This window comes from Aulonocara sp. 'chitande type north' Nkhata Bay, linkage group LG5 (assembly GCF_057382095.1).
Source record: "Aulonocara sp. 'chitande type north' Nkhata Bay isolate Kocher_YH1m ecotype deep benthic linkage group LG5, A_spYH_male_GT1.1, whole genome shotgun sequence".
In the NCBI taxonomy this organism is placed as follows: Eukaryota; Metazoa; Chordata; class Actinopteri; order Cichliformes; family Cichlidae; genus Aulonocara; species Aulonocara sp. 'chitande type north' Nkhata Bay.
In genome coordinates, this window is record NC_141348.1 from 10,802,562 (window position 1) to 10,946,740 (window position 144,179).

General features: G+C 41.3%; 4 protein-coding genes across 11 annotated transcripts in view; 2 read left to right on the forward strand and 2 right to left on the reverse strand.

The window, feature by feature from the left end:
* Positions 1-17,059: 17,059 nt before the first annotated feature.
* slc41a1 (solute carrier family 41 member 1) lies at positions 17,060-46,921 on the forward strand. 3 transcript variants are annotated; one of them, XM_086291265.1, is made up of 11 exons: positions 17,060-17,297; positions 18,755-19,885; positions 26,195-26,302; positions 32,681-32,752; positions 36,044-36,188; positions 38,066-38,212; positions 39,142-39,289; positions 39,828-39,907; positions 40,239-40,373; positions 41,916-42,064; positions 42,209-46,921. In XM_086291265.1, the coding sequence occupies exons 2-11, from the start codon at positions 19,400-19,402 to the stop codon at positions 42,392-42,394; spliced, it is 1,656 nt and encodes a 551-aa protein (XP_086147391.1). In that variant the 5' UTR covers positions 17,060-17,297; positions 18,755-19,399; the 3' UTR covers positions 42,395-46,921. The 3 variants fall into 3 exon arrangements, with proteins under 3 accessions (XP_086147391.1, XP_086147392.1, XP_086147393.1); XM_086291266.1 differs by lacking the exon at positions 17,060-17,297 and adding an exon at positions 17,477-17,769; XM_086291267.1 differs by lacking the exon at positions 17,060-17,297 and adding an exon at positions 18,161-18,597.
* A 1,118-nt stretch (positions 46,922-48,039) lies between these two features.
* LOC147329875 (EF-hand and coiled-coil domain-containing protein 1) lies at positions 48,040-54,697 on the reverse strand. Of its 3 annotated transcripts, XM_086291270.1 has the most exons (9): positions 53,923-54,697; positions 51,979-52,420; positions 51,741-51,875; positions 51,293-51,363; positions 50,854-50,995; positions 49,912-49,999; positions 49,373-49,486; positions 48,857-48,926; positions 48,040-48,752 (listed from the first exon to the last, which is right to left on the reverse strand). In XM_086291270.1, the coding sequence occupies exons 1-9, from the start codon at positions 54,527-54,529 to the stop codon at positions 48,736-48,738; spliced, it is 1,686 nt and encodes a 561-aa protein (XP_086147396.1). In that variant the 5' UTR covers positions 54,530-54,697; the 3' UTR covers positions 48,040-48,735. The 3 variants fall into 3 exon arrangements, with proteins under 3 accessions (XP_086147396.1, XP_086147395.1, XP_086147394.1); XM_086291269.1 differs by lacking the exon at positions 48,857-48,926 and having other exon boundaries at positions 48,040-48,784; XM_086291268.1 differs by having other exon boundaries at positions 48,040-48,926.
* A 20,404-nt stretch (positions 54,698-75,101) lies between these two features.
* On the forward strand, positions 75,102-94,012 carry etnk2 (ethanolamine kinase 2). The gene is made up of 9 exons (XM_086291271.1): positions 75,102-75,535; positions 80,370-80,507; positions 80,596-80,717; positions 81,184-81,324; positions 84,780-84,922; positions 89,230-89,313; positions 89,406-89,566; positions 89,664-89,737; positions 90,030-94,012. The coding sequence occupies exons 1-9, from the start codon at positions 75,389-75,391 to the stop codon at positions 90,100-90,102; spliced, it is 1,083 nt and encodes a 360-aa protein (XP_086147397.1). The 5' UTR covers positions 75,102-75,388; the 3' UTR covers positions 90,103-94,012.
* Positions 94,013-101,335: 7,323 nt separating this feature from the next.
* Positions 101,336-144,179, reverse strand: part of sox13 (SRY-box transcription factor 13) — a 51,988-nt gene continuing 9,144 nt past the window's right edge. For 2 of the 4 annotated variants that reach the window (XM_086291273.1, XM_086291274.1), the window contains exons 2-14: positions 123,624-123,840; positions 123,386-123,488; positions 121,600-121,686; positions 119,230-119,402; positions 118,765-118,833; positions 118,520-118,634; positions 116,064-116,140; positions 115,329-115,494; positions 114,706-114,824; positions 112,073-112,178; positions 110,284-110,454; positions 107,945-108,161; positions 101,336-105,667 (exon numbers count right to left, since the gene is read on the reverse strand). In XM_086291273.1, the coding sequence (XP_086147399.1) occupies positions 105,382-105,667; positions 107,945-108,161; positions 110,284-110,454; positions 112,073-112,178; positions 114,706-114,824; positions 115,329-115,494; positions 116,064-116,140; positions 118,520-118,634; positions 118,765-118,833; positions 119,230-119,402; positions 121,600-121,686; positions 123,386-123,488; positions 123,624-123,839 (1,905 nt within the window). In that variant the 5' untranslated portion in view covers position 123,840 and the 3' untranslated portion in view covers positions 101,336-105,381. Of the gene's footprint in view, positions 105,668-107,944; positions 108,162-110,283; positions 110,455-112,072; positions 112,179-114,705; positions 114,825-115,328; positions 115,495-116,063; positions 116,141-118,519; positions 118,635-118,764; positions 118,834-119,229; positions 119,403-121,599; positions 121,687-123,385; positions 123,489-123,623; positions 123,841-132,638; positions 132,722-144,179 lie in introns of those variants that run through there. The other 2 variants (XM_086291272.1, XM_086291276.1) reach the window with 2 other exon arrangements.

Genomic DNA, 144,179 nt, shown 5'->3' on the forward strand with positions numbered 1-144,179 from the left:
TAAACATGTTGTAGACAGCTCTTTAACAAATGATATATTGCTTATAGTTTAGCTATGCAGTATAAAGACACACTGTTTAGCCACACTATTAAAGCACACCCTTGCTTTATATACATGTCAGCAGCTCAGACCCATAGGGGCATGGAAAAAGATTTGATAGGTATCCGGTGTTTTTCGACACCATGACTTTGTGGAACCTTTTGTTTGTTTAGGTTTGGGGCCGGGCCTCTGTGAATCAGACATGTTCCTATTCATCCAGCAGATGCAAAGTCACAGCAGAATATTACAATTCTGAATGTCAGCATAGTGCCTTAGCTTCTTTGTTGTGCGTCCAAGATGTTCTTGAGCAGTTGCCTTCGTACACTGTCGAGCAGTATTGTCCTGCTTGGGGAGACCACTCCTGCTGGGGGTGTCCTTACCATGTTTTTGTTCTGTAACATATGATTTGGAGGGGCAGCACGGTGGCACGGTGGTTAGCACTGTTGCTGCACAGCAAGAAGGTCCTGAGTTCAATTCCACCATCAGGCCGGGGTCTTTCTGTGTGGAGTTTGCATGTTCTCCCCGTGTTTGCGTGGGTTCTCTCTGGGTACTCCGGCTTCCTCCCACCGTCCAAAGACATGCAGTTTGTGGGGATAGGTTAATTGGATAATCCAAATTGCCACTAGGTGTGAATGTGAGTGTGAATGGTTGTCTGTCCTTGTGTGTTAGCCCTGCGACAGACTGGCGACCTGTCCAGGGTGTACCCCGCCTCTCGCCCTATGACAGCTAGGATTGGCTCCAGCACCCCCCGCGACCCTGAAAAGGATAAGCGGTAGCGAATGGATGGATGGATGGAACATATGATTTGGGTATTACATGTGGTTTTCCAATAGAATATCATAAAATAACAGTAAATAGGACTTTTATATTCTATTTGAGAACTCAAAGGATATTCTTTCTATACTTTTTGTACATGAGTATTTTTTATGTAACATTCACATTGCAACAGATGCATCTGAGACCAATATGGGGTTAGTATCTTGAATGGAGATGGGAGCACCCAGGAATTGGATCACCAACCTTCCAATCAGTAGATGACTTGCTCCACCTCCTAAGCTACAGCTACTCAGCAGTTTACACCATGAAGCCTAAGCTACTTCCTACTATCGGTTCACCTGGTCTCCTTGGGATTTACTGGAACTATGTCATGAATTTAATAGTCAGACAACAACAGCGCTCTATACAATAATCTGTATCTGATTCTGGCCACTACGTTATTTATAGTGAAAACAATACAAATCACCAGATTTACCATTTCAAGACTGGACACACGCACACACACGCACACACGTTCTCTCTGTCAAGCGAAGTTTTTGCTGAGCATCTATCTATTCATTGATCAAACAGGATGTTGTGGTGGCAGGCTACCAATGAAAAGTGTTGTTTTACAAAAAAGTGATTTAAAGTTAAACTACATTTTTGTGTGAATGGGTGGATGATTGTGTATCCAATTGTTAAGTGATGACGTGACGAATCCTACTTCCGGGTCTAAAGTAGTCTGCGTTTAATATGGCTTTTGTGTTGTTAACATGTTTAATGTTTTGTATTTTCTTCTATTTAATCTCAAAAAGCTCCTAAAACAGTCAGTGATCACTGTTGACCTCCCTCAGCTTTTATTACCGCTAACCATTTATTTAAGCTCAGTTTTTAAAACCTTAGGATGTAACTACAGCCCAGCCCATGCAGCAGTATATGAATGACTAACCTCGTATTGTGGATGGATTATCTCAGTTGCTCTCCTGGCTGAAGTTTGGTCCTTTTACAGCATCCTGCCATGCGATTACATTTGTTCCTGACCACCGAGAACACTCACGTTAACTTTTATCGAGTGGAAAAAAAGTTAGCTTGTTTATATTATGCTAACATAGCTGTGTCGCTAGCGGTCACGTAGCACATCATTATATACCAGCTAACCAAACTTCAGTAACCCTACAAACATCACTGCTGTTTAGTTTTCTGTCTTCATTTATGCTGGAAGTGATAACAGTACATTTGAATTTGTTTCCAAAACCCCGCAGTCAGGACATGCTATATTGTATTTAGATAGAAGCTAGCGAGCTAACTTCCTGCTAACTTCTAACTCCGTTAAATGTCATAAATTCCGTTTTCATGGATGCCTGGATGTTAAACTCAATTGTTACACCTGGTAGAGGAGAACGCTGATCATTTTATTAAAGATGAAAGACTTTAGACAGTTTTTCAACTCTCAGTAATGCCATAGTGATCGTTTGATATATGGACCTGCAGCGGAGTTTAGGCCCAGACACGGCTAGTGACGTCAGACTGAACAACCGGATAGTGTATAGCGCTTCCGTTTTCTTTAACACACTGTTAAATTAATATAACACTAAAACAGACAGGCTGTGTCTAACTACTGTCTGACACATTTCTTGCATAATTTATTTTAAATTTAACAATAATCAGACCTCACAGAATGATCACTCAGCACTGCAGTTGCACTTAGAGGTTAATAAAGTCAGTCAGCTTTTTGCACTCACGAGTATTGCATTTTAAAAAGTGGCACATTAGAGTCATTAAAAAATGTATCAGGCCGCTGCTTAATATAAGGTTTAGTGCAGAGCATTGATAAGTACTAAAATAGTTTGCTATGTTTCTGTAATGGCTAATCCACCAATAAGCACAAGCTTCCTTACACAAGGAAACAAAATTATATTTTTAATGGTAAAATTTAATTATTGTTGTTAACCAAGAATCTTACAATTACAGTTATTTTATTTCAAATTACAGAAATTTTACCTTTAGTGGTTCAATGTCACGCTTCATTGCTGTGTTTTAAATTCTATCACTTCATCAGTCAGGGTCACAGGCTGACTGATGGAGCCCATCAGGCTGATGGAGCCCATCGGTTTTTACATTTTGAAATTCTACTGATGCAGCAAAGGAAAGTGACACTTTTTTTTATTTTAGAGAGGCGTATTAAAATATTCCAGTTCGTGATTAAAGAAAGTGATATTTTTTCTTTTCTGACACAATTAGTTGTTGAACGAATGTGTCTCATTGAAGTGACACTAGTGAAATACATGTAACCTTTGTGTTTGGTGCCCAACAAAAAGTAGAAAATCAGCTATTTTCTATTAGAATTCAGTTTTGATTCAGCATGTGAGAGTTGAAAATCAGAGCTTAGGCTTCGTTTGTTTCCTTTTACAAAATGCTCTGATGACTTATAGACATTTCTTCCTGTTTAAATCCCTTCACTTCACCAAGAGCTTGCTCACAGGGCATCATTTGAATGTTAAGGTTTTCTCTGTATTATTACCTTACAATGTAAAACAGCTTGAGGCAACTGTTCTTGTGATTTGGCACTATATAAATAAAACAGAATTGAACTATAGGAGACTTCAGAAGGCATTATCACAGGCATTTTAACACAGCAACTATCTGAAAAATAATTTCATACTAGAAACAAACCAATTCAAGTTGGATCCATACAGAAGGCAGTTATTCTTGTAGGACTGACAGTTCAGACTGTGGTACTGGGAAATGTTTCTTAATTGTAAATTTGGTTTTCTGTTAAATTGATTCCTTAATTCCTTTCCTATTAACCTCCTGAAGGTTCCTGAAATTGATACTGAACTCTTATCGCTTATAGTGGAGTTGACACTGCAATGGTCTGGTGCTGCTCAGGCAGGCAGAGAGAATGGAAACTTCTTAAGAGGATTCTGGAGCTAAGAGGATTCATTCTTAGATTTAGTTCACATGATGCAGAACATTGAGTTAATATAGTGAATCTAAAGATGTTTTCTAAAGAATGGCAGACTGTATATTTATGTGATTACAGTGAAGATGTGTAGGCCAACACATTGAGTCATGTTCGGTGACTCTGCCTTGGTATTTGAAGAGAAACTGACAAAGAATCATGTGACAACAGTTATTCAACACCTGAAATTGCTCAGACAGAGATTTGTCAGAACAAATGTCTACAAATCTGAAAAACAAAAACAAACATAAATATATCCTAATAGAACGTGCTATGCAGCCTATTATCTGTTAAACTGTAGTAACTGTGTACTTTATATTGTCAGTATTGCCATAGTGCAGTCTAAGAACAAAATGATGAAAGGCATTAAAGTTCATTTGTGTTGGTGCAGCAGCTTCAGATGCTTCTGTGAGGGAAAAGCAGATTTCAGAAACTTGTGTTGACCGTCACTGATTATCTCCACCTAAAATATGCATAGATTTACACAGAGCAACTGTCATGGTCCCTGAGTCTGGGGCCCTTGGTTTTCTGGTTTTCTCTTAGCTCATCAATTCTTTTTAGGTTTTGAGAAGTGATTAAAATTCATGTTCTGTATTATTTTATAGTTTTCTTTGGGGTGTTATTTTGTACCTTTGTGCTTGTGCGTTTTGTTATTTTCTGATGCGTGTTACTGCCTCCTTTTCATTTTTCCTGTAGTTCTTAGTTTAGCTGTAGATGACTTTATTCATCTATCTCTCAGTCAATCAAAGACACGTACTGAGATATGGTTAATGTGGTAGAATGGAGGATAAACTTTTCTTAAACCATACCCTGTAGTTTTGGTACCAAACCTTACTACACTGTGACGGGAACCTGAAGACCCAAAGGCACCTCTGCCTAAGCCCCAATACAGGAAACCACAGCACGTGTTTAGATGTGCTATATCCATGTTCACAGGAAAGCAACTGAAACTGTAAGGCAGTCCTACACATTATCTGGCAAGTGTTTAAATGCTGTGTAAGAACCGTGTAAATATATAACTTAGAGCTATACTATGAATAAGATGGTCAAAGGAGCTTGCAAAGAACTGAAGAAGCTTCTCGGATGAGAGGTGAAACGTCTTCAAGTAACTTAAAGAAGTCCAGACGCTTTGCAAGCTCCTTTGACTACGATGACCTGGATAACTGAGAACCTTCACAGACATATGAATAAGATGCCTTTGTGTAATGTGTAAGTGTAAAATGAATGGTGCATGGTTGTCAACTGTGAAAACTTTGTATAAATGAATAAGATTTAGGCTCACATTTTAAACAGCCACGCAGACACTATCTTTATAATCTCAGTATCAGACTCAATTAGCAACACATTTGAGCTAATCGTCTTTGACAAACTGATCCCAGTGGTATGTTAGACAGTTGGCTGTGATAGTGTCTGATTCTTTTCTTCCAGCTCTGTTGATCCTTCATACCCTGTACTCTAAAAAGTTTCAGATATCAGTATAATTAAATAATTCATTCTGCAAATGCCTACTCATGGTATAGACAGGCACGATAACTAAAAAAGTCAAAAAGTCTTAAAAGGTGTTAGTTTACTTGATCTTGGAAGCATGATGCAGAGATAGGCCGAGGATTACGGTAAAACTTTGATTCTACGGTAATAAATGTTTTGATTTTTACACAGGTCTCCCAATAACTGTTTATAAAATCTGATGGGTGACACCTTTTGCACTTTGCACCTTTCATACATAAAAACACACCACTGATTCAGTGACTAGTTAGAATGTAACAATTTTAATCGCAAAAGTATTCTGTAAACTGTAGCGATGGAGCGCACACATGGAACAGTGGGACCCTGTTTATTAACTGACGGGTGTGTGTAACTACGTCAGCTATGAACATTCTTTGCTTCAGGTTACAACCTGAGAACAAACCTGAATAGATTTTGTCTCTAGTGAAATAAGAAAAGCCACACCGCTGTTTGCCAGTGAAGAATAAAGAGCTAACAGAATGAAGTTGTGTTGGTCTGGACATACAGTATAGTATGTGGTGCCTCTGGCGGTTAATGATCCTCCAGCCTACTTCCAAACCAGGAAGTGAGGTGAGAAGGGAAGACAAAACATCACTGGGCCCCAGCAACGTCTCGGCAAAGTGGCTGCCCTTGGCAACACCAAGGCGGTCTGTGCCAGTTTTAGCCCACTTCTGTCCCTGGGCTTCTTTGAGCCCAGAAGAATGTCAGGGGGGAGATTTGGAAAGCTTCCCTCAGTTCAGGATGAATGGCTGTCCCCCGCACTCTCTCCCATCCCCTTCAACCTTCCTCCTCTACTCTGAGGGGAGAAGCAGAAAACTGTGGCAGGCTTCAGTTGGAGTGCTGCCTTCTTCTCCTCACTACATCCAATGGTGAGGGCTCTATCACTACCATCATCCAATCATTTCATTCCATCAAAGTATTTCTCCTGAAGGACACAGTCACTACTTGTGACTCATTTTTAGGTTTTCATCATTATCCCTCTTTGTAATCGTAACACTGCACTCAGAAAGTTCATTTCTGGCATCTGGAGTAAAACTAGATGCCCTAAAAGATGACAGAACGTGTGAGAAATGCACATATTTAGGTTATCATCACACAAATCTGGATTAGTCATAAAACAGATCTCTTATATTTGTAAAATAAATATTGCCAATATATTTTGCCCAAGGAATCTTGGTACGCAGACCGGAACAACCAGGAATTTAAACACCAACCTTCCACCTAATAGATGAGCTATGCTACCTCCTGAGTTACAGCCAACCCAAGTAAGACCCATCCTTCCATTGATTTTCTTTTGCTTATCTGGGTCTAGGTCTCAGTGGCAGCAGCCTAAGAACAGACTCCCAGACGTCCTATAGTCGCTTAGTTATTCTGTCCCTTTTTGGTCACTACCCGAGTCTATGACCATAGGTGAGGGTAGGGACGTAGATCGACCAGAAAATCGAGAGCTTCGCTTTTGTGATCAGCTCTCTTTTCACCATGGCAGACCAATATAGTCCCCGAATCACTGCAGATGCCACCCCAAACTGTCTGTCAATCTTCCCACCCTTCTCCCCTTACTCATGGACAAGAACCTGAGATGTTTAAACTCCTCCTGTAGGGGCAGCAGATTTTGAGGTGCTAATTCTCATTCCCACAGCTTCACAGTCAGCTGCAAACCTCTCCAGTGCGTGTTGGAAGCCACCACCTGATGAAACGAACAAAATCAAATCATCTGCAAAAGGAGATGTGATTCTGAAGCCATCTGTCCTTATAACATCTGGTTTTTCCCATAAAATATTCCAGTTATCTGTCAAGCCCATTATTGGACACTCGGAAAGACAGCAGTTTAAGGAGAACATGTAGCTAAGTGTGTCACTATTGGTCCAGCTGGGGAGGAGACCAGCTTTAAGTCTATAAAGTCACAACTCTTAGACACAATTCTCACTTTGGATATAAACAGAAGGATGGAGAGTGTGCTGAGCAGTAAAATAAATATATGATTTTTTTTTTTTTTTACTGCTCTGTGTGCTTGTGGTGATGAAGTTACCAAATTAGCGATCATTTGGAGAAATATTGACTTATATTTGCAGCAAGAGTTTTGCAATTTATGGTTATATTTTTTATATTCTTTATGGATCTCTGTCACCTGTTCTACTAATAAAGTCTCTGACAGGCAGTACTCAGTTAATCCATTTTGTGTAGAAGAAGAGTCAAAAAGCATGTCAAATAACCCCTTTCATGCATATGCACACAGAGCCTGGAGCAGAAATAATGAGTTAGGAAAGTCTATAACGACTGTTATAATAAGTAATAAATCAGTAATAAATCAGTGTCTCCAACTGGGGTTTTAGGGTTTGTCAGGGAAATTAATGCAAAGAAAGCCTGGCTATGCTGAACTGGCTTCATGGTATATCGTACCAGGTTCATCTTTGAACCTTCCTCTGGATAAGGACTGATGTTTAGCTATGTGATCCTGTTCATCACATGAGAGAAAACTTATCAACACAATGATAAAACTGAAAAAGGTATGGCCCACTGAAACATCACACACACATTTAATGGGATCAACAAAGCTGTTGTCATTCAGCTGAATGTAAAGGCTTGATTTGACTTTTCTTGGATTAATTTGGGATCAAAGTGTAAAGGGAAAGCGTGTGTCTTGATGTATGATCACCAACTCTAGTAAATGAGTTCCGAACATTCAAATGATTGATCCAGCAGAGAAGTGCAGGATGAAACCAGTGTTAAAAGAAGCAGTGCAATGATTAAAAAGTAAAAAGTAAAGAGTAACCTCCTGCAGTCAGCACTTGGTTCACTCATTAAAGAAAACAGAAATCACATCATGGAGAGACAGAAAACTGGAAATCGCTGACAAAAATAGTTCATGTCAGGTCAGAAGATCTGTGGAACCTTTCTCTTCTTAAGCGACCATGCCAGTTTTTTCATCGCATTGCAGAGAGACTGATTTGTTTGGCAGTTTTTATGTTTAGCATTTATTAATTCAACAAAATGACATAACAGCAGTTGATGAAAGGCTGGAGGACAGCATTAGTCATTGTCATGTTTGTACCTGCTCCGGATGATTATTCCTGTTTTAAAATTTTGTTTTGAGGGGGATTTTTACATTCCTAATAACATTACACTGACTGACACATGCGCTTGCTAACCAAGAAGCTTGCTAACCTAGCTAACTATCACTTGCTAGCTGATAAGGTGATGTATGGTTTGCAGGACCAGAATACCAAATGGCAAACTAAGCTCCCGCTGAAGTCCCAAAAGCGACAGCACTGGAAATGACACAGTGGAAATTAATAAAGATTTCACTGCTGATAAAAGACAGGATGTAGCGTTATACCGGATGGCAAATGCATCTGTTTGGTTTTTTGTACAGTGTGTTGTAAGAGGGTTACAGCTTCCATGTTCGTTCTCTTTACACTGTTGGAAATTAAAGCTCAGTTTTCACACTTAATGTGTGTCATAGTTAAAGTGCCAAAGTACAAAACATGTGTAGCTAAGGTCTGTATTCTAATAGCAGTAGATGTATAAAGTTATGCGAGGGTAATGACAATTAACATAACCTAATTCAGCTTTGACTTCACTGCTCTCATGCCCACTACCATCTTCTGAGAAACACACACACACACCTATACACACACACACACACACATACCCACAACAGGGACTTTTCTGTACTGCGCAAATAAAGTTGTTTCCATAAATTATGCAACAGGTCTGGAAATCTTGTGCTCACATCAAATATGAGCCACAGACTAGAGGGTCACCCCACAGAGCTGCTGCAATTTATTGCTGCAGTATAGAAATGTTTACATGGTCGTGGTGACTGAAGAGGATCTGCAGAAACAGAAAATGCAAAAAATAGACACAAAGCCATCAACTGGTGGCCAGACTTGTACAAACATAACAAGCAATAACACTTACCAGCTAAAGATGGTGGTTTTTATTAAATAGCATGAAATGTTTTCATTCAGCTCAAATAACAGTGCTAATGACAGAAACTGACTGTAAGCACAGATTTATTAAAATAGTCTATGTTCACCTTTCTCTGCTGCCACTGCTTCAAATTGGAGTGATTCTTCTTTTAATCTATGTCGTGGATGTCGTGTACTGTTATTCCTCTCTGTACCTGAGGCACTATTTCAGCCTAATAACTACCAATCGATGTGTCTCTGCTGCTTTGCCAGAGCAGTCACTTTGACTGAGCTAATGCTGAAAAAGCACAGAGAGGAATGACTGTTCCAAACAAGCAGCAAGTCTCATTTTAGTAAAATGTGCCAATTTTAGACTGGATCATGTCTAAATTGTGTGTATCTATGTTTGTGTTTGAGCAGAATTTGATCTTCGAAATCTAATCACGATGCGTGTGTGTGCATGTGGAGTAAGCAGTGAATAAGCATTTTCTGCAGAGCCATCCTTAGCATCTCTGTATCATTATGGGTGCAGCTGTTTCTGCTGTATCCCATTAACTGTGTATGAATCACTACTGATGGTCAAGGACTCTTTAGTACCTATTATCATTCAGCTTTTAAGCAGGGACAGATACATTTCAGTGCAACAAAGATGGTGATGATACAGCAGTATGAAGACATGGACTTATCTTAACTTCAATAATTACTTCCTCCAAACCATCAACGTGTCTTTTAGACCCCATTCCTACAAAACTGCTCAAAGAAGTCCTGCCATTAATTAATTCTTCGATCTTAAATATGATCAACCTGTCTCTAATAATCAGCTATGTACCACAGGCCTTCAAGCTGGCTGTAGTTAAACCTTTACTCAAAAAGCCTCTCTAGACCCAGCAGTCTTAGCTAATTATAGGCCAATCTCCAACCTTCCTTTCATATCAAAAATCCTTGAAAGAGTAGTTGTCAAACAGCTAACAGATCATCTGCAGAGGAATGGTTTATTTGAAGAGTTTCAGTCAGGTTTCAGAGCTCAGCACAGCACAGAAACAGCTTTAGTGAAGGTTACAAATGATCTTCTTATGGCCTCTGACAGTGGACTCATCTCTGTGCTTGTCCTGCTAGACCTTAGTGCAGCATTCGATATTGTCGACCATAATATTCAATTAGAGTGGTTAGAACATGCTGTAGGTATAACAGGTACTGCGCTGCTGTGGTTTGTATCATATCTATCTAATAGACTCCAATTTGTTCATGTAAATGTTGAGTCCTCTTCACACACTGAGGTTAATTATGGAGTTCCACAGGGTTCAGTGCTAGGACCAATTCTGTTTACATTATACATGCTTCCTTTAGACAGTATCACTAGAAGACATAGCATACATTTACACTGCTATGCAGATGACACCCAGCTCTATCTGTCCATGAAGCCAGATAACACACACCAATTAGTTAAACTGCAGGAATGTCTTAAAGACATAAAGACCTGGATGGCCGCTAACTTTCTGCTTCTTAATTCAGATCAAACTGAGGTTATTGTACTCGGCCCTGAAAAGCTTAGAAATATGGTATCTAACCAGATTCTTACTCTGGATGGCATTACCTTGGCCTCCAGTAATGCTGTGAGGAACCTTGGAGTCATTTTTGACAAGGACATGTCCTTCAACGCACATATTAAACAAATATGTAAGACTGCTTTCTTCCATTTGCGCAACATCTCTAAAATTAGAAATATCCTGTCTCAGAGTGACGCTGAAAAACTAGTTCATGCATTTATTACTTCCAGGCTGGACTACTGTAATTCATTATTATCAGGATGTCCAAAAAACTCGCTGAAAAGCCTTCAGCTAATCCAAAATGCTGCAGCAAGAGTCCTGACAGGGACTAGAAAGAGAGAGCATATTTCTCCTGTTTTGGCTTCCCTTCATTGGCTTCCTGTTAAATCCAGAATTGAATTCAAAATCCTGCTCCTCACATACAAGGTCTTAAATAATCAGGCCCCATCTTGTCTTAATGACCTTGTAGTACCATATCACCCTATTAGAGCACTTCGCTCTCGCTCTGCAGGCCTACTTGTTGTTCCTAGAGTATTTAAAAGTAGAATGGGAGGCAGAGCCTTCAGTTTTCAGGCCCCTCTTCTGTGGAACCAGCTTCCAGTTTGGATTCAGGAGACAGACACTATCTCTACTTTTAAGATTAGGCTTAAAACTTTCCTTTTTGGTAAAGTATATAGTTAGGGCTGGACCAGGTGACCCTGAATCCTCCCTTAGTTATGCTGCAATAGACGTAGGCTGCCGGGGGATTCCCACACAGCAAATCCAGCATGTCCAAATTAACACTGTCGGATTTGATTTCAACACTATTAAAGAGAGTGTTAATTTAACTCTTTTTGGAGAGTTGGTACGTTAACTCTGATTTAGTGTTAAACACCAAATCTGTCTGGAGTTGATAATTTAACACTTGGTGTTAAGAGTTTATATATTAACTCTCAAAGAGTATTTTAGTTTAACTACGTAAGAGTTATCTTCTAATTCATTCTAAAAAGTGGGAATTTTACTGTTCTGAACTTCTAGAAATTTCTTTTGGAAATAAACATTTACTAAAAAGATGCAATGGTTTTTGAAAAACATTTATTCTGAACTGTGCACCACAATTTCAAAACATTTTCTGAAAGATGTAACAGTATACATGTTCTCACTTTCATTAGAATTTTGTTTATCAAAAGGTCTGACATGGTAAATGCAAATAACAGCGTTCTCATCACTTATTTCTTCAATACAATATGCATGTCCTTCATTCATCCCTTTGTGGAACTTCAACGCACTTCTGCTCTCCCCCATATTCCATCTTCACAAGCATATCCTGTGCGGAGATTGAATAAAAATTAGTTGACACTAATTAATGGCACAAATAATCCAGTAAACAATTGCAGCACAGTAAAAAAAAAAAAGAATCCTCTTTGAGCCATTACTTGTGTAAAGTATTTTCCCAAAAGACAAAGACACAGGCAACAGGTAATACTGAACTAAATGTAAAACCTCAACCTTTTTAATTTTTACCTAAACCGTGTGCACAAAACTCTGGAGGGATCTATGCTAATGTAGAACCCAGTCAGGACGTCTGCTACTGCTGTTTGCTCGGTTTTTTTTTACTTTTTTTATGGGCGCTCATTTTCAGGCTTCAAGTAGCACCATTATACCAACATTTCACATTCTAGACATTGTTTTAGGTGTATTTGACCAAAAATGTGACTGAAAATTCACATGCAAGCTTTTTTTCAAGGCTGTGGTATTTGCCTGCAAACAATACCTTTCAGCTAGCTAAAACAGAATATTATGCTATCACCGAGCAACATGGCTAATGCCTTTCACACAGCTTTGTCTCAACTCCAAAGAGCCACAGAAGTAAAAGCTCATAATAACAATTGAAACAATCTTTGAAAAAATGACTTACCAAGCATGGCAAACAACTCAAATATGTAGAGCAAAATGTTCTGAAACGGCTTCACTTCAGCTTCGATTGGAGCCGTGCTGGGGGCGGAGTCTGTGAATTTACTCTGTTGGTGTCATAGCCCCTCTAGGAGTTCAGAGTTAAGAGGTCAAGAGTTAATGTTTCCATTGTAACACCTCCAGATTTGACAGAGAAACACTCATTTTTAACACTCGATTTTAACTACTATCATTTTACACCTCAGAGTTACATTAAAAGAATGTGACTCTGCTTAGAGTAAAATTAACTCTACTTTTGCAAGAAGACTATTAACACCAAAACATTTAACACTTTTGAATTTGCTGTGCATGATGCATTGAGTTTTTCCTTTCCAGTCTCCTTTCTCACTCACTATGTGTTAATAGACCTCTCTGCATTGAATCATATTATTAACCTCTGTCTCTCTTCCACAGCATGTCTTTTATCCTGTCTTCCTTCTCTCACCCCAACCAATCACAGCAGATGGCCCCGCCCCTCCCTCAGCCTGGTTCTGCCTGAGGTTTCTTCCTGTTAAAAGGGAGTTTTTCCTTCCCACTGTCGCCAAAGTGCTTGCTCATAGGGGGTCATATGATTGTTGGGGTTTTCTCTGTATCTATGAAGCGCCTTGAGGCAACTTTTGTTGTGATTTGGCGCTATATAAATAAAACTGAACTGAATTGAATTATCTATCTATCTATCTATCTATCTATCTATCTATCTATCTATCTGTGTGTGTGTATATATATATATATATATATATATATATATATATATATATATATATATATATATATATATATATGCTAGCAGGCAAGGCATACATGGAACGCCATAACCAAGTGGCCGGCATAGTGTACAGGAACATCTGTGCCGAGTATAACCTGGAAGTCCCGAGGTCAAAATGGGAGATGCCCCCAAGGGTGGTGAAGAATGACCGAGCTAAGATCCTGTGGGACTTCCAGATACAGACGGACAAAATGGTGGTGGCTAACCAACCGGACATAGTGGTGGTAGACAAACAGAAGAAGACGGCCGTAGTGATCGATGTAGCGGTTCCGAATGACAGCAATATCAGGAAGAAGGAACACGAGAAGCTGGAGAAATACCAAGGGCTCAGAGAAGAGCTCGAGAGGATGTGGAGGGTGAAGGTAATGGTGGTCCCCGTGGTAATCGGAGCACTAGGTGCGGTGACTCCCAAGCTAGGCGAGTGGCTCCAGCAGATCCCGGGAACAACATCGGAGATCTCTGTCCAGAAGAGCGCAGTCCTGGGAACAGCTAAGATACTGCGCAGGACCCTCAAGCTCCCAGGCCTCTGGTAGAGGACCCGAGCTTGAAGGATAAACCGCCCGCAGGGGCGTGCTGGGTGTTAAAAAAAAAAAAAAAAAAATATATATATATATATATATATATATATATATATATATATATATATATATACACACAGTAAAACTGCGCTAGGTTAATATAACAGAAACAAGAACTGGGACATTTGTTGTCTTATCTGTTTTCTGATGATTCTGAGGAGAAAAAAATGAGCATTTTTGTGAAACCGTGACCAGAAACATACAAAATGTCCTGTATTTCAAAAGAGTTCTTTGACATTTTAATTTTCCTGTTTTCATCACCAGATTGTGGACAATGGCAATGGTGTATAATATTGGTAATCAAGGGAAATGATCGTGAAGGACCTTCCAGTTTTATGAAATCTACTGAGTAACTGCAATATTTTCATGGACTGGCCTTCCCTTAAAAAAAACCCAACCTCCTCAGGATGGCAGTGAACATCGCTCCGAAACCAGTCAGCATTAATGGTGCCTACACAGAAGTGCAGGTTACTCGTGGAATCTGCATTAATGTGCTTCTCTAAAATAAACTGTATTCTCCATGGAATTCATGTAAACTGAAACTAATGCCTTTAAGTTTAAGTTAATTTCAGATAAAAACATAAATGCTGGAAAAACTCAGTGACAGCAACAGAGGAGTGGGTCCACCTACAACGCAGATTGCAACACGCGCACCAGTCATAGCAGAGACATCAAAAAATGTCAGTGTGTATGTTGCATGTACACATTAAAGCACTAGCAATGAATAGATGAAAAATGCAGAAAATAGTAATGTGAATTGTGCTTAAATGCAATTTCTGCAGCTGCCTTATTTACACTGGCACAATATTGTGGTGCAAACTGTAAAAAGTGATCTGTTCCAGGAAGCCGCTCTGCCAAGTTATCTGAAAACCCCTCATATCTAGATCACAGAGCTGCTCCTAGTTGCACTGATTTGCTTCCTGGAAACCCCCACCCCGCCTTTAGACATCTTAAGATAATGCTCTGTAATTTCAGTCAGTTTTTTATCTTTCATATCCAGAACAAAAGCAAATAGTCATTCATGTAAACAAGGTTAAATTCAGCTTTGAGCCATGAAAGGTGACAACATCTGGCCTTTTACAGACAAAAGTAAAACAAAGCAACAACAAATGACTTAATAAAATCTTAATAACATCTTTAAGTTTAAGAAAGAATTCCTGCAAGAGCTGTAAGACTAATGTCGCTCATGTATTTGTGCACTAAGTCCAAAACTAATCACACATCCTGACGCTCATGGAAAACAATATGCAATCAGTATGCATGAATGAATAAAATTGTAATTGCCAAATTGCTACAGCATGAGTAATCTGACCGCAGAGTGAAAGTGCAGCTTCCTGTTCACCTGCAAACCTGCGTAAGTACACATCCACTGGATGTTTCTGCTGTGTGCAAACAGGCTCAGCTCAGAGGGGCAGGGTGTGGATGAATTGCAGCTTTTGCCTGCTGGGTGATCCTGGTGCTGCTGAGCTGAACTCCTGCTGTAAAGCAACAGGCAAACAGCACAACAAAGCTGCTGCTTCTCCGGGGACATTATTAGAGATGTTGTTCTACAGGAACATCAGGAAGAGGCAGATAACATAAACACACATCCACACATACTGTACAAGCACTTGTTTTGTTTTTTGTTTTTTTCTTAAAGTGTATTGGTATTTCTGTAGTACATAGCATTTCAAAAACTAACAAAAACTAATAACAGTAGCAAAACAGTGCAATTAATCCTTATAAGTAGAAAAAATGCCTCCAAAGTGAGTGTAGTTTAAACGGGCAAACTAGTGTAATCCTGTTAGTACAATAGCAGCTTTCAGTTTATTGTTTTGGTGTTGAGGAGCTACAGCTTTATGTTTCCTTTCTGTGTTGCAACACTTATAAACAGCAGCTGCTGCCTTCAACAACAAGCCTGCTGTACACTACCTTCTGAATGACAGGAGGAAAGCAGAACCATTAAACATTATTTCTTAACATTTTAACTTTGTTGAACTGGCAGGTCTGTGTACTGACAAGAGACCAAAAAGGTTATCTGATATAAATTTACATTTCAGGTCACAAACCTATTAGAGCAGTTTGGCTTCTTCTAATGGGGATTAGTGTTACATAAAAGAGGCCCAAAGATGGAGCCTTGCGGAACTCCACAGGTGAGCTTAGAAACTTTGTTCAACACATCTCTGTTTCAGGGCTGTGGACCAAAGGCACAAATCTTGAAAGGACACTTGTTTTTCTTGAGACCTAAGATCTTTTTTTCCTTTTTATTAGGCTATCAGTCATGTGTGTAGATAGTTCATTACATGTGAATCTTTTCAGAATGTACATTCGTCCTCCCCACCATCACCAAGTGCTTGCTGATAACAGTGAAATTGTTGGGGTTCTCTCTCTAATGTTACACTGTTGTTGTGAAGTGATACATTAATATAACTGAACCGAAGCCCACTTGAAATGAAATTGGCCCACAAATAAAATGAGTTGTCTACCTTTTTTTTGTTTTGTTTTACTCATTACAGGTTTTAAAATAAATATTGTAGTAGTATCATAATAATGATGCAGTACTCTGTCTATTTTTAAATAATGTGGGGTTTTGTGTCACCTTTACACATTTTACAGCCATATCAGTTCTAACCGTTCCTGCTTTAGGTCACATTGGTGACATTTCAAAACTTTCACTTATGCAAGCTGTCCTTTCCATGGTGGTGGATCAGTGACTAAATTTGCCCCAGATTGGTCAGACTCATACAGACCGTACTCATACCCCTGCCAGCCCATTCATTGAGAAATCAAGCTCTACTGTTAAACTAAAACTGCAGTAGTAAATTAGTGGCTTGTGGAAGAGACTGGCACGGCATGGGCACACACTGGGTAGAGGTTGTGGGGGGCTTGTGCGCAATGGAAACCAGAGGGGTGGAAGGTCGGTAATGGAGGGGAGGGAGGTAAAGGTGGGGCGGGGGTCTATATCGACTATCCAGATTGTGGAGGGAGGGCCCGCCTAGTGGCTTCCTGGCCCCCTGCACCGTGCGGGTGTATTATAGATGCGCATCCAGGCAGCCGGGCGGCACTGCATGTTTACAATGTAACAGGCAGACTGGAGCCGCACAGAGGGCAGGGCTTAACCATTAACTAACATTAACCATTAAATCAGCTGTGCAGAGCCGGTACCGCACATAAGGCGTGCGTACCGGCTTCCACGCCTCACAAGCCTGAGCGCCTTAACAAGAGGTGGAGGATAAATTCAGCCGGGCACACGGAGTCCCTGTACTCATACAGATCATCACTCCGGTCTGTCCTCACACCGAGGACCACTGGCACTCAGAGGTAAGCACCCGTGAGCTTTTTTATGTATGTATTTATTTTTACATTACTTATTTTAATGTGCACATTTCTACCGGGATGTGTCATTCGAGACTCAAACTGCAAAGCCGCAACTTGTACCTGTGATGGTGAAGAATGATTACTTTTTTTCTCTTTTTTAGGGGGGTGGGGGGGGACACAATTTTTCACGAGTTTAACACTCGTGGTTACAGTGGCAGTGACATGGGCTCCAGCCCGGCGATGGAACAGAGAGCCCTCTGCCCTCGTTTAAATGAGAAGCAGAACAGAATAGCAGGGCTCGTCTATTCAGCCCTGACCAGGGGAGCACTAATTTACGCCTTTGCCATGTTGGGTTCGGGTGGTGTTGGTCCTGACTACTAAGCAGAGGATTGTTTGAGCCGGGAAAGTCCGTGCGGATGTCGCAACTTGCAGTCAGAGGAAAGCTGCTTCAAGTCAGCAGCAGCAACACTGGAAGGTAAAAGAAAGGCCTTCAGAGTAAAAGCTGCTTTATTATGTGAAGTAAAAACGGGTGGACCGTGACCTGATCTCACCAAGGATCGCGTCATAGATTGGTGATGGTATTTTTTCAACAGGCTTCATCACCACACTGAGTTGAATAATACAGCAGTTTATGTCAGTAGCTGACATTACTGTTTTAATTAAAGCAGCACTGAATGCTTTGCTTTACCTGCTGCTTACTTCTGTTGATACAAGTAGTTCATGTCGGTGTGAATGACTAACCATGTGTGTCCACGCTCGGTACTTGACTGCAGTGAGGTTGTTTCTGATGTGTGAAGGGGACCTCTGTTGTGTTACTGTTTGCTACACTCCTGTCTGCTGCAGTGAGTTTAAGAGTTGGGGGGTTTAAGCTGACGGCACTCTGGGCTCACGGGTAAAGTGAGGGGTGTTTTTTACTTTGAAAATTGTGACAGTGGTCGTTGTTGCGCTGCTGTGGTTGGAAGCTGTGCTTGCAGAGGATGTGCGCAGCGCCTCTGTTAATGGTGGAATATTTTTAGCCACCGGGAGGAAATTTGGCGCTGGATGAAACTGTTTTTAAACTCACTGTTGGGATCTGCTCAGCACTGCTGTAATGGAGGGGAGAGCAAACAATTGTCTGGGGCTATACTAATCTATTAGTAGGGCTGACGGGGCATTTGTGGTACCCACGGTGAAGTTAGTGCCTAACAGTGATTTTCTGTCCTCTTTATTTATTTTAACATCTGAATATGACGAGCTGCAGCATCCAAGCCTAAACACCACCGCACAGTGTCTCTGTCCTCTCACCAGTTAGATCTGAATGTTGGTTTGTAACTTTTTGGAATTTTTGATTTATGAATATTTTGATCAGGGCAGTAAAAGCTGCCCTGCTACTTAGAGATTTTTGGAAATAGATGTGGGGTACTGCTGGAAAATGATTTTATTTAAGACTGAATAATTAATGATATTCATTCTTTCCCCAGGTGACGGTCCACTCTGGTTGGAGAGATACTTTTCCACTGTTGGTAATTCAATCCTCATACTGAGACCTTTAAATATCACATTTGAAAACTGTCCAGTGGCCACGTGGTGTAAAGTGAGACGTTTGGAGCCCTGTGCAGCGACCAGTCTCACATGGACAGCAGACTGACAGCATGACCGGTGCCACTGCAGGTCTCTGATTTACATATTTTTCCAGCTTGTACTGAACTGCAAAGGACTGTTTGCAGCTGACTGCAGGGGATTTCTGTGGTGAGTCCCCTCCCTGTTGTTTTCTATCCTTTTCTATGTTGAACCAGTATGTCTTCTGTTTTTTGCCGGCCTAACCTGAGCACCTTGCAGTGAATGGAGAACATACTGGTTCTGCTCCCGAAGCACCGACAGGAACACAGGCTTTGCAGACGCACGGCTGCATGTGCCTCGCTGCAGGTTTTTTCTGGCAGAGTGTTTTTCTCCCAGTCTTTATGACCGACCTCCACACCTTGTCGGCCTCTTTAATGGGATAAATCAGTTGGACTGATCAGGTTCAAAACCAGATCCGGTGGTCAGTTCTGACTTTCCCATAAAACCGTTAGGCTGAGGCACGCTGACCTTTTCTTATCAAGCCCACTGTCTTCAAAGGCTTCCGCATGGTACTTTGGTCGAAAGAACAAGAAAAGCTCCCCGACATCGACATGTCTTCTGGGGCCATTGAGATGAAGAAGGAGGGAGGCCCCCTCACTTCGGCCTTCCTCAACTCCAACTGCACCGTCCACCCGGTGATCCTGACAAAGGGCCCCGAAGAAGTGAGCCCGGTGACCGGGGATGAGTTTGAGCTCACCGAGGTCACATCTTTCCCCGAGCGAGTGAATGAGACTGGGGAGAACGACGAGAGGTCGGAGATTGTGGTGGCCATGGACTGTCGGGCCAATGCCAAAGGTCAGCGAGAGGAGGATGCGCTCCTGGAGAATGCAAGCCAGAGCAACGAGAGTGATGACACCAGCACCGATCAGAGCCCCGAACCAACAGCACCCCTCAAGGAGACCTCCTTTTCCATCGGACTGCAGGTGGTCTTCCCCTTCTTGCTGGCCGGGTTCGGGACGGTGGCAGCAGGGATGGTGCTAGACATCGTCCAGGTGAGTGAGATTTCTTACACAATGTAATTGGCAACTCAGAATAAAGAACTCAGGCTGGTTAATCCTGTGTTGTCTACTCTTTAAAAAGTTTTTGTTTTGTTTTTTGCATTGACAGGGGTTCGGCTGTTGGAACTTGCAAAAAGTCTGGTGTCAATGCACAACCCCAACTTTTCCTCGCAGGCATTTACATTTCATTTCACAGCTGTTTTTCTAAGCAGATCCACTGCACCAAGCAGGCCATGTGTAGTCACACTTACGGGATAGGCTCGTGAAACATTTGAATGATCTAGTGCACCGAGGCCGGTTTGCCTTGGCGTGTGTCAGTCATCGTGCTGGTGGCCTATCTGGTTGCCTGTCTTTGGGGATGTGTGTATGGGGCAGTTATCAGACACCATGGGGGTATTTACATAACATTTTCTCCTCAGCGGCTGGGCTGACTGTCCCTGTGGCTGGCGCATACTGGTACACACTGGTGTGTCTTCTAACGAGTCATCACACACACACACACCTCTTTTCAAAATCTCACATAAAGTACAAGAAACAATAGACGGTATTTGCATAGCAGTGCATAGCCAGGGAGCTATATGATCCACTTGGCCTTTAAAGGAGAATAGGACTTGATTTCCTGATGAGTCACTGCCTTTGCTCTGAGAGGATCCAAGTGTGCTCTGTAGAAATGTTATATATTTATTTGAAGTCCGCTTGGAATGCAGATAAAGCCGGCCATGTCAGTCCGCCAGGTCTGGGCAAACTGTGTGCACATACGCTGATGCCAACATGGTGGACCCCAGAAACTCAGAACAGACAGGAGGGGGGAGGCGGGGGAATAAGTTTACTTTCTTTGAGCACCTGAAATGGCAGCGTACTACAGCTGAGCTAGAGTCGGAGTAAAAACAAAATACAATTCAGCGCCAAGGCCTCTATTGCCATGTGGTTAGGTATCCTCGCTAAACCAGGAATGCAGAGGTTTGAGGTCAAAAAAGTTTTCATGCTGCCTCAACTTAGGCACCATGCTGCTGCGTTCTCTTTAATTTCCAAAACACTCAGTGCACCATTCTTTCAGAGGTGTGACTGGAAACAAGCTCACACAGAAGGTAGAGGGCCGTATCCCTCCCTGCTGGTCTAGCACTCTTGTACCTGAGAGTAAATAGCTGAAAGAAATGGCTGCAGTAAGATGCGAGGCTTCTTACTGCAGTTCCATTGAGGTCGGCTGAGCATCCAGCAGGTCGTCTGGCTGCCTAATTCCCCCCGTGACACCATGAAACGCTAACTCAGCTAATCCCCCCTGTCCTTGCAGGAAGGTAGTTGTCTAACTCGATCTTACTCTCTCTCTCTCTCCCGTTGGGACTGCAGTTGATCCTCGGCTATAAGTGAGCATAACTTTCTGAGGTCACGTGCTTAGGGTTAGGTCGAGCCCCAATACCTAATGTATATGAAGCTGATGAAAAGGTAGATGTAGTTTCTCGTGTTGGAAAACTCTATTTTTTTTTTTTTTGTCTCCTGATTGCCAAAACGTGAATAGAACAAGTTTTAACTTGATGCTAAAACACGAGGCAGGTCTGTTTCCTTGCTGCACTGATCTTTATTTGTCTCGCTAAATAAGGAGCTAATTTATGCAGACAAGTAAAGCACAGATCTTTATTTGATTATCAGATGAGATAAAGTGATCCAGGAGAACTTAACTAGCTCTCCTGAGTTCAGAAGTTTCTCTCTATGGATAAAATTCAAAGTCATTTGGGTCTTGCTGTTCTTGTGTTTCTTGGATTGTTCTCAAATTAGACAGAATTATTTGTTTGTTCTTTTGGTTCATTTGTTTACCCCTTATTTCTCCTGGAGGTTAGAATAAAAAGGTCAGGACTCAGTAATCTCCAGTTCCAAAGATTATATGTTGGTTATGAGACAAAGAAAGCACTATAGCCAGTAGCAAGCTTTTCTTCTGGGATGCCTGAACCTTTAGTTAATGTGTCTGCCTGGCCTGAGTTTAAAAGCTGTGGTTTGGACACTTGTGTACTCGACTTTCTGTGTCACTTTCTATATTGGCTCTTTGACCTCTTAAATCCTGGTCACTTTGACCATCTACCACACACGCACAGAGTTTTCTGGCCTTTTTCCCTCACAAGGTTGGCCCAGAAAGGATTGTCCAACTGGTATAGAGGAGTGAGACGTCTGCATAGTTGTGCTTAGTGACTTGGCAGGCAAATGACCTAAAACTGTCAGTCTCTCATTGGCAGGGCCGGGAACCCAGGACTGACCTGCTCAGTTGGACTGAAGGTTACGTGTGGTTTGGAAAGGTCACGCAGTGCTAGTTTTCTTGGGGATGTCGGAGTCCAAGGCCAAATGGGTGATTTTTGTTATTTTGAAACACACGCACACTTACTCACAGTCACATAAGATTTCATCATTTGTGCAATCAATCTACAAACAAAAAGCTGAAAAAAGACAAAAGCAAATATGCGTGTCCAGTGTTGTATGTTATGATAATCATCCGCGTGTGTTTGTCTGCCTCAGAGTTAGCCGTCTGGCCTGGTGTGCGGTGTCTGTAGACTGAAACACCAAAAAAGAGGAAAAAGAATAGAACACAGCTTCAGCCTCAAAGACACACGGTCTAAAAATACAGCAACCGGTAAACAGGAAATCATAGTCCACACAAAGGTTTAACTGTGGCCAAGCCTTCACTACCCACCAGATACCATTTTGGTCCAACCACATCCACGTGCTTGGTTTTCACTCAGGAGTCACTTTCAAACCAGAACGTGGGCTTAATTCCCTCAAACTGCATTGTCTCTTCAGCTTCTAGCTTCATACCCAGACTTTGGTTTCCATAGCTTGGTTTCCACTTAAATTCACACCACAGTATGCTATTTTTCCATGTTTTCCAGAATTTGTCTGAACAAAATCACCAAAATCTTAAAAATCACAATTTAATAACCCCATGTAAGGATAAGTTTCTAAACTTCTGCCCTCCCTATTGCAGTGACTGACTGCTTGTTATGAGTAGTTGTTTTATTTTGGTGACTTCTGCTTGTAACGTTGATGACGTGACGGTCATTAACAATGTTATCACCTCGCAGCTCTTAAAACGTGACCATATCTCAGATAGCTGCTTGGTTAGGATGTGAGTGATAGGGATGGACAGGATTAGTGGGTTAGAGTGCCTTTGTGTTGCCCCATGCTCTGATTAATCTTTCACAGTGTGAAAGATCCTGAGGAACCTTTGATCCTAGGCTGCCCCCTCATCACAGAGTTCAGGCTTTCCACCCCAGCCCTTCTTATCTGGTCCCAAACAATTCAGTTCAGTTCAGTTTTATTGATATGGCACCATATCCCAACATTACCAGCCTCAAGTCACTTTGTATCATAAGGCAAAGCCTCCACAATAGTAGATAGAAAACCCCAGCAATCATACAAGCCTGTATGAGCAGCAAACTCCCTTCATAACAGGAAGAAACCTCCAGCAGAACCAGGCTCAGGCCTGCGAACGCATTATCTAGGTTGCCGACTTGAACTGTGGGGACAGTGTTTGATTTTCCTTATAAATTCATAGAAATCTAAAAAGAGGTAAATTACCATGTGATGATAGCTGATGGTTTTGAGATGGAGTTTTGACTTTCTTTAGCTCCCCACTTGGACTCTTTCCATTCATGCAGCCAAAACCTGCTCGGTAAAACTACATATAGACTACAGATTCCTCTGGTAGCTTGCCCTACATATTCTTCTTATCTAAATGCAGATATTAGTTTATACAGATAAACTAGACCCTGACTGTACCATCCATGCTGCAGCAACAGAAAAATGAAACAGACACCACCTGCTGTAGTGTCTGTGACGCTGCTGGAGTTGCGTTGACATTGCATGCCATCGGGGTTCGGCGTCCCGCTCAACACAGCAAGTGCAATTATCACAAATAAAATAAAAGGTCACGTTTCTCAACTGGGCATCCTGACCCTTGCGGGGCTTGCATACCAGAGCTCCTATAGGTCTGTACACAGAGGTACTGCAGTTCTCCAGTCGAGTTCTTAGAAGCGAGGAGGGAGAGTTTGTTTGGCTCCGAGCCAGCGTTCCATGGAGACAACAACATATATCACCACAGGGGAGGCAAAGAGGAAGATAGGCCAGTGAGACAGAAGGAAAGCTTGAAAACATACAGCTATGAAAGAAGAGAGAAGTGCTCACAAGGCTGTCGGGTTGGCAGAGGGCAGTGAGCCAAGCTGAGAGGCTGGTTGTTGGAAACGAGCTCTGCTTGGCTTAACGACAGCTAAAGGGATAGGCAGAAAGAGTTCAACCACCACCTCTAAAGACAACACGAGTGTAGCCGACACTCCTTATCAGTGCTGTACATCTGGTGGGAGCAACCTAGCAAGCACACACATTAGACCTCTGTGTGAGAAATGCAGGCCAGCAGTGTTGTCTTGTAGCTTCAGCATCTGTTTTCCCCTCTTTCTTTTCTGCTCGGTGCCAGCCTCAGTGAATATTGATTCCGCTCGGGTTAGACTGGACTGTAAGTGCTGGGGGCCAGTGGGACCGGCACCTATGATAAGCACTTTGACTGGAGATAAATCGATGGCCTTAGCTTCAGCAATAGCTTTGTTTCTGGCCACAGTAGACCGCAAATCTGCTATCGCTGCATGAAGTCTAATGGAGGGAGAAGTTCACAGAGGGAGTTACAGGGAACCCACCTCTCGAGGACTGGCCAGCAGCCAGGGACCAGGTTATCGAAGGTCAGGCCTAATAATACTAGCTGTAAATGTAATTTCAGACCATCTACTGGATACACAGCTGAGCAGTCTTGTTCCCTTACTTGTTCCCTTATTTGTGGCTCTGTCCAGCTAGGCCACTACCTTCAAAGCTGATTTAGATAGATGAGCTGCTGGCTGACTTTCTCGGAGTAGTGTGTACAGCAAAATGTAGCTTTTTTTTATGCTGCGGTAAGAGCTGAGCAAGCAAGCGCACCCCTGGCAATGAATGATCAGATGCTGAAGCACTAAAGTAGGCAAGAGTAATATCAAACTATTTTTTCTATGGTACATGATGCATTGGGCTTTGGCTTTACTCTATTAATTCAGTCGGATGTTTTGTACACTCATGCTGTGTTATGTGTCACAGAGGGTCCCCATGAGGAGGGCAGAGCACTGAGAAATATTTTGCTTTTCCTTATTTTCTATCGTATGCATACTATATAATAGATTACAGTGGTGGATGCTCATATTAAACATGGGCAAAGTTTCAGATAATCAGAGTACCATATGTACAAGTAATCCTATAAGCCATAACAGTGTTCAGGTTTAGCATTTGCTTGATGATATCAATGAGATTGGGTATCTTTAACCAATGAGAAGAGAGTTGGCTTAGGTGTGAGGGAGCTAAAACGACTTGTTTCAGACATTGAACTGGAAATTAACATAATGCTTTGTCTTTAAGAGTTGCTAATCATCTAGTTCACTTGGCTTCTAAATATTCAGTCCCATCTATCTTACTGATGCTGTTTAGCTGTGCCGTGTTTCCATTTGTGTGGCACTGGATGGGGAAACGGCCGTGTGGAGAACAAGATCTGGTTCCGCCCATCAAAAACTATTCAGTTCAATTCGGTTTTATTTATATAGCGCCAAATCACAACAACAGTCGCCTCAAGGTGCTTTATATTGCACAGTAGATCGTACAATAATAGATGCAGAGAAAAACCCAACAATTATATGACCCCCTATGAGTAAGCACTTTGGTGACAGTGGGAAGGAAAAACTCCCTTTTAACAGGAAGAAACCTCCGGCAGAACCAGGCTGAGGGAGGGGCGGGGCCATCTGCTGCAACCGGTTGGGGTGAAAGAATACCGAGATTGCAGTCTGCTTTTATTCTGGAATATCTTGTACAGTACAGATTTCGATATAAATATAAATGTGTATAGTATTATGATTACACAGAGACATGAGACAGTCCCTGTGTTTACACTACAGGAGATGGTGGGTAAAGGTGATAGAGAAGGAAAACAGAATGCAAGCTAAAGTAGGAGAGTGATCAATCATTTCAGCTTTAGGTTTTACTGCCCTTGTTCTTGTTAAGAGGGAGCTGGCATGATACATAGTGTGAAAGGTCTATAGAGGCAGATTTTCTGCTCTTTAATGCAGGAGTGGTTTCACCTCTAAATCAATATTAAAGGTTGCACAGACCCAGAGACAGTCTGCTCTGAACTGCAGCTAACCTCTATCTATGCGGGTGACAGCATTCTGTGTGGCTGTGAACCAGTTTCAGTATGGCAGAGTGTGCGCTCTGTTAATGTTGTGGTGCTGATAATAATGTTTTGCTATGTCATTGCAGCACTGGACGGTGTTCACCGATGTGTCTGAGGTGTTCATCCTAGTTCCTGCACTGCTGGGGCTTAAAGGCAACTTGGAGATGACGCTGGCCTCCAGACTTTCTACAGCGGTAAGAAACTTGTCAGACTACTAGCCTGTTACAGGTTACACGTCTTCCATGACCTTTTATCTTATATTGAAAGGCTGTCCTAGCAGTGATGAGTAACTGAGGTATAAATTTTGGATTTGTTTACTTTAAGTTGCATTGAATTTTCTTTAATAGTTTTTCAATCTATTGCCAGACCTATGGTCACTGCCAGACCCCTCAAAGCTGATTGTGCGTAGGTTCAGAGGTTATATTGCCTATGTGACATAGGTTTCAGACAAACTGATTCCTCACATTCCTCACTAAATATTTCCACTGACCCCATCTAGCTTGTTCACCTGGGTTAGCAGGTTGTTTAAAGGTGAATGGAAGTTTTTATTTACCTCTGCCTGAAGACGTGAACTCCAAATATCAAGTAATTTGAACTAAAAGTGTTTTCCTTTGATCTAGTAGCTAAAATTGATTGAATTCTCAGAATATGCTGGTATAGCTCAACCCAGTGTCACTTCACTGTTGGAGCTGGGAGATAATTTAAGAGCTTTCTTGCATAATGCGACATGAACTTTCTGTCATATTGGACTTCATAAAACCACCAGTTGTGAGGGAAAAATGAGTATTTCCAATTGTCTGAGGAGTTATTGCTGGAGGTTGCTGCCTTTCGCTAGGTGAAATTAAGCTGAAGGCAAATGGTCTTCATTTCCTGTTTGTGTCGCAATTTTCACAGAGTCAGTACTAGAGATGGCACGATACCACTTTTTTATGACCGATACCGATATCATAAATTTGGATATCTGCCGATACCGATATGAATCCGATATAGTGTTTTTTTTTTAAATCAATAAAACAGTTTTTTTTAATATCTTGCTGCTTTTTGTATAAGTTCATACTCAAGTTAAAAAAAACAAAACACTAAAGCCATTCTGTTATACCTGTATGTAAAAAATACACTGCACCCAAAATATTTCATAGTTCAGCAATACTGATCAATCTAATAAACTTAAACCTACACCATCCTCCCTATTCTGGTATTTTAAAGAGTACTTAGCAGAAATATTAAGCAACCTAACTAATAGGGTTCTAAAACTCCCAGCAAAACAATAAATAAATAAAACAAAATAGGGAACCACCCACCCTCCACCTCATGATGCTTAATTGACATAATCAACTATAATTTGATGCAGTGTGGAAAACAAATACACAGAAATCAGTTATTTTTCAAGAATAATTAAATAGATTCAACATCTTTCTTCAACAGAATTGCAGACTGCACAGATCGTATCTTCCCAAAGGAAAAAGTACTATAGCTTACTAGGGTATATTGGACTTAATAGTTACTATATAGTTACTATATAGGGCAGCACGGTGGTTAGCACTGTTGCCTCACAGCAAGAAGGTCCTGAGTTCAATTCCACCATCAGGCCGGGGTCTTTCTGTGTGGAGTTTGCATGTTCTCCCCGTGTTTGCGTGGGTTCTCTCCGGGCCCTATCGGCCCCCCTGGCTAAACTTGCTTGATCCGCCCCTGCACAGTTACCAGCCGTCAGCTACGTAGAAAAGGATCCTGGTGTAGAATGTAAATAAATTCTAACAACAGCTTATCAAGCTTAAACGTGCTGCTGTTGTTCAGCCGCTGGTTTCCTCTTTCTGGCGCGAAGTGAGCGATAAACAAACAAGAGAGACGGACTCGCGACAGAAAAGCCGATCAGCTGATCATTGATCAGTTTCGATTGAAGTAGCAGCAGGAGAGGGAGGGAGAGAGAAGAGGCAGTTGCTCCATATATCGGTTGTTAAGCTTAACGCTGGAATGCTTTACAAACATTCAGAGATGAATTTACACACTTGCTTTACTTCTCTCTGGGATAACTTCCTCGGAGATGAAATGCCGGATTGCTAGCGAGGCTACAAATACACACAGCCGCTCTATCACGTGACCCGTACTGCTGGATGTGCTACGGTTATGAGCCGAGTTACGCCATGTCGCAAGTTTTGTGAGGTGCTTTTTTGATATTTAATGGATCGGATTACATTTTTTTAATTTTTCTCCGATATCCGATCCAGTAATTTACGTCAGTATCGGACCGATACCGATACGTAATATCGGATCGGTCCATCTCTAGTCAGTACCACGGAAATCGATAGCAACTGTAAGAAGTTTTCACCAACCGGTCAGGAATACACACTGATTGTTCTGCAACCACTTTCCAACTGGTTGCAGAACACTTATTTGCTCCTTGTAACCAGCAGTTGCTGGAGGGTGATGGGCTGCTCTCTAGGCCTGTGTGACTGCTACTTTATTTGCTCGACAGTTAACGTCACATTGTTAGGAGTCACATAACATGAAACCTTAATAACATATTATCATATAACATTTGGTTAACTATTAGCTGCTTATAGTGTTTCACAGATACCAAAGTTCTTAGTAGCTCTAATTTCAGCTAGTTACCCATCTAGCCATTCATAGCCAAATGTATACAGTCACATGCTTTTGTTTGTGAAGGTGCAGTGATTCTATGACTGCAGTTTGATACTAGAGGCAATTCTTACGGCTTTGCTATCTGTGAGCTAACAATACCATTTCACATTGTACATAGCTAGCAGGGTCGATGACCTGACAGCACAGGTAACCAGGGGTTAGCAACAAAACTTACATTTTTTTAATTAGTCCAGTAGTGCTCTTAATTGCACCAATCCTCACATTCTTTCCACTAGCCTGTGTGAAACCAGTGACTCCTCATCCGTGCTGCAAAAAAAAGTCATATGTTTGCAAATTTGTTCTGGAAAATTGCTCCAGTGTACCAACTCATTCTGCTCCAAGCTAAAGGTAAATCTTTAAATCTTGTTTATGTCATCACCTCCTAAATACACCAGTTGGTTTAACCTGTGAATTGGTGGCTACAGCAAAGGTTTCAGATGCAGAATTGAATGTTGAATATGATTTTCAGGTGCACTACTTAAAACTGGACTTTGCAGAGGTTTTATATATTTATAATTTCCATATTTTCTCAGTAAGAGCCCAACGATAGAGGAAAACAAACGGGAAAAGTTGAATATTTGAGGAAACACCGTTGATGCTGATTTAAGGTTCAAACTTCAACAGATTTTTGTAATGATTTGCTTTACTTTCTATTTTATTTCTGTTTTAATTCAGAGCCCAGTGTATAATGGTTAATAACTGTCAGATTGGGAAGTGGAAGTAGTAATGATTTGTCAGAGCTTCAGCACTGATTGAACCAACGTTGTGTAGTTCGATTGGCTGTATTCAAAGGAATGAAAACACAAAATGCATTAGTCATAATAACGTTACATGCATCTACGTGGAAATATGGAAATAAATAAAACAGACTTTTGCATCAATTCTTTCTTTAGTCTGCAAAGTTTTCACTTTTCTCACAACCATCTTCACAAAGTAGGCCCGACCCTGGTGCTTGTCCTGAGACATTACTGTTAGCTCTCTGCTGGCTGGCCTCAGCAGGACCACGTTTCTTTCCACGCCGCCGCTAATTATGAGCAGATTAAGACCACTGTAAGTTTCCTAATGCGCTTATAACTGAAAAAAATCATGTAATCCCCAGTACTGGCTGGCTGTCGAAGTTTTCAGTTCACATGACTGTGGTTCCTTTTTGATTTTTTTCCCCTTGGACTTTTTTAACCTATTTACTGAGGCGTTTAAGGAATGAGGAAATAAGCAGCTGTTTTCTCAGTTCTGTTGAATATAATTGGGCCTAATTGATTATGTATGATTGTTGATGGATTGCCAGCACCACCTGCATTGCAAAGAAAGTTGGGAAAAATAGCAAAGTGTTATCAGAGATTACAATGGCAACAACAGTCGCTGTTTCCCTGTATACTCAACTCATGTATGTTCAGGATTCAGAGCTGGAAACTGCAGACTTGCTCTGTATTTATTCAAAAAGAGTGAATGCCAGCAGCTGAAAAACATGGTGCTGCTTTTGAATTTTAGGATATCCATGTTATGTCATCTATGAATCACTTTAACAACATCTCTCTGATGATCCCAACGCCATTAATCCAGCCTCCTACACACACACACACACACACACACACACACACACACACACACACACACACACAGACACACAGAGCTAAGGATTTGGCATCATTATCACACATCATCACATAACGCCAGGCTATGTTTCTGAGAATTTCTGTGTGTCGTCTGTGTACTCAGTTTACATGTTGTTCTAAAGGGAAATGTGGTTAGGAAATTCAAAAGCCTTTTTATTGCATCAAGATATATTCTTTGAAACTGAGGCTCTTATATTACGCTCCAAGGTTTTAAAGAAAGTCATATGTGGAGTTGCACAGCTGTTTGGCTCAGTATTATCCGTTTCCCTTAAACCTTCTTATCAGCATTCGTGGCAATCTTCCCACTCTGAGTGACAGCACGGCTGTCGTAGCAGCAGGCGTGCACGCACATACTTACTGATGGGCGTGGCGTGACTCTAATGCTTTGTATCTGGCAGATGCACGAGTTATATTGAATATAACTATATATCATGTAAGACTAGTTGTTTTAGTGCCAGATTAACTGGATGCTGCTAGACTACGTGAAATGTAAGAGGATGAGTAATGCTTCACACGTACGCACTGAGGCATAGAGACCATCCTGCTGTTTCTCAATGCTGTTTTGTTTTGTTTTTTCATTTAAATACTTTGGTATGTGGGTTTGCCTTTGATAGGCAGAGCGGGTGAATTCCAGTCTGTGTTTTGTTAGGTCAAATAATCTAGCAGCCACAAACACGAGAGTTGTTCCGGTGTTTGGAACTTTTAGTTGCCTGATCTCAACCAAAAGTTGTGAGGTGTTTTGTGGATCATTAGCCAAAGACAGACACCAATCGCGCAAATGCTTTTGATAAAACAGTGCTTAGTTGTCTGCAACACCAGAATAACACCACCAGCCACTGGACAATGCTATTTTCTGTTAAAAAACATTTTGAGTAGCTCTTCGAAAATGTTCTTTTTTTTAGATTTATTACAGCTAGCGTCTATTTAAATCTCCGAGCTCTGATTTGTTCTCACAAGTTCGCACTCGGGACACAAAGAAAGTAGAACAGATTGCACTTATAAAGGAAATACCTGACAACTCTAACAACTAGAGGTGGGAATCACCATACATCCCACGATACGATATTATTGCAATTTTTTAAAATATTTTGCTATATTCAAATTCTGTACATAAAGGTAAACTTTATCAATATTCATTTTATCTAATATCAAAGTCTCACACTCAGTCTTTCTCTCATTTCAGTTTTATTGTTGACAAACTGAACGGTTTGTATTACAGTCTAGTCCAACTTAACTGAATGCAACCATCTGGTACAATTATAGTTATTCTGAACTATGCAATTTATGAAAACTATGCAGTTTGGACAGTGAAGGAATGTCAGGATTCTTGCTCAGAAAAAGGATCAACATGCTCTGAAGTCAGAGTTCCAGTCCACAAAAACTTTTGTAACAAAATATCGATTTCTGCTGTCCCTGTATCGATACATTATTAGCAAACAAAATATCACGATACTACACAGTATCGATTTTTTTCCCCCACCCCTACTAACAACCCTAAAAGTTAATCAGTCAGTTAGAAGAGCATACACAGGCGCTTTGTGAAGCTATGTTGTCTGAATCAAACCACCACAATACCAACCACACACACGCCTACTGGTGAAAGCATCTCTATGGGTTCGGCTGTGGATCTTCACCAATCATTTAACTATATTCATGTAGAAACGTTAGTACAAGTTCAGGGAAAATCACTTTAACGAGTGATTAACAAACACTCTAGCAGAGGATAAACGTTAGAGACAAAATTAAAGGTGAAAGCCGTATCTCACGTGGCATTACACTAAATTCACAGATTAGGTAACACAAAATATTTAAAGCTCTGGAAGCTGTCTTGAGTCATGCAGTGGGATCATGCAGTTCATACACTTTTCAATGAAGAACCAAGGATGAAGTGATATCCTCACGGGCGATTTTCATGTATCCAGCTGTCTCCCTTCCTTCTGCATATGCAAACGAGCGAGGACAAAGAGGAAGAGGAGATTGTCTGTTTGTGTCCTCTCACTGTGGATGGGCATTAGGATCATTGATCTGGGTTCACAGTAGCCCACTGTAGCCACTTGATACACAAGACCATCAGTGTGTGCGTGTGTGTGTGTTTTTAAGGGTGTGTATGTGAAAGAGCAGAGATGAGATAAGTGGAGTCGGCCGCAGGGTGGGGGATCAGATCAGAGTGTCTTTGTCCAGAGAACTGACGCCCTATTGTTCTGATGGGACCAAGAGGCAACAGACTGTGAACACTCTGTATCCCCCCACGCACCCACAAACACACACAGCTACTTACACATGGTCATGATAACGTTTTCGTTCTTATGTGTTTTTCAGGCTAATATTGGGCACATGGACACAGCCAAGGACATGTGGAAGATGATCATGGGGAACTTGGCCCTCATCCAGGTACAGGAAACACAATGAAGACTGCTGTCACGGAGCATCTTCAACCATGTTTACATCCATTAAACAGACCAGTCTCATAACGAGACCACTGAAATGCATTATAGTACTAGTGGAATCATGTCGTAATACTCAAAGCAGCAGCAAAGTTTTAAAAAATCTCAAACTGAAATCAAAATATTTTGAAACAGAATATAAAAGATGGGTTTAAAATTAGGTCAGTGCACTGCCTTAACAGCTTAACATTCATCAGGTTCCTGCTGAACCACTTCGCGGTAGGACTAGGATTAGCTTGCATTTTAGCTACATGCTAAACAAGCACCAAAACTAGCTGTAACTTTTAAAATCAACCCTTTTGCATGCACCTAAACTAAGTTGTAGGATTACCACTGACTAATGCCATGCAGGAAAAAAAAAATCTATATAAGCATCTAGATGAGAACAGGTCACAGGTGACTGGTAGATGTTAACAGGTTAAGCTTGCAGTGTTTCTGATGGCCACCAGGGGGTAGATTTCTCTGCTTGAAGGTCAAAAAAAATTTTATTTATTTTTTTATTATTATTATTTATTTATTTTTAAGAACTTTATTTACAAACAACAGTATAACATACAAGGCACCATCATTAATCTGAATATGTAATATCCTCGGTTGAGCATTATAGTAAGAAAAAACAAAACAAAACAAAAACCAATAAACACAAAGCCAAAAGAGTTAGCACAAAAAGAAAGAACAGTCATTGAAGAATTTGAACCAAAGGCAAAAAATAACATGAACAAAAAAGGGCAGTCATGATTATAAAATAGGGAGGTTTCTTTTTTAACATAGATTAAACTCGTTAAATAAAACAACAAGTTTATGAGCTTTCTTGTTATTCACAAGTTTCAGCGATTTAGCCCAGAGTTTAAAGTCATTCAGCCATCTGTTTATACATGGTTTAGCTTTAAAGTATCTGCATTTGTGAATAAAAAATTTTCCCATTAACAAAAACGTCCTAATCAACAAGTCAAAATCTGCATTCTCAGCAAGTATTCCAAATTTTATTACTGTCACCGTCAAGTTTGAAAGTCAAATTATTTGGGAGTTCAGAGGAAAAAGGCTCCTAGGTACTTTGCTCTGCTACCTCAGTAAACCCTTTTCTGATGTGTTTATGGTCCCTATCACTGATTTAAAGCCTTACTGTGTAAAGCAAGATGATCGTTTTGTAAATTGTGGTCCCCATAATACAGTCTGTCCTTTAACCCTCTCAGGCTCAAATTAAGTTTTTGTTGCTAATGCACAAAAGAATACCTGCAGTGGTACGTCTGAGTAAAAAAAACCTCATAAAATATGTATGTGGGGTAATCAGGTTGTTAGCTTTTACTTGTTGCCAATCTGCATCGTCTGCCGTGAGAGGGTTAGCCCAAATGTACAGTGTTTCACATTTATGTCGCATTTCAGGAAGCCAGTTACCAGCCTGTCTGGAAAAGCTTGTTGCACGAGTTATTGCACACAGTAAACACACTGACCAGTCACTACAGAGCACAGTAACATTTGTAAAAGAGATAGGGGCTGACCTCACGTTCAAAAGGATCGAGACAGAACAGACATGTCAGTCGAGTATGGTCTATTTTGTGCTTGATTTACTTGCTCTCACTGCAGCCAAGCTGCATGTACTCGGCTCTTTATATTAGTTTGCAGTGTGTTTTATTTATTGTACACAAACAAAGGCATGAAAATCTCTTTATTGCTTAAAGTCTTTGTTTGGTCTCTCTTGACACAGACCCCGACCCTAGTAGTTTGCAGTGATGTGAGCTTATAGTTATATAATACCTGGTGAGTCCTTGTTCCTGGAACACTAAGCCAGTGTTGGCCGATGCTGTCAATACTTTCTATCTAGGGTTATCTTGCACTCACACTGGGTCACAGTGGTGCTCTCTGAAGGCGGTTACACTGGAAACTGCTTCATATGATTCTGAGAACTCACACTGAAACAGATAGCGAGTGTGCACCATAGCCGCCGTGACATTACTCATTGATTTGTGAACTCCACACTCAAGCCTCCACTTTACCTTTATGGCAGTCACTATCTTTTTTTTTTTTTTTTTGGAGCCAGAAGTGACCATATTTAGACAAGAGGGAGGCATGCTACGCTAACAATAATACTAGCATTGTGAAGATACCACCTTTAGCAGCAAAAACTTCAGGTAACTGTTTTCTGTGTAAATTTAACAGTCTGTCACGAACCATTCTTCCTTACAGTCTTTGTCACGTTTCTCTTAAGGTCCCACCACAGCATCCAGTCAGGTTGAGCTCTGACTGGGTTCTTTTCAGCCGTTCTCTTGAAGATATGTTGGCTTGCTTGGGATGATTTTCCTGTTGCAAGACCCGGTTTTTGACCAAGTTTTATCTGGTGGACGGACAGATAGATTTCCCAGATATAGCAATGTGTATTGTTGCTAAACATGTCCGCTTTTGTCTGCTCTGTCCAAAGCACATTGCGTTGTGTGGTTTGTTTGGATGCAGGTTTGCAACTCTAAGCCACGCTGCCATTTTCTTTTTAGAGAGAAGATGCTTTGTCCTGGCAACTTTCCCAGACAAGCCATACTTATTTAGTCTTTTTTCAATTGTACCGTCACGAGCTGTAACATTTAACATGCAAACTGAGGCCTTCTAGAGCTTCTTGCTGTTTCTTCGAGCCCTGCACGGTCTGACCTTGGGATGAATTTGCAGGAACGTCCACTCCTGGGAAGGTTATAACTTTGTGTTAACATACATGTGAATGCCCCAAACCAGCAAACAGCCAGAGATTCTGTTTATATGGAGGTACATTTCACATTTGCTGATGGTCAGTTAATCAAGTCCATTCTGTTGGCAGTATTTGGCTGCTAGTTATTCTCTTAATTCCTATGGAAGAGTGATCTTAGATTTTCACAGACTACATAGTCCTGTGTAGTCTGTGAAAACTTTCTTTTTTTGATAACTGTACTTATTGTTCTGTAAGAATAGTAATAATACACACCTTCCTTCCCACGCAGTCCTTGGTTGAATTAGAAAGATGGTAGATAATGGACCAGCCCTTCAACAGTATTTGATGATGGTGATGATGATAAGAATCCCTCCTTGACTTTGAGAAGCAGCCTGTAATGTTACTGTATGTATCAAGAAGATGAGGTCAAAAATTGTATATGGACTGACTGAAATATGCTTATATGGGCCATAATAATATCATTCATCAGGAGTTTACATGTTAGCTGTGAGTCATAGCAACAAGAACTATCTTATGGTAAATCTGTATATGTGTGTTTTCACCCAGGTCCAAGCCACAGTAGTGGGGTTCCTGGCCTCCATAGCTGCTGTGATCTTTGGCTGGATCCCAGAGGGACACTTCAAGCTGGGCCATGCAGTGCTGTTGTGTGCCTCTAGTGTGGCCACCGCCTTCATCGCTTCTCTGCTGCTAGGTATGGTCACCAGTTGGGAAGTGAGGGGTGTTCACAGTGCTACTCATCAGTCACGTTGGGATTTTATGTAACTCTCAGTGCTAATTTGCCATCATTAGCAAGTCTTTTTCACTCAAGTGCTGTTTAAGCTCTTGATAGTTACAACTAGAAGAAGAAGAAGCTACATTTAGCGGCCTCTTTGTTCACAAGTGGTCACCACAGCAGGTAGCTCCACGAGTTTGATTTGACAGATTTCTTTAGTACCTGATGCCCTTCGTGGCACCACCGTAAGGCACATGTGCCTCCTTCTTGAACCTCAGCTCTTTATTTGATAGGCAAACGTGTGAACCACTCTATAGGGTGGCTATACAGTAGCTCAGCTTGTCATCTACTGATCAGAAGGTTGGCGGTTCGATCTGTGGCTCCTCCAGTCTGCATGCCAAGTATCTTTGGGCAAGATGCTAACCCCAAATTGCTCTCCGATGTGTTCATCGGAGTATGAATGGTAGTTAGGAAGCACTAAGAAACTTAGAAGACAATGCTGGTGTGAATGTGGCATGTTGTATACAGCGCTTTGAGTACTCCGGGAGAGTAGAAAAGCACTATATGAGAATCAGTCCATATACCATAGTTATCTACACAAAAAGGAGTTGATAAATAAGTTAACCTCATTTTGCTATCAGTTAGATAAGATGTCTTTAGTGTTAGCCCCTTTAGAAGTAGTTTATGGTACTTTTTTATGTTATTTTCTTTAATATGATGTGCCAAAAGTTCACAAAAAATATTGCCTTTGGCTAAGGTGTATAATATGGTACATGCATTAGTAAAGTGCAATGAAAACATGCTTTGCAAATAAATTGTGTGTAAATAAGCATCCACAGAAGAAATAAGAATCTCTTATCTCTAATCAATGAAATGCCTTAAACTAAAATAAAACTAAAGTATTAGTTATCTGGATAATTCTAATAGATTGAACTGGTCAATGTTTTGCTGGCCTTTGTAGTATGTAGGATTAAATGTGTAATATTTGGATGTAGCTGCTATAATAGTCCCAACATGCTATCATGGCTCAGTGTGTTAGCATGCTATATGCAGATTAGTACTAAACACAAAGTGTGAAATGGAAAACATTTGAAAATTTTGGTGAGATCAACATTTAAGTGACAAACATGACAGTTCATCCTGAGGTATCTATACCCAGGTACATGGAAGTCGTATCCATATTTGTTATATCTGAACAAAAACCTTTAATATGTCCAACCTCATAGGTCACCAGGGTTCATTCTGTGTGCACCACAAATCTCCATCTAGCAAATATAAGAGCATTTCAGTAAAACCCACAAACTTTAAAGTAGCACCAGCTGAAAAGTTGGGTGATAGGTTTCGGTAGGTTTCTTACTCTGGGGACAGCGGATGTCAGTTGTTGTTGAGAACTTTCAGTCTGAACCACAGTGGTGGACTGATCACACATTCCTGGAACCACGCTGACAACATCAGATTGCTTTATAGGTGCAGTCGTCATGTTTTTACTGGCTTTCATCAGCTCAACAACTACGTTTGAGTGAAGCTGTTTTCGAAACTGTTTTTCAGACAAAACCATTTTTTGTTGCTGTTTTGTTTTTGCTATAAACCAACATGAGCTGTCTGTGGTTGCTGTAGGAAAGAACCTTAAACATTTTAGATATGCGGAAACATTGTGCTGGCTCTTACTCCCACATGCTGTTTGTAACCAGGCTTTGTATTTGCCAAAGTCAGTTCCTTTAAGGGAAATAAAAGAATCCCAATTGAGCAATCAAGCATCAAAATAACTCTTTTTGTTTTTTTAAGTGAGTACTGTTGGACAGTTAAGAGCATTGTTGCCTTCTGTGTTGTGATGCCTCTGATCTAAAATCTCACAGGTCTCATCATGATCGGCGTGATTGTTGCATCCAGAAAAGTCGGCATCAACCCTGACAATGTGGCCACGCCAATCGCTGCTAGCCTAGGAGATCTGATCACCCTGTCCCTGCTGGCAGGCATCTCAACAGGACTCTACAAAGAGCTAGGTAACGGAAATGACGAGCATACCCACAGATCTTTTTGCTTTTTCCATTTGAAAACAGGTGTGCGATCCATTATTTTACCTGGATGTGCTCAATTAGGTGGTTTGAATAGTGGATACTTGCCGTCTCAAATTCTCGCATGTCTTAAACTGAGCCTCTGATTCGCAACTGAAGGTAACTCCCAAATTCCGACAGAATCATTTCAACATTATTTTGATAGTTGGTAGATCCATCAAACAGCTTCCAGAGTCTTCTTTACCTTTGAAGTTATTAAAGAAAAGGGAGCGGCATGAGTAGAATGTATGAAATGTTGCTCTGCTTTTGGTAAATAAGGATGAAAGCCGCCCACACCTACTCTCGCTGTGTTCCGGGGCAAGAAACTCCACAGCTGTGTGGCTGTATTGTTAGCGCTGTGATAGCATCTTCACCGGCAGCACACCCAGCTCCATCGAGCTCCCTGCTGTTCCATCATTTGCACACCACAGACAGTGACAAACACTGACACGCAGAGTGTGGAGTAATCCTGCAGCTCTTTAGTCTGTCAGAGAATCTACAGACTTTATAGTCTTACTCACTGCTGCTTGTTGAGCTTATTTGGGATATTTTGGCTTAGACACTCACAAACACGGCTGGTGTCTGGGTGTTGTAACCAGCCCGTGTACTTAATGTGCTGTTTGTGGTGCTTTGTAATCTCCTGCATTTGTTAGTCAAGCTGCAGTACTGCCTTCTGCAGGAAAGGCCATGATTTAACGGCAATCCAAATGAAAACAGTCAAAATTTGCCAGTGTGTGATTTATGTTGCGTTTCAGCCACGTCCAAGGTGGTTTTTTTATAGAATTCTCAGAAAATGAAAAAATGAAAAATTTGTTATGTCAAAATATGACAAAGATGTTCCTGCTAAAGCATCAATATCTTTTTTTCCCCCCATTCAGAGTACAATGATTATGCCAACCCTCTAGTGTGTGCAGTTTTTGTGGCGATGTGCCCACTATGGGTGCTGATAGCCAGGAAGATCCCATCCACCAGAGAGGTCCTTTACTGCGGCTGGGAGCCAGTCATCATCGCCATGGCCATCAGCAGGTAGGATGTGCTTGCTTATGTGGATTTTTAACTCACAGTGCTGCCTTTGTTTTTCTCAGTTACTATTGCTGTATTCACTGATGATGTCACAGAGCCTACCAACAACCTAGGCTCCACACCATCCTAGACCCCGATCCTCAGAACAGGAGAAAACCCAATGAGGCATCTTTTTGCACACGCAGGAGTCTCCCCCTGCTGGCCATGAGGAAGCCTCTAGTTAGGGTGCTTAGGTTTTCTTTTCAGGCTCAGGGCTGAATCCATCAGAATATATTAAATTAATAAATAAAACTTTAAATATGTTTTTGAGTACATTTACAGTCAGTTTTATTTATACAGTGCTAAATCACAACGAGGGTTTCCTCAAGATTCCTCCAATGTGTTCCACGGGATAACGGATTATAATGTATACGAGATTACAGATGGGTCCTTAAGTGTTTTAAATGTCTGATTGTAGTTCTCTCTCTTACCCATGTTTTTGTATGGTAAATAGCAGTATGTTCACTTTTTGTTCACTTTTTTGCTTGTGTGTGTCTTTCAGTGTCGGTGGTCTGATCCTCGACAAAACTGTCACCAACCCAAACTTTGCTGGCATGGCTGTCTTCACTCCAGTCATCAATGGTGAGCAGTCAGAGAACAAAAGTGTACAAAAGAGGTGGAAATAACAACCCTCAATATGCCAACTAGTAAAACAACAAATGCAGAGAAATCTGTTGGAACCAATTAAATTGTGTATTTAGAGCTGTTGCTGTGCTCACCCATCTGTGTCATGTAACAGTGACACACTGACTAATGCCTGCCAGAGGAAGCATATGTGCACTGCGGTAATACTAACCGATGGAGCTGGCATGGCGCCGTGCTCTTGCACGGCTAAAGGCCAGCTCCACAATACTCGACTGGAGAAATGTTTTTGTTAGTACTGAGGTTGATTTGTCATGTTTTCATGTGCCAGGTGTGGGAGGTAACCTGGTAGCAGTTCAGGCAAGTCGAATCTCCACCTATCTACACATGAACGGTATACCCATGGGGGATCCCAACCCAGCCCCCAGGAAGTGTCCCACACCCTGCACTTCCTTCTTTGGTTCCAGTAAGTTATCAGGCAGCAGTGGAATAAATGTTCCACTGTCCCCGCCCACTCTTTATCTCATACAAACAGTTTTTTCCATACGGAGGGTGTATTACAAGTGAGACTACTGGCTATATTGAGCTTAAAGTGTTTTCTGTGTGATAAGAGCCACTCTTTTTTACATTATGCTGACAATGTAACCTGGGCGGGAGCAGGCTATACGCAGAGTTTAGTTTAAAGTCAGGTGGAGGTGCTGCGATTTTACTGATTCTTTTATTTGCAGCGTATTTTAAAAGCAATACTGATTCTTTGTTGGGGAAGTGTAGAAGTTGTTAAGCCCTACCTTAGTAAAAATCACTGAATGAAGTGCAAACCGTGTGTTGCATTGTCACAGGAATGTGCATGTATTCATTTGGTTATAGAGAAAATATATAAAATGATTTTAGATTTTATTCTAATGTGCGGTTAAGTCTTATTTACACCGCTGGAATTGCAGCTACTAAAATAGAAAACACACACCAGGAATCAATCAATCAATAACGTTATTTCACTTTCATCTGTTCACACACTAAAGTAATCTTTAATCTTTAAATGGGTCCAGTTTAAAGTTTCACAGGTCTATCCGCTCAGAAATAACCAGCAGCACAGACAGTGCAGTCAGCCATAAAACAATTGTTAATCATCAGTTTAACATTTATCTGCAGCAATGACTTCATAGATTTTACTAGATCTTACTCATGTAGGTGGCACTCATGGGGATATTTGTGCAAAACAAGAGTAAAACCTGTAAAATGCATGTTTTCATATGGACACACACGGAGCTTGAAGCAGAAAACCCGGCTTAACAGAGACAGCTGATTACCACTGTTGTGATACCCGTCATCTACAACTTGGGCTCGAGGTTTTATCAAGCCAGCAAATACAAAGAAATCCTAACTGTGTTGGACTTCTTCATAGTTTATCCTTCAAGCCAGCTCGTGCAGGGCCCAGTTTGATGTTACTATTTGATATCAGGAAATCCATTAAATAATTATAATGAGGTGCATCATGACTGCAATTAAACAACAATGAGTTTAAAAATACTGCAGACATAAAATGACCACCAAAAAATTTTAAGTAACTTAAAGTCAAAATAATGACAACAAAGAGGCAAAACAGAGGAAAGGTCGAAAAAACCCACAAAGCAACAACAGACAAAGTGAGAAAGCACGAACAGCGAGACAAAATAACTACAAACATTTAACAAACAAAGAAAACGGCAAAGCCTCAACAAAGGGAAAACAACCACGAAGTCACAAATTGACAACAGAGACAGAAAACAACAACAGAGACAAAACAACCACAACAGTGTGTCAAAGAACCATTAAAAGACAAACCAACTATGAAAAACAAAACTATTTTAAAGAATTTCAAAGAAAACAAGTACAAAAATAACCTTAATGACACAGCCTTGTTGGCATGTCCTGTTCCTGCTTCACAGGAGAGTCTTTTCCAGTGTTGTCCAGCGTTTTCCATCATGCTATCGCCTCGTATGTAACTCATGTTCGTCTCTCTCCATTCCAGCTGTGAACTCCCGTTCAGCCCGTGTACTTTTCCTGCTGGTTGCCCCAGGGCACCTCGTCTTCCTCTACACCATCAACTCCCTGAGGGGGGGACACACCACCCTCACACCCATCTTCATTACCTTCTACCTGTTTGCTGCACTACTGCAGGTACAGATATGTTTGTACATCATTTTACAACATTGTAAGGGTGTCGTTGAGGAATTCCGAAATATTGATACTTGCGTCTTGGTTATGACATACAAATATTATGTAAAAATCATTGTTCACTAAATCTGGCTATGCTTTCTTCAGGTCATGATCCTCCTCTACCTGGCAGACTGGATGGTCCACTGGATGTGGGGTCGGGGCATGGACCCTGACAACTTTTCCATCCCGTACCTGACCGCCCTGGGTGACCTGCTGGGGACTGGCTTCCTAGCCCTGTGCTTCCACTTGCGCTGGTTCATCGGGGACAGAGACACTAACGTGGGCAACTGAATGCATGCACAGATACACACACACACACACACACACACACACACACACACACACACACACACACACACACACACACACACATAAAAACAACTTAAATCCTTACTGTATCCTTGCACGCTCGAGCAGTGACGAACATCACTCGCATTGTCTGAACACTGAAACTGGACATCTACAACGAAAGGGCTAAACTCCTGTCAGGCTCTGACTGACGGTGCATATAGTGCACGTAGCATTTCATCTTCAGGATATCAGGACACTGTTGCTCAGCAGCAGCCCACAAATCCACCTTAGAGAAAATGGAATGTCTTCACCTCAACCACGCAACAAAACCCCACCAGTGATGGATTCATTACTCCACCGTTATTTTACTTAATGAGTCCTGCCACTTTTGTTATCATACCATTGACAATGATTGTTATTGTTCAAAAAGATGCATTTGATAGCTGATATATGAATGGATATTTGTTCTATGTGCACGGCCAGTCCTCATTATTTTCAATGGGAACATTCGCCGTCTTGTTTTTAAAAACATTTAACACTTGAAACCTTGACAGAAAAAAGACAGCAAAAAGAAAAAACATCCAAACAAGCCTAGAATGCATAATCACCAAGTGCTACTTCACGTATATAGAATGATAATTATATGAGATCTAATGGAAAATCTGATTTACTAGAACCTATAGGACTGTCCTCCTAGTAGGGAGCTCTTTTAGGGGGTTTCACTATAGGAGACTGGACCACCAACTAGCTAAATCCCTTTTTAACATTGTTTCCATGGGTGGATGGCTTCATTTGAGTCAGGGTATGAAAATGAAGACGTGAGGCTTTGTTTTCCGTAGCTGCTCACGCCCATTTCTGGCATTTAAAATAAGGACTACCAGACCTGAGGGGAGTCCAGCACTTCAGACAGTCACTATAGCAATGGACTCGTCTCTTAGTTTTAACATGATGTGTTGGAAATCACATAATTAGTTTATTTAGCCGTGCTGTCCTCACAGGTTACACTGCTTCCATTGTTGGCCAACTGTGCTCATAAAACATCCTTATTCACAGAAAAAACAAGCAAATACACTTAAGAAAAAATAAATATGTGTGTAATGGCTGTGTGACTGTCAGTCAGGAGTGTATCAAAACTCGACTCCCTCTGAGCTTGAGCTCCACTTGTGGTGCCAAGAAGTCAGCAAAGGTCGAACTGTACCCTGAGCGGTTCCAGGTGAGAACAGCACCAGTGCCCCTGTATGTAAGCTTCTGCCAACTTTCTACTGAACAAACAAAACGGTTGTTGCTGTGTATCCCAAGCCAGGCTTTCAGTAAGTGACAAGAGGCTCAACACGCTGTAGTGCACTGGAACAAGCCTGCAGAGTTGGGACAGAGTCTGAAAGTGTGTTAAGTTGTCTTAGCCAGGCCGCCAGGTTATGCTGACTCGTGTTCAGTCTGGCACCAGATGAAAGGTAATGATGGCAGATATTTTGTGTGAATATTTGGCCGTACTAAATGTTTGGTTCCCACAGAGCAATTAGGCCACGTTAGGGTAGTGAATTAAGAGACAGCTCAAGGAACTGCGTCAGGTCATAGGAGGATATGGGGAAGAATTTTAGTCAATTCAGATTCATGCAAATGTCAACATAATTTTCCAAATTCTTTGTAATTCTAAATTCTTCTGCCTGAAAACCCGGTGAGACTACACAATGAAGTCCCACATGTAGCAGTTAAATCTCCTGCAGAATTGCAATAATCAGGTGCAGCAAATTTGAGTTCTAACCCTTGACCCAGATAGAGTCATAGCTCACTAACCAGCAATAACCCTCTGCTACTATAAATTGCTGAATAAAAATGTGGTTTGGAGATTTCTGTAGTATAGAATAGTAACAGTAGAACTGGTTTTGTACACTGATACGGCCATTGTGGAGTTTCCTGTGCTCCTTGTTCTTGGGCAAATTTCACCAGGAGACCTGGTTTTGTCCTTCCATTGAAATACATGCATACAGTTAGGTTAATACCCCCCGAGAAAAAAAAAAAAAGAGTAATTCAAGACAAAAAAAAAAGAGTTTAACACTACAATAAGTTAATTAATTAACTTATTGTCATGATGCTAAAAGTTCACTAAGCCATCTAAGCTGTCAGTTAGCAATTGTTAGCTTAGTTTAAAAGAAAGAAAGTTCAGATTCTTTCAGACTCTCAAAAGCTTCCTATGTCAGTAATAAGTGACAGGAAATGATGGAAAGAGACCGTGGATGACATGTGAGGTCATAAGGCTGCATGTATGTACACTAACCTTAACCCCATCTCTGGGAACTTTTACCCCTTTCCAAGAACCTGTTTACTTACTGTCAGGAATTATGTTTATTACTATTAGTTATTAGTATATAGGACAGAGTCACAAAGCAGATAGCTGTTTTATGAAAGTATAGCTTGTAGCTTTCCTACAAATATAGGATTTGGGTGTGAAATCACATTGCCAATAGGAAACTGCTTTTTAACAAATCCCAGAACGTTGATTCTGTTGATCTGGACGTAGTGTTTTCAGATCAACGGCGACTTCTTCAGCCTCAGCTGACTGCAGGTTTCTCCGGTCTTGTAAACAGTATATTTGCACTGACTAACTCCTTTGTAACATAGTAGCTCTGTTTCTTTTGATTTGACTGCATTGGTTTGCAAAATGCCAAACTCTTCCACCTTTTTTTTCTCGAGTACAGACTAATGTTACCATTCTACTGCTTGGTGTGATTGAGCACCGAGGCAGAATTCATTATTAGTTGTTACTTTTCCCCAGTTATGCCAAAGTGTGTATTTTCCCTTTTGTTTTTGAAATGATGTCTGATAATAAGGGAGGAAAGTGTTTCATAGGAGTAACTGAATACTATTTAACCACATTTTAATCATCATTGACATAATGAGATAACTTTAGCGTGTGCCCCATATCCACACAACTGATCTGCCATCAGCTAACTCTGTATTCAAGGGCTCGCAGGTGAGGAGGAGAATGAAACGGGAAGTGGTGAGCCATGTTGACAGACTGTATCGAGTGCCGGTGTCAGTCCAGGAGAAACCTGCATGTGATGCTTGACTTAACTGTTTCCAAAGGGGGCCAGCAGAATGCATGTGCAGGGAACATGGTGTGAATGTGCAAAACTTGATTATTGTATCTGTTTAAAATCTTTGATCTCATGATGTTTTTTAAAGTGTCAATTATGTTAAAATTGTGATTTTTTTTCTTTGTTTTCCTTTAATTCTTTGCCTCCTTTCTTCTTAACGCTTCATCATTATAGTTTTTTGTCATGAATTTGATCAAACAACCACTGTAAACACTGTCTCCAAGCTGGTCAAATGCAACATTGTACTGTAATCTGCAAAACCGCCTCCAGAGGGCACTGCAGGGATTCTCCTAACTGTACATCTCCTGTGTGTGTCCTCTGGATTCACATCCTCAGCTGGAGTGACATCATTGGTTTTGTCTGCTTTTCTACAGTATTTAACTTGTAAGAGTTGCACCCCTCCACTCAGTCTGTACCCTCCACTCTCTTACTGACCAGGTGCCAGCATTCTGCCTCGACGTCAATGGAAAGTTGTGAATACTTCAAAAATGGGGCATGTAATGCTTTATTTATTTTTAGAAACACACAAAGCAAATTGTACATACTATATTTATTCTATATATAAGGTTGTTTATTTTTAATTTTGGCTCAGTATCACGGTCACCATGTCTTCGTTCTATTCTTTGCTGAAGGCCAGTAGAGCTTTTTTGCACTCTCTGCGATAGAATTGCAGTGAGGCTAATGACTAGCACAGTGCCTAATATCTGTCCTTACACACCTCACACACACGCTCACGCGCCCTATCTCGCGCAGGGAAAGCATACTTATGAGACATAGAATGGCCTTAACCTATCAGAGCCAAGCTCTATTCAGAATAACTAATCAGGAACTAGGTTCACCACAGAGTAGTGTCTGTTTATTTAGCTCTGATTTTGAAAAACAAAAAAACAACTGTACAATATGTTGATTATGTGTAATGTAATAATGATTTTATATGACGCTGCAGTGGAGATCCGTTCTTGTTCAGTTCGGAAGCTGGTAGACCCCCCAGCAAGTTGCTTTACACGGCATCTGGGAAGTCTGGGATTAGAAATAAAGAGTCCAACACACCTAAAGAAAACACAGAGTTCTCTGGTTCTTTGTCTTCTTATGAATCCAGATGTATCCTTCCCTCTATCTTACATATCCAGCCTTTAAAACCCCCCACCCACCTGCTGCCTTGTTAACCTCAGTGCTTCGAATTGTTGAACCCCTGAACTCACAGGGAACCACGCTGACCCCCAGACTGCCATCGCTGACTTTAAATATCAGCTTTTGACTCTTAATGTCAAAATTATTTTAAACACATGGACAGTCTTACTGGGTCTGAGGTCTTTGTGTTCTCTGTGTGTTCCTTTTGTAAAAGCCTCCCTCTGTGAGGCAGGAGGAAGGCTTTCTTCCTGCAGGTCTTTGTAAATTGCTGGAAATAAATAAACTATATTATTTCATACCATCCCTGTGTGTGTGTGTGTGTGTGTGTGTGTGTGTGTGTGTGTGTGTGTGTGTGTGTGTGTGTGTGTGTGTGTGTGTGTGTGCGCGTTTTTGCCCAATTCATTGTCAATATAATGGTTGCTAAACTTGGCCAAAGATCTATTTAAATTGCATAATTTTATTTTACACACTGATGTGTATCTTTATATTTTTAGCAGTTATTAATATTGCTGCATATCATTTAGTACAGTTAATTAGCCATCAAGGAACATGCATTTATTTTATACTTGCTTCAGGAGGTATTCAGACCTCCTACATCTCTCCAATTTTTGCAGACATTTGTTTTGAAACGGCTAAAACTGACATTTTTCCACATTAATCCAAACTACACTGCCTACAATGATAATGTTACACAGTTCTCCTTAACAAAAACATTTAGACTCTTTGCTGCAGTAAATTGTGGTGCTATATTTACTCTTGATCTGTTATTAGAACTGGACTGATTGGACAGTGTAGAATGAAGCTCTTTTATATAGAAGAAGAAGAATTTACAAAACCTAAGCCATAAAGACCAATGATGTCTGCAGGTGCTATCCATAAAACTGTGACAAATCACACATCAGATCAGGCTCTCAAATGTTTCTAAAGCTTTCAGCGTACCAGGAAGCACAGTTCATCAATAATTGTGAACAGTAATTGTGTTTAAACCAACAGTACTCGCACTTTGCCTGAAACGTAACTAAGCAAGTAGGGAAGCGACCACAGAGAGTTAAGATGACTCTAACAGACATTTAGAAGTTCTCTGCAGTGTCCGGAGAACATGCCATCTCAGCTGCACTACATTGCTTTGAGCTTTACCTTGAGGTAAGAGGCTGCCTGACAGCTCTCTGGTAGTTTGGCAAGCAGCATTTAAAACATCTGGAAGTCTGTTGGTGCATAAACTCTTTAGCCATAACTTCAAGCATTATTTCTGTCCAGCTGCTACCTAAAACATCTGAACAATGACACACGGCATCACGTGATGATGGTACTTCCTAGCAGCACATATGAGGAGGCTGATCAGACGTAAACGGTGAATGAAGGCTGCCAAATAGAGGGATGTTCTTTGAATAACACCTCGTGTGTGCTGACACAACCTGAGATATGACCTGATATTCTCCGACTATCCTCAAATCATCCAAATAAAGCTTAGACTCAAAGCGGATACATTAGAAGAGACACAAGGATAGCAGTGCAGTTTAATGGGGGTTTTCAGTGTTATCTGATTAGAATGAAACCTGGAAAACATTAGCTTTTCAAAAAATAAAGGTATTTGGATATATTTTAACACAACTTAATGAGACAATAATTACACAAGAATCACTGAAGTACAATATATTCCACCAAACGTGTCTAGTAGACGTTTGCTATACTAGTAAATGAAAGCTGGATGAACTGGTCTCTTTGAAGAGTCTCTTGGATGTGCTTTTCTTTTCAGCTTGAGTGTGTTTCAGATCAGATGGCCTTGGAATTTCTGTCTTCACAGAAATGGAAGAAAAGTCCAGTAAAAACAAATAATCATTCAACCTAAACAGATGCGGAATAAAACACTAGCAGACTAAATTACATAAATTATTTCATTATTAAATACTTTAAAAATTACATGGTGCAAACAAGCTAATCATGCAATACAGCACATGTGTTACAGCTGACTCAGCAGGAGATGAGCAGTGGGTTGACACTGCTAGTTTGATATCCTGAGGGTAGAAGCAGGAGTTTCTCTCTGTCTCTCCTCCTCCTCCGTCATCCTTTCTCCTCCATCTTTGAGCAGTTGTGGATCAGTGGACGGAGAGAGAATCAGCGACCTGCAGGATCTGGGACGGTCCCGGAGAAAGGGGAATAAAAGCTATTGAAAAAGTAACAAAAATGAAGAAATAAGAGCATTTGGATAAAACTGGATAGCTCAGAGCAGACGCACCAGCTCCACCCCTGCTGCACACATCCAAAGTATCCATCACCATCTTCCCCAGCCCCCTGCTGGACATGTTCTAGAAGAAAAAACAAACGTTTTCACTCATTGTAAGACTACTGCTAAGCCAAAACAGCATGATGTCATACCAGTGCTTAGCACAGTATACTGGCACATTGATTACACCCTGGTCTGAATCACTTAAATGTTAAGTAATCACAGATTCCTGATTTTTTTGTGTGTAATTTTAAACAGAATAAACACGAGTTAATGACAGGCTCGTTTTGTTGGGGTGGAAGCGTAGTAATGTTATATATGAGGTCCAAAATCCTACTTCAAATGAACTTAATTACACAGTGAATATAATATTTATATATAAACTATTATATACATTTTTATGAGCAGCACCTCTGTCAGCAGAGGCTTTTTAACGCATCACAAATACACATATAAAATGTAAGCAACAGAAAATGAAATGGAGGAACCACTAGATGGCGCTGATGAGGTGTAACAATGCACGAATACCTTGTTACGTAGCTGCAGCAGCAACGCGAGCGAATCAGTGAGTTTGCCCTCCAACAAAGACAGACGTGTTTTCGCATTTTCCTCTTGTGTCCTCTCCTCCTCTTCCTCAGGACTCTAGTGAACACGAAATGCATGCGCCCATTACAATCCTGTTCAAACTGGGTGGGTTTAAAAACAAAAAAAGCTCAGTGCTTCCAGGTGCATTTTTTTATAAGCTAAAGACCTCAAAGTCAGAGGATCCTCTATGAGCAGCACTTGGCGACAGTGAGAATTAAAAAGTCCCTTTTAAGAGGAAGAGACATCCAGGCTCAAGGAGCTAGATGAGTATGAGCCAGCTGAAAAGGATGTGTCAGGACATTCAAGACTTATATTGATAAGAAGATATTCTCCAACATTAAAGTGTATTTATAGCAACAACAACAAAAAATCTAGAAACGCAAATGTCAAAAATTATGATTTATAAGAAAAAATCTTTTGTTAATACATTTCTGACACTTTATATGTCAAACTGACAAAAAGCAAGAGCATCTTTTCCTCACCGCTTGTTTAAAGCCTCCCTGCGGCCGCTCTTGGTTTGGTCCTTTCTGACAGAAGTGCCCCCTGTTGTCTTTAGAAGTGCTGCTGAAACTGAAAATTTCAAATTTTCAGTTTTGATTCATCATTTAATAAAAGTTGTTTACAATAATTTTCAGTCCAGTTCTTGTGTAACCTGGCATACTTCAGCCTTTTCTCCCTCTTTCTCTTCCTTAAGAAAGGCTTCTTGAAACCCACCCTACCACTTAGACCACTGGAGATGCTTCAGCAAAAAGCAGATGGATGAGCTGAAGGACCAGATGCATACATGGATGGATTTTTTCCTATTCCTCAAGAATATGTTCAGAGACTGTTCATCTGCTCTAGGTTTGTAGGCTTCCCACCTCTTCGTTTGCCCTCTACTTCTCCAGTTTTCTCAGTTTTTTAAGGACCCAATGCACACCACACTGAGATATCCAAAGTTTAATCCAGCCAAAGAAACAGGCTGTGGAGGAGCAGCTCACCTACTTATGGGAATGTTTGTGGTTCAATCCCTATCTGCTCCAGTCTGCATGTTAACTATCTTTTGGCAAGTTACTACCCCCAAGCTGCTCTCCGATGCATCCATCAGAGCATGAATGTGTGTGAATGTTTGATAAAAAGCACTTGCATAGGAAAAAGTGCTTGTGTGAACCAGTCCATTTACCATTAGTGTTGTCTGTGTAGAGAGTGAATGTTAAGATATGTGTTTGAGCTTATTGGTGCAAAGTAAAAAGTACACATCTTTGGTGACTTCGGTTGCCTAACCCTAAACATAAACCAATCATTTTTGTGTCGTGAAAACTGTTTTTTGAATTCTTCAACAGTAGAACAGATGTGAGAAAGCCAGCTGTATTTTGTTTTTGCTATCAATTTGTCAGATTAACATTAGAGAAAATGCCAAGTATGAACACAAGATGTTAGCTAACCCTTTGCTACAGCCGTGCATTCGTCCAATGTGCCTCTTCACCTCCATCAGGCAGCGCTGTTCTTCCTCTCTCATCCTACTGTCCTCCTCCTCTTCATCAGATGCAGCTCTTCCCTCCACTGCCCTCTGTAGACACTCAGCATCTGCAGACAGAGCAACTGCATAGTTCAGTCATCAAAGACAGCTTAGGGCCCAAGACTGCAGAATACTGACGATTTCTCTTCTGTGGCAACTGTTAAAGGAATAAGGTTTTGGTTTCTTTGTGACCGGTTTCACATAGCGACAGCAAACAACCTCCCACAATTACAGAATACATACTTTTCCATAGCGACCAGTGATGTCCATAGAGTTACTGAGCAGTCTCTAGGCCTGTTTAAGTGGAGCCTCAATAAGACCACACTAACACTCTCATACTGATCTGTGTTTTTTCAGTTACTCACCTGTTTTGCTGCAAGTGTCTTCGGGGTGGTTCTGTTGACTTCCAGGGCTGAGTACACACGTGCAGCTGGTTCTGAGGGTGGTAAAAGGCAGAGGCCATACCTTAAATGCCTTTTTAAGGTAAATGTTTTTTTGTTTTGTTTTTACCAATTACATTTCAAATTTAATAGCATAGCAATAACTAAGTGATGCATGTACCATAATAATCAGAACTGTCCATTTTATTGCTATGCTCAGGTTTTGCATAACTAAGTTAAGTTGCTTATTAAATGTTATTTTCTAGGGGTTGCGTAAGGTCTCCTAGACACAAACTTGTGTGCAGCTTAACCTGGGCACCCTGTGGCATCAAGTTTCAAATCAGCAGAGTACACAAGCAAATGATGTGTAAATAGATGCACAAACACACCCATGTACTGAATTCCTTCACCTGCTCATGACCACACATGGTACCTGTATCTGTGCAGCTCAGTCTCAAGCTGGGTGATCCTGGACTGGAGTTGGGGCACAGACCGGGCCTGCTCCTGGATCAGCCGAACCTGCTGCAGCCCCGAGCTCAGAGCCTCCCTGGCCTCCTCTGCCCGCTTCCTGATGGAGATCACCAAAGATCATCTCACTAGTCTCCTACATCCACTCAAATATCATCCAGCAAGCTTTTAAAAACCTTCCACTGATGAATAGTAACTCCAACCTGATCTGAGTGTTCTCCTTCCTCAGTGCAGCCTCCACCCCCTGCAACTTGCGCACCTCCTGGTACGCCCACTGCAGCTCCTCCTCTAGATGCTTATTGAATCTGATGGCCTCCTCCAGCTGCCCATCACGTGAGGAGCGGATCAGCTTCAGCTCCCTTAGAAGTGGGTCTCTGATATCTCGTTTCCTTGCCACTCTCCTTGCTGAGTCTCCTGCAGCACTGCTTAACTGTCCTTTAATTCTTTGAGTTGGAACTAGTTTTCCCTGGATAAATGTGATGGAAGTCTTAGGCTTTGAAACCGTAGGGTTGTAGCAGGATGCAGAAGGGAGGGTGCTGCTCCTCTCCTGTCGGAGCGCCACCTCCAGGGCCAGGCAGCGGGCATCGCTCCCCTGCAGCGCTGAGCGGAGGTCCTCCACCAGCTCCCTTAGAGCTGCCACCTCATCTGGAGAAGAAGAAAGAGGAACAAGTGAAGTGAAACCAGATCATGTGCATAATAATATATCCATAGTTTTACATTAATAACCTTTATAGGTGAACTTTAAAAGTGAAATGCGTGTATTTTCATTTTATTTTCATTTTATTTCATTTTATTTTCATTTTATTTCATTTTATTTCATTTTATTTTATTTTATTTTATTATTTTATTTATTTTATTTCATTTTGGGCGATCGTGGCTCAAGAGTTGGGAGTTTGCCTTGCAATCGGAAGGTTGCCGGTTTGAGCCCGGCTTGGACAGTCTCGGTTGTTGTGTCCTTGGGCAAGACACTTCACCTGTTGCCTACTGGTGGTGGTCAGAGGGCCCAGTGGTGCCAGTGTCCGGCAGCCTCGCCTCTGTCAGTGCGCCCCAGGGCAGCTGTGGCTACAATGTAGCTGCCATCACCAGTGTGTGAATGGGTGGATGACTGGATATGTAAAGTGCTTTGGGGTCCTTAGGGACTAGTAAAGCGTTATATAAATACAGGCCATTTACCATTTATTCTGCTGCATATTTCTTTTCATTAGATTTCAGTGATTTTACTTTTTACTCCACTATACCATGTCTGGCAAAAACACTAAATATGTAGAAGATTTTAAATGAAGATATAAACATGATAACTATTAAGACAGATTCTCTTCATCCTTTTAGATACTCAGCATCTAGTTTGAGCTGCTTGTCATGTTTTATATGCCGATAAGTGGATGACATTTCTACTAAACTACTACTGAATTTCCCGGAGAAACCCACCCGAGGGATTAATAAAGTTTCATCTAATCTAATCTAAACTTCTCTCATAATTTCATTTTTATAACAGTTTGAGACACAAAGAAGCTGAATGTTCCAAAACTTTATCAAAAACATAAAGAGAAGAATGAAAAAAACATCCCAATGGATAAATGCTTTCTTCTTATCTACAACAGTGATGACATCTTCTGTCTTGTGGAGCCAGTACCTCAGATTAAGAACAGATTACAGAACATAAACCATGTCTCCTACGCTAACTAAAGCCTGATTTATAATATGAACATTGTAATAATGTTACAGAGTTTTTGTGTGCAAGGTGACAATTAAGATCAGTGGAGGAAACCCTGAATGAAGCTGCAAATTAAACTTTCTTTAGTAAAACATATAAAAAGATAACAATTTTAAAACGCTTGTGCCCAAAAGCCCAGTTTGCCCGCCGCCATGACAGCTGTTACCGGGCTCTTCTAGATGTCAAGTCTAAATAAGAGTCTTTGATAGTGTAATAATACATTTTGTATTAGCCTGGGATTATGCTGCACTAACAATTGGTATATGAAGTAGTGATATTATAGTGTTTGGTTGTATATAATTATAAGGTCATCCTGCACAATTTAATAAAGGTGAGACAGCAGAGCACATTCTAAACAGGGATTTGAAATGTTCTGGCTTCCATCATCGAGCTATTAAAATGCACATATAAGACAGACCTCCTTCTCCAGTACCTGGTTCACGGTGCTCTGAGGTCCGATCTTTCACAGATGTGTTGACTGATCCATTCTGGTCCTTTGTCAGATCAAAACTGACACACTTTCTCCGCCTAACTCGTGGCCACCGAAGCCGGATCTGTTTCTCTACCAGCTCTGTATCCTCGCTAACGGGCAGACGCAAGGCACACTCCCCGGTACCTCTACGCGCACTGCGCACACGGAAATACCCACAGAGCCGTGAGTGAAATTCTTTGAAAGAGAGCTGGCTGGGAAGCCCAGAGCATATATCTCTAAACTCTTCATCTTCCTCTTCTCGTTCTCCAGCTCCCGCTGTTTCCTTTACGGTCGCAGTTTTCTTTCCTACCTCAGCTCTGTTCAGTCCCAGAACGGCACAGAGCGCAGTGAAATCTTTCGCCGACACAGTATCGTCCCGGCTGGGGAAGGCCAGGTGGTGGAAGACTTCTTGCAGATATTGGTCTATTCCAGTGGCCAAAACAACGATTTCGTTCTCCACTCCAGGATCGGAGCAGTGGTGATGTGCCAGGGCGCTCCGGAGCCACTCGCTTTTACGCGCTGCGCGCGGTGAGGGCTGTACGCGCTGCATGGCCGGTGAAGTGCACATAAATTAAAAGATATTATCAAACGGAAGCAGACTGGAGAAATTAGCACTGGATGAGATCTAAAAACGTGTGAGGCTAAGACGATTTACGGGTTGGTGTGCCCCTGCGCATTTCCCTGAAAACCCTCACTTTACATTCCTCACAGCGACGCATCAAGTCAAGATCTGATCCCCGCCGGTAAGGGGAAAAAAGTACTAAGGGAGGGCTCCACCCTTCTGTGTGCATACAGTGACCGCATGAGCGTGCGTGTGAGTGCGTTAATACGTGTTTTTAACCGCTTACTGCGAAGCATTCCGGGTGTTTGATGCCTGTCATGAAAGTGGATCAAATGTCAGGTAGAAGAAATCTCAACAAAGAGCAAAAGATTTCCATATATGAATCTGTTGCACGTTTTTCAGTTAAATTGTGATCTGCAGGGTATTTTGTGACAACAACGCGTCCAGAATGAGTCATGGCGGGTTTCTCTTCTGCATCGGTCTCACTGGGCTGCCTGTTAAAGACGAGTAACCTGACTCCTTTTGGATCTTCTGTCCACTGATCTCACAAACATACCTTCCTTTAGAAGTCAAATGTGAATTTGTTTCTGGGAAGCTGAGCAACGTCAACCGGAAATACCTTCCCACACCCTGACCTCACCACTTATCACCCACCTGACAGCCAAAACAAAGAGGGCTTCTTGAGTTTACTTACCTGGGCATGACTGCACCACAAAGCGCAGATTCCACATTAATCACACTCCTCTGCTGCACTTACATGGCACACAGAAAAGAAATCAGTTCTTCAGAACTAGTGCCAAAACAATTTGTAAACCAACATTAATGCGTTTGACATTTAGGAAGTTTATCAGTCAGAAAAGCAAAAAAGCTTCTCAGCTGTGGTCACTGAGTTCTGTGTTTGGTTAGTTACTCACAAAGACTCATCTAAAGATGTCCTGTTTGGCTCCGAAGGCTTTTCCCAATAAATGTCGCCCTTTGTTTACACAAACGCAGCAATTAAAGCAAAGACAAAAGCAGTGCGTTTCCATGCAAGCACAGTCAGACAGACATTATTTCAACATACGTTGTACTCAGTACTCTTTGCTGCTCGACACAGACACAGATAAAGCTGTGTTAAAAGACTTCTGATGGAGCCGACTTTGTGTTTGTGAACATTTTATTGACTCAACAGAAGCCCTTCCCCTTTTACCTCTTCAAACTACAATATGATCCATTCAGGATGGAAGCTGTTGTCATGTTCTCAGTACATTTAATCCTTACATAGATATTCAGGAGTCACTGGTGTAGAGACACATTTGCCATTATGCAATCTAACATAACAGGCCTGCCATAGCATCTGTCATTAGGAAACTCATAATGCCAAGTTGTGGTACTTTTATAACAGATATTTTTGCTTATGGTTTACCACTAAAGGTTGGGCTGTACTAGAGTGCATTTCATGTTTCACACACAATCTGGCAATGTGACCAAACGAGAACATTATGAGCCGCTTTTAACTGAAACCTTTTTCAGCCGCTTAGCAAAGCAATGCAAATGCATCCTGCATTTTGGCTATCACCTCATCTCTACCTTTGGCTTTCAGACATAACAGTGATTTTAATCTATTCTCTAACTCTCAACAAGACAGTAAATAAGTATACTGTTAAAGTGAAAGTCAACAGAAATGAGTTTTGTTGACATTGCAGGAGAGGATTGAGACTCGTGAACGCAAATACCTTTTATGCATAACAGGAACGAAGAATACTCGGATACTTAAAGAAGGATATTTCTAAATGAATCATCACGCCTAGACCATTTAAGATAAAGACCAGTACTTTTTCTCATTTGCAAATCACACACTAACGTACGGGCTAGTTGGTGTGTTAATAGAACTTATAAAAGCTCACACAAGAAAATCCCAGATATTGTTTAGTCTGTTTTGGTTTCCAGCTGTAATCTGAAAATGCTTGACTGACAGTGCTCGGCAGTGACTCATCGGAGGCTTTTACCCTGGAAAGGTGTTCTGTTTCAGTCAGTGCTATTTAAAGGCAAAAATAAAAAGTGTCCAGAAAATATAAAAGACAATTATCCCCTGAGGCCACAGGCACAAACATGTGGAGGCATGCAGGATAATAGAAGCCAATTTAAGTCCTTTGATTGTGTCTCAGAAACATTGTTTTTCCTTCCAAGGCAGTCAAGGTTGGGGCATGCACTACTGATATGGAAACAGGCACATATTACTTTTATTTGGGAGACAATGTTGGAGAAACAAGGCTGAGATGGTTTGGGCACGTACAGATGACGGATAGTGATATTAGACAAAGGATGCTGAACATGGAACTGCCAGGCAGAAACTGAAGGGTAAGACGACTGAAGGACAACATGAAGAGGGTTAATCTGCTGTGGTGACCCCTAAAGCAGCTGAAAGAAGAATGTCAAGTTTAATGCACATTACTTTTACACACCACACATGTACTTTTACAGTGGAAAAAGCAAAGTCAGTAAAGGTACCATATACCATATCTCGTTAGGTAAACCCCAAATTTGAACTCCAAGCCTGAACTATAGATGCAAAGCTTTGCTGTAGATACTAACTAACAGCACAGCTTCAGATAAAGAAAAACTAGTCACTAAAGTTAGCACTGGAGCAAGATACCTATTGAGTCAAAGAATAATAATAATTTAAAAAAAACCAACAAAAAAAAATCAACTTCATCTTCTTATTTTTCACTAGTTTTATATCTATAAACCTAAAATGTGAAGTTTATGAAATCTTCACAACAAGCTAAAGGCCCTTAGCTGGTTTAGCAGACCGGCAGCTATAATCTCTTTGTTGGCTGGCAGACCTCCATCACAGAGTTAAATGTATTAAACTGTAAATAATGTATTTTATTGCTGTTGCTAAATAGTAACAGTTTGTCATACATTTAATCAACAGCTATAAACAATAAATAATAATACAACTAAAGTTGTTGTTTTCTGATTACCTAACTGTCTACGGTTATAATAACTCTAAATAAGCAGATTTTCAGAAACTAGACAATGTTGCATTCAAATCAGGTGTCACAGATTTAGAGGATACTTTATTAGGAACATGTCTTCAAGTGCTCATTATGACAAATGTCAGCTAATCACATGGCAGCTCACTGCATTTAGTGATGTAGATATAGTCAAGATAACTTGCTGGAATTAAGTTAAGGATGGGTAAGAAAGGGACTTTAAACATGAAGTGGTTGTTGATGCCAGGCTGGCATTTTATCCACACGTGCTTTTCTAGGGCTTGCTGCAAATTGTATAAAAAAGAAAAGAATATCCGCCAAGTGCCAGATCTGTGGGCCAAAAAACCTCGTTGATGGAAGTTTTTAAAGTTTTCAGTGACTTAAACAAACTTTGTGGATCTTGAAACTTGAAACACATTATAATTCATTTTGCACAGTGATGCACGTGTGATGCATGATGGTAACAAACTGAGGCAAACGTTAAACAGCACCGATTTTATTTATGGAATAGAAATAAATGAATTGGTTATTAGTAACCTGGTTGCTAATAACCCATTCTGGTTATTAGCTACACTAGTTACACTAGTTACACTACTTAGTTCAACTGAAAGGAAAAAAGAACACTATATGCAGAAATGACTTTTTATGTGTGTTTAATAATCAGCTTAAAGGGGACCATAAAAGGGGGGTTTTAAGGGTGGGCCTTAACCCTGAGTAAACACTATTTAAATGTAAATGCATGAATGCTCTTCTCTCATGAAAAGTATATGTTAAAGTGAGCTCATATTGCACTATGCTACAAACAAAAAGCCCACACACAGAGTGTGAAAGTGTCCTTTGGTGCTAGTATTACATTTAATTGTTAGCTGTCAGCTCAAACCTGTGGCCACGCATCCAACGAGAAAAAAACAGACAACTTGTCATGAGGATTTTCACAGAGACAACTCAAGTTGTGTTGTGTGAGAAACTCACGCATTGTTTTTGTTTAATTAAATCTCGTGTTTCTCCATCAAAGATGCTTCAAAAAAAAAATATGAGAAGGAGCTTAAATAAATTGCATAATAGGTGTTTTGATAGAGCTAAATGCCGCATGTGTGTGTTTGTGTGGGGTAATTAGTAGTTAATATGAGACAGCAGGACCCCCCCTTGAGTCCTGCTGTCATCCTGCCCCCCTCTGACAGACAGTCCTCCAGCTGCTGCCTGCTCGGGGTGAAAGGACCTGATCTGAAAATGAAAGGATGGGAAGAAACAACAAGAGGCTATAAATAAAGGGGAGGTGGAGATCTAAAATCGTGTGTGTGTGTGTGTGTGTGTGTGTGCGTGTGTGTGCGTGTGTGCGTGCGTGCGTGCGTGTGTTCGTGCGCTCATGCATGCAAACCCAAGTGTCCTGTTGTTCACCTTGGAGAGGAGGAGTGAGGCACTATCAGTATTGATTGCAGTTGGGTTAAGGCTTAGCGTTGCACTCCCATATGTTCTTCCAAGGGTCAACTAAAAGCCAAATAGAACCACAGACTCCTAACACTCACACACACACACACACACACACACACACACACACACACACACACACACACACACACACTCACCACCTTTTTTTAAAGTAGTGACACTGACAGATATTTTATGCCAGATTCACTGAGGGACTCGAACTGGTTTACCCTGCAGTTGTGCTGAGGTCTCTGAATGCGGGGGGAGCTATTGTTTGTCCACTCACTTTTTCACTGATGATGCACAGCTTCTGTGTTTCAGGACTGTGACACATGTCAGGGACTAAAATGTGGGTCGCACAATGTTACCACAGTGTCACCTGTGGCTGTAAAAAGTGCAGGTTCAGATGCTGGATAAAGGAAATAGATAATGTGGCAAAGCAAGTAAAGACTTCAGCTGTAAAACTGACTAAACCCTAACCTCCTGTAGCAAAACCTCTACACTAAAGGGAAAATCCCTTTCGCAGTTTGTAAGTGAAAAATACAACAACAAAAAAAACCTTTGAAAAGAATCTGTGATTTAGCTTTCCTTTTGTTTGAACTTCCTGATTCCATTGTCAGGCATTTTTATAATAAAAGAATAGCAACCTGACAGATGCATGTGTTGGCATTCCCCTCTGTTCTGACATCATGAAGCTGAGTTTCGATCCTGAATCAGGGTTGTCATGTGGATGCTCAAATGGATTATGTAACCATTTTGAGTTCTTCATTAGAATTTAACCATTCTGCAACATTTTTCCTGGAAGGTGGGTGTTTGGTCTCCGGCAATGTTAAGGTGTAAAACCAAGGACCTGAATTTACCCAACAAAACACCGCACTCTTATTCACTTCATGTCCACGACTTAGCTTCGCAGGCGTATAACATCTGCCTCTTTTCCACTAGTACCTTCTCAGCTCAGCTTTTTGCAGTTTTCACTAGGTGGTATTACCTGGAGTACTTTTTAGTACATACTCATCCAGGGTTCCAAAGGAGCTGAGTCAATCCAAAAATGTGATGTCAGCTGACTACATGACACAAGTTGACCAAATAGAGATGTCAGTCGATGAGTCGTGAGAATGACTCCAGAAAATTCAAAACTGCCACCCAAATCTGCCAAACCAAGACCGAGCAGCAGGTGTACCGTCGCCTCGTCGTCCTCCATTGTTGTGTTGTGTTGTGTTTGTGTCACATGCATACGATGTCACAGACTTTGCTATAACAAGCCCCTGCACACTGAGGTGATACTCAACTGTAATCAGTGTTGGGGAGTAACGGAATACATGTACCGCCGTTACATATTTAAAATACAAAACATGAGTAACTGTATTCCGTTACAGTTACCGTTTAAAAGGGTGGTATTCAGAATACAGTTACTTTGTTGAAATAAATGGATTACACTGCGGTACTTCCCTGTTTCATATTGTCGCGGGTCAGGACTGTTTGGGTTTTGTTTGACAGCTACGTTCTTTGTTCCAGGCGGCAGCGTTACGGTTGCCATGGTTACAGGGCGACGCTCTCTCTCTCTCTGCGACTGTGTGTTTCCTGGGTGAGAGAGCGCCTTTTCGTTGTTGTTGTTGTTGTGCTAAGCTAACAGGCAGAATGCTACAAGCATAGCTCTAAAGCAGGGGTGCCCAATCCCGGTCCTCGAGAGCTACCGTCCTGCAGCTTTTAGATGCATCCCTACTCCAACACAGCTGAATCAAATGGTTTGATTACCTCTTCAGCATGCCATCGTGTTTGGCAAAGGCCTGATAACAAGCCATTCATTTGATTCAGCTGTGTTGGAGTAGGGATGCATCTAAAAGCTGCAGGATAGTAGCTCTCGAGGACTGGGATTGGGCAGCCCTGCTCTAAAGAATGTAGCATCATGGGCAGTGTAGTCCGTGCTGCAGGGAGAATGGACTGCCATACACGTTATGGGTCTGTGAGCGCGAGGAGGGAGAAAAAGGGGAGTGGAAAGGTACGAGTTGTCATCGAGGAAAAACGGGAGCTGGAAGCATGTAAATATACCGTAATAATAACCACTGCAGCCAAGAAGAGTGCCTGACGAGCCCAGTTGTAAGTAAGCTATTAAGACTCGACTGTACACCGTGTTCGTGTTTTCCTCCGAAAACAATAAGTTCCGTTGGAGCAGTCTTTCAACGCCTCTCTCTGTCTCTCGCAAGAAAAGTTGACCCACACAACAAAGTAAAGCTATTTTTCGGCTACGAGCTGACAGGGACCCCGCCGTATTAGCCAGAGGTCCCTTTACTACAGTTCGGAGTCGTGGACTTTCAGTAATAGTAATAAATCACACAGCAATAGTACATTCACGTTGTTGTAAAAAGCATGATAATATATTAAGTAATCCAAAGTATTCAGAATACGTTACTGTCATTGAGTAACGTAACGGAATACGTTACAGAATACATTTTGGGGCATGTATTCTGTATTCTGTAATGGAATACATTTTAAAAGTAACCTTCCCAACACTGACCGTAATGGAAAACGACCAAATGTTGAGTCGAGCTGAAGGATCAGAACTCACTCAGCTCACTTTGACAAATGAGCTGCTTGATTTGTCAGCACAGTTTTTACGTTTCTATGCAGTATGCAAAGTCACACGATGTCTCTGTGGGTGTTAATTTGATAGCCAAATGCTATTAAAAAAATACGGCCTATGCAGTCTGACTGCTTGTATATGATCAAGGATCTTCTATCACTGATGACTACACTGGATTTGAATCTTTGTACATGTGCACTTGAACAGCCATATTGTGTGAGACATAACAGGTAACTTTAATTTATGACAGAACAAATGAGCTTTTGTCAGCTCAGAACGCTTTGATGATCTCGACTGTGTGTGCTCAGGTGTGGCCATCTAAAGGATGCAGAGTGGGACAATTGTTGACCTAAATCTGACAAAATAATCAACTCTAGAGAGTCAAGGAGACTTTATATGAGGCAGCTGACATGACTTTTAGAGAGCAGAGAGATAAAAAGGGAGGAATGAGCAAAATGGGTAAAAGTATAGACAGAAAAGGACAAAATGGCTAAAGAAAGAACGGGCGAAAAGTTTACAGTGTATCAATACAAGAGACGCACAAAGAACTGATTCAAACAGCTGTACAGCTCTGACAACAAAAGTTTTTTTTTTTAACTAAGTTTTAAAATAGTTTCAGATTTTTACTAAAATAAATAGGTGGGAATAATGCAAGAAGTGTCTTTCACAGAGACAAACATGTGAGCTTCCTATCTTATTTAAGCTAGCTGGTTTTGTATTAAAGCACATGGAACATACTCTATACTATCTATACAGCAACAAATACAAGAAAGAGAAAATTACTAAGAAAAGTAATTTGTTACACTATTCATTACTTTTGCATTACTCCATAAAAGGCCTGAAACACATTTTCACATAATTACCAGTTAACAATAAAAACCTGAGGCTGCCACACACACTAACACAAATCCCCATCCTAATGAGGACACACATGATCTTTCTTAGTGTTTGCACGTGAAAACAAACTTAAAAAGCAGCCCAAAGAGACCAAAGAGATCACTACAGTGACTCTGCTGTGGAAACATCAACAGGTACAAGTGGAGGATGCAATCCTGACTACTCATCACTGACTCTGCTGAAGATCAGGCTAGGGTTGGTGTCCATTTGATTTTAATGTCACTCTGGGTTCTTGGCTAGCTTTGTGTTAGCATACTGTCTGTGCAGATGCTTGCAAAGAGCTAAAGTTGTGTTAGCGGGATAGTGCAGTTCTTTCTGTCCTGGCAGCAGTCTGCAGTTTATCATCGTGCACTTGTGCTTTTGTGTAATTACAATAAATTTTGTGTCCTCAAAAGCTGCAGACCACACCACCTTTTCTCCAACATCACACAAAGTGAAATCAGCTGGTTGCAGCACAAGTGGAACAGGAAGGAAAAAAGCATGTGTTTGATGTTTTTGTCCCTCTTTCTTCTCCACCCAGCATACAAATAACTGAAGACCATTTGTAATGCAAGTAATGACATTATTGTAACTGTAATGTAATTACTGAATTTAGTCAAGTATGCTGTTACATTACTGCATCACTAAAAACGGAATGTGATTACAGTAACATGTTATGCTGGAATGTGTTACACCTAACACGTAGCAACTTTAAATGTTGTAACGTGTCCTGGAATTGTTGTCATTTTTCTGCCTTTGAGCTAGCAAGCATCATTTGTAGAATATAGTCAACAGTTATTAATAGTTATTAATAAAATTCATGTTTAAATGCAGTCGGTTGTGTTTATATGTGTACAGTGTTTTTAAACCTTAAGCAAACCAGCTATTTTAACAGGTTAAATGGGCACAATACTCACCAAAGTGTCACTGTTCATATAAACATTTATAGTGAACATCGAGAGATACAAAAAAAATCATTTTTTTTTTTCAGTCCAGTAACTGTCAAACTGTCCAGATGGTCGGACATCCTTGAACGACTTTGCACATAATTTGTTACAGATCATAAAGTGCTGGCATTTTTCCTCCATTCAAAGACGGTCAGTTTTGAAGCCAATCCACTTCCTTTGTGGGTGTGAACAAAGGTTATGAAGTTGATTGTAGAAGGATGTGGATTAGCTTTAAAACACCCCTCATGTGGACTAGCCCCTCTTCCCAAACAGCCCCCTTTCATTGCGACCATGCAGTCCGTGATAGATGAGGACAATGTCAACAAGAGCCTCAACATGAGAAATTGGGTTCGACAAGAAGCAGGCCTGGAGATTGCTCTCTCAGCGGTGATGGGATTTATCTTGTGTCTCTGTGTTACTTTGTAAACAGCAGTGTGCAAACATTTCCCCATTCTTGAGATATCAAAGGAGTGGCGGTCTATACCTTTAAGCTGTCCCACCTGTGTGCAAGGTCATGGCAGATATAGAACACACACATACACACTCAGGCACACAATTTACCAACCACATTCCTAAGTGCCCGTGATGAGAAGTTTAGAGGGAGCAGATAAGGCATGTGGCTACAGGTAGAGCTGCTGCTCTGAGCTTCTACATTCCCACTGAAAGGACAGTGTCTGGGTGTGACTGCAAATCATCCCACTGTCTTGTACAACTCCAAGGCTTAGTCATTTGTAAACATAAAGTTTGCTCATAATTGTGGGTGTTAACACATTTTTACATGCGTTCCTTTTCGATTGCACATTCTTGCTTGATCTGACGTTCCCAATTAAGTCAGGTTTACTCACCATTATTTAGGTATATGAAATTTAAGAAAGTGCTTTTGACAGAGATGTCAGCTAGGTCAGTCCTTAACTTGAGAATTTAATCTTGTCAAAATCAAAATTACCACTGTGAGCAAACCAAATAATAGAAGTGTTGTTTCCTGTGTGGCTGTTAGCTGTCACTTCAGTGTAATCCTCGTCCACCCCATTCACTTCACAGTTTTCATCAGAACCAGCCATCAAACTGATCACCATAATCCTTCTTCAAACTAGTGTTTGACTGTGCAAAAAAGGCTGTACTCCACAAAATAAAAGATTTATAGTATACTACAGTCAGATGTGTTCCTATTTAATCACCAGTCACCCCAATATCTCACCCCAGCTGAGAAACAGCTTCATCCCAGAAGCTGTGAGACTTCTCAATGCATAATGGGCATGAACTGTTGTTGTAGCACCTTAATCACTACTGACACTTACTGACACGTCACTTTATCAGTGCTGGTCATCATGCCCTTTTGCTGCTAAAGTATTTATACTTGCATTTCTATATCTACACTCCATACTGGTACTCAGGTTTATTTGTATTATTTTATTACTTGTTATTCTGTGTTTCTGGTTATTTTTGTTTGGTGTTTTAGTTTTTTATTCTGGTTCTTTTCGCTCGCGGACCGTGTGTACATATTTTGTTCCACCTCATGTAAACGTGATGCGAATGACAATAAAGCTTCCTTGAATGCTTGAATAGAATCATCCAGTTTACAGTTTCTTACTGTAAAATGTTTAAAGTACTGAAAGCTTTATGAGACTGGTTGAAATGATAAAAGTTTCCACAATGATTTATAAAATTCAGTTTTGTTATGACCAGCACATAGACCACAGCAAAAACAACAACAACTGAGTCAGTTACTGGGGAGTTTGAATGGTGTTTCTATCAGGCAGAAACACAAAGTAGGCGCAAAAAGGATTAAAAGTTTCATACACGTTGGATTCGGTCCATTTGATGGGATTGTGGCAAAGAGGAAGTGCACTGCATTGGCACTTCAGTATTAGCTTCATTCAGAGGTTGCTGCTGGATTACAAATAGAGGGAGACTCTCTGTTAAGGTCCCCATCGCTGCACTATATCTGTTAATACCTAATACTTCTATGATGTAACGTTAACTTTAAACATCTCAAACAACCCATAACAGCATCTTTATTAAGGAACCTTTGACACTAAAGAGCTGGATAAAAACAATAGCAGACACTAGTAGATCGTGGCTCAAGAGTTGGCAGTTCATCTTGTAATCGGAAGGTTGCTGGTTCGAGCCCCAGCTCGGACAATCTCAGTCATTGTGTCCTTGGGCAAGACACTTCACCTACTGCCTACTGGTGTTGGTCAGAGGGGCTGATGACACGATATGGCAGCCTCACTTCTGTCAGTCTGACCCAGGGCAGCTGTGGCTACAACAGTGAGTGAATAGTGGAATTGTAAAGCACTTTGAGGGTCTCAAAAAGTGCTATATAAATGCAATCCATTATTAAAAGGGGAAAACGCACATTAAATAGTTCTGTAGGCAGGACAGTTTTACATAGTAAATATCAACATAAAATAAACAGAACATACATTTGCATCTTTGTCTCAGACACACAAAAAAACTTGATGAATCCCTTTAAGGTTAGTGAAGTAAATAAAAGCTTTAAAAAATGTTTTGTGTTGGTCCATATTCTGCCTCGAAACAGCAAATAATACAAATGAGAATCCCCAAACTTCCTGTGGACTTGTTTCTACTTTCTGGTTAAAAAAAAAACTTCAGCTATACATGTAACAAGTCTGGGCAAATTTAATCTTGGCTGTTTAGCTCACTGTGCTGTGGCTTTTGTTGGCACTTTATGAAACTGGATGCATATGGATGTTAATGAGACCTGCATACAGTAAGTCTGGGGTATACTGAATACTAAAGACTTGACATACTAACTACATACTAGAAAAAGAATGATGAAATTCTGTAATTCCAAAATTACAAGTGGCGGTCTTCACTGGGGAAGCTTTTTTTAGTTCTTTTTATTTTGCTCTAAGCACACAGGATTGGCTAAGCCAGTTGTTTAGATTAGAAGTCTCACCGTAAGATCAATGTTACCTGACAGCGAGGCTTGTAACAGAAGGAGACTGAGACCTATAATGCATCAAGTAAGAGGATCTTTGGTCTGAAGTGGATCTGCACTCCTTATGAAGGGCTTTGGAAACTCTTCAGAAGCAGCAGTGTACCCAGGAGATCAAAGTTTTCGTTCTTTGGTTACGGTTTCCCCTGCTTATATTTATCACTATACTGCCACCATGTGGCTGAGAAATGGCAGTGTCAGAGTGGAGGCTTTGTGCTCTCTTCATTTTGGTGGGACGTTTGTGCATTTATTCAGTCAAACTGTACAGTACAACTCAGACAAGTAAATTCACAGTGTTTTACAGAGAGATAGAAGGAGCGATTTAAAACCGATAATAGAAATATAAACAGACATAAGAAGTGACGAGCTGTTTCAAAGTGACAAAGTGGGTGAGAACACTACTTATCCATATTCTTAGTTAACATTCTTGATTTGATTTAACCATATTTCACATGTAATCTGCAATAGGCAAACATCTACTATCCCGGGTTTGTTTATGTTTTGCACTTTTACAGATTATATAATATAACATCTTGGTTTAAATCAATTCCTACAAGTTTGTTAAGTTAACATGTTCTTTATTTCAACTGTTAATTTGTTTAAACTTACCTTACCTACCTGTCTTCCAGAAACAAAAGGAGAAAATGTAGTTTTACTTCCTGCTTTATAGTTTCTTGGTTAATCCGAGGTCACAGGAAGAGACCAAGTGCAGAAGGGGAAGAATTCTTGTAATTTAATAAAGTTGATTTTAGAGTGTTTATGGAGAAATTGATTTATTGTTGTAATATGTATTGATTACACCAGTAACCAGTTATGTTGCCAGTAAAGAGTAGCAGTAGAGGTTTGAGTATGATAATGTTCATCTTACCTACTGAATGGAATAGGCCAGAGGAGAAATTGTTTGGTTAAGTGGACTAGTTGAGTTGAGTTGAGTTGAGTTGAGTTGCTTATTTATTTTTTGGTCACAAACACTGGACAGCATCAGTCTCCTGCACTTCGTTGGCCTCTTAAGTCAGGTCTTACCACACTCACAGATGTCCATGTTTATATGGTAAAATAAAAGTACCTTCACTTTGCTTTGTTCTAATTCTGGGCACACAGAGAACACCTGTCACTGCTGATCTGAGAGTGCTGCATGTTTTGTAAGGCACAAGTAGATTTGAAAACGCAACTGAGTGATAATGATTTGTCACTTAAAAATTATTATGCATACCGGTACATTTTAAACAACTTTGTTGGACTTATCTGGACATTTAACAAGAATATCATATTTTTACACCAACAAAATTAAATTTTTGTGTGATTTTCATACATGGCTGCTTTTATATTTCACATTTATGTAGATACACTTTATAGAACTTATTTAATGTATTTTTTACTGTGTTGTTCACCCTGTTCTGTTTTTGATATGTCAGTCTAACATGCATTCTTTAGTCTTACATTTAGTACAAATTATTACTCCTAATATAATGATAATAAAAATAATGCTCTCGGTGTGGTTGTGGTATTTTGAATTTAGCTGCAGAATAATCACATCAAAACCAAAGTATCATAAACCTGTATTTTATTCACAGTATGATACAGAAAATATATTAAATGTTTAAAGAGAGTCATTTTATTATTTCATTAAAAACTTTTGAGTTCATTTTGAATGTGAATGCAGAAAGATATCTTTAAAAACATATGGATGCTGCAATGGTATGAATTTCAAAATTCATACCTACATCACCTTGTTCTTCAACTTATTGCATTCACAAGATTTTTAAAAACACTTCACCTCTGACCTTGATCTTAAGGCCGAGGTCACTGAGATGTGATGTCATCCAAGATTTTAGTAGATAGAGTTTGAAACTCAGGTGTCGCTGGCCTACCCATCCGGCAGGGTCCTGACAATACCCCATCTGTCTTTTATGGCTGACAGTAAAAAGGGTTAGTTTTGAGAGCAACTTTTAATTTAGTTTTAGCCATATCTTTTGACTGAAGCGTCATTTAGTTATTGTCAGAATTTAGACATCTGAATTCATGTGATTACTAAATATCATAAGATTATTTTTGACTAAATCTAAAATGATACAGTTTCCTGGGCATGTCTTACTGCCATGGTTCTTGGTGTTGGACCCAGTGTTTTGAATTATTGATTTGGTTTCTGGTTTATAGGGTTCACATTTTGGCATATTTGGTTCTATTCCTTGTTCCTCTCTGCTTTAGAGTTAATTCCTCACTCAGTGTTTATCATCATGTTTAGTCACCTGCATTAGCTTCATTTGTGTGTCTGTGTATCACGTTAAACTCTCAGTTTGCGTGTGTTCCTTGTCCGATCCTCGTTTATGCACTGTAAAATCGAATTAGCTGATAAAACTTTAAAAAATTATACAGACTCATTGGCTCAAAAAACAAAGTAAAGCTTGCTTACAATAATTAAGTTAGGACATCTTACTCATTCTGATGCTGTGTGTCTCCGGGAGTCAAGGTTTCAGTCTGTTTACTCCTCCCGTACGCCATGACTGCAGATAAAGCTTTTTTTTCATTTATTTCTGCCTCCTGACTTCTGCATTTGGGTCGACTCTCTGCCTACCGCACAGTGGTCCATCACACATGCTAACTGGAGCTCATCTCTCCAGAAATTTTTCAAGCCATTTTTATATTTTGATGAAAGTGTCGGTCCATTTCATTTGTCTTCATGCTGTGACCCAGTATTTGTGTTTCAACATCTGGAATTATATTCTTTGATTACTGATCTTCGTGTTTTTGAGTTTTTTATTTAGTTCTCTCTCCCTTAACGTTTATCTCAGCCTGCAGTTAGTCTCTGTTCCCGTGTTTTCCCTGTTCTTTATATCCCTGTGTGCCACATCTAGTGCTTTTGTATTTCTTCTGTTCCAGAGTCTGTCGTGTTTCCATTTCAAGTCGTGATGTCATTCTTCCTGTTTTATTTTGATAGTCCTTGCCTTATGTCAGTGTATTCTGATTTTCTTTCTTTTCCCCCTGTGTGCCCCTCTGTGTATCTGTGAACCCTTGTTTCCCCTCCTTGTGTTTTATTCCATGTTTTCCCCCAGCCTGTTATGTCCGTGCTCTCTCTCCTCCTGTCTGAACCTCTGTGTACTTCCTGTTTTACTTTGACAGTCTCTCGTCAGTATGTGTCATGTTGTGTTCACTCCCTACGGTGGCCCCTAGAGACAAAGCATGTATAAACTCCAAAACACTTACAAATTCCAAATAGCACACACAAACTCCTCAACACATACAAAATCCAAAACACATGCAAACTCCAAAACACATGCAAAATCCAAAACACGTACAAAATCCAAGACACGTACAAGCTCCAAAACACATACAAAATCCAAAACACGTACAAAATACAAAACACGTGCAAACTCCAAAACACGTGCAAAATTCAAAACACGTACAAAATTCAAAACACGTACAAAATTCAAAACACATACAAAATCCAAAACACGTACAAAATCCAAAACACATGCAAAATCCAAAACACGTACAAAATCCAAAACACGTGCAAAATCCAAAACACGTACAAAATTCAAAACACGTGCAAACTCCAAAACACATGCAAAATCCAAAACACGTACAAAATCCAAAACACATACAAAATCCAAAACACGTGCAAACTCCAAAACACATACAAAATCCAAAACACATGCAAAATCCAAAACACGTACAAAATTCAAAACACATGCAAACTCCAAAACACGTACAAAATCCAAAACACGTACAAAATCCAAAACACATGCAAAATCCAAAACACGTACAAAATCCAAAACACGTGCAAAATCCAAAACACGTACAAAATTCAAAACACATGCAAACTCCAAATCACAACGGAAGTGCTCCAGGACGCTAGGGGCAGTGTTGAGCTCGATTTGTAAAATAAACGGCAAGTTTGTTGCAAACACATGGGCTCTAGTCTCCGTTGCGCTTCCCAGGTTGCCTAGCAACTATGATACTAACAGCTGGAAACGTGTCATACAACTTTTTTTGACAGAAATGAAGGAGAACATATTTTTTTTCATTTGTTTGTTTGTTTCTACAAGAGCTTTGTGTGATTTGATAAGTATCTGAGGCTGAGACCACAGGACAGTAAAACATGATTTTTGGGCTTCATTTCTGTACTGAACAGTCATTTAAGATTAGCTAGTAAATAACAATTAGCTAATGTTGTTCATGAGACTAAAGTCATATCACTTTGGTAATGTAAATATAATATGGCCAATATTATGGTTATTATATTAGTCATTATTAGGTATTACAGCAGTGAACATGAACTCTTTGTCAAATACTGAGCTTCAGTACAGATTCAAGTTGCAGTTATTTACATGTCTTACCACCTTAAATCTTCACTCAAAGACAAGTATATAGGAATGACTGCCAAATTTATTTGCCACTGAAGCCGAAGGATGGCATCTGAATAAAACCTCTCTTGACATGCCTAGATGACATTAAAGCTTGGTTGGCTCTAAACTTTTTAAATTTGAATGAAAAGAAAACAGATTTGTTGGTGTTTGGACCCAGTGGCCCCTGTGAGTCCTCTTCTTTTCATTTGGAACCCCTGGAGGTTTATTTTAAACCTGTTGTTACTGCCCTTGGTTTTAAGTTGGACCAGTCCATTTTTATCATTTAAGGCGACTGGCAAGAGTGAAATCGTTTCTTTCTAGGCAGCACTTTGAAACCGTGATCCATGCTTTTATTTCTTCCCCTGTGGACTACTGTAACGCACTTTATGTGGGGGTCAGTCAGTTGTTACTCTGACATCTGCAGCTGGTTCAAAATGTATATTGACAGTGCATATATAGGTGTATCATATATAAGAGACAAATGTTGTTCCTTCAGTATGTTGGCATTACTAAATTTGGCTCAAATGCTTACATACATGTGTAAAAAGAAAATGTACAAGCTGTGAGCTGTTTCAAATCAAATCACTTTTATTGTCACATCACATGTGCAGGTACATTGGTACAGCACATGTGAGTGAAATTCTTGTGTGCGAGCTTCACAAGCAACAGAGTTGTGCAAAATATAATAATGTAAACAAGCAAAATACAAGAATGGCTACATCTGAAACTAATAAATATATGTACAATATATAATAGTATATATATGTTTCTGATAAAATGAAGAGTAGACTGATGTATTAAATATTCCTTTATTGGGTGAGAAAATCAGACCATGTCATAACTGCTTTAAGTCATACAGAATAGATATCAGAGCTTTAAACAGGCTGACGTCTGCTAAATGGGTCAAACTGGGCAGAAAGTTTACAAACACATAACATCCTTATAGAATATGATGTAACACTATAGATCAACTTACCTCAGAATATATAAAGCATATAAACAATTACAGCAATATGATGCAACAAACACAGCAGTGCTACTGATCCAAAAACTCAAAGCTTCATAGAACTGAAACAAACATTTATTTTTAGTTCCATTCTGCTGCTGATACAGACTTTAGGTTTCTGAACATTAAACTTGTTGCTGCCTTTCATAGTGCGTAACTTGAAGGCCCTGAGTACTTTCTCCCACACTGGAAACACTGGAATGATAAAATTATTTGAACATTACCTAATAAGACTGATTCAGGACAGACAATTAGTTATTTTAAACTTTTCTAGCAGTCCTTCACAAACAGGGAACAGTCTGTCTATTCTCTCCATCTGTCAGCTGCTGCTGGCTCTTCCTCCTCCTCTTCCTCACATACTGCTGAGATTGTCCTGGTGGATCATCAGGGGTGCAAAGCCTCACAGATGATGTAATGCAGTGGGTCCCTCAGTCTGTCCTCACTCTGGGCACTTGCAGGTGTCACACATAGAAATCAAATGTGTGATAAGCTGCAGGATTCAAACACAAGTGTGACTTATAAATACATGTTCATACTTTTATTCCACAATCAGAGAGAAAGAAACAGAGAGAGAGTGCAGGACAGACAGACAGGTGACAGTCTCAGGTGTACACACTGCTACAAAACAGCACCAGAGAAGGAGGATTTAGTGTTTGTGTCATTACGAGTGCTAAACAAGAAGAGTTCCCAGATGGTACAGTGGACACATGTGTGACTCCTGTGATTAAAGCATCTTTCTTTCAGCTTAAGGAGTGAACCGTCAGCTGACTGACATGACTGACTTTAATTACGCATAAAATCATCACATTCTCTGTAAGATTAAAGTCAGCTATTGAACGGCGAATATTTTGAAGTGAAGGCATTAAAACCAAGTTAGTACAAACGTCACTAATGTCACCTAACTTTCCCGACATGTTGCCAACAGTAATGTTTTAATGTTCTTCATTATAAAAACATTTGCGCATAAATAAGTGACATAATATTCAGTACTTACTTCTGGAAGTTTACTCTTCGTCCGCTCCGCTTCCGCCGTTTTTTTTCGGCAAAATTATCCAAACCACCGCCGCGCTATGAAGTCTGGGATATGTTGGGCCATGAAGGCTACACAGACCCATCCTTAAAATTCAGGGAAATTAAGGACGCATTTGAGGGCCGCATTTCGAGCAGCCTTTGAATTGGGACAGTCTTTGTCGTGTCGCTGTGACATAATCGGCCTTAAAATGCGGCCTTTAAGGCTGCAGACCCCAAATCCGGTCATTGGTACTTCCTGGCTTGTGTAGTTACTAGGTAACAAAAGCTCAACACTGCCCCTAGCGTCCTGGAGCACTTCCGTTGTGTTTTGGATTTTGCATGTGTTTTGGAGTTTGCGCGTGTTTTGGGGTTTGCACGTGTTTTGTATTTTGCACGTGTTTTGTATTTTGCACGTGTTTTGTATTTTGTACGTGTTTTGTATTTTGCATGTGTTTTCTATTTTGCACGTGTTTTGTATTTTGCATGTGTTTTGTATTTTGCACGTGTTTTGTATTTTGTACGTGTTTTGTATTTTGCATGTGTTTTCTATTTTGTACGTGTTTTCTATTTTGCACGTGTTTTGTATTTTGCATGTGTTTTGTATTTTGCATGTGTTTTGTATTTTGCATGTGTTTTGGAGTTTGCACGTGTTTTGGATTTTGCACGCGTTTTGTATTTTGTACGTGTTTTGTATTTTGCACGTGTTTTGTATTTTGTACGTGTTTTGTATTTTGCATGTGTTTTGTATTTTGTAAGTGTTTTGGAGTTTGCACGTGTTTTGTATTTTGCACGTGTTTTGTATATTGTACGTGTTTTGTATATTGTACGTGTTTTGTATTTTGTACGTGTTTTGTATTTTGCATGTGTTTTGGATTTTGTACGTGTTTTGGAGTTTGCAAGTGTTTTGGATTTTGTACGTGTTTTGGAGTTTGCACGTGTTTTGGATTTTGTAAGTGCTTTGGAGTTTGCACGTGTTTTGTATTTTGTACGTGTTTTGGATTTTGCATGTTTTTTGTATTTTGTACGTGTTTTGTCTTTTGCATGTGTTTTTTATTTTGTAAGTGTTTTGGAGCTTGTACGTGCTTTGTCTCTAGGGGCCACCGTACACTCCTGCCCTGCCTTGTTACAATTATCTGTGTCAGCTGTGTTCCCCATGTGCTCCCACTTCCCTCGTTTACCCTCTGTGCATTTATGTCCACGTCTCCCTCAGTTCAGTGTTGCGTTCTCCCTCGTGCTGTGTGTGATTCTCCCTGTGTTTCCTGGTGAGCTTTATCTTTAGTTTTTCCCCAGTTGTATTACTCGTGATCTGTCTTTCCAGCAATAAAGCTGTGCTTTCTGAGTTTATTCCCCGTGTCCCCGTGAGTTTGCGTTTGGGTCCTCTCCTGCCTGCCACACAGCCTAATCATGACAGACACATGCCTTTGTTTTTATTTTGTTATTATCTTGTTTTTTGTCAGGAAGGGAAAAAAAGATCATTGGCTAAAAAGCAAGTGGTACTAAAAAGAAACAGGTCGAGAAACATTTGGCAACTAATTAGATTAGTTGGCAACAACTCTGTAACATTGCTAATGCAAACAGGCCAAGACTGACATAATCCCTACATCAAATATCTGAATGTAAGTGAGGTGTTTTTGAATTAAAGTTCTCTTTAAAGTTATGTACAAACTGTAGAAATGGGTTAGCATCACTTTCCTTTCCAGACTATATGACCCAAAGGTGCATTGTATTATTATTTTCATTACTAAGATTATATTACAAGTGTTTGGGTAATTAATTGTGCATTTTTAATTCAGGTGTGGTTGCATGTTTCAGTATTCTCATTCTGATTCTGATGGCAAAGAAAATAGCCTACAGTGTAAGACATTTAAAATAATGACAAAATAATGATATTTTCATATCATTATTTGGATGATCTGATATCCTCGTGTTGGTGTTGTTCCCAGACCATCATGAAAATGTTGTTCCAGGTTCAACATTGCAAGTGACCAATCACATTGTTGTGACATTATTCTTTTGCGCGCCAAGCCATTCGTGCATTTATGAAATTCCAATGTTGCAAGGACAATGTCAGCCCTTCTCCTTTTAGCATGCTCCATGATAACAAGCGCGTCTATGTCAGATGTGAAACTCCAAAAGGAAGACTAAATATCTATAAATCATAAATCACACCAACGCTCGAACCACCTGCTAAAACAGCGAGGCTTCAGACGTCATTAGTGACGTCACTCGCCCTTAAAGAAGCAAGCCTCGGCACGCGCTTGATAAAAGCCTTCCTGGATTTCTCGACGGCGCAGCGCGTCCCATCACTAATTCCAGGCTTCACTTTCAAAATTAATTTTTCCATTTTATCAGCTATCATTCGGCTGAACCCGGCACTGCTCGGGCATCTTCGGAAGTAATGGGCGTGCTCGAATGCAGTGCGTCTCAACCGGCGGTACAATCGGATGATCCCGGGCGGGCGGAGCCAATTAGGAGGAAATGGTACAGTTGGCTGACTCCTAAGAAAACCGGCGACGACCATCAGTACCCGGCAGTTTCATCGTACATCTGTACCGCTTTCAACTCAACGTTACAGCAGCGTGTTAAATCTCTTGAGCCAGTCTTAGGTCACTCACAAAAACCACACCAACACTTACTTCTAAACCAAGCGGCACTCGTATGGTGCAATTTTTTTTTTAGAAATTTACGCCAAGGGCTTGGAAATTAACGTTTCAGAGAAATTGCTGCAGGATGGAGACGCAAATACATGTACCCGTGGGCTCGCCGGTAATTAGAAAAATCCCAGTTTTCGTGGACGAGCGCAACGTAACGGAGGGAGCGATGAAGCTCATTAAAGAGCTGAGACCGGCGTGGGACTCGAGCGACGTCAAGACCAAGGTAACGTTAGCCGCAAAGCTAGCTGTACTGATTATGCTAGGCTAGGAAAGGATTGACAGCTTTGCAGCATCACCGGCAAGCTAGTAGGAGGGTCGTGGCAACCTGACATGTCGCCTAGCTGAATTAATTTTATTGCACCGCCTATAGTTGACTATTTCTATTTTCTTTACCAACTAAGAAGTTTAAATTGGTTTTGCTTTAGAGAAAATTTACATTTATAGGTTACCGTAGCTATCAAGGTGTTCTAATTAATTAGCAAACTTGCACCAGGATGTCCCAAAGCTTGGTACGCTTCTTATCTGTAGTGTATGCCCAAAGTGCACATCGCGTAGGGCACTTAAAGACGGTGTGAAAGCTGGTATAAGTCGCGCTGTCATCTTGGTGTTGGAGGACAGCTGATGGTGGCGCGATGGTCAGTTTGATAGAGGAACACGGTGATTGGTAATAATTACTAGTTCAAAGGGACAGACTGTGTTACAGCAGGTCCCTGAGCTTTGTGTTCATTATAGCCTGCAGCTGATTGTTGTGTCTCGTTTCTTCCCAAATACATGTGTGTGAATCCTAATGATATTAGACACACTAGATTTTGGACTTCAATGGAGTGTACATGTTGGAGGCCAAGATATACAGTCTCTTCTTTTAAACCGTTTAAATGTTTTCTTAAAAAATAGTACTAAAGAAGTGTAAGTGTGTGTGTGTGTGTGTGTGTGTGTGTGTGTGTGTGTGTTTTTAATAAACAAAGAACCGTTGGGAAAAAACATCTTCCAGTTTTACTATGTCCACTACAGAGGATATAGCAAATAGGCTGAGTCTCCGGATAATATTGTTGTTGTTCCCATTTTATACAAGTAAAATAAAAAACTTTTTTTTCCAAGTGTTTTAAAGTCTTTCGTCTCTTTGAACATTTCCTCAGCTACAAAAGCAGAGATTAAACATCAGCCCCAGTCATATGTATCTTATCACTGATGGGCATTAGCAAGCCAACATGTCTCTCTAGCTTTCAGGTGATGTCAGATTACTGGGACACACCCACCTGAATGGCAAAAACAGTACTGCTTGCCCTCCAGCAATCATTTGAACTTTGAGTTTAATTTAGCGTAATAGTTACTGTGCTACTAGATGTGCTAATCAGCATTTATTTATAGCTGCTGTAGATCGGGCACCAACACGTGAGCACACCTCTGCCAACCCTGCCTTACAGGTCAAATCCCACCAATCATTGCTTCTCACCAGCAGCCCAGGCTGTTAGTGGCAGCTCATTTAAACTGTAAAAATGATTTACCTGACAATGGAAAAATACTTTACTGTTATGTCATAACATTAATGTCACAAATTATTACTACTGGAATTTTAGTGACCCTGCACTGTAAAAGTCTAAGTCAGCAAACCGTAAGATTTACATGTGGTAGTTTGAAAACTTTTATCCTTTTATCCATACAAAAGCCATCTACTGTTATGGTATGTGGGCTGATGGTGATGCCAGCCATCTGAGAATACAAATTCAGATGCAGGCAGACAGGACATTGTTGGTTCTTTTAAAGGGGAAAGAATTCAATTCAATTTTATTTATATAGCGCCAAATCACAACATAAGTCGCCTCAAGGCGCTTCATAGATACAGAGAAAAACCCAACAATCATATGACCCCCTATGAGGAAGCACTTTGGCAACAGTGGGAAGGAAAAACTCCCTTTTAACAGGAAGAAACCTCCGGCAGAACCAGGCAGAATGAGATCGCAGATGCATGCTTTGCAAATGAGCTTTCTCCGAACTGTAGATAAGCTCTCTATTAGCATAGGAAGAGGAATTGAGTCATTTGGGAGGGGTTCAGAGCAGAGCCGCTGTTCCTCCACATCGAAAGGAGTCAGTTGAGGTATTGCCTTCTGGGTAAGGTGTTTCAGTTGGGTACGTCCTACCTGGAGGAGGCATGGGGCAGACCAAGGACACGCTGGAGAGATTCTGTCTCTCGGCTGGCCTGGAAACACCCCAATAAGTCCCCGGATAAACTGGAGGGCTCGCTGGTTGGTGAGAGGGAGATCTGGGCTCCCTGCTTAGCCTGGTGCCCCTGCATCCCATTATCAGATACTGGACGATTTATTCATTCGTTATGTTAGAGCTGAACTTTTATTGAGTAGTTGTCATGAATTTTTAAACAGTGGAAATCATTTTGTCTTGATGGAGTGATCAGGCCTGAGAGTCAACAGGAGAAAAATTGTATGAATTGTATTGATCTTAATTTTTAGCAGGTTTAACTTTTTTTTTTTTTTTTTTTAGTACCTTATTTGTTTATTTTTATTGTTTTTGAATACATCTATAATTCCCTTTTTTTCGGACCCTCATGCTCCTGTAACAAGTGAATTTCCCTACTGTGGGATTAAAATCTATATCTAATATTTGCAAATTAATCCCCAGTTTAATGCAAAGTTAAAAGGTTGGAAGTAAAGCCTTGATGTTGATTTACAAAGTTGAAGGAAACTCTTATATGGAATTCATCGTCATAGGCCTACCTCAGGTTTGTGCTTTTGCTTATACTTTGATGTGGGACGATAATAACAATGTGCTTTAATAATATAGGCCATGAGCTAAACATCCACCCCTATAACAACGTCATGACATATTGTACCATTGGGTATGTAGACAATGGTGCGTATCAGCACCTTTATTCATTGTAATATAATAACAGTTGGTGGCAGATGTGGTTCCAAGAAGTCTTTTTTTAAAAGATTTCCCTAGAAGTGTGGTGGTGTTAGGTAATCCACAGAGACTTGACTCATCAGGGAAAGAAAAATGCATAATTGATTCCAGGTAAAAGGATCTAGTAACTGTTGTGTCGTAGCTGGGTCAAAGTTTTTGGAGCAGTGAGCGCTACAGAACTGTTAAAAGTCCTCAGTGGCACAGTCTAAGCCCAGCTTCTTCAGCCCTGTATTTACATCCTGGTTACTCCTCTCCCTGGGCCTTGCACAACAGCCACCTGCAGCTGAGGATGTGACCGTGTTTATCTCGACTTTTCCAGGCCAGACTGGCAAAACTTCTCTCAACGACTACCACTCTGACAGTAGATTTATACACCTGCACTGCTAACAGGAAGACCTGACCGGCCCTGCCACCTGGACAGGGAGATTTTTATTGTCTATTGCCAAACATCCACACACTTCCTGAAAATGGCAGAGTGCCTGCAGCGACAGAGAAATGGTCTCCTCTTACAAGTTTCACATAACGAAGACTCAAAGATTCACGTCAATCAAAGGAAACCTGTTCCAGCCTGTACAGTGAGGTCACCCTACAGGGAGCTGGTTATTGGTAGTGGGGTGGTTGAGGGGGGGATGCCACCATCAATGTCCCATGCAAGCAGTATATGGCAGAATGTTTACCTCTGTCTGGGTCCAAGCTTATCGCTGTCTGTCGATGTATTGATCGTAGGTCTTAGCAGCGTATTGTGTGGCGGGCAGAAGGGATCAGTCACGTTTTGGCAAAGGCGTGTATGCTTGTGTATGAATAGTCATAACAGGGATGTCTGTCGCCCATCTTTGTGGTGAGCCACGTGTGGAATGCCAGATATGCGTGAGTGAGCGTCTGGTCCTTGGGGGGAGATGCAGGCAGTGTGTATGTTGTTATTGTGTCCGCTGCAGCGGGACGGACCGGCCCACCACTGTCCACTGGAGCCACGCTGTCACTCCGATTTTTTTGTTTTTTAAGGCCAAGTTTCAAACACACAAGGCTTTTTGCTAACTTTTCATTTTAGAAAAAGCATTTGACTCAGCTTGTTGACAGCATCACTCTTTAAGACTGATCAGGCGACGTGCAAGAAGTCTTCACCAGTGATATGAAGGAACACTCAGGGTGTTTTTACTCTGGTTCGTTTTCCCAACTGGTGCGGTTTGTTTGTGTGGATGTGAACATAGTAACTGCACTCACATGTGGACCAAAACAACCACACCAAGAACCAACAGTCCAAAGTCCAAACGAACTCCAGAGAGGTTCATTTACAGTTCGTTTACAATGTGAACGTGAGCCGATATGAAACAAATACTGGGTGTACATTACAAGCTTAAAAAACATCCTGTAGCCAGATAGAGAACATCACCAGTTAACCTTTGGACTGTGGGAGGAAATCAGAATACATGGGGAGCACCCACGCAGGCACTAGCAGAATATGCAAGGTCCACACAGTTGATGGATTTGAACCCTGGACCTTCTTGCTGTGACGTGACAGTTGTAACTACTGCACCACCGTACCGTCCAGGATGATATGATCAAGATAAAAATGTTTCCTCTTAGGCTAAAGGGAGTAACTCAGTATAATGTTGGTATGTCATCATCGTCATCAGCGTAAGGGGACAAGTGGGCTTGGTGGATGCCACACAAACACTCAACCACTTGTCGAGAACATGGTGGCAGATGACTCTATCTGAGGACTGTATCTGTGTAGACCGCTGCAGAGGGCTGTTGAACCACTACACTCTGTAGTGTGCATTCATTTTTGATGAGTTTTATGCCCTACTGTAATATCCCTCTCCATGTCACTGTCCATACACTGCTCTTGCTAACACAGACTGACCATGCCCTGTTCTCATGTTCTTGTACAACTATTATTCAAACAAAATCTTAGTAAGATGACTTAAAAACCACTTCAACATTTAGCTCAAGTCTTCTGTGAACCCTGCGGAGGCGTTCTGACATATTCATCTCATGTAGGTCAAAGCTGTATGGTGTCTTCAGGGTTGATGTTGACTTAGAGGTAACTAATAGCTTTCAGGAAAACAGTCCTGAAGCACCATGGCGCTGTACAATCAGAGGCTCTGTTTGAGACGAGATGTGGTTTCATCTTTTTCCAGCTCTTCACCGATGGAACCACCAACAAGCTAGTGGGCTGCTACGTGGACGACAGTCCAAATGACGTAGTCCTGGTCCGAGTATATGGAAACAAAACAGAGCTGATTGTGGACCGAGACAATGAGCTTAAGAGCTTTCAGGTAGTGTTGCCGCGTTGCAGAGTCCTAAATTAATTAACGTAAGCAGTTGTTTGCTCCTACCTCATTGTCATCTTTTTGTGTCTCCTAGGTGCTGCATGCTAATGGTTGTGCTCCTCGCCTCTACTGCACCTTTCTAAATGGCATCTGCTATGAGTTCATGCAGGGAGATGCACTTGGAACGCAGGATGTCAGAGATCCTACTCTGCTCAGGTGTGAATTTGTCACAGCAATGTTTGAATGGGTTTTTTGAGTTTACTCAAAGATGGTGAAAATTTTAACATCAGTGCTTTTCTGCCTCATACAACAAAGATTAGACACATGGAGAAATGCACAGGACGCACAAAAAAAGAACTGTATAATGAAGAAAACGGACAATTCCACAAGGTTCTGAGCTGAAACGCAACATTTAGAGGGAATGCTTTATCTGGTAACACAATGTTTTGACTGTGAAACAGTCTTCCCATTGTGGACGTCAGCTCTGTGTAGTGGACATTATGTATTTTCTTGTTTTAATTCAACTATCTCCAGGAACTCTGTAACCAAAATTTGTCCTTGTAGATAAATGAAGTAGGACACTCTGCCACTGTACTGTGGGGATTCTTTACAACTAGATACTAATGGTCTGTAGTTGAAATCTTGCCACGACTGTAACCTTGTTCTGTCTGTCTCCGCTTAGGCTGATAGCCAGGGAAATGGCTCGTATCCACGCCATCCATGCACACAACGGCTGCATCCCCAAACCCAACCTCTGGATCAAGATGCGGAAATATTTCTCACTTGTAGCCACAGAATTCACAGAGCAAGCCTCCAACATCAGGTGAGCTCCTGCTTATCTACTTTCAAAGCTCAAAGTTAAGGTTATCATTATCACCGTGATAATGATGCAAATAGTCCATAAAGCCCAGCATGAGTTTCCTGTTAAATGAGAACATAAGCTGTTTGCATAGAGCCTGAAATATTCTGCAAGTTCTCCGTGATGAAGCAGTGGGGTAGTTGGGCTTTCTTTGCATAAAAAATGACAGAGATAACTGCAAAAAGCGTACGACTGTATCCTGTGCGGTTCATGTATTGATGTCCAAATATAAACTTTAACATTATTTCTGGGTTTGAAGGCTAACAAATGTTCCTGTTGGCACAGCACTGTCCATTTGAGAATGCGTTAGCAATTAAGACTGTCACGCAGCTGAAATACTCGGCACTGACTCAAGTTCTCTTTTTTTTTTTCCCAGGTTTGTTTAAAAAGCACGTAGGACTAAATAAGCAATACACCTTAGCTAGTCTCAGTAGAAGAGAGTTAGGTGCTCTGCTGCAAATACAAGGTCTCCTGTTCCATTGCAAGCACACATACTGCAAAGTCGCATGATTTGACAGCATATGGGATATAGCCCAAATCAAGTCTGTAGAGAGAAGTAAACGTGCTAAGGTCAGACGCCGGGCAGAATTAACCAATGACACAATAATGTTATTGCTATGCTAATTAGCTCATTACAACAATGGAGCAAGCTTTATATTTCTACTGAAATATGTCAAAGCAGCATGAAGACAGTAAACTTTTTAATCTTATCTTTGTGTTTTATATGAGTAAAATATCGTTGACTTGTAGCTTTAGCATAAAACTGAACACTTGGCTTGCAGCATAGAAAACACCAAGATATTTGTCAGCCAAAAGATGAGATGTAATAGAGATGTAATTTCCCAGCCTTACCTAGAAGTGTGTTTAATGAAAATGTAAATTCATCTCTATATAATAAGGAGGATAGCATGGCAGAGACATGTGGAGCAGATAAAGTATACCATTTTATAACCTGGCCAGCTGCCCAGTCCCAGCTAATATCTTTGTTCTCTTCCCTGTTAGATTAAGTCCAGCATGTGGCTTATATAACTGTAACAATAATAGCAGACTGGATTAGGGAGTGTTTGGCATTCAGTGGGCCAGCAGATGTTTGCTTAGCCCGGTCTATCAGATCACTTTATCCCGTCCTTGGTAACACAGACAGCTAGAGTCCCTGGTCCTGGACAGCAGACACTTGTTGCACACTGCTATCTGAGAAGCCCTCATGTTGCGCTTCATTTTAATAGGCCGGTGTTATTTGTAGCATTTAGTCTAAATCAGAATCATTTCAGTAACATTTCCTTTGTGGATGACATGTTAGATGAGTTAAGTTTGAGTGAGTGTCAGAGAGAGAGCTAGCTAGATGGAAATCTGAGAGGAGAGGGTGCATCCTGTGTGCACACTGGTTTTCTCTGAGCTCAGACTGTCTTCAGATTGATACTGGAGTAATCCACATAAGCCCATTACATTTAACAAAGGGGTTTCTACTCAGCACTCTTAGCTTTTGCTTGGATGAGACTACCTTAGCTCTTTCTCTGCTATCTAGTAAGACCACCTTTGGACTACCATCAGATCAGACTACACAATCTTAGCTGGGCTGAACCCTTCGTGATGCGTGAAGCCTCAGTAGGTTTGTGTCATGTGCACACAGATGAGAAGAGCAAAGATTTATATAAATACTGGTGCAGGATATGCATGAATGTTAATAAGATAAGATAAGATAAGATAACCTTTATTAGTCCCACACGTGGGAAATTTGTTTTGTCACAGCAGGAAGTGGACAGTGCAAAAGTTATGAGGCAAAAATTAGAATACAATAAGAATAAATACAGTACACAGCTGTACAGAATAGAATAAAATAAAATACTATATACAGTAGAATAAAATAAAATAAATATACAATAAGATAAGAATAGAATACAAATACAAATACTATATACAACTGAGTAAAAATACAACGATGACAGAAAGGATTATTGCACTTAGTATTATTGCATATGTATGGATGTGTGTGCTTGATCAGTTAAAGTCTTTATTATGGAGTCTGACAGCAGTGGGGAGGAAAGACCTGCGAAATCTCTCCGTCCCACACCGTGGGTGCCGCAGTCTCCCACTGAAGGAGCTGCTCAGTGCTGTCACAGTCTGCTGCATGGGGTGGGAGATGTTGTCCATCAGGGATGACAGCTTAGCCGCCGTTCTCCTGTCACTCACCACCTCCACTGGGTCCAGAGGGCATCCTAGAACAGAGCTGGCCCTTCGGATCACCCTGTTCAGTCTCTTCCTGTCCCCAGCAGAGATGCTGCCGCCCCAGCAGACCACGCCATAAAAGATAGCAGAAGCCACAACAGAGTCATAGAAGGTCTTCAGGAGTGGGCCCTCCACTCCAAACGACCTGAGTCTCCGCAGCAGGTACAGCCTGCTCTGCCCTTTCCTGTAGAGGGCGTCTGAGTTATGAGTCCAGTCCAGTCTATTGTTCAGATGAACACCAAGGTACCTGTAGCTGTCCACAGCCTCAATGTCCATACCTTGGATGTTCAGTGGTTGCAGTGGAGAATGCTTGTGCCTGCGGAAGTCTACCACCAGTTCCTTGGTTTTACTGGCGTTGATCTGGAGGTAGTTCAGCTGGCACCAGTCCACAAAGTCTTGGGTCAGACCTCTGTACTCCTTGTCGTCCCCATCAGTGATGAGGCCGACTATTGCAGAGTCATCAGAGAACTTCTGCAGGAAGCACTGGGTGGAATTGTGGGAGAAGTCTGCAGTGTAGATGGTGAAGAGGAACGGAGCCAGAACCGTTCCCTGTGGGGCCCCCGTACTGCAGACGACCCTGTCCGACACAAAGCCCTGAGTCCTCACATACTGTGGTCGGTCGGTGAGGTAGTCCAGGATCCAGGTAGTGAGGTGATGGTCCACTCCAGAGTTCACCAGCTTGTCCTTTAGAACCGAGGGAAGAATGGTGTTGAAGGCACTGGAGAAATCAAAGAACATGATTCTCACAGTGCTTCCAGCGGTCTCCAGGTTATTATTTCAAGTACAGTGTGGAATAAATCGCAGATCAGATGTTGGTAGTCAGGTCTGAAAACTCAGGAAATGAGGTGTAATGTAGCCGTAATAACAGTGACTCCAGCAACAGGAGGGTCCACTGAGAACTTGTTTCTCTGCAACTGTGTTCCCAGGAGTCAGCAGGCCAGAGCCCCACTGAGCTTGTGTGTGCTGCCTGTGCATGTCGCACTCAGTTGTTTTCATTTCACATATGTTCCCACGTGGCATGATACCAAAATAATGAAAGGTGTTTTATTTAGGTGAAAAACGGCCAGTGAAAGTATTCCTGTGATACTTACTTAACAGGTGGACACAGTGTTGTGCGTGCAGCTATTCTGAATGGTTGTCACAACAATGTGCGCGACTACACTGACCTTCTCTCCATTTCCTTCCCTGTCCAGAATACAGCAGGAAGTTCCCAGCAAGGTGGTGCTGGAGCAGGAGATGGTTTGGATGAAGGAACATCTTTCCACACTGGGCTCACCTGTGGTGCTCTGTCACAATGACCTGCTCTGCAAGAACATCATCCACAACAGCAAAGAGGGTAAGTGTCTGAGCCTTAATCTGAGCTTCTCGTCTCACGGCTGTGATTCTATTTTACAACCAGAATGAGCAGCAGCACTTCTAACTTCACTCCCCACACTGCCCCCATTCCAGTGGATCATTGACAGCTGGGTCACTAGAAGTGAGGCATGTTATACTAACTGCCTGCACCAGCACAAAAACATCTTTTGGTGTTAACATGTAAAGGTTGGGAGTTACTAAAGTAATGCTTTATTTGCATAATATTTCCCTTTTAGTATAACTTTCTGTTTGTGCATCTATAACAACCAGCATGCACACATACAGCTCTCTAATATCATATGCTGACTTTTACAGTTGTTTCCTTTTATTCTTTAGGCAGTCTGTGCTAACATTTATAGAAATGGCCTTGGGCTTTGAGGAGTTTCAAAACAGACAGATAGTTGTCACATGTGTTCGCCAAGCTGTGGTACAAAATACTAAGAATTCTAATATTTTGTACCACAGCTTGGCTAATGCAAACAGCTGGACAAATTAGCTTGAATCCACAATAGCTGACTACGTTAGCATTAGCCATGATGCACAGTGCAGCATGCTGATAACCATCAATGACCGGAAAAAAGGATTTGTGTGCTCTACAAATGAAGAAGAAACACCCATAAACAAATATTATATGTTAGTTTGGTTTCTGGGGGGAAAAGCATTTGCCTGTTAGCAAATTAATTCAGCCGTAATGTTAGCATTCCCAATAACTAGGATTTATCTGGCGGTTACTAGGTTTTAAGGAAAACAGAAACATGATCTTTGCAACTAGAGCAGGGCGATATGGCCAAAAATATTTATCACGATATATATTTGAAAATTTGCGATAACGATATAACTGACAATATAATTGATGCGAGACAAAATACAACTCCACAACATTACTAGCGCAAAAAGACAACCTTCCATTTATTTTCACTTAAACAAGAAGCTGGTTTTTATGTACATTAAAGCTTTATAAAAATGTAACAGTGCAAATGCAAATTCCTTGCTGAAAGTTTAACCAAAAGGCATTTCCAGTAGAAATGGGCTGACATATCCTGAGCATAACCATGTATAATATCCACTGAAGTTAAAAAGAGGTGCTTTGCAACATTAAACTGCAGTGTGCAGTACGCATTTTTCGGACCATAAGGTGCACGGGATTATAAGGCACATTAAGCGAAACAAAGCAGTCAGATAAATCAAACTTTATTAAACTCCTTCTTCTTGCTTCCTCCACTTCTGTACCATTGATTCATTAATGTTGAATTCTCTGGCAGCTGTTCTATTCCCATGTTGTTGCAGTATATTAATGACTAACCTCGTATTGTGGATGGATTATCTCAGTTGTTCTCCTGACTGAAGTTTGGTCCGTTTACAGCATCCTGCCATGCGATTGCATTTGTCTCTAACCATCAGGAACCTTCACGTTAACTTTTATAAGTGGAAAAGTGTTAGTGTTCGTCCTCCAGCTTCACTGTTTATGTTATGCTAACATAGCTGTGTCGCTAGCAATCACGTAGCACATCATTATATACCAGCTAGCCCAACTTCAGTAACCCTACAAACGTCAGTGCTGTTTAGTTTCCTGTCTTCATTTATGTTGGACGTGATAGCAGAGCTGTACGTTTGAATTTTTCTAGAAATCTCAGTCAGAACATGCAATATCATGCTTAGGTAACTAGCGAAACTAGCGAGCTAACTTCCGCTAGCTTCCTGCTAACTTCTAACTCCGTTAAATGTAATAAATTTTGTTTTCATGGATGCCTGGAAGTTAAACTTCATAGTTACACCTGGTAAAGCAGCAATGCTGATCGTTTTATTAAAGATGAAAGAATTGAGACAGTTTTTAACTCTCAGTGATGCTGCAGTGTTTGTTTGACCTGAAGAATTATGGAGTTTAGGACCCAGATTACTCCCAGATTTAAGAGCATCTTAGCCCGACAAATACGACAATAACGACGGCCGCTTGCATGTTCTGCAAAAAAATGTGCTTTGTCGTGTATCTGACGGACAAACACCAAACCAGTTCCACATCACTGAAGTTGCACCATTTTTACAAACCAATTCTGGTTCATCTGTTTCACTCAACAATCGGCCATGTGCGTATGAAAACAAAGGCACTGCGCATGCGCGTTTTACTCATATTCTACCGCGATATTTCATTTTCCTTTCGTTGCCTAACATTATACCGGTATTACCGTGAATGGTATAATATGGCCCAGCCCTATTTGCAACAGCACCTCTTGTACTACAATTCAAAAAGTTCTCTATTGTAGGATCAAGAAACACATGCAGCGTGAAACAAGAAGCAAAACAGGAAAAAAATGAATGAGCGTGATGTGTGTAGTTATGCTTGTGCACCAGTTGCAGTGGTTTCATTAACACTGCATTCATCAGGATCTTCCAAAATGCTGCTTGGTCAGGTCTGCTGATATATATTTTGGGTTTATATAGTGCAACTGCTTGTAATAAAACAGACTTTATGTAAAGACTCAGCTCAGGATTCATATAAAGGACTACTCCCTGCTCCGTCCCCATCAGTTCGAGAAATAAAAAACCTTTGCTTAGATTATAAGCAACAAGCTGTGCATATGTTGTTAGTAAGTTATTGGTGGCAGCATTTACTGTCATACATATTGTTACTAAATCACCTCTGGAGCCACAAGTAGGGCTGGGTATCTGGTATCTGGTATCCGTATTCTTCATGTCTAACGAACACTGCACTGAGAGTTAAAAACTGTCTAAATTCTTTCATCTTTAATAAAACGATCAGCATTGCTGCTTTACCAGGTGTAACTATGAAGTTTAACTTCCAGGCATCCATGAAAACAAAATGTATTACATTTAACAGAGTTAGAAGTTAGCAGCAAGCTAGCGGAAGTTAGCTCGCTAGTTTCGCTAGTTACCTAAGCATGATATTGCATGTTTTGACTGAGAGATTTACTGAAGTTGGGCTAGCTGGTATATAATGATGTGCTACGTGATTGCTAGCGACACAGCTATGTTAGCATAACATAAACAGTGAAGCTGGAGGACGAACACTAACACTTTTCCACTTATAAAAGTTAACGTGAAGGTTCCTGATGGTTAGAGACAAATGCAATCGCATGGCAGGATGCTGTAAACGGACCAAACTTCAGTCAGGAGAACAACTGAGATAATCCATCCACAATACGAGGTTAGTCATTAATATACTGCAACAACATGGGAATAGAGCAGCTGCCAGAGAATTCAACATTAATGAATCAATGATAGGGAAGTGGAGGAAGCAAGAAGAATGAGTTTAATAAAGTTTGATTTATCTGACTGCTTTGTTTCGCTTAATGTGCCTTATAATCCCGTGCACCTTATGGTCCGAAAAATGCGTACTGCACACTGCAGTTTAATGTTGCAAAGCACCTCTTTTTAACTTCAGTGGATATTATACATGGTTATGCTCAGGATATGTCAGCCCATTTCTACTGGAAATGCCTTTTGGTTAAACTTTCAGCAAGGAATTTGCATTTGCACTGTTACATTTTTATAAAGCTTTAATGTACATAAAAACCAGCTTCTTGTTTAAGTGAAAATAAATGGAAGGTTGTCTTTTTGCGCTAGTAATGTTGTGGAGTTGTATTTTGTCTCGCATCAATTATATCGTCAGTTATATCGTTATCGCAAATTTTCAAATATATATCGTGATAAATATTTTTGGCCATATCGCCCTGCCCTAGCCACAAGCATTATTCAGTTTTTGTGGATTCATGCTAATTTGCCCAGCTAAGTCTGTCTATCTGGTCTTTGTATATCTGCTCCTTGTCTATAGTAACGACAGACTGTTGTTACTATAGACAAAGATCAAAGATTTGCAGTTTTTCAGTGCATTCATGTAAATTTCCATGAATGTTGCAAAGGCGTTGTTCACTGGCTCTTGTTCCGGTCATCCAGGTGTAGATGACTGGTGTACAGTTTGACCAACAAGTCCCTCCAGTGCGTCTAATAGTCACATAATCCCTCTACTTCCTGCTGTCTCAAGATGACCATCAAAAACAATCCCTGCCCCAACAAAGGAAGATTAACTGAAGCACACAGCGGTTCCATGTAAAGATGCTCTTCAGGTTCAGTCAGTAGCACTTGAGTGAAGAGGCAGCACAGCTAGCAGGCTTTTTAACTGTCTCTGACTTTGTCTGTCATGTGACCGTGCACTGCATGTGGCAGCAGTACCTGAAGAGTGCTTCATATTGCTTCCCTTCAGCTTTGCTGTAAATGACCACGTGCATAATAATGTAACATACGTGTTTTCCTTTCTCTGGTCTCCTTAAGGTCATGTGCGCTTCATCGACTATGAGTACTCCAGCTACAACTACCAGGCCTTTGACATTGGCAACCACTTCAATGAATTTGCAGGTCAGCAAAAGCACAGTGTGATTTACATGAGTTAGTTATGTGTTGGTGGTGCACAGCTTATCCTTCAACTGCACGTCCATGTGTTTGTTCAGGCATGACTGAGCCGAACTATGGACTCTATCCTAGTCGGGAGATGCAAATGGAGTGGCTCAAGGTGTATCTGCAGGCTTACAAACTCTTCACCAAGAACACAGAGGAGGTCAGCCAGCGAGAGCTAGAGACGCTCTACGTTCAGGTCAACAAGTTTGCTCTGGTGAGACAGATGTTGACAGATGCACACAGTATCTCTTGCAAGCTCAACCCTGCTGTTTCATGGTACACATCTGATATCTCATTTGTTTTCTCTCAAGGCTTCTCACTTCTTTTGGGGTTTCTGGGCTCTCATCCAAGCCAAATACTCCTCCATCGATTTTGACTTCCTGGGGTAAGTGTGCGTGTGTGAAGAGGTTAGCACTAAGCATCATGACTGTACACGCACACATACACAGAGACGCACACACCACCACATCCGTGCAGATGAGTTAAGCAAGTCATGGTTGAATGTGTTTGGGAATGTGGCAAAGGTTCACCAATCTGCCAAAAATTGTGTCCACAAACTTTTTTTATCTTATCTAAAGAACACATTTGTAACATTCCAAGAAGAAATCTTAGAGAAGAGACATCTCTGTGCAAGCGACAAAGTCAAAAATCAGTCTTTTCTGTCTCTCCGTCTGCAGGTACGCCGTGCTACGTTTCAACCAGTACTTCAAGACTAAACCTGCAGTGATGGCCCTGCAGATCCCAGAGTGAGAGGAGGCGACGGAAGCCAGAAGGACGAGGAGAGGAGCCCAGAAGGAGGTGTGTTTGAAGGTTAAATGCTGGGACTTCCTCTCCCATGAAGACGCTTCTGTGAGCCAGCTGTTGATGGACCACTCCTCGGTCAGCCTGGCATCCTTTTCCTGCAACAAGCGCAATTACTCTTTGATTCCCCCAAACTTTAGCTCCACGTACGTCACCGCTGTAGCCCGAGAATGACAAAACTTTCATGTGTGCAAGTGCATTCGTCTGCGTTTGTAATATATGTTGAAAAAGCGTCACGCTTTTCCTCTTAGAGCAGCTGAACCAGGCGTAGAGAGGTCTGTGTTTGGGATAGGACACCAAAATGTTCCACAACGCTGGTAATGATGTCACAAGAGGAAGGAGAGGGTTGAAGAGTGTCAGGGCGATGGTTTGTTTTCTGAAACTGACTACAGGTGCAGCCTGGTGTTAGTCCCATTGTATGTTTGTGTCTTGTGTGTGTTCCTTCCTCTGTCTCTACATATTTTAACACATTGTGACCGTTTCTCGTTTTTTTTTCCATCACCTTTGGTGCTAAGTGCCCGTAGCTTTCTGCACTGAGCTTTCCTCGGGGTGTCCTTTCCTGTGCCCCCTGTTTTTCCTGTTGAAGCACTTTCAGCTTCTTTCACCACATCTTCCACTTATTCACAGCAAACTGCTGCTGCTTATGCTGCTAGAATTGTAAGACTTGTCTGCGTGTTAGTTGGTGTTTCATGCCAAACGCCACGTGTTTGGAACAGCAAATGGAAAGCTAAATGTGCATTTATTTATTTGTATTTAACATCTCAGGTTAACAACTCTTTGGAAAGTGGTACTGAAGGAGGTGGAGGGGATGGCTACAAAGACGAGACCTCTGTGTGTGTTCCTGTCCTTGAGCATTATTTCCACCTTTTTGACTTTTATGGTTACAGCGCATCGCTCTGTTAAATTTTCCATTTAAGGTTTCCAGACATTTTGGAAAGTCACCACCTCTGTCATCCTCCCTGTGCCATGTCCTCCTCTCCCTTTATACCCTTTCATCTTTGATCGGTCACCAGTTCCCAGTTTTGGTCTTTGGTTGCTTCTCCCTTTACTCTGCGGAGGTTTATGCATCTGTTTTTCAAACCGTCCTGAAATCATAGCCCAGTCTCAGTCCCATGCTGTAATCCACTCTATTCATCTCAGATTTAGTGTCAAAACTTCTTACATAATTACATATTGCATAAGTTTTATCTGGGGTCAAATCAAGTGGAGCTTTCAAAAAGAATCTGGCGTGGGTTAGCTGGGGGGGGGGGGTGTCTGTCACGAGATCAGCTACTGTTTTCCTGGGAAAAAGATCTGACTCTGAAAGACGAAGAAATCATTAATGCACAAAAGTACTCACAGCTTAGAAAGCAGGCTTCTTTGAAATCTAGCTTGTCTGTTTGTTATTAAATAATTTTTTTTCAGCTTAACTTTTGACTGAACACCTAACTAAGCAGAAATGTATCTGTTCAAGCCTGTCACCTTTTTCAAAAGGCCAGACAGATTGAGTGTAATGTGAAACATAGACTGTATAGAAAAGATGGATGTAATGTGATGTAATGCACTGTGATGTCAGCCATTGGTGAGCAGAGTCTCATTTTGAAGCCTCGAGTTCTTTCTGAGATGTGGCTCACAGATTTTGTCAGTCATATGCAAAATCGTACAGTACTGTAGTTAACTTCTGACTCAATAATAACTAGTAATAAGTTAATAATTAATATAATAAGAATAAGAATAATAACGTACAAAAATTACATATTGGAAAGTGTAAGACTTGAAACTAGTAACTATTCAGACAATAAAGTCATCAATGATATGTTTACAGAGTTCAAAAACTAAGTTTTTCCAGAGGCTTCTAAGCAGTTGGATGTCTTTTTGTGACCTCCCCGCTGGACATCCCAGTCACTGCAGGGCATCCCAGTCACTGCAGGGCATCCCAGTCACTGCAGGGCATCCCAGTCACTGCAGGGCATCCCAGTCACTGCAGGGCATCCCAGTCACTGCAGGGCATCCCAGTCACTGCAGGGCATCCCAGTCACTGCAGGGCATCCCAGTGCAAAACTAGAGGGTAGAGCTGGTGGGGTGGAACCTTTCGTTTCCATCACCGTTGGCCAAACTTGGCTAAAAGCAGAGCAGAACTGGCAGCTTTCTAAAGAAGTCATGGGGTATTACTCCTCCTTAGCACCAAAGAGGGAGCTCTGACCTTTGTCCTCTACTGCTGGTGTCGTGTAACTGGAAGGCTTAATAATTCACCAGCTGAGCTGCAGGAGAGAGGGACTAAAGCATGTTAATGGCTTTCATTCAGAACATTTAACCCGAGAGGGATTTTCTGAGGAGTGCTGTTAATATCTGAAGTCTTTAATCGTTCTTAACTTTAGGTAAAATAATTCTCTTCTCCTCAGTGTGAATAAGAACTGATTGCAACAGTACAAAACTCACTGGATTTAAAAGTTATTGATGCATACACTGGCACATATTCAGGAGTCTTTTACTTCACTTAGTGAATTTTATTATTTAAATGTTATCAAGAGACTTATTTTATGCCACTAACAGTGAAGTAATCAGCTTGGTGCATTTGCAAAGGCCAAATTGGTGAATTTGCTGCTTGAACACACAATTCTAATACCCAGGTAGGACATCAGCCGGGATAAAGAGGGCATTCGCACTCCATGAGCACTGGGTGAATATCTCCATTCCCTTCAGAGGACACTTATACAGGCTGCTGACAGCTTTTTGAAGGGAAGGCATTTTAGGTTCCTGTAACATTGTATCTTATACGCTGAGTGTGTGGGAGATGAATTGAAGACACATTCCAACTAATCTTTGCATTTATTTAGCAGCTGTTTGGATCTTTGGTCACCTTACCCACTGCTGTAGTATCACCCATTAAAGATGCAGTGATCAGATTTCATGTGGCCAAATAGAACAAATTAAAAAAAAAACAACTAGCCCGGACAAATATACCAAATAAAAAATGTTTGGCTTTATTTATTTGCACAAGTCTTTCACTGCTCTGTCTGTGAGTGCACTTCCTCAAACAGGGAGTGGAGACAGAGATGGCTAATGTGAGATAAGACACCGTTAACTGAGCTGTCAACACATCATCTCAACTGTGATAAATCCATCCAACCAGTGTTAAAACGAACGTGACAAGAAAGCGAAACCTGATATTTGATCCACGATATTGACACAATATTGCATCCGTATTCACAATGCTGCAACAACTTTTTCTCTTTAGACTGGGTGCTGGGTAAGGTGACAGCAAACAGAAAATGAACTTGACTCTGATCCCCATTTCCAGACAAATGCATCCATTTCATGTGTTTTTGTGTCGACTGCTGAGACCGGCTGTCTGAATTTGCTGTTCCACGCTGGCCATTGAAACGGTTCACTGTCATAATGTCGTCACTTTATACGGTTGTTTTAAAATCAGTTTGTTTATTATTGATTCTAAATCTGCACTCCACACTTAGTTTGTTGCAGTCCAGTCATACCAAAACAGTTAGCTTCAGTTTGCATTGCATTTAATTTGAGATTAACTATGTTTGTGTGCGTGAATGTACTAACTTAATTATACAAAATACTGTTCAGAAAACTGACTTCTTTTTCTTTGTATGCTGACATATACTTTTTGTAAGTGCTTTGATTTGAAAGGTAGAGTGCTGTGTAAAAGGACACAGCGCTTGGTTTGCAGATGTGACTTTGTAAATGTACTCATCCACTGCTAAAGGAGATGATGATGGGGGATGTAAATATTGTAAGAAATACTGTGAAAAGCTTACTGTACAGTGATCCTTCACACCTCTGTAGGAGTGGCAAGATTATTTAACTGTTGTTAGTAAATATTTCCATTAAAAAGAATGAAATGGTATTAAAAGACCTTGTTTGGCTTTTGATTTGTCCTGTTATGTACTAGCATGTGACTTGTTGATTTGTCGGTTGCCTCAGCTGACTCTGTGAATTTGGCCCTGATGGGAGGAAGCAACTACAAAACTTGTGCTGGGGGACATCCTGCCAAAACACACAGACTATTTTAATGATCCCTAACTTCCCTAGGAGTGGAACCTTTCACACCTTTTTTGTTTTACCCACATGAGAAAGAAAATGCATCCTCCTAAGGTTTTATGTATCAGGACATATTAAAAATCTTATGGTCCTTAGCGGGTCTGAAAAATAAGTGTAAACAACTTTGGATGAATAATACATGACATGTAACACTGTGTTATTAGTGATTTAAGAAAAAACAAGCCAAAATCCAGGAGTAGTATTTGAGAAAAGTTCAACCTTACTGCTTCTGTGGGAATGAAGAGGCCAAGAAGTAGCCTGCTGTGATCACCTTAGTAAAACCTTAACTGTGGGCAGTTTTTGTGCCAAATAAAAACCACAATTTTCTCAAAAATTGGACATCCCAACAATTTAACTCCAAATTCAGACTGTGCCATTCTCCGAGGAACTGCCAAAAGTATTCACTCAGCCATCCAAACCACTGAATTCAGGCGTTCCAGTCATTTCTGTGGCCGCAGGATAAAACCAAGCAGCTCGGCATTGGGACTGCTTCAACAAACATTTGTGAAAGAACGGGTCGCTCAGAAGCTCAGTGAATTCCAGCATGGTACCGTGATAGGATGCCACCTGTGCAACGATTCCAATTGTGAAATTTCCTCGTTACTAAATATTCCACAGACAACTGTTGTAAACAAAGTGGAAGCCACTGGGGATGAAACTCAACAACTCAGCCAAAAAGTAGTAGGCCATGTGAAATCACAGAGCGGGGTCACCAGATGTTGAGGTGTAAAAGTGCAGAGGTCACTAAGTTTCTGCAGAGTTAATCGCTACAGATCTCCAAACTTCACGTGTCCTTCAGATCATCGGTCCCCGGGCCACGCCGGCTCAGGTGTGAAATGTATGGTTTTATCGGTTTTTAGTGTTAACTCGGTTTTCCTGGGTCTTTTTCCGTGTGTTATGAATAAATCTTCTGGTTTTTTTGGTACCGGTACTGGTTTTATTAAAGGCCGGTCCGTGAAATTATTGTCAGACATAAACCAGTCCGTGGGGCAAAAAAGGTTTGGGACCGCTACTCTACACGATGTTTATGCAAAGTTTCATCCGCTCATCCAGGCCAAATGAAGAACATAGATACACTTTGAATAGTATAGTATGATGACACACAGGCCTAATTTAACCGAAAAGATTGTATATAAATAGAAAATGATATACGATGCTTAGTCTAGTCGTGCTTAACAACAGTAGGTCCACAAGTTTCGTCATTAAAATACAGCCAGAGTAAAAAGAGCGCACACCCTGTACCACCAAAAAAGGTTTTGCTTATCATCAGGACATAATAAAAAAGATCTAGTCTGTACCAGGTCATAAAAGTCAGAAAAAACAGTCTGAGGTGAACAACAGCAACTCCTTATATATTATGCCCTGTCTTTAGTTATTTAGCAAAAATAAAGCAGAAATGCAGAAATAGCGTGTAAAAAAATTAATTAATTAATTAAAGAATAAAAAAATGCTCCCACGATTCAACAGCTTGTCAAAGCAGCAACGACTCGATGTAAATGTTTTTTTTTGTCTCAGTCTCTCAAGTCCTTACGAAGGAATTTTGGCCCACTTCCACAAAAAAGAGGAAAAGTTACAGTTTAAACCTGCAAATTTACTTGTGTACAAAGAAATCCCCCCAGATTGGCTTTTATATAAAACGTATACTTTTTAAGTAACAATTTAACTGTTTTTTTTTTTAATTTTTGGGTTTTTTTGAGAAAGGAGAATAATAATCTGATTTCCATTTGTGACATTGTGAAAGGAAAATCTTTTTTGAAAATATAAAGCGCCTTGAGGCAACTGATGTTGGGATTTGGTGCTGTATAAATAAAACTGAATTGAATTGAAGACTTGAGATGTCTGAAGGATCTTGCAGGAACACTGATGCCGTTTTCCAACATACTGAACAGTAGACAGTGATTTCATAGCTGTTGGTGTCTGGATGAATGTCAGGCATGCAGGCTGACTGAACACTGAGGCTGGGAGGCTGGAACTCATGAGTGAGCATTGACACTGGCAAGAAAGAGACAGACACAGCAACAAGAAAATCAGAGGAAACAATGTGAGAGCCCAGAAGGGGCTTTCTTGTGTTCTCAGCAACTGCAGTTGGTAACAAGCTGCAACTGTATGTAGCTGGCAGCCACACTGGTCCTGTCCAGCAGATGGCGACACTGGCACACTAAAGGAGCAGTCACTACCGAACACACTGCAGACTCAATTGTAGGCTGATGCAGTTTGAATGATATATAATGGCTTCAACTGTTATAATTTTCTATAAATTGGCATCTATCTATCAGAATATGGTGGAGCTGGTTAAAGGAATTTGTATTAATTCAATAAATGTCCTCTCAAAGATAATAAAAACAAACAAACAAAAAAAACATGCCATGTTTGTGTGTGTGTTTATGTCCACCTACACACAGACTGGAGCAAGCAGGAGTCCACTAAAATATGACAGCCACTCATCCTGACCTTCGCTTACTCAGAACCCCAGAAATACATGTGATAACTTTTGATTGGTTGAAATTTCTTTCAGACAGACTAAGAGCAAAATGTTTCTGAAGAAGTGTGATATAGCCATGACCCTGTCACTGGTTGACCACTGTTCCTTCTTTGGAGTACTTTTGATAGATACGGACCACTGCAGGCCGGGAATTCACTAACAGATGTGATGATGATGAGAAGCAATGTAAATCCAGAACAACCAACCAGACGACCTATCTATCTATCTTTCTATCTATACATATATGCATATATATATATATTAGGGGTGCAACGATACTCGAATCGATATTGAACCATTCGATACAGTGCTTTCGGTTCGGTACGCATATGTATCGAACAATACAAATTTTTAATTTATTTTATCAACTTTTCTTCTGACGATGCTGTCTGTGTTGAGAGCTCAGTGGATCTGCGCTCGACTACTCCGCCTAGGCTGCACTGTCGAGCGCAGATCCACTGAGCGCAGCGCAAGCTAGCAAGACAGAAGCTAAGCTCGTTGCAACATGGCAAATTGAACCTCCCCCACCCTCATTCAGATCTGGCTAGGGTTGCCAACCATCCCTTAAAAAACGGAATCGTCCCGTATTTAGAAACAAAAGTACACGTCCCGTATTGAGCTAATAAGGGACGCACTTTGTCCCGTAATACAGTGAGAATCAAAAGTAGTCTATAAGTTTTAATGGAATTAACGCTTTGTTTGAAAACATAATTCCCAGCCCCTCTCCTGCTTTGTGACCAATGTGCTGACAGCACACTTATGACAATTCGAGTATGACAATTCAGATTACCGCTCATCTCATTGGTCGAGGAAAGGTCGCTTACGGAGAAAATACCGGAAGACAACAGATGACCACAACAAGAAGCATGGCCAACAGGGAAACAAACACCGACACTGCGGTGCAAGTCTCGGACGACAGTACACCTAAAGCTGGGCAGACACTGTGCGATTTTTTCAGTCGCGCGATTCAGCTCCTGCTCAAACTGTACGATTGACTCGCAGGGGTTAGAAGTTCATAGGTCACGATGCAGGGTCTCACACTATACCACCCGATGCTCTGATGCGACCCGAGTGCTCAAATGTGCCTCCATAAAATGAAGGTTATAGCAGAAAATCTGTCGCTCTCTCTCCTGATTTACGAATAAATTCTTTACAAATCCTACCATGTGAATTCATGGATTTTTTTTCACATTCTGTCTCTCACAGTTGAAGTGTACCTCTGGTGCACATTACTGACCTCTGTCATCATTTTAAGTGGGGGAACTTGCACAATCGGTGGCTGACTAAATACTTTTTTGCCCCACTGTATTTTGGTCTTCATGTGAAGTATGACCCTGAAGGTAAGCGCGTCATGGACAAAAGTAAAACAGTATGTCGGATGTGCCACGCAATGCTCAATTACATGGGTGGGAACTAGTGCGTTAGCGCAGTTAGCTCGTTAACGTGTTGACGTCGTCCAGCCCCACGCACGGGGCGATCCGCGGTAGCTCGTTAACGGAGATTTGCCGTGTTGTGGCGTTAACGTCATTTCAGATTAACGCTGACAGCACTAGTGGGAACACAACAAATATGACTTAACATTTATGCCGACATCATCCTAGTGCAAAGACAAGTGGAAGCAGACAAAAACAACAAGCACGCATGCTACAAACTTTACCCGAGTCATTTAGACCAGCGGTCCCCAACCCCCCGGGCCTCGGACCGGTACATATATATTATATATAATATAATATATAATATAATATATGTTGTGATATTTTGATACCATGGTAGCATTTACAGGATATTGTTTTATAGTGATATTATACAGGAAAACTGTTACTCAATAAGGCCCATTTACTAGTTGTTTTTCTCTTTCTCTCTGACCCATGTATTGATGTGTAAGACTCACAGGCTGGTACCCCAAGGTCGAAAATACCACAGAGACGAGACCACTTCCTTACTCCCATCCTCCCTTCCTTATCTTTTATAAAAGAGCTTGTTAAAAAGCCAGGTGGTTCGTTTCAGAATTCACTAATGAAAGAACTCTGTATTCTATGTCTAGGAGTGTATTTTGCTGGGATGATCATAAATTGTAGCTGAACTGATAAACTACACAAAGGATACTTCTTTGCTCACAAGGAAGGAAGACGTTTCCTTATTTGGTCTGTACCGGTTTGAACTGAGAATCTGCTGACACACGAACCTTTTTCCTCTATATAAGCTGTTGTATGATAAATAAACCTTTGAGTCGATTTGGGAAGGCAACCTGAAGCAGTCTGTGTTTCCTTGTTCTCCCAAGCTGCTCCCGACGTCGTAACTAACCCAGCTGAGCGGCATACCTGAGTGTTACTTTGAATAATTAGGAATCTTATAAGGAAAGGACAAAACTCTGCTTATCGGTGCTCACGCCTTGGAGGGAAACCGGGACGGAGATTTTCTCTTCAATATATAATATAATATAATATATATATATATATATATATATATATATATATATATATATATATATATATATAACAACACCCAGCACGCCCCTGCGGGCGGTTTATCCTTCAAGCTCGGGTCCTCTACCAGAGGCCTGGGAGCTTGAGGGTCCTGCGTAGTATCTTAGCTGTTCCCAGGACTGCGCTCTTCTGGACAGAGATCTCCGATGTTATTCCCGGGATCTGCTGGAGCCACTCGCCTAGCTTGGGAGTCACCGCACCTAGTGCTCCGATTACCACGGGGACCACCATTACCTTCACCCTCCACATCCTCTCGAGCTCTTCTCTGAGCCCTTGGTATTTCTCCAGCTTCTCGTGTTCCTTCTTCCTGATATTGCTGTCATTCGGAACCGCTACATCGATCACTACGGCCGTCTTCTTCTGTTTGTCTACCACCACTATGTCCGGTTGGTTAGCCACCACCATTTTGTCCGTCTGTATCTAGAAGTCCCACAGGATCTTAGCTCGGTCATTCTCCACCACCCTTGGGGGCATCTCCCATTTTGACCTCGGGACTTCCAGGTTATACTCGGCACAGATGTTCCTGTACACTATGCCGGCCACTTGGTTATGGCGTTCCATGTATGCCTTGCCTGCTAGCATCTTGCACCCTGCTGTTATGTGCTGGATTGTCTCTGGGGCATCTTTACACAGCCTGCACCTGGGGTCTTGCCTGGTGTGATAGACCCCAGCCTCTATGGATCTTGTGCTCAGAGCTTGTTCTTGTGCTGCCATGATTAGTGCCTCTGTGCTGTCTTTCAGTCCAGCTTTGTCCAGCCACTGGTAGGATTTCTGGATATCAGCCACCTCCTCTATCTGCCGGTGGTACATACCGTGCAGGGGCCTGTCCTTCCATGATGGTTCCTCGTCTCCCTCCTCTTTCTTGGGTTTCTGCTGCCTGAGGTATTCACTGAGCACTCGGTCAGTTGGGGCCATCTTCCCAATGTATTCTTGGATGTTCCTTGTCTCATCCTGGACTGTGGTGCTGACACTCACCAGTCCCCGGCCCCCTTCCTTCCGCTTAGCGTACAGCCTCAGGGTGCTGGACTTGGGGTGAAACCCTCCATGCATGGTAAGGAGCTTTCTTGTCTTTATGTCAGTGGCTTCTATCTCCTCCTTTGGCCAGCCTATTACCCCAGCAGGGTACCTGATCACAGGCAGGGCGTACGTGTTGATGGCCCGGATCTTGTTCTTACCATTCAGCTGACTCCTCAGGACTTGCCTGACCCTCTGCAGGTACTTGGTGGTTGCAGCCTTTCTAGCGGCCTCTTCATGGTTCCCATTCACCTGCGGGATCCCCAGGTACTTGTAACTGTCCTCTATGTCTGCAATGTTGCCTTCTGGTAGTTCAATCCCCTCAGTTCTGACTACCTTCCCTCTCTTTGTTACCATCCGACTACACTTCTCCAGTCCGAACGACATTCCAATGTCATTGCTGTATAGCCTGGTAGTATGGATCAGTGAATCGATGTCTCGTTCACGCTTGGCATACAGCTTGATGTCATCCATGTACAGGAGGTGGCTGACAACTGCTCCGTTCCGTAGTCGGTATCCGTAGCCAGTCTTGTTAATGATCTCACTGAGGGGGTTCAGGCCTATGCAGAACAGCAGTGGGGACAGAGCATCTCCTTGGTAGATCCCGCACTTGATGGTGACTTGTGCTATGGGCTTGGAGTTGGCCTCTAGTGTTGTACGCCACATCCCCATTGAGTTCCTGATGAAGGCTCTTAGGGTCCCATTGATCTTGTACAATTCTAGGCATTCCAGTATCCAGCTGTGGGGCATTGAGTCATAGGCCTTCTTGTAATCAATCCAGGCAGTGCACAGGTTGGTCAGTCTGGTCTTGCAATCTCGGCTGACTGCTCTGTCTACCAGTAGCTGGTGTTTTGCGCCTCTGGTATTCTTGCCAATTCCTTTCTGTGTCCTGCTCATGTATTGACCCATGCATGTGCCTGTTCATCTTAGCCGATATGATGCCTGACAGGAGCTTCCATGTAGTACTGAGGCAGGTTATTGGTCGGTAGTTGGAGGGGACCGGTCCCTTCTTGGGGTCCTTGGGGATCAGGACTGTCCGACCTTCGGTTATGTATATATATATATATATATATATATATATATATATATATATATATATATATATATATATATATATAAATAAATAAATGTTTAAAAAAAGTCACACCAGACACAATTAACACAAGCAATTTTAATATCTTTTGAAAAAACAACAACAAAAAAAGCACAAAACTGTGAAAACATAGAGAAATGTACACCTTTAAATTACACAAGCTCTTATAAACAAAATAAAGTCTCTTTCTATATTTACATCAGCAGGGGTTAACGACAGGTGACTCCTCATCACGTCTCACTAAAATAGGATAAACATTTTAAACATGTCATTGATATCCATCTCTGTACACAAAAGCCAGCATCCTTACAACGAGCCCCAACCCCAAGGAGGTCTGCCACTTTGATTTGTCAACTTTGCAGTCAGCCAATGAAGGATTGAGCCAGTCGCACAAACTTTATGTTCAGTCAACAAGGTCACTGAATGATGAGAACAAAGGCACCAAAATTATCCTTGGGTCTAAAAGTTAAATTATCCTTGGGTCTTGCTACTTCCTGGCATGTTTCCAGGAAGTAGCAAGTCTATTTCGAGCTTTAGTTTATTCAGTGGATCAAAGAATAGAGCTGCTACATTTATAACGCATTCTATTCTACTCATCTGTTAAAAAATCTTTACTAACCTTTACTACTGCTACTTAAAAAGTTAAGGGTTTAAGGCAGCGGTCCCCAACCCCCGGGCCTCGGACCGGTACCGGTCCGTGAGTCGTTTGGTACCGGGCCGCGAGAGTTGAGGCTCAGGTGTGAAATGTATGGTTTTCAGGGTTTTTAATCGGTTTACAGCGTTATTTTGTCATCGTTTTTATCGTTAGCTCAGTTTTCCTGGGTCTTTTCACGTGTGTTATGAATAAATCTTCTTTTTTTCGGTACCGGTACTAGTTTTATTTTGTTGTATTTATCCGCGACACCTTAAAGGCCGGTCCATGAAAATATTGTCGGGCATAAACCGGTCCGTGGCGCAAAAAAGGTTGGAGACCGCTGGTTTAAGGTATTAAAAAAAAAAAAAAAGACAGATTTGTCTTCAGTCTGTTGATTTAGGAATAGAGGGAGTATGCAAAGCTGCTACTGTTAGCATTTCTCCAAAAGCAAGTCAGTCCACATGCTTTCACATTAAAAGACCCAAATTACTAGCATTACAAAGGAAATAAGTTTGGGGTATGGCCACACTGATTGACATGAAGCCACTTAATTCAAAGTTTTGACACAAAGCATGTGATGACATGATACGTGTAACGGGAAATGATAAAAGCTTGCCTTTATGCGTTTGTGTAGGCGAGGTTTTACTGGAGAATAGGCTAATTTACAACGGGGTGAGTATGACATTTACTTTTTTATTCCCCCATTCACACACTCCCTCACTAAACCATGTTTGTTTCTTTTATCCTTTTAACTTAAGTATATAACAAATAGTATACCATAGATGTGATCTATGGTACAGCCTGACATGTGGAAGTCTGTCCTTCCATTTTGGTGAGTGTTCCTAGTATTTTTTTGTCTTCTGCACGAATTGGCATTGTTTTTTGTTTTTTTTTGTTTGTTTTTTTTTTTTGGGGGGGGTTGCCTAAAAAAACCTAATTGGCAGTGTTAAGCAGTCAGTTACACCTGTCCATATTTGTAACTTGCTAGCCAAGCTTGCCAGCATTAGCTAATTACTAATTTAAAAGAAATAACATGGCATCAGTCACAAGTGCAAAACAAATGGGTAAAGTCCCAGTCCATCTTTTACATGCAGACTAACTGCAAAAAACCAAGTTTTGCTTTTTCAGCATGTTAAACTTGCTAAAGAATACACACTAGTAAGTGCTTACGAGGAGTAAATGATACTAAGGACGCAGGGATGATTATGGTGTCTGGAGTTCTCATTGCTAAATCTACCTTCCTTTTGCTTTGGGTAATATTATATATAAATTTTTATAGATAAACATTTGTTCCCATCATAAGGAAATGGGGGTTTTGTACCAATAAACAACAGCTCTCTCTCCAATCTGAGGCACAGGCTGTGTCCAAAACCACTCCCTAATTACTCTATACTGCACTCTCAGTTTACATCACACACACACACACACACATATGTGTATGAGTGTGTGTTAAATGGCATTGCACTACTCAACAATGCAAAATGAAGGTCAGTTGTCCAAAAACCTGCTGCTGACTGCTGTGTATAACAGATCTAAGGCAGGAGAGAAGCAGTGATTAGGGACACAGCCTCACAGTTTTGGGGATGATCTGCCTCTCTGTTACAGGAACAGGAACGTAAAAGATGATGAAAGGAATACTTTAGCCTTTTTAGATGAAATTGACAAACATTTTTAAAGATTAAAAAAAAGCATAGTGATAATAATGATAATAATAATAATAATGCTGCGAGAGGCTGCATCTCAGAAGAAAAACACAGCAGACATTTGGATACACAGATACGAGGTGTTCAACACGACATCCAGTAAACATGCAAAGAAGCAAACAGAGGTATAAAAAAATAGGATAGGCTGAAGTTAACCCACCATGCTGTGGAGAGGGCACTGATGGACACACGATGACAGCAGCATGGCTCAAACTAACAGTGAGATGTGGGAGGATGATGGTGAGGTTGCAGTGTTGATTAATTGTACGTTACTTTTGGGCAACAAGGCCTGTCCGACCAGAAAAAGACTTTTGAAAAAAGCACGTCCTGAACTACCCTGAATGAAGTCCTGCTTTATCAGCTCAAAGCTAGCTTTGCTTTTGGCTGGTGCTATATAAATCTATACACAGAAAAGATTGTCGTATATATATTTATATATGGCATGTCACTATTCTGGGATGCCCTTCCACTCCATACATAGAAAGCCAGAGATGGGAGGGCCCTGTGCACAACAGAGCGGCAGACATGACAATGGATTAGTTCAGATTCAGTATATAAGGAGAATCCTGTGGAAAGGTGAGTTGCAAAGTGACTTGTAGATCGGCAACAACTGCCAATTGGATGTGTAGAAAGGCTGATAGCTCAGATCGAACATGGATCATGCAAATTTGGGGAGAAGGATTGTTGAGATAAACCTTTAATGCTAACTCTCCAACTGGTGCAAATGCAGAATAAGAGTGTGCCAAACACAATCTGTGCTTTTTGTCGTTAGCTAGACTAAGTCAGAGAGAGAGAGTTAGCACTCTCAACGCTCACTGCACAGACTCAGGGAAGGTAGCAGCAGCGTCTGCTGGCCAGATGACTGAATCTCTCCCCCTGACATGTTAATACTGCTGCTGCCCTACCTGCTGTTTCAGCCCCCTGCAGGCTGTTTACCCTTTACTTTTAGTGCCTCACATTTGTGTGCAGTGATGAGCTTAAAGACTGAACATTTCTAACATAAAGCCTGAGTTACAAACGCACACACATTTAAGTGGCAGTGTGCATATAGGATATATTTTTTTCCGTCTTGAACCATCCTATGGCCCGAGGCAACTGTTACTGAATATGACCATTATTTTTTTAATCTCGTTAAGCACACAGTACTAAAACTGCTGAAATGCACCTTTAATCACCAAATTATTTTATCCCTCCAGTTTGATTTGTGGTGTAACTTAAATAGGATGTGTGGCAACAGTAGTAATAACCACTCTTCTCCAGCAGGTGGCAAAGCTGACATACTGAACCCCAGAGTGGCTGATCCTCAGCTGTCTGACAGGAGGAAACAGGTACTCTGCTGAACTTTTAATCAATCTGCTTTAATTCCAGTCCCTGTGGGGGCATTTTGTTTGCCATAAGTCAACATGGGGAGAAAACAAGAAGCAGAAGGGATTAAATGTTAAACCTTCATAAATATAACTCCAAAGTTTTGACACAAAGCATGTGATGACATGATACGTGTAACGGGAAATGATAAAAGCTTGCCTTTATGCGTTTGTGTAGGCGAGGTTTTACTGGAGAATAGGCTAATTTACAACGGGGTGAGTATGACATTTACTTTTTTATTCCCCCATTCACACACTCCCTCACCATTTCTTTAGTTCATCCTCCATTCCTCCTCTCTGACTGTCATTCATCAAAGAGCAACCCGCCCACCTCAGCTACCCTCCCCTCTCATCCTATCCCTCATCTTTAATTTTCCTTTTCCTGGCTCCTCTACCAGTTGCCTTTCTTTAGTCCGTTAGGAGCACCAGTTCCCCCTCACTCCTCTCTCCCCCATCACTTTCCTCTCCTTCGCTGTATGGCGGTCGCTCCCTCTTGCGTTCCCGCTCTCTCTCCCTAGGCAGAGAGGTGGGTGTGGTCTGTCCCTCAGCTCTGCGAGGGATGGGCGGGACTTGCGGCAGGTAATGCTCCAGTAGCGCGGGGTGAAAAGGCATGGTAGCGACAGAGACCGAGCTGCTACCCCCCGGGTACTGGCCATCACTGTGGGGGTAATGGATCTGCTGTGGCTCCGTTTGACTGCAAAGACAGGAAGTGACACGTATATTCAGATATTCTGAGGCATTTATTGTCAATGAAAAAGTTAATCAAGGGCTTTAAAATGCTGATATCCGGTTGTTCAGTCTGACGTCACTAGCCGTGTCTGGACCTAAACTCCGCTGCAGGTCCATATATCAAACGATCACTATGGCATTACTGAGAGTTGAAAAACTGTCTAAAGTCTTTCATCTTTAATAAAATGATCAGCGTTCTGCTCTACCAGGTGTAACAATTGAGTTTAACATCCAGGCATCCATGAAAACGGAATTTATGACATTTAACGGAGTTAGAAGTTAGCAGGGAGTTAGCTCGCTAGCTTCTATCTAAATACAATATAGCATGTCCTGACTGCGGGGTTTTGGAAACAAATTAAAACGTACAGCTCTGTTATCACTTTCAGCATAAATGAAGACAGAAAACTAAACAGCAGTGACGTTTGTAGGGTTACTGAAGTTGGGCTAGCTGGTATATAGCTGATGTGCTACGTGACCGCTAGCGACACAGCTATGTTAGCATAATATAAACAAGCTAACTTTTTTTCCACTCGATAAAAGTTAACGTGAGTGTTCTCGGTGATCAGGAACAAATGTAATTGCATGGCAGGATGCTGTAAAAGGACCAAACTTCAGCCAGGAGAACAACTTAGATAATCCATCCACAATATGAGGTTAGTCATTCATATACTGCTGCATGGGCTGGGCTGTAGTTACATCCTAAGGTTTTAAAAACTGAGCTTAAATAAATGATTAGTGGTAATAAAAGCCGAGGGAGGTCAACAGGGATCACTGACTGTTTTAGGAGCTTTTTGAGATCAAATAGAAGAAAATACATAACATTAAACATGTTAACAACACAAAAGCCATATTAAACGCAGACTACTTTAGACCCGGAAGTAGGATTCGTCGCGTCATCACTGAACAACCGGATTGACACAGTATCCCTTAGGAAACGGTGGTTACTGGTGTTAGTGGCAGGTCTCTAGTCCTGTGTGAATGGGGCTTGGCAATCAGTTAGATAGTGATTGGCAGCAACCATTCACCAACCAGCTAAACATCAAAAAGTAGAGTGTTTAATTTATTAGCTAAAGCTAGATATTTGTGCTAATCCCCCTCCAAACCAAATATGTTTAGTGTTGTTTAGCTAAGAGTTAGCTTAGCTTTGGTTTTTTAGGTAGTGCTAAGCAGGCAGTATATATAAACACAGATTACAATATCATGAGAGCTGTAACACCAGAGTGTAAAATGCATATATTTTAAAACTGGACGTTACATTTTCACGTCTGTGTTGTTTGTATGCGTGTGTGTATGTTTTGCTGCCATGGCAGCCGATCTGTTTCAACATCACAAGCGCTGATTGGGTGAAGCGTCTGTAGTCACGCTTCATGGCAGTAAGTTGTTTTTTGTAATCTATGTTTTAATAAACCACCTTTAATGGTTTAAAAAATTTTGACAAATATCAGATCGTTGTTTTGGATCATCTCCGAGCGGGCAAGGCTCCCGGAGCGCTCCCATTCGGCCATGCCGAATACTTGTCAACAGATCCTAAACCAGCAACCGAGTCTAAGGGTAAGTGCTCGAACAAGTCTGATCCGCAGCAACTCCACCTCTCCGTTTACAGGAGTTAAGGGTTCTGTTGCTGGTATCTTGGTGCGTGACACCACAGAGCACCTTTAAAGGTCCTGTTGGAGCCCAGGCCTCAACAGGTTAGAGCTGTTTTAACGCTAAAATGGTAAAACCCAATGGCACATTAGGCCGGTATTGTTCTCCTTCATAAGTATACGAGCCAGTCAGTCTACCAGTGTCTTCAATATGAAAGAAACAGGATTGAAGCTTTAGGCCAGTGTGACACCCTGATATTGATGTTTTGTTTCTATAAAGAGCCTAATAGAGGCTACATGTGCTAAAGCAAAGACAAACAAGAGTGAAACAGAAAAGCACTCCAAAACAACCACTGTTAACATTTCCAGCCTCCAACTCCTCCAGCTTAACTAGAAGGAGTTAGAGGGACCAATAGAGAGGGATTCTATTCATTGTCGAGGACACAGTGAACAGCCCAGCTGCAGTTGCAGTACTCCACTTTTGTTTGTGTCTTCAAGAATAAAGGAGGATAAAAAGGGGGGGCTTTGAGAGCTGCAAGCATTGTCTCCAGTGTGTGGAGGTGCAGCACAAACTCTTGTCAGGGGATTGAATTGTCAGTGTTTTTCTGCCAGGGACAAATTCTTTCGCAAGTTGTTTCTCAAAGCTGCTCAGACTCTACCTGTGCCCGTAGGTCCCTCTCTGTTCCTGCCGGCGGCTCTTCATCATGGCCTTGTACTCGCCCACCCGCAGCCGCCGTCCCTCCACTATGCAGGTCCGTTTGGGTCGGGGTTTGTATTTGTAATCGGGGTAGCGCTCCAGATGCTGCCTGCTCAGCCTCGCCTGCTCTTCGTAGTAAGGCTGCTTCTCCTGGTTAGACATGGCTTTCCACCGCGAGCCTACAGACAAAGACGCATCAACACAAAGGAGTGAGTTCATGTTCTCCAGCAGCAGAAGCTGTCATGGCTCGCCATGTTTCATTTCTTGTGGGGTTTTTGAAGCATTTGTCCCGTGTTTTATGTGCTACTCTGCCTGCATCTACATGTTGTCTTACTTTGGTAATTATCTTTCCTTGCACACCTTTTGTTATTTTACTTCCTTTTTGTCTCCCCTCCTTTGTAATCATCAGCCCTGCCCTCATTGTCCCACCTGTTCCCAATTAGATCCCTGTTTATTTATCCCGTCTCACCTTCAGTCTTTTTGTCACTCTTTCAGTTTTTCCATCTGTTTACTCTCCTGGATTCCCGTTTCTCGATTAACCCAACCTTGGAGTTTTCTTCCCCCTCATTGTTCTCTGCTGTAAGTTTAAGTAAGCTGCTGAAAGCTTGCCCTTTTGTTTGGTATCCGGTTTGCATTGTCCTTCATTCGGATCCTCCTTTTGTTAATCCATTAACAGAATGGTTATGCAAGAGAGGAAGCTTAAAATGCTTGTCGGGCCCACGTGGTTTCATTTTTGTTCTCATTCATTCAGATTTCGACAAAAAGTTTCAAGCAGATTTTATTCATTTTTTATGCACCTTTAAACTCCCATCAACATTCACTTATCTTAGATGATAGCTCTTTTCCTATTTGAGTCTTCCCAAGGACGCTGCTACAGTGTTAACATCAAAATATAACCAAAAAGAGGCTGCAGTAGCCCTCCTTCTGGATATTAGAAAAAATATCTCTTAATTATGAGGTTTAGTTATCGGGGTTTTACAGTCCTACCTAAATACAGCAATTTTCTTTTTTGGTTCGTCACAGTGGGGGACATTAGTGCCACTATTTTTAAGTCTTTCTTAAGAAGAGAAAGTAAAATTGGCGAAAGATTCAGGCCGTTAATTCTGGTACCTCTGCAGTCTAATTCATCACTGGTGATGAGCCCAACACTAACATCAGACTACCAGAATGTGTCATTTTTGCCTATTACTTTATTCTCCCAATTATTGGCAATAAAGTGAAAAAGAAATTTACTCTAACTGACACGTTCACATTTTTGGGCCATCACCCAAAATAAAGGGTTAGTCTATGCTGATGACCTAGACTCAGACGTCATACACGTGTTCCTTTACATTTTGGAAAGTTTATTTATCACTGCATTTACTGGTAACTCTCAAAGGATTACCTCAAGACTGAAGAAAACCTAAAAAGCTGCTGATTCCCCAGCAAGTTCCAAAGAATCTCATCTTTCCTTTCTAACCATTCTTTCACTTCATTTCTAAAAATATGCGTTTGTGTTCAGACTTGACTTAGTCATGCCCCTAATTTTTAACACTCAGAGTATTTTTAACCTGTTAAAATACTCTGAGTCTCTCTTTACAGAGAACATAAATCAAATTGTAGTGAATGGAGACTGCACTGATGCTGCCCTCAAAAAGATCCACACATCTAAATCTCATGATATGCAAAGCCCCGTTTCTTCGTGTTTTCTTTCCCGTTTCGTTTTTTAACTAACTATCTCGATCACGCTCTCTCACATTCACTGATATAAAGCGCCTTGAGACGACTTTTGTTGTGATTTGGCGCTATATAAATAAAATTGAATTGAATCTGACTGGTTAAAGCTAACTCATAGTATATGGTGATAGGCAGAATTACCTATTAGTTTCTGTGCCACAAACTACCTGATGCTTCCATAAAGGTTATTCAAAAGCAAACACTTTGAAATAATTCAAGGTCAAAAAGCAGCATGTTTAGGGTTGTGGTCAAAACTGTGTTTTTTGCATTGAAAGATAAGTATTAGGCAAGTAATCAGTACTATGTATTTAAGCAAATTAGTGGTTTTTATGTGTGTCTGTGTGAAAGATAGACACACAAACTCTCTACAATACAAAGGAATGTAAATGTTTGTTTGAGGGAAAGGGATTCATCCCTGTGTGTGTGTGTGTGTGTGTGTGTGTGTGTGTGTGTGTGTGTGTGTGTGTGTGTGTGTGTGTGTGTGTGTGTGTGAGAAGAAGCAGGTGGGTCTTTACTGCCTCACATGTGCCAGGCAGGGTCTCAGAATAGAGACATAAACCCACCCCTAACCACTGCTGCTCTCACCCAGGATCTTGCTGATGGAGGAGTTGTGCATGTCAGGGTAAGTTTGCAGGATCCTCCTGCGCTCGTCCTTGGCCCACACCATAAAGGCATTCATGGGTCTCTTTATGTGGCCTGAGGAGGGAGGCGGCCGTGCCTCAGCGTAGCCGCCTGGGACCGAAACGTTCAGGGTACCTACAGTAAACAAGGGTACAGGCTGGCTTGTAAATATGTTACAAATATATAGAGGAATAGCTATTTGTTTCTTGCTGTAAGTGGTGCATGTCTGAATATTAACCTTTTTTTCTTGCAACACTAAAATTGGTGAAAGTTTCTCTTCACCCACAAACATCCAATTTCATATGATTCACATTCTCCATCCTGACGTTTAAACCAAAGACAGGAGTTACTAAGCTTTACAAAGATAAGGTTATTACTTTGATGAAGCTAAATCTGAAGGTCTTGGATATTGTATTTTCATCTTTAAATGTCTGTGCCATATTCTGATGGCACATTAATAAAGCATGTTTGGAAGAAAACATTTCTGCTAATCGTGCTATTTCCCAGAAACAAACAACATTAAACAGGCTCTCCTGATTTAGCCAAGTGGTTGCTTTACCGAGATCAACATCTGAGTGACAGTAATGCCTTTGATTAGTATTTTTCCAATATGGAAGTAAGCTAATATTAGCTTGCATACATGAGCTTGCCTGGTTGCTTCTAGGCAATGCAGATGAGCATTTAGCTAGCTAGATTTTGACAGTGGCGCTTAGGGGAGCGATAAAACAGGTAATTTAATGGGCAGTATTGCAGACTATTAGCTTGGACAAAAGGGAGCCAGAATTCAAGTTAAAGTCACACTAGGTAATTAGCACCTTTTAGTGCTAAAATTAAAGTTAGCACTTGCTGTGTCGATTAGCTCTATAGTGTAATGATATAGGCATATGCCTAACATGTGGAAGGTTCCTGATTAGAGTTCAGAAGGAGACATTAATCTTTTAGAGTTTGCATCAGAGGTTACATTGGTGCAAAAAATCTGCCAAATCTAATATCTCTTGTGGTGACTCCTTGCAAATAAGCACAAAGTGCCTTGAGGTGTTTTGGTGCTATGTAAAAAACCTGAATTGACTTCAAAGAAACTTCTTCAGTGTTCACTTTGTGGCTTCTCTAGCGTTCTCATGCCTGCTAGCAATCTGTTAAATGGTAAATGGACTGGTTCATCTAGGGTTTGAGAGTAACGAAATTTCTATTCTCTGTATGTCCTGTACATGTGGCAGAATTGACAAATAAAGTTGACTTGACTTGACTTCTTCTATAACACCTTTCTACTCTACTTAAGCACTCAAACCACTTTACACAACATACCTCATTCACACATTCATACACATTTATACAAGCACTTTTTTAACTTAAACACTTTCTATGTAGCATTCACACACTTTCACACTCTGATGAACGCATCAAAAAGCAACTTAGGGTCCAGTGTCTTGCAGACTGGAGCAAAACTCCAACTTTCTGATTAGCAAATGACCTATTTTACCGTCCGAGCTAAAGCCACCCAATCTAATCTAGGTCAATCTAAACAGGTTATACTGCATGCTACTTCCATGGAGAAAAAAATGCTAATTTTAATAAAATGATATGACTCAATCAAATAAAATAAAATATTTGAATATAATGACAAAGATAAATGGATGGGTACCATAATGATATAATAAGCTATCAGGGCAGCGTAACAAATGTTGGTCTCATTACAACAACAACTTGGCAAAACACAGATAGGCATTAAACAGACTTTTTCAGGGATGCCTACCCTCAGAATCACTGCTGAGGTGGTCCTCAGTGGACGGCAGGCCATGTCTGTTCTCACCTCTCTCACTCTGAGACATCCTCTCATTGCGAGGAGAAACCTTAAAATCCTGCAGACATTAAAAGAACAAAAAGAAAAAACAAAGACATATGAACTCAGAAATGGTCTAAAGTCAGACAAATATTCACACACCAGCACAAAGAGACGATTTAAATTTGCACTGCAGTAAAAAAAAAAAAAAAAAAAAAGGTGACCTAATGTCGAAGAGGAGTGTTCATGGCACACGTGTTACACTGGAGTGCTATTTAAGGTAAAGACATGGCACGCTCACCATATCAGCCGCTGCTTAAATGCAGAGCTGTAAATGCAAAGACAGGAAATGACAACACTATGGAGGAGGAAGAATGGTATTTATTGTTGGAGGGAGGAAAGGTAAAGAAGACAAGGCAGGGACGGGAATGTGGCAACTCTGAATTTGCAAAACTACCACACCATCAGCGTATTATCTGTCGACCATTCCCCGCGCTGTAAAACGCTATTCATCCACATGCAGCGGTGTGAAGCGCAATACCAAAATAGGTCAGTCAACAGTATTGGTGTTAACACAGCCGCCAAGGCGAGATGGAGCAGGATAATGGAGGAGAGGAGGAGGAGGAGAAGGAGGAGAGCCACAGATTACAGTATTACTGTGGACAAAGAGACAGGGCAGGTGGCTCAGTCAATGCCACACTGAGGCCTTTGTGGTATTGTAAGGCTGCAACAGCTGTTGCTTAGGACGGAGCAGAGACCAAAGCTTTAGCCACCTTAAAGAACAAAAACGTAAGAACCCAATAGAAGACCATTTTCACAAGAAGCAAAACAAAATAAACAGCAGGTTCTCGAACAAAATATGCAATTTTGAGATAGTCTAGTAGCACTTACAAACAGCAGTTTACAGTTTACTCAGCTGACTTAAGCTGTAATAATGTGCTTCTGCATGTGGGTGCGGATCTATTGGATACTCAGGAGGAGCGCAGCACCATGTAACCCTAAACCAACCTCTAAATGTCGACCAGAGAAAGAGCAATACACCGTTTACATCAGGAGTCCATATATTTATTTTAATACAGCTAACGTAAACTGAGTGGTGTGATTAAGCACACAAACACAGTCAGTTCTGTACAACATTATGTGAAGCTGTGCTGGTTTAATTTCATAGATTTTAAATAAAAGATGGACGTCGGGTTGTGGAACTGGATAAATATATCAGCTACTTGTAACAAACAAAGAGAGGGACACACAGGTCTAAAGACCGATTGGCAACCTCCTGGCAACTTCCAGCAACCAGTGGTTATGAGGTGATCGCCAGCCTGCCTCGACTCAGGCGTTAGGCAGGTGGTCTGCGTTCTTAAAAAACTTCTGAATGCGAATGTTGCTGAAAGGTTAGCGTGTATATATATATATATATATATATATATATATATATATATATATATATATATATATATATATATATATATATATATATATATATATGTATTTTTAATCCACACTTATAAGCCAGTCAGAAGCGTTGGGAAAAATTATCCTACAGAATTTGTGATTTCAGTCCCTAGTTTTATTTATTAGATGTTTATTTTGTAAATTACAAGTTCATTAATTATTTATTATTGACAGAAGTTGGTGGAGACATGCAGAACTAAAAGATAGCTAATATTTAGATTTCTATGACTATGACTATGGTTCTGTGGCAACACTGCAAAAAAACAACACACTATGACAAAGGAATATGTGGAAGGATATCACCAAAGCAACATTAATCTGCGACATGTTTTTACTGCCCCCGTGTGGCCAGAACGGGGGCAGGTCTATGATCTAGACCAGCGGTTCCCAACCTTTTTTGCGCCACGGACCGGTTTATGTCCTACAATATTTTCACGCACCGGCCTTTAAGGTATTGCGGATAAATACAACAAAATAAAACCAGTACCAGTACCAAAAAAAAGATTTATTCATAACACACGGGGAAAAACCCAGGGAGTTAACGATATAAACTTTTTTTTTTTTTAAAAACGATAAAAACCCTGAAAACCATAAATTTCACACCCGAGCCTCAACTCTCGCGGCCCGGTACCAAACGACTCACGGACCGGTCCGTGGCCCGGGGGTTGGAGACCGCTGATCTAGACTTCACAAAGGCAACCCATCCATAGGAAAACACTGGGATGGAAGCACTTTTGTAGCTAGCTAGCAGAGACAAATTTAAAAAATAATATTGAGTTGACTGCCCAGTACAAATTCATGTGGTCTCGGACAGACGAAAAAATGAAAACAAATTGCAAAATATACTTGGGTGGCCTTCAGGATACCTGGGTGGGCCCTAAGTAAAGTCTATGTGTGGGAAACACTGTAAAGTGATGTGAAGAATTCTCAGGTAAGAGACTGAGATAATGCTACGACACAAAACACGTATTAAGTTTCTTTGTGTGTGTTTTGTGCATTTGTAGGCTATATGCCACAGTGTTACTAGAGATAGCCTACAGTGAAACCTAACCTAAAAATGGCACAGTATGTACAATGGCAATTTCCAGAACGAAGTCCGTGTCTTAAAGTGGCTCGAACACACCGCTCTAACTGGAGTTTAAACATTAGCTCACCGGCTTTCCACCAACTTCTCTCTCCCGGTCCCTCTCCCGCCCCGCACTGCCGTGGCTCCTCAGGAGCTGCTGGGCATCGTGGATAGCCTGGGTGACCACGTCGCCGTCTCCCAGGAAACCTGCAGACAAAAACAAAGCACGAAGAGGAGAGCACAAACTGAGGACCAAGATAATTATGATGATGAAGGAAAAGAAAATGAGACAGAGGAAGGTAAAGTGTCAGTTCTCATCAGAAGACCTCCTCTAGAAACACATCACGGATCTTATGAACAGTCACCTACAGATGATGATTAGTTTCATATCCTGCTGCTGGAAATGACAGTTGAAGAATGCAATCATCCTCTTGTGGAAAAAGACGACTGCACAAAGTTTTAATTCATTTCAGCCACTTGCTCAGTATTTACTGTATTTTATACAAAATAGAGAATAACTGTTTATGAGTATCTGAGCGTCCTTTATTAATGCTTAGTTTGTCGCACTAAAGTCAAAAAAGTTATGTTCGTTGTGCTCAGTCTCCTTAAATCAACAGTGAATAGATCTACAGGAAATATGATGTGCTGCAGGTTAACGTCAAATGCTTTAATGCTTTACCATGCAAAGCAGTGTGACTGTGTGCAACTCACTGAGCGCAGATCGTGGTGGACTGTGGGAGATCTCTCTCTGGAGATCTCTGGGTCTGTATGCCCCCTGCAGCGCCAGTGATCCCAGCTCCAGGCTCTGTGGACTGGGTGTCTTCCCCAGCTCCAGACCCTTGGGCTTGGAGGTCAGGTTCAAGGGCTGACTTGCTTCCTAAACACACAGCAAGAGCAGATGAGCAGGGGTGGGGCTACTTCGACATATTCAGGTGAAACCGCAAAGGCCAAGGGTGTGCGTGTATTCCAGCTATGCACGGCACATTTGGCATGTCGGAGCAGATCTGTCACACCTTTGTAGTATTTTTTTTAGTCTTTTGTCTTCAAGTTATCCTCCTCCTCTCTTCCCTTTTGTTTATTTAAGCTATGTTGATCTATCCCTGCTTGAGAACCTGCCGTGCAAACACGAGTCGCACTACATTTACACACACACACAAGCACACACGCACGTCGAGAAAACACACACCTATGGCCACACACATTAAACCTTCAACAGAGGGTGTGGTGTATTCCTAAAGCTTTTCAGCCTCCCAAATACCAGAAAAGGATATTATTTGTTCGCTCCAGAAGACTTCACTTTCTTTAAGCTTCCTAAAACCACACACATGCAGAAGGTACGCACACCATACAGCAAGCAAACACAGCCATAATTCCCTGACTTCTCAGTAATGTGCTCATATAAAGAAGTGAGTTGGACAAGGTATGCACAATAAAGTGATACTGTACCTGTCGGAGGGAACCACTGCTTCTCTTCACGGGGGTGGGGTGAGTGTTTGACAGTAGCTGCATGGAGTAGTCCATAGCTGTGAAAGGTTAAAATTAAAAATAAATAAATGACCATTCTTAATGCATCGATTTAAGGGTTAAGAACGAACAGCAGTTTTAGACAGAACCAAGTTTAAAAGTAAAACTATTAGCATTACTATTATCATTAGCCTGTTAAAAAAATTGTTTAGTTACCATCCTAACGGACCAAGCAACATGCTAGCATTTTATGGGTAAAATTAGCTTCACTGTAAAGCCTGTTGCAGACACTGACAGCTGGAGCCACAACAGCCAAGCAGCCTTCCATGGCTGGGACTCATGCTCAGCTGGTGTAGTGCACTGTAAAGGCTTAGTGGTAAAATCCACGCAGTCATCAAAACATATGCACGGACCCTCGCCCTTGATGTCACGTGGACCCATCAGACCCAAGCGGACCACAGCAGACGTGGAGAGTATACTCAGAGCTTAAGAAAAAAGGACATTAGCCTAATTTTGTTAAGCTCAGACACATGATCAATAGCATACTTGTAAAAACTAAAATGTTATGTGGCCTTTTTATGTAGCGCAGGTGTTTATTTCAGCTCTTCACCTCCATTAACTTGCACTCACTGAGGACTATCTAGGATGAAATGCAAAGACTCTAATCTGGCCCAGTGGACGGCTTTTGAAAGTGTGAAGGAAGACATAGACTCTGGGCTTTTAACGGTATTTTCATAAGTTTTACAGCTTTTCCTATTGAAAAAAACCCACCCCATCCCAACACTGCCATACACGCCACACCAAAGTAATTAAAGTGGTTTCTTTGTCTTTGTTGGACATCCCTGTCCTACAGCCTTACATTCATTTTAGCATTTAAATGTTCACTTCCAGCATCATTAGCCATGAATCCACCATAATACGAAGGCAGTTTGTTTATACAGAATATCGAGTGCAGAGGATAAGGCAATATCACCTCTCCAATGGCAAATCTCAAACTATTGCCAAGATAAATTTGTGATATAGCATTTATTCAGCTAAGGTTGAATAATAACGTGAGTAAGTGATACAGTCATTCTGAGACAGTAGATGTTTTGTTACAGTTTGAGAATTAACATAATTTGCGCATGGCCAAGTGGGAGTTGCAGGGAATGTCCCCAAAATACAATGTCCAGTTGATACGTGAGGTTACATGCAAATGTCCAAACAAATAAAAGATCTGAGCAAAATGAAAGCAAAGGGCTCAAAGTTTCACTCCATGCATATTGTTTTTAAAAACGCTCTGGTTACTGCTGACCTCTTCTACACAGCCCAGCACTCCGACACATTTTACATTCATGTGTCAAAACATTCAGAGCCGCTCACGCACACGTGCGCTTCTCGATATAATGGCTATCCTTAAATTCCACCTACACTGTTTTAAAGACTGGCCTTGTGTCTTTAAGTTTGAAAAGATCCACAAGCACAGCTTTTAAGGCTGGTGAAAGCAAGCTTCTACAAAGCTGTGGCGTTCGAAGCCGTGGCCTCAATAGCCTGCTAACTGTACAAGCATACGTGTTTGAAAGGTACATTCAAGCACTGTTGCACTGGAGTCTCACGGATGCCTTTCTAGTTCCTATAAAATAGCCCCTGAGTTGAAGTACATAAACACTCAGGGATGGCAACTTATGGAGCTGTACTGATGGAGATATCTTTTCAGCACAAAGTTTCTGGCCTTCAAAGCTTGCAGTCATTGGTAAGTAGAGTGTTCATTCTTCCCACACAACAGGGTGCATAAGAAAAGGCTTTGAATGAATTGACAAAACACAGTGTTCACTAAATCAAGGGAATCCTTGGAGGATTATTAGCAGGTCACAGCAGTATTTGAAGAAGAATGTAGTATACAGCATGACCTTATTGAACCCTCCAGAAATACTTTGATTTGCTGGGAGTTTCTCTGACTAAAATGGACCATCAGTGTCAGTGTTGTGTTTATTACTCAGTAAAAGTAACGTATTACACATGATTCATTACTTTTTTTAACCCAAGGAATAAAGTAATGCATTACTCTGTGGAGGCAGAATGCCCTTCACACAGGTCAGCCCAGAGGTTGTTAAAGGACACTTCTCTGAAAGTTACTTTATACGGTTGCAAACATGTTTAAATATGACTGATGGATTAAAGATTACATAATGTTAGAAAGAATATTACCTTGTTGTTGCCGTCATAACTTTCCAGTGTTTCAAAAGCCTGCCTGCCATTGCTAGAAATGTCTGCAGTGTTTGCCTGATATTCCTTAAAATTACGGATACAGAGCGGTGTTCCTAGATCCCACAGCCTGAGTCAACAACTCTGCCCCAACAAAGCAGCTCCGAGCTTTCTTTTAATGCTGCACTGCTGTCAGCCTGCATATGAAAAAATAAATAATAATAAAACTGAAACCTTTCCACTTGATTACTCACTCGGCTTGCAGGGGATCGGTTGCAGTGGCAAGGTCATCTGGGGGTCAGAGTTGACCTGGAGGGGTTGGGTGGTGGGGTGGAAAGCTGGAATCATCACGTAGGGCATGTTCACCTGCTGGGACAGAGCAGGACACGTGCACATTACAGACAAGCCCCATCCGTCTCACACATTCATTTATTAATCTCCCACTCTGCTCCTTGAAGTGATTCAGGAAGATGTGCGAAAGGTCGTGAGAGGAGCTGACCTGGATCTGCTGCTGAAGCAGGTTGATCTTGTGCTGCTGCTGGATGAGCTGCTGCTGCTGCTTGGCGATCTGAGACACAGAAAAACGAGACACACAACAAGTGAGCGCTAGCCTGTATAAATTCTAACGATCAGCCATGACGCACGCATGCGGCGGTTCATTTATTCCCAGAAAAAAGCTGGCGAGTGCGTGCGGTGTTCTCCTTCTGTGGACTTGTGTGAAAAAAGGCACATTAGACAAAGATCTTTTTTCAATTTCGGCCATCTAATTTGCCTAGTGTTTGTATGGAGCAAGAACACAAGCACCAGTGCACACAGGGGCTTTTCGTCTGTTTGGTCAGAAAGGCCCTTTATATTCTTTATCAAGATAATACACAGCAGAGAGACAGAAATTTGTTTTGAGATGTCCACATGTTTGCATGTTCTGTTGAACTGGGTGAGTGATGCAAAGATCTGGTAGAGATACCTGTTCTTGCTGTTGCCGAGCCAGCTCCATCTGCTGCTGCTGTTTCTCCAGCAACAGGGCGGCCATGTTTCTCTGCTCAGAGTGGGCTCCCAGGAGCTGCTCCCTCAGACCACTCAGCTGGTTGATCATCATCAACAGCTGGAGCTCCTTCTCTGCCAGAGATTCGGGGGTACCTGGTGGGAGGAGTGGGAGGCTTTGTGTTTTTATGCAGGATAAGGCCGTTTTTTTTTTTTATTCCTTCTTATTCCGTTTTTGCTTTAGTAATGTCTCCAACTATCACCATTATTATACCGGAGGGATAAAAAAAAATACTATTCTCTTCTTGTTCTTACAGTTTTGTTATATAACCTCTCATGTTTTCCCATTTTTCCCACAAAATTTCTCAAAACATGAAGCTTTTCTTCTCTTTATAAAAGAAAAATCATATTTTTATGGTGAATAATATTTTTCAGTTTTACAAAAAGATATTTTTGCTTTTATTAAATTAAATTTCACAAAATACAAAACTTTTGTCATTTTTATGAGACTGAGAAAAATTTCTTGTAATTACCTAAAAAGGTAATTTTTTCCTCCACAAAACAATATTTTCAGCAAAGTTTTTAATGTTAAACTTTCCCTCTTTTAAAAACATCTTGTTATAATAACAAACTTCTCAATCTCACAAAAACCTTTCTAACTTTCACAGGATCATTTTCAAATGTAATATCTTGTCTTTTATCTCCTCACACCCTCCGTGGGTCAAGTTTCACACATTCAGAAAAACCAAAATCTCAAAGAAAAAAACCTGAAGCTTCTTCGTAACATGTTGCTTTATGTTTCCTATATTTCAAAATCAATTGCTATCTTGTAATCTCATAACTGCTAGAAAAGGATGTTGAAAGGGTTGAAACTGATAAGCATCTTTTTTCCCCATTTTGCAGAAACAAGCTGTTATACCAAACTGCTTAGATCAGAAACTGTAGATAATGTTTGCAGGACAGACGCGTCCTCACTATGAAAATGAATCTTTCATCGCTGCCAAAACTACAAAGCCAATTCCAAAAATGTGTCAAATGTAAATCTCATAAACTTGTCTTTTATTCACTGTAGAGACACATTAAATGTCTGAGCTGAGAAACTGTAAAACTTCAAAATATCTCACATCTCAAAAAAAAGTTGGGATGGGAGCACCAAAGCTGGGGAAGCACTTTCCAGTTAGGTTAACTGGCAGGAGGTCAGTAACATGACTGGTTATACAAGGAGCATCTCAGAGATTCCAAGAAGTACATCAGAGGATAACAAATCTGTAAAAAAACTGCAGCTACAGATTTCAGAATAATGTTTCTGAATGCAAAGTCAGAAAGATTATAAATATACATAATATCATTAAACGATTCAGCGATTCTGGAGGATTCTCTGTGTACAAGAGACAAGGCAGGAGGCCACCTCTGAATGCTCGTCTATCTTCGGGCCTTCTGAAGCTGGACTGAAGCAAAGCGCAAAACTGTTGTTAGATCAGACAAATCGAAATTCTGAAAATCACAAATGCCACTTCCTCTGGTCTAAAAATGAGAAGGACCATCCAGCTTGTTATGAGCAAGCAGTTGAAAAGTTTGCATCCCTGATGGCACAGAGGTGAATTTATCAGTTTGCACATCTGGAGAGGCACAACTAATGCCTCAAGGTAAAACAAAAAACGCTGAAAAGAAGACCCAGGACTGCCGAGCAGCTAGAGTCTGCTATCTCTCTGCTCAGTTCTACCAAGTGGTAAACATGGTGTGGCAAATGTGGGTTTATGATAATCATTACATTCATGTGCAAACAAATACTAAAAAAAGGGATCAAATAATTCAGTGAAATGATTGAGATAACAGCAGCACACATGTGCTGTGAGTGTGGTTATATCAGTGAGACGGGCACAGTGACAGCCAGCACTGGATTTCACTGGTGTGTGTGTGTGTGTGTTATCACTGTACATATGATAAATATTACATTGTTAACCCCAGAACACACACACGAGTTTTGTAACGCCATCACTACACTTTGTCCTTAATGTAAATATGTAAGAAAAATTTCCCCTTGTGGGACAATTAAAGGATTATTCTATTGTATTCTATTCTATTCACTTTCGCATGGGTGAAAATTTAGGGTTAATTAAGCCTTCACACACACACTGGTTATGTTTTACCTTTAAAAAGAGGTAGAAGAAGAAATATCTACATATCTTCCATCTAAATGTCAAACCAATGGTTTGCCACATGCTGCTGTATGCACCAAGCTGTTATATATGATGCTTTTAAATTGATAAAACAAATGAGAAATAGAATAGAAAAGCTGTAATTCATACGGTCTAATTGTATATGTACAACATTTGTAGTGTTTGAAACTAACCTTTCAGCTGTCCTGACCCCACTGTGCTTTTATCCAGGAGTTTGTCCTTCCAGTCAGCATTCAGCAGCTTCTCAATGGTAGGCATCACTGTTAAGAGAACACTAATGGTACTCAGCGGGACCGCAGTGGGCAGCAGTAGATGGCGTGAAAAATATATTCTGTCAAATAAAATACATCTAACACTAAACTACTTTCTGAGCCTCTCTTCTGCTTTTCTAATGGCATTGATTGAAGAAGACGTTTGAGGTGTCGAAGGGCAGAGGTTGTTTGTGCATCAGGGAGAAGTTCTGAGTGTTTGAGTGGATCAATATTTGGACAGAGAACAATTCAAGGTCAGTGACTGGAGCAAATTTGAGAAAGATTTAAGGCAAGGAGTGCAGGCTGGTTAAAGACTAGAGGGCAACGAGAGTCTTGCACGCGGCTCAGAGAGAAGCCCTTCACTCCCGACCAAAGAAATTGAACACAATCACACATACAAAAAAAAAAAAAGCCCCTGAACTCGTTCAGGAATCCAAACAACACCCCCGCTTTGTGAGACAAACCATCACTTCCACACATCGATTTTAAGCAGACTGCATTGTTTAATGCTGAATAGCAGCAGAATGTAGCGCTCTCAAACACGTAAGATATGGAGTCATCAAAGTCTGAGATGGGAAAATTATATGGACGTGTGTGCGAGTAAGAGAGAAAGACTCCCACAGAAGGTAATAACACTGAGGTGCAGAAAAGAGAAAGGCTGAGGGCTGAATTGATACTGTCTGAAATCCAGTAAATACTGAGGCAAAACTGTTAAGTGCCAATCCGACTACATGCTAACATCCAAACAGCTTGGATCTAAAACGTTACTCTCAAGATACACAACTGACAATTTTAATGAACTTAAGTATTTATGCCTTCCTGAGCCTGGTTTTATATTAATAATAATAATTAATAATAATATATTATAAGTTTCTTCCTGTTAAAATTGAGTTCTTCCTTCCCACAGTTGTCTAATCCTGGTTTGGCTACTAACCGTACGACCGTTGCTGTAAACTGGCATTATACAAGCAAAACACACATTCAATATTTGCATAAAACACGAGTCAAAAATGACATACTTTACATGTCAGTGACTAAAGCTTGTTTTGCTAAGCTTATACTTTCAGGCCTCATGCTTGTAGGCAGGCGTGACAATGATATCATCTAATTGTCGGTATCTGGCTGTCTGCGAGTATTTGTGCTGTCTCTTATAAAACTGGGAAAATATTCTTTGCAGAACATTTGTAAGTAAAATTAATGTATGTATAAAGTACTTTGCTAAATTGACTTAGCAAGTTTCAATGACTAACATTAGGGCCACCCTGTTAAATGAAATGCTCCTGGTAAATACTCGACATTCAACCCCAAATTGCTCCTAATAGCAGGACAGTTTCTTTCCTTCTTGGGAGGTTGACCTTGTTCTTTATTCCGATCCCTGTGAGCTGTTGCTACAGCAACAACAACTCTACTGGGGGTAAACAGATAAAACCAGCACAAGACATCAACCCATAATGGTACAGTCAGTCACCAAGTAAATTATAAATAAGAGTATGATACAAATAAAACTTTCTCTTGAGTTAAAAACCGCACGCAATCAAACAATCAAGAAATAATAAAACTAGCAATGAATCCTATAATTACATATTATTAATATGTATTAATTCAATAGGCTAATGAACATCAACACCATGGCAGACAGAACTGACTCTCGGTTTGCACCTCTGTGGTTGTAAATAAAGTTTTGAAATGGCGTTTGCTTTTGACAGACCTTCTTTCAAGTTGGATTGTCCCTCTGATCGATCATGCATCCTAGGTTCCTTCAGTCCCATGGGGCTCTGTCTGTGAGGCAGGTCCTTCCCTGGAGATCCCTCCTGTCAGGACAGAAAAGAGAACCTCAATTAAAATCTCACCAAGAACATGCAAATATACTTTATATTTTGATATACCAATCTATGACACATTGTTGACTTCCTAAAATTCCCTGTCATGCCTTTCGTAATCCTTACTGAAGGGGAGCGAGACAGTGGTGGGGTCAACTGGCGAGCCTCGAGGGGCTGAGTTCCTGACCAATCACGCGAAGGAGACGTTTTACGAAGTTCGCCGCTGGTATCCATTGCAGCCCCTCCCCCAGAGTCTTCACGTTCTACTTTGACACCAACGCCTGCCATGTTGACATCCCCACTGGAGTGAATGTGAAGTGCTGGAGGGCTGGGCTCAACCATTCTGTTGAAAGACAAAAAAAAATACACAATACTAGCTGTCATTTGGGTGTGGTGAGGTTTGGGCACTGGGTAATCATCTCCCAGTTCTAGATTTGGGAGTAAACATATTGACAGCAAAGAAGAAAAAATAATAGAAAATTTGTTGGTGGAAAATTTCATCCCTTGCTGTTCAGATATTTTATTTAGACTAAAGCTAAGGATGAAAAAGGAATCCTTAGAGGTGTGTCGGCAACTGGGCTAGAGACTCTTACAACTATGAAGCTTTATGAACGGTCATAGGGAAAATAAACAATATGGTCTTAAACAGAAGTTTGTAATCAAATACTGCTATAGAGCATGATTAAAGCAAAGAGGTGTAAGCTGTGAATAATAAATAATGAGTACTATGAGCATTTATACTGGATACCAACACTTATGCGATCTTTTACTCCAAAAATAATTCGGTTTAGCTGTTTCCCCATTATTTTGATTGCTGTTACTTTTACAGGCATGCACACAAATATTCTACCTCTCAGATAGCCAAACCATTTGGTTGCCATTTAGGGTTTTGGATATTCATTTTTGTTCGTTTGTTTGTTTTGTGACATTTACAAGGTTCAAGGTTCAAGGTTCTTTATTTGTCACATGCATAGTTATACAAGTATAACACACAGTGAAATGTAGCCTGACACGCTCCTCGACATGTGCAAAAATGGGGGGGGGGGGTGTAGAGGAAGAACATTATATATATATATACAGACATATAGTATGTACACTGGGTGAATGTGCAGTAGTAGCAGCAAGCAGGTGAATTCTGTACATTAATATGAATAGACATCTGACTATTTTACAGGATAGACAATATAAATATATTTAAAATTAAAGGAATTGAAGTGTACATTGTGCCTTGGTTTAGAGTGTCTGGAAGAGAGTCCTGTCTCAGTCAATTATAGATGATGTGAGAGGGCGGGTGTGTGTGTTTAGGGCACGGATGGCTTGGGGATAGAAGCTCCTCTTGAGTCTCTCTGTCCTTGCCCGGAAGATGCGGAACCTTCTACCAGATTGCAGAAGTTGGAACAGTTTGTTGCCTGGATGGGACGGGTCCTTCAGTATCTGCGCTGCTCTAGTCCGGCATCTCCTGGTGTAGGTGTCCTGAAGCGGGGGGAGAGCAATCCTGCAGCAGCGTTCTGCTGTACGGATCACTCTCTGGAGAGCTTTTTGGTCCTTCACACAGCTGTTCCCAAACCACGATGTCATGTTCTGTGTGAGGATGCTCTCCACAGCGCCTGTATAGAAAATCCTGAGGATCTTTGGAGAGACCCTGAACTTCCTCAGTTGTCGTAGGTGATACAGGCACTGCCTAGCCTTTTTGGTCTGGATCTGAATGTGGGCAGCCCATGTCAGGTCTGAGGAGATGTGGACACCAAGATACTTGAAGGACTGCACCCTCTCCACTGGAGCTCCATTGATGATGATGGGCTTGTAGTCTCTGTGCTGACCCCTTCTGAAGTCCACCACCAGCTCCTTGGTCTTGCTGACGTTCAGCTGGAGGCGGTTGTCCTGGCACCACGATGCCAGATTCTTCACTTCATCCATGTAGGCCGCCTCATCGTTGTTGGAGATGGCACCCAACACCACTGTGTCGTCAGCAAACTTCACAATGGTGTTGGAGCCATGGGTGGCCACACAGTCTGAAGTGTAGAGGGAGTAGAGCAGTGGCGAGAGTACACACCCCTGAGGGGCTCCTGTGTTGATGGTGATGCTGTTGGAGAAGCACCTGCCCACCCTCATCACCTGAGTTCTGCCAGTGAGGAAGTCCAACACCCATGCACACAGACGGCTGTTGAGTCCCAGATCCCTCAGCTTTGTGAACAGTCTGCAGGGCACTATTGTGTTAAACGCTGAACTGTAATCAACAAACAGCATTCGCACATAGTTACCCTGTTTCTTGTCCACGTGGCTGAGAGTGGTGTGTAGGACGTGGGCGATGGCATCCTCTGTGGATCTGTTGGATCTGTAGGCGAACTGCAGCGGATCTGTGGTGTCTGGGATGGAGGAGGAGATGATGTTCTTCAGCAGCCTCTCAAACACCTTCATTACTACCGAGGTCAGTGCAACTGGCCGGTAATCGTTCAGGGATGAGGGTTTGCTGTTCTTGAGCACAGGGATGATGGTGGATCTTTTGAAGCATGTGGGGACCACAGACTTCGCCAGGGACTCGTTGAAGATGTAAGTGAACACACCTGCTAGCTGGTCAGCACAGCAGCGCAGCAGACGGCCGGTGATGCCGTCTGGCCCCGCCGCTTTCCTTGTGTTCACTCTCCTCAGTGCCGCTCGGACGTCATGCTCCGCGATGCTGGTCACCGGTCTCTCGCTGATGACGTCACTGAGAGAGCTATTCTGCCTGACCTCCGTCAGCACCCAGTCTCTCCCAATGCTCATCAGGCACATCTTCCAAGCCCAAAAAACAGTATCAGGACAGCCTTACACATCAGTAGTACCTCACATTATCCCTCCAAGGTTTAAGTCATCATTAGTGATATCCCTAACCCTAAACCCTGACTCTAAGCAATCGAAATATGTACTTTTTTAGTACTCTTGCAAGTTTTAGCATATCTAAAATTTTAAAAAGGACTTTTGTAAAAAAAAAAAAAAAAAAAAGATTCTTATTGGTTTTCCATAATTAGATACAATTTTCTTATATCCTGCTTATAACTTAATAATTGCTACAAATAGCTAAATCAATTTGTGACATTTCTGCCTCTTAAAGGAAACCCTAATTTTGAGGTGGTAAATTTAAGAAAAAAAGGTGACTCCTGAATTCAGTTTTGAGAGTTAGGTGGTGGTTGTGTTAAAGTGTGTGTGTGTGTGTGTCTCCCTCAGTTTGTGACAGTGAATAATGAGAGGTTATAGGGGAGGGAGACAGACAACGCCTCAGTGAGGAAGAAAAGCAGAAAACTGAAGAGGGGACAGGTTGAGTGAGAGAGGTTTGAACCAGAGTGAACTTGAACAAATCAACTCAGGGTTGTGTGCATACGTGTTATTTCCCAGCTCTACAGCAGGAGGAAAGAAAAACACAGCAGACAGCAGAACAAAACAAACAGAACACACAAGGGCAAAAAGTGCACATATATATAAAGAGGCAGAAAAAAAGCCATTGTTGGAGCCGGGGAACAAAGGAAGCCGAGACAATGGGGGAGAGGCTGACAAAAGCCGCCGGCCGCAGGAAACAGGCCGGATAACAATGCCAGCGGAATGTGCCGACCAACTCAGGAACATGGCAAAAAAAAAAAAAAAAAAAAGCGCCACCGTTCTGCGGAAAGCATAAGAATGATTAGTGCCCCCCCTTAGCTTGCACACTGTGTTTCCAAACAAAGCCACCTGTCTGCCAGGGTCCAAGACTCCAAACCTCAGTGATGTATATGCATGCGTTTGTGTGTCTGTGTGTGTGTTAAAAGCTACAAAACACAGGTAGAAACGTTGTGCACCGAACTCAGCTGCCATGTGGTCACAGAAGAGTTGTTTACAGTCTGATTTTAGCTCCAAGTAATGGATAGAGAGTGCAAGCATTTGCAGGAACGTCCGTGAAGTCTGTTTGTTTCCTGAGACCACAAGGACTTGTCTGCAGATAATTTACATCGCAATGCACCAACTACACTACGCTCCAGGTGGCAGATTTCAAAGAACTATAACAGGAATGAATAATTGGCCGTCAGCTGTACATGTCTGCAACGGAGCATAATTCAGGTGAAAAACTCAATGGGTGCAGTTGCTCTGCAGTTGGTACTAGTCCAGCAAGCAACATCAAGCAAATCTAAGGTTATTATGTGGTGCAAGAATAACCACAGAAAACTATTGAGATACTTTGTCTACTGGAATAATGTTTAATTTAATCTTCAAGGAAATTGGCAGAATAAACAGCTAAACACTTGAATTTCACTCACTACTATGAGCTTGTTTTTTTAGGAAATCCTGACAACTAGATTAAAAAATCTTTAAAGATTGATATTTGTCTTGAACTATAAATTCAGTTCGTCGATAATAAATGCCACACTTAATTTTCTCAGCAGATGACGTGGATTCCTATGACCTCTTGAGAAAGGATAATGACAACTTGGACCAACTTGAAGAGGGCGATTTCCCTTTGCAATTCTACAAAGGCTGCAGTGTCAACCCTGTAAAGTGAGACACGTCCCTTACTTACCTGATGAGTTTAATGAACATATTTTGTTTATGAGAACACCAGCTCAACAGTTACGCGGCCCTCTGGGAACACTCCCGAAGCTCCTGACCGGCCCCTCTGCCAACGCCAAGCAACATGAAAAACACATTTCCAGCACTCTAGGAAACACACAGTAATGTTGTTGGTGCATTTTAACACAAACCCACCTGCCTGGCTAGGCTCTAAACCTGTGTGAATGTGTGTGCATTTATGACTCGTTGTGTTTTCAAATCACAAAGCGATAAAAGAAAATCTAATTTACACAGCTGACGGTAACTAAAAAGCACAATAAACACACCTGCAAGCAGGGGGATCACCAGCAATTGAACTCATTTGTTGCCACCTGTTTGATTACTCTTGGTTTAAAGATGATATCACACTCATTTGTATATCTTTCATATTAAAAAAACAACAACTGTGATTTTGCTTCAAATTTTACTGCCTGATTGCATTTGTTATCTGTCATATTTGGGAAAAGTTACCATCAGCTTCAAACCCACAACACTGTTCATCAGCCTAATCCTGTCTGACGTCTGCTTTCAGCTGTGGTGTGTAGTTTTGTAGGGTGTTGGGAAGGAACGATTGTGGAGGGATGGAGGTGGGAAACTGTTATAAGCGAAAACCGCAGCAGTCACCGTCCATGTGGTGGCGAGGGGCTGATTGCCGGAAGAGAGGGGGTTGGAGGGTTGTGCGCAGGCGGCAGTGGCAACATACCGAGCTGAGTCCCACACAGCAAGTTATTCCTGGGTCTTCCCTTCACGTTCCACAGGGGCTGGACCGCAGAGCTGCCACAGGTGGCTTTCACACGCCTCTGTACATACTCTGTGTGTGTGTGTCACCAAGTGCAGAGGTATGCACAGAATCTCAGAAGGCCGCACTGTTGTTGTCAGCGAGGAATGTGCGTCCAGGTGCAAGTACAAGCACAAAGGTACTTCAAAAACAATACAATTTGTGCCTTAGGGTGAACAATGCAAACCAGTCAAGGTTATCAGGTTATCGCTTGCCTTCACATCTCTCTCTAGTTAAACACACACTTAGCCTATCTGTACTGACTGCACCTACGTGGAACCTGACCTTGTGCATACATGTATATATGCGGTGTGTTGCATGACTTAAATAGCACTGGCTTCTTCTAAGGTTATCTGATTGAGGCCTGTTTTTCAACCACCTACGGTGTTATTCAGCTTTTATAGGCGCTCACCACATGCTGCTAAGAAATCACAATGAAACAGACCTCAGAGCAGCCAAGAGTTGTTTTTTTCACGTTTACTGAAAAATATTCCAATTATAGTTATATAATAGACATGGACATGATGATGTGTAGACTTTCAGCTTTCATTTGAGGGTACCCACATTCAAATGGGAAGAAGGTTTTAGGAGTTTCAGCTCCTTAACATGTGCCACCCTTTTTTTAAAGGGACCAAAAGTAAATGCACAATTAGGGCTATTTCATAGGCAGGTATGGGCAATTCCTTTGTTATGTCATTATCAATTAAGCAGTAAAAGGCCTGGAGTTGATTTGAGGTGTGGTGCTTGAGTTAGAAGATTTTGCTGTGAACAGACAACATGCGGTCAAAGGACCTCTGCATGCAGGTGAAACAAGCCACCCTTATGGTAAAATGGTAAATGGCCTGTATTTATATAGCGCTTTACTAGTCCCTAAGGACCCCAAAGCGCTTTACATATCCAGTCATCCACCCATTCACACACTGGTGATGGCAAGCTACATTGTAGCCACAGCCACCCTGGGGCGCACTGTCCGGCTGCCGGACACTGGCACCACCGGGCCCTCTGACCACCACCAGTAGGCAACGGGTGAAGTGTCTTGCCCAAGGACACAACGACCGAGACTGTCCAAGCTGGGGCTCGAACCGGCAACCTTCCGATTACAAGGCGAACTCCCAACTCCCAACTCTTGAGCCACGATCGACCCTTAAGCTGAGAAAACAGAAAAAAACCCTTCTGAGAAATTGATACAGCATTGATACAGCGTTTGTTACATTCTGAGAAAGACAGAAAGCACCGATGAAGTCAGCACCACAACACACAATTCTGGAAAAATATCCTTTGGATAGATGGAACCAAGGTTAACCTCTACCAGAATGATGCCAAGAAAAAAATATGGAGAAGGCGTGGAACAGCTCATGGTCCAAAGCCCAATGGCTTGGGTGTGCATGGCTGCCAGTAGCACCAGGACACTAGTGTTTATTGATGATGTAGCACAGGACAGAAGCAGCCGAACAGATTCTGAGGAGTTCAGAGACATACTGTGTCTGACTGATTGGGCAGTGTTTCATAATAAAAATGGACAATGACCCAGAACATACAGCCAAAGAAACCCAGGAGTTTATTAAACCAAAGAAGTCAAATATTCTTGAATGGCCAAATCAGTCACCTGATCTTAACCCAAATGAGCATGCACTTGTTGATGACTAAACTTTAGGGTTAGGCCCACAAACAAACAGCAACTGAAAGCTGCTGCAGTAAAGGCCTGGCAGATCATTAAAAAAGAGGAACACTGCACAATGCCACTGCTGTACTTCTAGAGTTCTAGGGTTCTTGGCCCTCAGGGTCCCCCCATGCAGTGCTCCGAACGTTATTTAAGCGTCTGCCAAATGCTGATTGGTTGACAAGGAAGAAGCGTGAAAAGACGTTAAAGATCAAAAGTACAGCATGAAAAGCACAGACAGTGGCTGCAGTGGACACTTTGCATAGTTTAATTCTTTGTTCCACTTCAGCTCTTTGTATGTTAGAACGTCACTTTTCGCTTCAGCAGTTTGACAGACCAACAGTGACACAAGCAAGAATAGCCCATGGACTGGCTGAACGACATACTTTGTTCACTGACGGCCAGACCGACCATCCCTAACTATCTACACACTATGAGCAAGCTCCTCTTGCTGAACCATAAATTGACTGGAGACCCGAGAAGTTGCATACTTTGCCTTGTGGCAAGTTGCATCTCTTGGTAACATGCTCTTCTTTGTGGACAAAAATATTAAATAATTATATTAAAGAAAGTATTCTATTTCTATATCTGCAAGTTATTAACTTAACCTAACTGCTTAGAAAACAAGCAACTGCAGTTTTTGCTAGCCAAAATTAAAGAGACGTATGATTCCACCTAGCTAAACAAACTAGAATAAAGCTAGCCAGACCTAGCGTTAGCTGATAACTACCACTAGCTCTGGCTAGCTTTGTTATTAATTAATAATTCCTAGCTCTAGCGTCATTAAAATACGATCACATTCGACAAAACACGTAATTAGTCTCTGACAGGAAGGATTCGGGGAGTTGATCCTCTGAAAGCAGACCACAGTGGCCTCGCTATCCAACCACAGTCATGGCTGCGCTGTTCCAGGACTACCCGCTGCGAGCTGAGCGCTCCCGCCACAACAGACAGGGAGGGGCTGGAGAATGACAGGGAGAGAGCATACCTCTGTCCTCTGACAAAAATGGCCTCCTTTCCTTTGAGCACTCAAAACACTGAAACGTTATACTTCCCATGACACAAGAATCACTTCACACAAAACCTTCAGTTACCCAACAAGTTGTAACATGTAAAACCCAACATTTCCCCCCAGGAGGCTTGGCAATGCAAATCCCTTCTGTTGTTCTCCCTTTCTTTTCTTTTCTTCCTTTGTTTCTTTATTCTTTTCTCACCGCTTGTTTTTCTTTTCACCTTACCCCTCCCAACAAGAGCAGGCTGCTGGGTTTATATCGTCCTTGTCGCTTTCTAACTGCTGCCTGAGGCAGAATAGCACAGAATGCACAATAGACGTAAGAGAGAGTGCCAGGAGCCATTCTCAGCAGTAGCGAGCAGCAGGATAAAATGTTAGACATCTAAAGCAGCCTACTTAGTGATAAACAAATAAAGACATTCTCTTTGTCGGTAGTGAGACTGACAGCTGTAATGGCAGAAGGTTCCTTCTGCCAAATGCAAAAAACAAAAACACAAAATCACTTACTTATACTTGGCTCAGGCACAAGAATCTATCAGGTCAAAAAAAAAAAAAAATGCAACAAACAAAGAAGAAGGTAAAATAACTCAGACCCTGATCTGCACGAGTTTCCGTAGCCAGTTTCATCTCTGAAACACAATCGCATTCAGGAAATTTTCTCACTTGTTGTTCAATTGTCAGCGGTGTCCCATGACCGAACTCACACTATAAGTTTCCAACCTGCTGTGCAGTCATGTTAAGACAAGTGCGAACCAATGTACAAACAAGTGTTTGTGGATATGTTTTGCAGCTAGCACTATTTGATTAGGGATGATAAAACAATTTAGCGTTCCGCACCAGCTATAGAGCCAGTGTGCCCACAGGGCCTGGCTCGGCCTTATCACGGCAAGAGCGTCAAGCAAAACATTACTCAAGCAAACCACATCACCAGTTCAGTCAGTGGTTGTGCTTCATTAGTAACACGGAGCATTAAAAACACACATATTCATTTTTTTAAAGAAACATGCATCTCCTACTTTGATCAGTGTCTATTTAAAGGAAAAGCAAGACTGAATTAAAAGATGTTCACAAACACTTACACAAGCACACCTTGGACTCTCACCTATCCATCTACCCTCTGTAGCTGTCTGTACTGACCTGGTAGTGCAGAGTGGAAGTGAGGAGATCCAACAGCGCTCCCTGACTGGAAGAACTGGAAGAGATCTGCTAACACAGGTCATAGTGAGTGTTTCTCCCTCACCGGTAACGCCTGTCTTTTCTACTCTTCTGTTACCTCTGACCAGCCCCCCCCCCAAGAGGGGAAGTACAAAGAGCCTGTTCAAATCCCATCGTATAGCCGCCGTGTTTGCATAATTAGCATGCTGTTTGCAGGTAACCTTTGCTGCTTACAGACGTGCATGACACTGATCGGACCTCAACCAGCCAACAGGTTTGATTGCGGTGTGATAAGCACATTCACGGGCTTTAGACACTTTCGAACACAGTCGGCTTTATTCTAGGCTTTTTATGATTTCCAGGATGTGTGGCGGGGTGGAGGGGTGGGGGGACAGAAAAATGCCGGGTGGGTGGTTGTAAAGGTAAGGGAATAAGGCAACCGGTCACAACGAATCAAAGAGACAAGCAAACGATTTTAAAACGAAGCAAAAAAAAAAAAAATTCTTTAAAAAATCTTTACCCTACTATTTACCAAAAACTTTTTAATCAAAGCTCCGATTGCTTTATCGTGATCAGATCATTTGATAAAGCACAAATTTCAACATTTTGATGTACAATGCAGTATTATAAAGCCCCCTCCCTCACTGTTACCTCTCATTTTACATTGTTGGATGTAGTTTGGTCTCTGACTCCTGCGTGCAAGTGGGGAAAGGAGCTCCACAATTAGTTGCCGTAAGTGCACAGTGGTGTATAGTGCAGAGGTAATCTGATCGGACACACTCAAGCTGAAAATGTAGGGAATTCTGGTGTGATGCGAGATACAAGATCAGCCAGTTTGGCAGCGCTGCGAGAGTAGTTTTTTGAAGAAAATAAGTAAAGCTTCAGTGAGGTAACAATGTTTAGTCAACTATGTTGTAAATAGATACAAGTAAGCAAACGCACCTTTATGATGTTCCACAAAGGTTACATGGGAGACACACATGATTTTACTTGCCCTCTTTTGTTCCGAGCACTAATTATCTCCTGAAAGATAACAAGAAGCCGTTCCATGTGGTCCATATAGCAACGTGATGATGTTTGTCATTGTGAAGAGAAAATGTGTCGTTAATAAGAACCTCTGCAATGCCATGTGTCTGTCAGCGTAAACAGTTAAAGGTGCTGGTGGGGATTCAACCTCAAAGGAACTGGATACTCAGTTATTTCCCAGCACAGAATAGTTCTTGTTCTACTTGTCCCGTCAGGCATGTTACTTTATTCTTTACATTAGGCGCTGACTACAGCCAAAGTGAGCCATTAAGCCATTATGCTGAGGTGCATCGTAAACACGCCGTGTTTCATGACCTGTGAGTGGCCAGTACCTTTGTCCATATAGTGTATTATGACTTGATGTGAGGTACAGAGTATCTAGAAAGTTTGCACTCATGCAGCTTATGGATGCATGGCAGTGTTTTCAGAAATTTTATCACTCAGTCCGCTCATCTAAATATAATCATCCCTGACTTGAGAAAAAGAAAATAAACATCTCAATGGCCTAAGGATGAAAAATTCAAACTCTAGAAACCAGTGGATGATGTCAGGTGAGCAAGAAAAAAACGAAGACATGTACTGCAGCTTATTGTGAGCATTCCTTTGCAATTTGTCTCACAATTGCAAATCACACTTTAAACTCCTGAATTTCAAACATGCACACAGTTTTACTTGACTTACACACCTTTTCAAGCTCTACTTCTCTGGCTCTCCAACAGTTTAAGTCACTTTTATTTAACACTACCTGGCTGCTTTCACATTCAAAAGCTGCTTTTCAATCACATTTCAAGGCCGTCCAACACAACACTTGTACTGAACACTTGTAAGATCGCGCTGAGAGATGAGGTCTCAAAGATTTGTGAGAGTATGTTTTGGTCTTGGATTTTTTTATTTATTTATTTATTTTAAATATTGGAGAGGTTTGGTAACATGTGGGTACACACACACACACACACACACACACACACACACACACACACACAGCAGCTTCCTTGTGTTGCTGACTGGGCCTCATTAGAGAATGAGCTCTTAGGACTGGAGACACAAAAGCCTTGCTCTCTTCCTCTTTCCTTCCCCTCTCTTCTTCTGTTCTCTTGGCCTTTTGATGTCAAGAGTACTGAACCATGGTGCATAGTCCAAAGAATAACCTCATCAAGCATACACACACAGTTTTCCAATTTTTTCAAGTTTCTCTTTTTTCCTTTTAGTGTGCAATGAATGCGCGTGTGTGTGTGTGTGTGTGTGTGTGTGTGTGTGTGTGTGTGTGTGTGTGTGTGTGTGTGCACATACTATAAGGCCTGATAAGTTGCTGTTGTTCTGTGGTCGTTGGTCAGTTCATCACACACAAAGAGCAGTGTTGGGAGCTCCCGCACTGTGATAGAGTGATAGAGACATCACAAAGACTACATTTTACTCCCCTTTTCCTCTTGCAGCTCAGGGGCTGCCCCTCAGGGGTCCACCCACTGCACTGAGCACACACACACACACACACACACACACACACACACACACACACACACACACACACACACACACACACACACACACACACACACACGCCATTCCATTACATCTCTACATCACCTCGTACTTGCAAATGCAACAAATATAGATTTAGTGGAGGTTACGTAAAGAGACACAACATGAATGAAGACATTTAGCAGAGATGCATATTAATTCGTACACTGTGGAGCAACTTTATTGTATGAAGACTGAGCTCTGTTTGGGTTGGAAGTTTAAAATCCATATTTAATAAAGGGAAGAAAATAGTTACAAGAAGGGAACACATCACAATAGGGCTGTGCGATATGACCAAAATCTCATATCCCGATATAAGAATTCTATCGTCCCGATAACGATATAAATCACAAAAATTTAACATTTTCTGTAAATTCTGTGAATCTCGGGCAGCTCGACTTGCGTGAAGTGTTTCCAGCTTTGCATCGTGTAGCTGGAGTCGAGTGTTTTAACCGATGCATGAAACGATACATTTTCAGACATAAGTTGTAACGGCCGCCGTTTTCTTTGTGAGTATTTATTACACGGCGTGCTGCGGGGAAAAAGCCTGTTCTAAGGTTTGAGTCTATGGTTTATTTTTTAGCACCTGGCGGCTCTTTTTTGCTTCTCATCCGTAAATAATCTGCTCTTTCACGTGATTCAGTGTATTTTGAAAAGTCTCAACAGGATATTGAGCTTTATTGTGAAAGGCTTATGTGGAACATAAACAAGCGGACACGCGATGGTTTTACCGTCGTTGTTGCTAACGACAACGCATAAAAACAGGCACTTGTCCATCTGTAGTGTGGTTATATTAAATATAAGAGAAAGAGAGAACTTTAAGAAATTAATATAGCCACTACAGTGACCATCAAAACGATGAAAAAAATATTGCTGTAAACAGTTTATTTTGCAACACCACGAAACAAACGATAGCGTAAAATGAAACGATAGACGTTTTTATATCGTCATCCGATCTATATCGTTATATCGAACAGCCCTACATCACAATACATTTGAGAATCAGCAGCGGCACGAACGAGCGAAGAAAAAATGTTTTGCATGTCAGATAAGAAAGCAAGAGGATTGAAAATCTCATACACACACCATGAGCGTGGCAAGAAAAACAAAATAAGTCTGCTTGCTGGCCCCTGAATAGACTTCCTGACAATCTGAGGTACTAGAATCATTCTATGCACTGCTCATGGTGTTTGTGGCATACATGAAGTAACCTGCAGTAGAAGAAACTCATGGGGAAATATATTCTGGCTGTGAGCTAATCAAACGAAATGACACACAAGTATACCTATATTTATTCGTACAAAGTAGACATCAAACATTTTCCTAATTTACCATTAAATGAAAAATTCTGCTATCAGAAATTTAAGATAGCATATCTAAAGAGTTTCACTTACAAGAGTGCCAAATAGTTTAAATATGATACTAAATGCTGCAGCAAATACATACTGTATTTTTCGAATTATAAGACGCATTAAGCGAAACAAAACAGTCAGATAAGTCAAACTTTACTCAACTCATTCTTCCTGCTTCCTCCACTTGCGTACCATTGATTCATTAATGTTGAAGTCTCTCGCAGCTTGTCTGTTCACGTGTTGTTGCAGTTTATTAATGACTAACCTGGTATTGTGGATGGATTATCTCAGTCGTTCTCCTAAATGAAGTTTGGTCCGTTTACAGCATCCTGCCATGCGATTGCATTTGTCCCTAACCATCGGGAACCCTCACATTAATTTTTATCGAGTGGAAAAAAGTTGGCTTTCATCCTCAAGCTTCACTGTGTTTATGCTATGCTAACATAGCTGTGTAGCTAGCCACCATGTAGCACATGTAGCTAACTTCCTGCTAACTTCTAACTCAGTTAAATTGAATAACTTCTGTTTTCATGGATGCCTGGATGTTAGACTTAATTGTTACACCTGGTGAAGCAGCAACGCTGATCATTTTATTACAGATGAAAGAATTTAGACAGCTTTTTACTCTCAGTGTTTGTTTGACTTCGGGATCTGAAGCAGACGGAGTTTTGGACCCAGATTCCTCTTGACTACAGTAGCCATAATGTTCCGACAATCCATCAAGAGGTGTGGCTTTGTAGCTTACCAAAGTCATACTAAAACATTTTTTGACAGATTTTTGAGAGCCCAACCAGAATTCATACATAAGGCACACCAGATTATAAGGTACACTGTCGATTTTTGAGAAAATTAAAGGATTTTAAGTGTGCTTTATTGTCCGAAAAATACAAAAGTACAAATAATCTCCAGTCAATGAGAATATGTCATCTTTGTTTTTATTGTATTGTTCCTCTAAGTCAACAAGTCAACACTCATTCTAAATGAGACATATTAAAAACTATGTATTTTCCCCAGAATAGTACATGATGCCTTTCTCCACAATACAGTTTAGTTTTTATAGGGCTGGGCCATATCATACCTTTCACGGTAATACCGGTATAATGTTGGGCAACGATAAGAAAATGAAATATCGCGATAGAATATGGATAAAATGCGCATGCGCAGTGCCTTTGTTTTCATACGCACATGGTGGAAAAAGCATGGTGGCGACGGAGAATGAGAAGGGCGAAAGCGGCTTTCGTCCATCAGATACACAACAAAGCACTATTTTTGGTAGAGCATGCTAGCGGGCTGTCGTTATTACCGTGTTTTTTGGAAAATACGGCACACTTCTGAAAATCAACAGTGCCCCTTATAATCCCGTGCGCCTTATGTATGAATTCTGGTTGTGTTTACTGACCTCGAAATGATTTTATGTACACGGCACTCGAAAATCTGTCAAATGTTTCAGTACAACTTTGCTAAGCTACGAACCCACCGCTTGATGGATTGTCGGAGCATTACGGCTATTGTAGGCAGCAGCCTCGCGGAGTGATACGTACTGTGCTTCAACATAATATTACCGTATTGTGTGTGTATAACCTCTTTTTAAGTTTTGTGGATATTATACATGGTTATGCTGAGGATATGTCAGCCAGTTTCCACTGGAAATGCTTTTTGGTTAAACTGTCAGCGAGGAATTTGCACTGTTACGTTTTTATATAACTTTAATGCACATAAAAAACAGCTGCTTGTTTAAGTGAAAATAAATTGATGGGGTTTTTTTTTGCACTAATAAAGTTGTGGAGTTGTAAAGTATTTTGTCTAGTGTCAATTATATCATCAGTTATATCATTATCGCAAATTTTCAAATGTATATCGTGATAAATATTTTTGGTCATATCGACCTGTTCTAAGTGTTTACATGACTTAGCGATCAGAGGGTTAACACATATTACCTCCTTCTATTGTTGTTGTTATGGTCAACTGTAACCCATGCCATCTTAACCAAATATAGAGCTGAATAACTAGTTTTTGCAGTTCCCATCACAAGCTCCCCATACAAATCCTAACATCAGTAAGATGGAAACATTAGTGGGACAGCTGCTTTCTTAGTAAATGGGCACCATCACCTCAAAGCAAGAGGACAAAGACGTGCACGTGAGGTTAACCGTAGATAAAGTGTGTAGAAGGGGACAGCATAACATCTACCAAAGTAGGGTTAAAATGTGACTTGGAGTCGAAAGTGCTTTGATTCATAGTGACATCACAATTTTAGCTGACTATACTGTAAAATAAATGTTGGTTGCCCAATGCGGCAGCTATATTCAAGCAGTACCAACTGCACATGAAATTCCCTGGGAAAATGGAGGCTCAAGTGTGCAACCAAAACAGGAAGAGGATTGTGCTTTTCACAGGTAAATGAAATCACGGACAGTTGGAAAACCATAATAACTGAGCAAACTCTGGTTGCAAAAGCCTGAAGCAGGAGTAAACCTTAGTTTGGCTTGATCTGAGACTTAAGGCTTCAAAACCTACATTTAGTTTATTTCTATTAGATCAGCAAGTAAAAGAGTCTGTCTCCTCATCAGCCCGACAATAGAGGACGGAGATATCGTCTTTGCTAATAACCATCACATTGATTTTATGGACATTTCTTTAACAAGAGATGGGCGGTTCTAAATATCAAGGCCTGGTTTGCATGCTGCAGAAAAACAAGCTAACTCAACATCAGTTAGTTACTCTAATACTCCACACAATGAAGTATGCATTTTAATTAGATGGGTTTAACATAGACGTTACCAGAATACTAAGAGACAAGTTAAGATCATCTTTCAGTCCCGATGTATGATCGGCTAGCTTAGATAAGGCGTGCCCCTTTGTTTTCCTGCACCGATGAGCTCAGAATAGTAGAAAAATAAATGCCTTACTTACTAGGTGATTAAAGTAATTTTGCATGTCAGCATTTGTCCATCTGTCACATAGGTGTTTTTATTTGTAACTTATAATAATACATTTACATAGAGTTTGAATAACTGATTAGCACCTATAAATGAGTTCACCCAAACTGAGTCATCTGCAGATCTTCAGCAACGCTGCTTCTGCTTTTGTTTCCTTCCTCCCTAAAAAAAATTATCTGTATCTGCTGAAGGTTTAACAAGGACTTAGACTGAACACGCACTGCGTATGAGTCAACACAGACCACAAAGATGTGCTTAGTTTCTTCAGCAAAACCACTAAGACTTTTGTCTGTCGTCAAGAGATCAGGGACAACTGCTTGATTTCAAAAGCAGTCCCATTTCAGTCCTTCTTATTAATACAGGAATGAGTCAGGCTTTGTCTTAAGCTCTGTGTGGTATTTGTCAAACAGCTTCAGTCTATCTCTGATAAGAACAATCAAGAATTTACATTTAAAGATGAATATTACTAACCCCTGACATCGCTCATTAAAGGAATCGTTTTGACTTTGCATCCTACCTTGGTTTGCATACTACTGTCTTCTGTTCGTTTTCATCTGTTCTATTGAGTGACGGTGTAAGGGGTTGTGGTTTCTCTTATTCATCTTGTTGCGGTGTGGCTGACTTTCAGCAGAACTGATAAGCACAAGCTTTTTGTGTTTCTCTTTTAACAAGGTAGAAGCAACCACAGCCAACACTGGTGTACTCCAAAATAAAAGTTTGGGTATTTGTTGCCACACAAAGTCCCAATTTACTGCACTTTGTTACAATTTACAACATACAGTCCGTGTATTTGACTGCTAAACTAAAGCAGACTGATGCAGAATGGAATTACTTTCTCATCTTTGTCAGATAGAGCAGCATGCGCGAATACAGACAAATGCATGCCATCAATTTAATTTCTCTTTTCCAACAGAAGCAGCACAACTGTGAGGGTTTTACAAGCACAGAAAAACAGCGCGGGGAGGTGAAGAGGGAAAAAAAAGACTTTTAAGGCAATATTGAAAAGATTCAGCTCAACAATCTTCCCAGTCAACAGGTACGTGAGGCGAGGTAAGAGCACAGTTTAAAGTTCACAGGCTCTCCAGACAGCAGCTGCTGTGCTGCTTCAATGCGCTGCTTTCAAGCACGGATTGTTTGTGATTCTCAGCAGAATTAAGTGTTTCAGTGTCCAAAACACTAAAAAAGGACAAATCCATTAGTAGTTGTCCATATATGTAAAAGAAATAGATAAAATAAACATAAGACTTATGTGTCTGTGTTTGTCTGTTTTTATATGGAATATAAAAATATTCCACAGTACTACTAATCATGGTAACACCACTGTACTGAAATATATCAGCCGTGACAGTGATGCCTATATGTTCTTACAGCATGCACCTCCATAGTGTATTTGGCTGAAAGTTAACATTTGTAGAATATTGACTAGAGTAGAGCTGACCTTTGCCTATATGTGCTTCAATGGAAAATTATGGAAGAAAAGAAAGAAAAAAATGAGAAAATAGTAGAAAATAGAGAGGTGGACGCAGTCTGCAGCAAGAACTGTGCAAACACAGGAAACTGTACTACTAGTTACAGTATTAACAAATCCATGTTATACACTTTATGTAATTGTATTATAAAGCATTTCACTTTGAAATGTCACTGTCATCAGTACAGGTATACTGTGATGCTCCTACCACAATACCCTGTCTTTTTTAATACAGCCAGAGCTCTTTTGCAAATGAGGTTTTATTCAAATCATATGGCCAACAAAAAAATGGATTAAAATAGAATTCGTTGTCACCGACTAAAATACTCCAAGTATACAAATTTGAAACTGATCTCGCTACACAGTGTACTCCATTCAGTGACAGTATAATGCACGCTTCTATTGTTTGTTTGTTTTTTCAAAATTTGCAGATGATACATGTACTTTTTTTCATTTTCTACAACATTTAAATGCATGATTTACTAGGTTTTCTATAATATGGTACTTTTTACACATTGATGCAAAGTCTATGCATTCGTTTTCCACTACAGCCATCCATATGAAAATACTCCAGAGTGATAAAAAAGTAAGTCTGAGTAACATTTAGAGTTAACTCAGTTGTTAACTTTATGTGACTGTATGTCTCCAGTACACTAACATCAACGTCAAACACATCTAACCCGTTCTCTGTGTTTAAATCCTGCTTAATACGCTTCATAATGTGCTCTCTCTATGACCACTGCCTCTCTCTTTCTCAAAAGCTTTCTAAATAAGATGTATAAATAGGCTGATGACACAACCGTGCCCTTCACAAAGACACCGAGGAGAGAGAAAAGAGAGGAGAACAGGACTCTGGCTTTAGTCACAGCCCCTTTTATTCTCCTGCTTTTCAGAAGCACAGGTTAAAAAGCAGCCATCTTTCTTTTCATGTCTCACTCTCGTCCCTCTTTCTCCCTCTCTCTCGCTCCCTTTTCTCTCTTCCCGTTGCGTTCACCGAAACAGGTCGTCTATTGTGGCGGCTAGCGAAAGGCTACTGTGGCATTTATCAGAGGAGGAGGAGGAGGTGGTGGTGTGGTGAGTGGGGAGAGAGAAGACAAAACACACTCCCAATAAAGAGATAGAACAAGAGAAGGAGAAGAAAGGATGTGTATGAAGGCCACTTTTTTTCTCCTCTTCCTTCACAAAGCCCCTCCACCCCCATTCCCTTTTCCACCCCCTGCTCCTTCAGGCTAGCTCAGACAAAGGAGGCCCGACTCTCACAATGTGCTCTCTCTCCTTTAGCCTGGCACACTTTATATCCTCACTCCATTTACTGCTTCTTGAGAGCACCCACATGTACATAACGTGTGTGTGTGTGTGTGTGTGTGTGTGTGTGTGTGTGTGTGTGTGTGTGTGTGTGTGTGTGTGTGTGTGCATGTTTTCAGGAGTTTCTAATGGTCATGGTGGTAGCAGTAGTGGGGGGGAGAGGGGGGGTCTATATTTGCAGAGGGTCTCATAGACCAAGAGGCCAGGACTCTGAGACGTTACTATGGCAACGCCTTTGAGCAGTAGGAGCACAACAGGTGATTCTGCTGAGGGACTGTTTGTTTCGGCACTGGCAAACTGCAGGAGGTCTTTGCTGCGTGTGTGTGCGCGCGCACACGCGAGTGCATATGTGTGCTTCAGCTTCACAAGTACAGCTGCGTATGCAACAACTTAGTGCCATAGATCTTAACCAGCTCCAATAAGCTGGAGATCATGTCTGAAGTAGCTGGCTGACCGCCGTAATGACACAGTCCGCCTCGCTACGCACACAGACCCAGCCCATGGCCCTGACTACACAGCACATACATCAAGATAGTGCCTGAAAATAGGAATACACAACAGAAGCCACTGCCTCTTATGTTAGGGCTTACAGAGAAATCCATTCACATAGAGAGGCCTGTTCAAGAAGGAGAAAGAGAGATGAAAGCAGGAGAACAGAAAGCAGTAGGGGAGCTCTAGATATTCTACAGTCAGGATATGCACTTACTGGCCATTTTGTTAGGTACACCTGTTCAACTGCTTGCTAGGCTACATGTCTAATCAGCTAATTGCACGGTAGCAACTCACAAATGTAGGCACAATCAAGACGCCCTGTTGAAGTTCAGGCTGTACATCAGGATGTCGTAAAAACTGGAGTTCTACTGGGATTTTGCCCCACAGAATGATCTGAAAAACAGAAAGTGGGAGAGCATGCCTTGTTGATGTCAGAGCAGAATGGCCAGACTGCTTCGAGCTGACCTCAAATTACCACTTGTTACAACCAAAAAGCATCTCTGAGCGCACAACAGGTCAAACCTTGAAGCAGATGGGCAACAGCAGCAGAAGACCTCGTCGGATGCCACTTCCGCCTGCTACAAACAGAAAAACTGAGGCTACGATTCGTACGGACTCATCAAAATTGCACAACAGGAGACTGGAAACACACAGCCTTGATTTCTGCTGCAACATAACAGATTTGGAATTTGTCAACAAGAACAAGAAAATGGATCCATCCTGCCCTGTATCAAAGGTTCAGACTGGTGCTGGTGGAGTAGTGATATTTTCTTGGCACACTTTGGGGGCCCCTTTGTACGAGTTCAGGGTTGTTTAAATGCCTACCTGAGCAGTGTTGCTTAGGATGTCCATTTATGTCCACTACCTATCTTACGATGGCTGCTTCCACCAGTATAATGTGCTACAACATTTTCACTGGCCTCCATAGTCACCAGATCTCAATGCAATGCACCACGTTTGACAAAAGGGGTCCAACCTGACACAAGCAAAGTATACCTAATAAAGTGACCAGTGAGCATATACCGTGTGTAAAGCAACTACGACTTATAGTTTAATAATAAGTGTAAAAGCAATCTTGGGGCTGAGCTTGACTGAGTACTACCAGCTGCCTGCACTCAGTAACTAGCTGCCTACAACACCATGTTTTATATAGCAAAAGTTTTCACTTGCTCAAATACACTGAAAGAATTTTTTCAATCTGATGCGGCATCATAGATGGCAGCGATACAAAGACATTAATAAAACCGTTATGGTGTGTTAACATTACGGTAAAAGTTTGGTTGGATTTACATACAAAACGGCTTGGTGATATGGAGTAAAATAGTTACTAAGGTAAGGTTAGCAGGTCTTCATTATCACAATATAATGTAATAACAAACATGTAGTCACAGCCACAAATCAATAGTCAATGTTTGTTTGTTTT

Excerpts from the sequence above, each read along its gene's own strand:
- slc41a1 (XM_086291265.1), top strand. The coding sequence starts at position 19,400 with ATGGTACTTTGGTCGAAAGAACAAGAAAAGCTCCCCGACATCGACATG. Across the intron at positions 26,303-32,680 it reads CCTCCAGACTTTCTACAGCG|GCTAATATTGGGCACATGGA; the intron begins GTAAGAAACTTG and ends TGTGTTTTTCAG. Across the intron at positions 39,290-39,827 it reads ATCGCCATGGCCATCAGCAG|TGTCGGTGGTCTGATCCTCG; the intron begins GTAGGATGTGCT and ends TGTGTCTTTCAG.
- LOC147329875 (XM_086291268.1), bottom strand. The coding sequence starts at position 54,529 with ATGTGCACTTCACCGGCCATGCAGCGCGTACAGCCCTCACCGCGCGCA. Across the intron at positions 51,876-51,978 it reads AAGGAGAACACTCAGATCAG|GAAGCGGGCAGAGGAGGCCA; the intron begins GTTGGAGTTACT and ends GATCTCCATCAG. Across the intron at positions 48,927-49,372 it reads TGCTGCAGCTACGTAACAAG|AACATGTCCAGCAGGGGGCT; the intron begins GTATTCGTGCAT and ends TTTTTCTTCTAG.
- etnk2 (XM_086291271.1), top strand. The coding sequence starts at position 75,389 with ATGGAGACGCAAATACATGTACCCGTGGGCTCGCCGGTAATTAGAAAA. Across the intron at positions 89,314-89,405 it reads CCACTTCAATGAATTTGCAG|GCATGACTGAGCCGAACTAT; the intron begins GTCAGCAAAAGC and ends GTGTTTGTTCAG. Across the intron at positions 89,567-89,663 it reads AGGTCAACAAGTTTGCTCTG|GCTTCTCACTTCTTTTGGGG; the intron begins GTGAGACAGATG and ends TTTTCTCTCAAG.